Here is a 110,224-nt window from a genome sequence, read left to right as displayed (position 1 = left end):
TTAGACACAAAAAAAAATCTCATGGCCCTGGAGGCATTATCTAAAGTAATGGAGAAAAGCATCAATTCCCAACTCCTACTCTACCTTGAAGGTACCCAGCTATTAAACGACCATCAGTACGGATTCCATCGATGCCGATCAACAGGAGATCTACTCTCATATATCACCCATCTCTGGACAAATGCCATGGAGAAATTTGGCAAATCCCAAGTGGTTGCACTTGATATCTCTAAAGCCTTCGACTCTGTCACAAAGGCTTACTAAGCAAACTCCTACCATTTGGACTGTCTCAGGACTTCTGCAGATGGATTGCCAGCTTCCTGTCTGGACAAACACTGTGTGATGGTAGATGGCTCCCTATCCTCTCACCATCCAACTAATGCTGGGGTCCCACAAGGTTCGGTTCTCTCACCAATCCTCTGTATATCAATGACCTACTTCAGTTGACCTCCAACCCAATACACAATTTTTGCAGATGACAGCACATTGCATTCCTTTCATTTGATAAACCCTACTCTACACAACCTCAATTCAAAATACTGCCCTTAATTCTGACCTCCAAGCCATCCTCCAATGGGGCTCAGATTACATTGTCAACTTCAACATTAGTACAACCCAGTTCTGTCTTATTTCTCACAAAAAAAAAACAATTTTCTCCCACAGTATTATTTTTAACACTCAAATTCCCAGACAAGATGAGATTTCTCTTCTTGGAATTACCCTGACCTCTCCTGGCATAAACACGTCACAACCATTGCATCTTCAGCTTCCAAAAAAAACTAGGATTTCTCTTTCACTCACGATGTTACTTCACCTCTAAACGGCTGTTAACAACCTTATACAAATCACAAATCTGCCCAGCTATCGAATACTCTTCTCACATTTGGAGTGGGCTCCTAAAAGCTCCCTCAAAATGCTTGACTCAATACAGAGGAGAACAATTAGATTGATAAATGACCCATCTCTTATCAACTTGCTCCCTTCACTTTCACATAGATGTTTGGTCTCTGCAATTTGTATATTCTATAAATATTTCCATGGCAAATGTTCATCTGAAACAGCATCAATAATTCCCCCACTCTGTACTAAGCCCATTGGAACATGTACAACTGCTGCCCAACATCCTTTCACAGTACACCTTGAAACCCACAGAACAAGTTTCTTTTCCTCATCCTGCTATGTGGAACAGTCTTCCACCTGATGTATTTCCCAAGGAATACAATATATATAGGCTTTTTAATTAAATGTGAACAAGTTTCTCCTTCCCCAACCTACTACCTGCATATGATACTAACGCACTATAGGTTGATCAGTCAACCTCTCGTATATGGGCCCAACATAAAAAAAAAAAAAGGGGGGGGGTTCACAAATAAAACTCTACTAAAAAAATGCAGCTAACATGCTGTGTATATGAAAAGCTGTAAAATGGGGCTCTCCATCACTGAAAGGACATTATATATATGGCGCAGCAAGTTCCTGCATGAACTACTGCCTGGCATGAACATGTTACATATCACAACTACTCACTGATAGAGCCAAAGTCTTTATGGTATACCAGCCACACAAGTTATTTTTGTGGGTGCCATGTCATAATTTCATTTTTTGAAATCCAGTTAGTTCAATATATTTTAATTCACTAACTTAAAGACTAGAATTAAGAGGCTCAGTTAACAGAGTAAGAAATAATTTAACAAAAAAAAAACAAACCCATAATATACAAACATGTGCTCCAATGAACAACATTCATTTTTAGTTGGGAAAGTAATTTTATTGTTGTATATGGCATGTGTATCCAATAAGCAAAAAGTGCTTTCTCTCTCTCTCTTTTTTAATTTTTTTTTTTTTAAACTCAAATGTTAATGGACTCATGGTCTTGTATAACTACTATTTACGTTGATACCTTGCACTTTAATTAATGGCATGGTAGTTGATTGTTGGCATTTTGCATATGTAAACTTTGGATATGAAAGGACTAAAATCCTTTGAATATAAACTCAGCAAAAATACTGAAGATTATCTGAAAAACTTCTGTGCTCAGTGAATGATTCTTTGCATTCATTACTTCTAATTATATACCATCTCAGTTCTGATGAAGTCCTGATATCTTTACCTTCAAAAAATGCACAAGTATGTCAAATTAATAAATTTCATTTAGTTATATTAGAAGAGCTGCTCCATTATCAAAAACAGCTTTGCTGTCAGAATAAAGTTTTTAAAATTTCTTTGTTTACCAGCATAATTAGGGACTTTATCTTCATGTTTGGTACAACCTGAAGGTATTCAAATACAAAATTGGATGCACTGCTTTTTACCATGTGATGAAAACTCATCTAACAAACATATGCTGGTGTCCAAAAGCTAAGGATGAACTACATTTTTACCTGTATATGAAAAAATTTTCATAACTACAGCCAAATGTGGATAAATTTATTGCCAGCATACTACCAACTTATATTACACAAAAAAGATGTTATAAATTTTATACAAATTAAATCACAATACATTTTTGGCAAAAGTTAAAATTTTCCTAAGGATATAGTTAAGGAATTAATGTTGTGCAGAGAGATATTTCAGTATGGAACATGTCCACCCCGAACTGCGATACAGCTCTCACAGTGTTATACCATCCTTAGCACCAAGTGATTCAGGAGTTCATGAGGCAAACTGGCCCACTCCTCCTCCAGAGCAATAATAAGGCTTTGTTTTCTGGAGGGGAATTTCGCAGCAATACATCTCCCTATTGCTTCCCAAAAGTGTTTGGAGTGTTTCTGGGGAGCGTACAGGCCTCTCAATTTAATTAATATCCTGGGTCTCCAGAAGTATCTCCACTGCTTGTGTAAGATATATGTCATTGTCATCCATAAAACTTAATTCCAGCATCTGTTAAGCATAATGCCTCTCGACACCATGACCCCAGCATCTATCCCTTTCAAGAACATTCTCATGATGGTAAGCAACCACTTTCACACCAGATCAAGTGTCATCTAGAATCAAAAGAAAGACTAAAATGACTCATATGTGAATAGTACATTAGCCCATTGCTTTCTTCAATTTTTATGGATACAACATTATTGAAAACGTGCTGTATGATGAGCTGTGGATAAAAGCGATGTAGACTACAGGAAGGAAGACTGAAGACCTTTGGACGTATAGGCCTACTTGTAGCAGACATCTTGCCACAGTTTGTCGAGATATCCGCGTACGTGTGCCTGAATGAAGCCAACTTGCAAGCTGACTGCCATGGTGTGTCAATTATGTTTTGTGTTATAACCAAAAATCTGCCTTCATGTTTTGTGATAGAGCAAGGACGACCTTTCAGCAAATGTTTGGAACACATTCCATTGGTTTAAAATGCTGCCCAGAGCCTGGATACAATATTATTTGCGATTCTAAACTCTCTAGCAATATCAGTAATTCTGGGGGCCTTCAAGCTTTTCAATAATTCTTCCCAGTGTGAAATCATCTAGATGATGTCTTTGAGACATTACAAGATATCCAAGTTTACAACTTTATTCCTTCATGAAAAAAGCTTCCTTAAAACACAATTTGCTCAGCGTAGCCTTTTTATCCTGTTGAGTGCTACCATGTGATCCCCTTTGCACACATAATTCTAAAATTTGAATGCATACCCACTTTCTACTTGAAATCATCAGTTATACAAATTGCCACGAGCTGATTCGTCTGAATTTGTGGTTGTAATCTTCAGAAATAGTGTTTGTCCTTAAGTTTTGAGCACCATTAGAAAATCAAACCTGTCAGTTCAAGTGCAGAAAAATTATTAAAAGATAAACCAGACAGCATATCATATAAAAACACACATCTGAAATTTAAAATCATCCACATCGTATATTTTATTGTATATATTTGCTTATCTTGCATGTAAAAAACAGCAGTAAGAATAATAAACTAAATAATTTAAAAAATGTTCAAAGGGAAGGCTCCACTGGATAAGATCAAGAGTTTTTGCAGCAGTCATGTCTGAATAGGTGACTAATTGGTTAGCAGAATCTCTGCTTTCCAATCAAGCAGGCTATACATTTGAATTCCACACGGATGTTTGTGATTTTCTTTATGTAGATTATTTTCACATCAACTGGTGTAAAACCACCACCCTGATTAGCAGAAATGAATTGCATTGAAAAAAGCTACTTCCTGTAACCCCTAGAGAGCGCGTCCCCTGGGTGGCAGATAGGGGAGCCCACCATGTGTGTGTGTACGTGTGCGTGTGTGTATATATATATATATATATATATATATATATATATATATGGTGGGGTGGTCCGAATATACTGAATAAGGACTCGTGGACCAACAGGGCCAATCATCTTGATTGTAAGGGAAGCGGCACTCCCATGGACCCCTAGCTGGATCTATCCTCTCCTTCTTCTACTTTGAGGAAGACCCACTTACTTTAATCTTTCCTATAAGGCCTTATCAGCCAACTCTTCTTACTTTATGACCCTTGTGCTATTAGAGTATTCGAGGGCCATGGGGTCTTTTCATTTCTGGCCTTACAACTATGTCCTCTCTATAAACCTTACTATATTTCTTCTATAATCTACCCTTTCCCCTTCAATATACCCTATTCCTCCTATGGGTTCAAATTCGGAAGAAGGCAAGTTCAGAAGCCTTAAGGTAGCAGCCCTACCACTGAACTATTCCATCATCAGGCTAGTCCCCTGACATGGAGAACATAACCATACTTGTAAGCTGACAGAAAAAGACAATCGGATTGAATCTATGGGAAACGACCCTGGAATGGAAAAGGGAAAACAAAAATGGAAATGACAAAATGTAATACACATAGCAAACTGGAATGTAAGAGGAATAGCATATAAAGAAATAGAATTAGACCAGTTATTAAATGAAAGAAATTTTAAAATAGCAGTAATCACTGAAACAAAAAAGAAATTAAAAGGAACTATGAGAACTGAAAATTTTAATGTGATATACAGTGGAGTCGACAGAGACCAAAGAGCACAAGCAGGAGTCATGATTTGGATTCATAACTCCCTTTCAAAACAGTTAAAACATTATAAATTATGGAATGAAAGAATAATAGAAGCTAGAATAAAAATAGATAGAGGCTATTTAACAATAATTGGTTTATATGCCCCAAAGAAGGAAGAGAACAGGATAATATTGATTTTTATAATCAACTACAAAACATATATAATAAAATAAATAAAAATGATTACATAATTTTAGCAGGTGACTTAAATGCAAGAATTGGAAACACGAAAATTAATAATAATATAGGAACACATGGAGAACAACAGAAATGGTAAAAAATTGATCGACTTTGTAGTTTATAATAACCTAAAAATAATGAATTCCTTCTATAAACATAAAGACATACATAAATATACTAGGGCAGCAAGAGAATGGAAATCAATATTAGATTACTTCATATTAAATGAAAAGACATCAAAATTTTCGCTAGATGTTAGAGTTCACAGAGGATATGAAATAAGCAGTGACCACTTCCTTGTTAAAATAAAATTAAGATTACCACCTAAATGGCTACAAGTAACAAGAACAAAGAAAAATTGAAACATTTGTTTATAAAACTAGACTATTGAATGACACAAATGTACAATGGCTATATGAACAAAGAATCAACCAGTATCTAGATAAAATAAAACACAATGAAGAAATAGAAATAGAATGGCTTAATATAAAAACAATACTAAATGCAGCAGCAAATGAAAGACCAAAAAATTCAATAAAAGAAAAAAACTGAAGATCTGGGATGATACAATCAAAGAAATAATCAAAAAGAAAAAAGAAGCCTATCACAAATGGTTAAGCAGTAAAAGATTGGAAGATGAAATAGAATATAAAAGAATAAGAGCCATAGCTAAAAGAGAAGTCAGAAAAAGACAGAGAATCATGGAATAAATTTGTTTTCTAATTTAGAACATGATTTATATAAAATAAGACCCAATGTATATAAGATTTTGAAACACCTAAATGCAGATACCAAAGAAAACATAAAATTAAACACTGAATTGAAATTAGAAGAATTTCTAAATTACTACACAGAACTGTGGACAGACAAATATTTTAAAAAAGACAACTGGCAAACAATTAACGAAAATGAAAAGGAAATAACTGAAGAAGAATTAGAAATCAGCCTGAAAGAAACAAGAAACGGAAAATCACCTGGAGAAGATAAGCTAGGTTCAGAACTATATAAATACGCAGGAACAAGATTCAAAGGAAGACTCTTATTATTTTTAAATAAAATTTACTCAACTGGTATCCCCCCAATAGAATGGAAAAAAGCAATTGTGATTCCTATCTTTAAGAAAGGTAATAGAGATGACCCTAAAAACTATAGAGGTATCAATATACTAAATTCATGTTACAAAATATACAGCAGAATCTTAAATAACAAACTAATGAAATATTCCGAAAACTTTATTCTAGAGGTACAAAACGGATTTAGAAAAGGACGATCATGTATAGACCCAGCCTTCTGCCTAAAATTAATAATAGAGAAAAGAAGAGAATATAATTTAGAAACACATATTGCATTTATTGACTTTGAAAAAGCATTTGACAAAGTTAAAAGAAACATATTATTTAACATATTAAAAGAAAGACAAATACTAAATAATATCCTAAAAGCTGTCACAAGTATATATGAAAATCATCAAATACAAATAAGATTAAATCATGAGCTATCATATACAAGAGAGATAAACCAAGGGGTCCGACAGGGATGTCCCCTCTCAGCAACTCTTTTTAATATCTACTTAAATGAAATAATAATAAAATGGAGTAAAAATTTACATCAAGGAATTAAACTTTCACCTACAGTTAACTTAAACACTGTCCTTTTTGCAGACGACCAAATAATAATTACAAATTCTGATGATAACTTACAGAAAGCTATTTTAAATCTAAATGAGATATCCAAAGATTATGGTATGATAATATCAACAGAAAAATCAAAAACTATGGCCTTTAAAGGACAAGATCCAGCAAGAACTAAAATAGTATTAGATAACAAGATCTTAGAACAGGTGAATTCATGTAACTACCTAGGATGTATGATCACTTATGAAAATGAAAAAGATATAAACATAAAAATTGCAAAATATTTAAAAATAACAGGAGTAATTAACTCTATATTTAAACCAAACCTAGTTCAAAAACAAACCAGGCTAAAAGTATACAATACATTAGCCCTACCGGTCTTAATGTATGGAAGCGAAATCTGGACAATAAAACAAAAAGATTAACAGCAGCAGAAATGAAGTTTATGCGAAAAACTGCAAAGTATACCCTATTTGATCACAAAAGAAACGAAGATATTATGAAAGAATTAAACCAAGAACCAGTAATTGAAAAAATTAAAAAATATAAACATAGATGGATGGAACACGTTCAAAGAATGAAAACAGAAAGATCACCAAAACAAGCCTTAAAGTATAAGCCATTAGGAAAAAGAAAACCAGGACGTCCTCTTAAACGATTCAACGATGACTTCTAAGGCTGGAACAGGCCATACTAGGCCTAAATCCTTGATACGTATGATGATGATGATGATGATGAAAGCTACTTCCTTCGTCTATAATTGAAATTATAAACGAGTGGATGGCAGGATACGAAAACATTTCCACTCAATTGCTTGTTTTTCCACATGTAGAAATGAGCACCATGAATTAACAAATGTGTAGAGAGAAGGTTCCACTTGTTAAGATCAAGAGTTTTTACATATCATCTGTTGAATTTGTTTCTGGGATCCAGTATGGTTTTATATAGCACAGTTTGACTGCAGTTTCAGTTTCTCTATAAAAAAGAAGTAACTGTTAGTGGGATTATCTGTAATCTTTTCAATGATTAATTCCCCCCCCCCCCCCACACACACACACTTGGATTACTTTTAGGAGGTCCAGTTTGGAGAAGAATATTGTCCACAGGGGCGAACTTAGGCATGGGCTTCAGCCCAGGGCCCCGCTCAATCAAAGGGCCCCCTTCATGGTCAAAAAAATAAAAATAAAAAACAATTTAAATTACAAATTTAAGAAAAAATAAATTATCCAAAATTTTTTCATACCTAGGTAACGTTAACATCGTTAATTTGTAACATTAGTGGATTTGAATTAAATATCAAATATCGATGTTTTAAATGACAGTAAATAGTAAATATGGCTCTGTCTTCTATCGCCTCTGTTGGTAAAATCAAAATATACTTGGTCGTTTGTCAATTATGCAAATAATATAGCAACATCGGAATGGGAGTACAAGTCTAGCTCATCCAGCTCATCTAAAACTTGTTAGCTTAGCGTAGCTCTCACATATATACTTTCTGCTCTCACCGTTTTGAGGTTATGTATAGTACAGTATAGTTGAATATTAAATAGTCATTTGTTCGGTGAAGTGTGCTGTTCAGGTGTTTCGTTTCTTCACTGGTAAGTATCGGCAAAGTTTACTAAATACTAAATAATTATACGTTAAACAACTTAATATGGTGGTGGATTTTTTTTTTTATTTCTTTTCAGATTAAATAAATACCTAAAAAATGTCTAGTAGAAAATATAAAAGCAGAGCTGAAAAACGAAAAATACAATTAAATAGAGAAAAAGAAAGAAGAATGTGCCAAAATTTCAAATTTTTTGTATTGGAAAATAAAAATAAAAATCTAAACGATATAGGTGCAGTAATAAGCGAAAGAGAGAGCTTAACTGAAGAGAAACAGAAAAAACAACAAAATGTATATAACAATAATGAAGAATTACTAGGACTAAAATCACAAGCGAGAACCTGTTGACGGACATTCAGTATCAGATAAAAATATACAAGAGACCTAGACAAAAATATACAAGAGACCTAGACGATGACCAGCTCTCTGAAGTCTCTGTTGCTGTTTTGCAAGACGATAAAGAGGCAGAAGAGGCTTTAAAAAATGCAGAGTTGCTTGCTAAATATGTTGATGTAGGTGTGTGGCCTACACAGCTAAATGATAATTTTATTAATCACTGTCTCTCACATGAAATGACTTATTTACAAAATAAAGATACAAAAAATATATATCCAGTTTCAACAAGGTATTACAAAGAACAAAACAGATCATTTTCAAATAAGTTCTTTGCGAAAAAAATTAAAAATGGTCAATTACTGGAAAGGTCTTGGTTGTGCTATTCTACCAGTATGGGAAGTGTTTTTTTGTCTAGTGTGCAAACTTTTCTCTGAAATCCCTTCTCAATACACAACCGGATTCTCTGACTGGAAACATATAGGACCATGTTTAGAAAGTCACGAAAATTCTAACGAACATAGGAAATCATTGTTAGTATGGTTAACACGTAAAGAAAATAAGTCTGTTATTGACACACAGTTGCAGGAGCAACTAAGAAAAGATACAGAATATTACCACAATGTCCTAAAACGTTATTGCAGTTGTGAAATATTTAAGTGTAAGAGGCTTAGCATTCAGAGGTCACGAGGAAATATTTGGCTCTCCGCACAATGGTAATTTTATGGAGGCTCTGGAATTACTAGCAGAGTTCGATCCATTCATGCACAAACATATCCAACAACAAGAACTGTGACCAAAGCCTTTCACTTCGTACTTATCAAAAACAGTTTATGAACAAATAATAGATTATGGGAAAAAAAGTAATAAAAAGAATTATAGCTGAAATAAATAGTGACAATGCAAAGTACTACTCAATTGTGATGGACTCGACACAAGATTTGTCCCACAATAACCAACTAGCTATTATAGTATGATATTGTTTTGAGGGAAAAGTGTATGAAAGATGTGCATCTTTCATCAAAATTTGTAGTTACATTGGCCTATCTTTATTCAATTCCTTACAAGAATTTCTAGAAAAAAATGGACTGCAATTGGATAATTGTAGAGGACAGTCTTTTGCCAACGTGGCAAATATGTCCGGCCGATACAATGGTGTGCAAGCATATCTCAAACAAAAAAATAAATATGCTGATTATGTGCTGCGTGCTGTGCATTCCCTAAATCTAGTTGGAGGAGAAGCGATTAAAGTTGCAACTCAAACTGTGAACTTTTTTGGAATAGTGTAACAAATATATGTTTTCTTTTCTGCATCTACTCATAGGTGGGAGCTTCTAAATCATGAAACAAAACTAAAATTTTCGATAAAAGGTTTAAGCCAGACTAGATGGTCTTGTCACTATGATGCTGTTAGAGCTTTAAAAAATAGTTACGGTGATATGAACATATTAAAAACATTTAGTGACAATATAGATGAGAAACTTGATTTTCGAAGAGAGTCACAGAAATTATATAATGATTTGGCGAAACTTGAAACTGCGATTTTAACTGTTTTTTGGGAAGAAATTTTAGAGAGATTCAATTTAGTTAACAAAAAATTTCAGACCCCAGGCTTAGACATGTGAAGGTGAGAAATTCATTACGTCATTAGAAGTGCTCGTGAGCAACTTACGAGAACAATCAGATCAGAAACTAAACGAATACGAGGAGACAGCCAAAAAATTAAGTACTAGTGTGGAAAAAGAATACAGTGATTTAAAAAAGAGACGTATTACTTCAAAATTTTCGGAAAAATCTACAGAGAGAGTTTCGCTACATGAAGCAGAAAAATTTAAATGGGATACGCTGCTATACGTTGCATTAGATAAGTTGATTATGGATTTAAACAGAAGAGGCCTTATCTACAGGGAATTAGCAAAAGATCCAAATTTTTAATTGATTTGCAAGACATTAATATCGAAAATATTGACTTGGAAAGTGCACATAATGTTATTGATTATTATTCTGATGATATAGATGAACATTTAGTCAATGAATGCATTCAGTTAAAATCCTACTTACAGACTAAGCCAGACTCATATGACTCATGCGGTGATATATTCAAGCTAATTTATGAAAAGAAACTTGATGTTTTTCCGAATTGCTATACAATCTTAAAAATTTTTTTGACCTTGCCAATCACCAGCTGTGAGGCAGAGCGATCCTTCTCCAGGATGTCCTATATAGAAAACAAATGTAGGACAACAATGACGAATGAAAGATTAAATTATTTATCAATTCTTTCCATAAACTGTGATTTAACCAAAGAATTACAATGTGATGATCAAATAAAAGAATCTGCAAATGCAGAAGAGTTACTCTTTAAATGTCTTTGTCCCATGTCATCGAGTGGGACAAAAGCTGTTCCCCTTACTTAGAGGAAGATTACCATTCAAGAATGTTCAAAGAAGCAGCCACAGTCGCCCGTTCTACTGTGAACCTTAACAGAAATCAAGGCCTAATACTCCCAGAGATATGGAAAACCCTAATCAGAACCTTGAAAACGGAAGAAATGAACTTTAATACAAACTACAGAAAGTTCCTCAGCAACAGCTAGCTGATCTTGTACACGCGATACGTGTTTCACTCACGTTCGATACTATTTTATTTGTAATTATTCTAGTCAGTTTTGCAGTTACGCATAATTATGAGAGTGTTTAAACCTATATGTAAGTGCCCTGAAGAAGCCAACAGATAAGTGTGGCGAAACTAGTTGGTTCAGTTAATTAATAAAATTGATCAACACTTGATCGGTCAACCAAATATTATTATTTACTTATTTATTTATTCTTTAAATGTCTTTTTAATGTATTAAAAACACTTAAATAAAACATTCCAGGAGTTATATAATGTATTTTATTTTTAAGAATAAGCATTCTTTTTTTTTTCTTAGTCTTTATTCTTGACATGAAAATTTTTTTTTTGTTTGTTATTAAAAGTAATACCTAATATATTTTATTTATGTTTGATGTTTGTTATGTATACAAAATCTTTTTTTCATTATAACCGTATATAAAAGTTTGTATATCCAAGTGCATCAAATAAAATAAAAAAAGTTCTTCAATGTCTGTTGGCTATAATTTTTTCTATTAAAAAAGGATTAAAAAAAAAAAGTTTTTCAACAAAATGGCAAATGAGTTGCCACAACTAACCCAAACTTGGGTTAATTTTGGTTAATTGGATAGGCCCCCAAAGTTAACGGTCCGTCACTGATTGTCCATAATGTAACTGAATTTTCACTGTGACTTTGTAGATCTCAAAGAATTTGAGGTCATATTAATAAATTCATTACTATGCAAAGAGAAGCTACTCAAATATTAGTGCATTAATCAGTGCCTTCAGCTAGTCAGTTTCCATTATTTTTTATTATTTTTGAAGGAAATTTTTATATTTTTATCACGAGAAGAAATCAGAAATGTGATATAAAAACCCCGAATGGCTTTATTTTAATCTAAATTTAATACAATTTTACATATAAGCACACTTCTTTTCTAATGAAACTTACATACAATCATACTTCATAGTTTATTAATGAACTGTACAATGAATTTTTTAAATATATAACACTTGATTTACATAGATTACTTATAATACAGATATTACATTTAAATATGCACCTTGTTTATTCACCTTAAAAAAAAGCAATCCTTGGAGTTGATCAGGAATGACAACTGTAAATAAATGAAAGAAGTCAATTAGGATATTCCATTTGTAATTAACATGTATTTTACAAAAAAACTGCTTGTTTCAATACAGATATTCAAAATGCCTTTAACGTCTTATAAATTGCTATTTCCCCACCGGTACTCCAATATTTTTAATGTGTAGATTAGGGTGACCAGATTTTCATAACAAAAAAGGGACAAAAACAGGACACTTCTGGTACACTTTACATAAAAATGGAATAGCATGTAATTATAATTATAGTACACAGGACTGAAGTGTGCATTATAATTATGGAGTATCAACATTATTATTATATTTATATGAAGACATTATTTCTTCCAACAGTACTGGTTCTTTCAAGATGCACTCATAAAAGTGTGTCTTGATCACAATTATTGCTTTCACAGTCTTGGTGTTGAAGCAGCTCTTTTCATCAGACCACAAAGAACTCATAAGAGGAAAAAAATTCTCTCTACAGCTGCATTTATTCCTGTGATTGTCATTATAAACGCAACAACTGGCAGTATGTTTCAGTAAGGAAATACCGTGAGTAGACATATCACTAACTATTATAACGGAATTAACTCACTTAAATTATTCTTTATTCGTAGAATTTTCACCTGAGTATCACAGGCATCATCAGTACAGGTACAAGCTAATTAAACAATAACTGTTATATTCACAAAGCGCCACCTAAGGTTAAATTTCCTAAATTTATTTAATTATTTTTAATTATGTAAATTTAATTTTCAATTATAATAATTTACATTTTTTATAATTAAATATATATATATATGTGTATACAATTATATGTTAGGAAAGATTTGCTGCTTTATAAAGTACTATCTCCCACAACAACACTAAATTAATCAGTTTGACTAGGGAAATGGCAGCTCTTACCTGTGGTAATCTTCATACAGAAGAGGAATATTTCAATCTCGTCCATGTGGAGTCAACCATTCATTCTGCAATTACCTTTTCATCACCGCAAAAGCGGTAATATACAACTTCTACCTCAGACATACAAGACCAGACAGCACAGCAACTTCACAGAGAGAGAGGCAACTGACCAACTCACTGCAGCCTTCCAACAAAAGGTGAGATGTCGGATCCTACACGAGCATCACCACCATAGGGAAAACAACACCTTAGATCTTTTCCACCAAGAATGGAATCCACGGAATCAACTCCTGGCTGAGCAGGGCGACTGCATTATAATCCACTTTCCAGCATAGAAGTGACACCTTTACCCCCCCCCCCAAAATAAAAGAAAGGGGGAAGAAAGAAGGATTGTTGTGCTTAACAGTGCGAAAGTTAATCAGCTGGCACTCTCATGTTAATAGATAATATTGTGCAATAGTAACTTCTATGTTCTTCCACATTTATGTTCTTATGTTAAAATAAGATCTTATGTTATCATGTTAAAATAACTCTTAATGGCTTTAATTTATTTAAAAAAAAAAAAAAAAAAATGTAATTAGCCTTATAAGTGACTTCGATGTAACATACCTCAACAAGAGTATGAGCATGTAACCTCTCTGTCTGACTGCAGAGAACCAAAAACCGGTTAATCCTGTATATAAGATTGTTATGTTTACAATAAATCAAAAAAAAAAAAAAATCTCCCACAAGGGGGGAAGGCATAGACCATCAGATCTGTTTGGGTTAGGGGAGTGAAGTAATGTTTCACATGTTTCTTTGTATAGCCATTCCATTAGGAACCAACTTTTGTCTTGTTCCACTTAACTCTATGTCTGGTACTGATGGCATGTTCTGCAATTCCAGACTGTTCGGGTTCAAGGTACTGGATATATAACTGGTGTTCTTCTAACCGGACCTGAGCAGATCCGGTTTGTCCGAAATATGATAACCCACACGAGCAGGGTGCTTACTCATCTTCATCAACAATATTGAATATTTTGCTGTCAACCTCACTGATTGATTTTAGGCCGCTTTCAACTTCAGCTCAAGTTAGTGGAGTTTGTGACTTAATCCAGTGTAATGCTTTCAATGGCTGGAAATGATAAGTCTATTTGCTTAAATATTCAAGGAAAGTATCAGCATAAAATAAATTTGTAGCATCTAAAAATTCTTTTTCATCAAAGACGCCCCAATCTTTGAACTCTGAAATAATTGATGACATTTTAAATATTTGAAAGTTCTCAGCTTTCCTATTTGTAATTTTCTGTCTGAGCAATTCCAATTCTTCTATCACTTCAGTTGCCGAAATATTTTCCCTTTCTATTTTCATCATTGTTGCTGAGAATATTTTCAGCTGGCTTTACGTGAAATGGAGCCAAAGTATTGTTGGTTACTGAAAAATGATTTCAACATGTAGGGTATTTATCTTGTGATAAAAAGTAAGATCCGAGTCCATCATACATGTCAATAATCCTATTCACAGATGGTAGTAATAATAAACATCTTGTTTGTAAACTACCTAGAACACACTTGTATTCAATTTTTGTAAATAGCAGAAATTCTTCAATTCCTCTACTCTCATGGTGTAAATACTGAAATAGTTTATTTACATTGTTTTGATATCACAGGCAAAATATCAGTACTTGTCTGTACACCATTATGAACAACATGAGCAGCACAGCCAATAGCATTAATGTTTGCTAAAAAAACTGTTTGTTTGCAGTGAAACCATAAATGCACTGAAAACAATTGCATTTTTATAAAAGAAGAAGAATGCGTACATCACACGTATAAGATCTACTAGTTGTTATGTAGGAACGTTCTGTAGTTGGCAGCAAAATTTAATTCTGGCAGAATTAATCCTTGGTTTCTATTTAGGTTTTCTTCTGAATGGAGAACTGTTGTGGCTTCTTTTATCATTCTGGAGTGGAAATCCTCCTGTAAGTAGGGCATGGAGCTTTTATCCCATTCTATAACATAGTTAGTCCTAGCAAAATGAAAGGCTAACCCCGATTTGTCTCTATTATTAGTGACATCTCCTATGTGTTCCTTTTTTCTGATTTCAAAACTTCTCGAAGTCGGGCCAATATAGTTTAAGCCGCACGAGCAGGGTATGTTAGGTTTGGCATATTTGTTTAGGCATATTTGAAAAAAGGATGACTATCTTTTGGAGATCTTAAGAATTGGCAAATGGTCTGTGAAGGTTTAAAAGCTACTCATATTCCATGTGGCTTGAGGAGTTTAGCAATCTTATTAGAAACAGTCCCTGTAAACGGAATCACAATAGTAGAATTGTAATGTATATCTTCCGGTCATCTTTGTTGGGGGGGGGGGGGGTCACAGAAAAGAATCTTGTGGATCAATTTTCTAGGATAACCATTCTTTATAATATTATTTGATATCAGGGATAGTTCATCTTGGAGGTCTTTATCATCAGTTGTAATGAGAGAAGCTTTACTTTTTAGCATGTGTACAATGCTAAGTTTCTGAGAAATAAGGTGTGAAGAAATGAAGTGCAAGTACCTGTATTGGTAGGTTTGCGGTAAGCTGATGCATCCATTTATTTGTTTCTTAATTAAAATGACATTAATAATATAATTAATATAACAGTGTTGTCTGGAAAACTAGTTTTTGGCTGAAAATGTTTTTCGTAAAGAACATTGAATTTCTTGATTTGGCTTTGTTTACTAATAGAAAAGGTCTTATTATAGCTATTATTATGGATAGCTGGTAAACAGATTTAAAATGGAGATTGAAGTCTATGCATCCACTAACGCCGAGACTATATGGCTCTCCAAAAGTCCATAAAAATGGAATACCGTTACACCCCATCATTGATTGTATTAATTCGCCTACATATTTATTATTTTAACACCTTGCAGGTCTTCTCAAAGCACACATCCACAATTCAGATACTTACGTATGAAATTCACAACATTTCATGGAGAAATTAAACATCTTGATCTTCAATACAGATCTTCTGGCAAGCCTGGATGTGCCATCATTATTTACCAGTATTCCAGTAGAAAAAGTGATCGACATTTTAGGAAACTTCTTCAATCAAGACATTACTTCTTTGTTTCATCATTGTTTAAATTCTAACCTTTTCCTATGGAAAAAAACTTTTTACCAGCAATTAACAGGCCTTGCAATGGGAAGCCCTCTTTCACCACCTTGTGCTGATCGTTTCATGGAGAAATTTGAAAATAAAATTTTATCTCAACTGAACCCTAAACCCACAGTTTGGTGGAGATAAGTTGACGATATTTTTATTGTTTGGAAAAATATGGAAAAGGATTTGTTCGATTTCCTAAGCAAGATCAACACTTCGTCATCAAATTCCTGACATGTATCCTCAAAGGGTGTACAGGATATGATAATACTACATGAAAAATTTACATCATTACTAACTTCCTATCTACAATTTTCCTCCAAATCAGTTTGTTACTTGTCAAGACTCCAAAATTATCAGATCTTATATTTCTATCATCTAAGGCACTTTGTACCGTATCAATCCACCTATATTTTGGTCTTCCTCTGGGTCGTTTTCCTGCCAACCTGGCAGAGAACACGAATCTTTCCTTGCCCATTCTGTTTAAGTGACCATACCACCTGAGATTAGCTCTACCAACGCATTCCTGGATGCTGACAATGTCAAGTTCTTTCCTAATATCCTTGTTTTTAATATGATATTGCCATTGACCATCTGTTCACGCCTCTAATATTTCTCAGGACTCTCATATCTGCAGTCTCTAGTCTTTGGTCAAGTGTTTTACCTCTGACCCAGCTCTCAGATCCATAAGTTAAAACTGGTTTGAACACTGTCTTGTATACAGCTAACTTAGTGTTCCGACTAATTTCTCTCTTATTCCATATGAATTTATTCAATTGACTTCCTACTATACCAGCTTTGTTGATTCTGTTATCTATTTCCATATTTCATTTACTAAAACCCATATTTATTCCATATTTAATTTACCATCTTCACTAAAAATCGTGCCTAAATAACTGAAATGTTTTACTTGTTCCACAGGTTCTCTGTTCACAACACAGTTGACATTTTCAACGATTCTACCTATTTTCATTGTCTTTGTCTTTTTATTGCTGACCTTCATGCCATATCTATTACAACAGTTATTCAATTTAGTCAGGGAATCTTGCAAACTTGTAGCAGATTTATTTAGAAGTATAATCGTCCACATAAAGCAAAGAGCTGACATTAATACCACTTTCCTTCATAATGAGATCCATATAGATAATGAATAACAGAGGGGATAATGTACATCCTTGTCTCATAACAGATTTAACATTAAACCATCTTCCTGTACTTCTTTCAATTCTAACTGCTAACTTGCAACTCAAATAAAGACTAAGTATTGCTTGATATAATGCCCCATTGACACCATATAACTATAGTGTATTGAATAGCTTCTCTTGTTATATGCCTTTTCCAAATCGACAAAACTTAAATACAGATCTTTGTTATATTCCCATGCTTTCTCAACTATTTGTTGTAAAGTGAATATCTGATCCTGACAGCCTCTATTTGGCCTGAATCCAGCTTGTTCTTCACCAAGCTTTTCTTCCACAATTCTTCTCAACCGTTTCTCAAGTATACTGGAATAAATCTTGCCAGGAACACTCGGTAATTCTCACATTCAGTTTTATTTTCCTTTTTATATATGGGTACTATTAGAGCTCTACTCCAATCATCGGGAATTCGTCCCTCTGTCCAGGCTTTCTGAACTATGCAGTGCAGCCACCTGTAAGACTTTTATACCAGCATACTTCAGCATTTCTGGTCGAATATCATCTACTCCTGCTACCTTTCCATATTTCAAGCCTTTGATGGCTTTTTTTACTTCAAGTATGGATATGTATTCCTGACTGCATGCCTGGTCAGTGTTTTTTATCATTGTGCTGTCATCACTGCTTGTTTCATTCAGCAGTTTTTCAAAGTAATTACTCCATACCTCAAGGATATCTTTTTCTCCCATTTTCATTTCACCTTTATCATCTCTAATTCCTTTTACAGCACTCTTTCCTCCATTCCTAAGCTTCTTCAACAACCTCCAGAATATTTTCCCACCTTCTTGATATTTATTTTCTATATTCTTGCCAAAGTCCTCCCATGACTTTTGTTTAGCTAGTTTTACACACTGTTTAGCTTTCTTACATTTGTCTCTGTATTCTGTAAGAGCACAAGCTGACTTATTTGCCAGGAACGTTTGATATGCTTTCTTCTTTTCCTTCATTGCCTCTTTAACCTCCTGTGTCCACCATGGAGTTCTGATTTTTCTATCCTTGCAGATAACCTCACAACATGCCTCTCTGGCTGAATCAATCAGGGTTTTCTTCAAGGCTTGCCACTGAATCTCCAAGGTTTGATTGCTGTTCTCAAACTCTCAATTTTTCTTCAATAATCTTTGTGTATTTTAGCCTACAGTTCACACCTGAGAGCTGCTAAACTTTTATTCGTTTTAAAACTTTCTTACGTGTTAATCTTTTCAATATGAAATTCAATTTTATCCTGCTCAAAAAATAGTGATCACTTCCAATTTCAAATCCTCTGAATACTCTGGTGTCCTGCACCAGGGAGAAAACATCACTATCAATAATAACATAGTCAATGAGACTTTTCTCATTCCTTGCCTCTTCTCTCCATGTGAATTTTTTCGCATTTTTATGTTGGAACATTCCTGAGCAGAAATCCAACAGGTATTTTCCATTATTATTAGCTTTGCTCATTTCTCCAAATTTTCCCAAAATATTTTTGTATGTCTGACAATCATTTCCTACTCTGCTATTCAGATCCCCAACAAGGACCAAATTTTCCTTTTTCATTGTGCCAGTTGCTTTTTCTAAAGCATCAAAAAATTCCCCCACTTCTACCTTAGTAGAGCCTTCTGTGGGACCATAGGCACAAATAAGCCTCATTGTCCAGTTCCCCATTCTCGTATTTGCCCACATCACTCTACTTGAGACTGCCTGCCATTCAAGAAGATTAGTCTCGTATTTTGTGTTGAATACTATGGCTACTCCTTCTTTTCCTTGATTGTCATTGCCTGAATATAACATTTTGTATTTATTGCTCAGAAAGATCTCACCAGTTTTTGTCTTTTTTGTTTCAGTCACCCCTATTATATCGATCTGGTACTTTTCTAATTCCTCAGCTAGCTCCATTTCTTTGCCATTCAGGCTTCTTATGTTGATAGTACCGATCTTTAACTCTGGTGATATTGAGTTGGGGGTGTGTTTTCAGATTTGTTCCATTAGTTGACTTTTTGCTGTTCACCCTGGTTCCCTGGCGAAAACAACGGGGGCCTTGTTTAACCTGGCGACGCCCCAGCCGGCATGAAATTTTGTCATGATGTATCATCATTTTGTATATTGGTTTAATCCAATAAGAATACAATTTGGTCGGTGAAATCCCAAATTGCCAGCCCATCCTCGTTCGTTCAGTATCCAGGTAGATACCCAACAGGGTGCACCACGAAAAGGTCTGAAGCCCTGGTTGGTTCTCCGCATTCCTTTAAAGGCTATGTGGAGGTCTCCTCTGTTATACAGCTTTGACCCTTAAGCACCCCTTGTAAAGAGATCAACTCTTTACATCACAAAATTAAATTCACTCTAGAACTGGAGAAAGATAACCAATTACCATTTCTGGACATTTTAATTAAGAAACAAATAAATGGACGCATCAGCCTTATAGTTTACCGCAAACCTACCAATACAAGTAGATACTTACACTTCACTTCCTCACACCATATTTCTCAGAAACTTAGCATTGTACACATGCTAAATAATAAAGCCTCTCTCATTACAACTGATGAAAAGACTTCAAGATGAACTATCCCTGATATCAAATAATCTTACAAAGAATGGTTATCCTAGAAAATTGATCCACAAGATTCTTTTCTGTGACCCCCCACAAAGATGACCGGAAGATATACATTACAATTCTACTATTGTGATTCCTAACTGTTAATTTTGAGGAAAGAACAACGTATATTATTATATTAACTAAAAAACTTTAATTAATACTTCCAATATTTCGGTAATGTTACATTACCATCTTCAGGGAACATAAAAATTAATATAATGTGCATGCAGGCACTAACTCTGAGCAAAAATGGCTGAAGAAAACAACTGAAGTCAGTCCTAGAGGTAGTTGTTCCCTGAAGATGGTAATATAACATTACCGAAATATTGGAAGTATTAATTAAAGTTTTTTAGTTAATATAATAATATATGTTGTTCTCTCCTTAAATTTAACAGTTTTGTATAACCAACGTATAAGCATATCTACAAGAATATTGTGATTCCGTTTACAGGGACTGTTTCTAATAGGTTTGCTAAACTCCTCAAGCCACATGGAATATGAGTAGCTTTTAAACCTTCACAGACCATTCGCCAATTCTTAAGATCTCCAAAAAAGATAGTCATCCTTTTTTCAAATATGCCGGAGTTTACAACATACCCTGCTCGTGCGGCTTAGACTATATTGGCCAGACTTCAAGAAGTTTTGAAATCAGAAAAAAGAACACAGAAGCAGATGTATAATAATAGAAAAGACAAATCGGGGTTAGCCTTTCATTTTGCTAGGACTAACCATGTTATAGAATGGGATAAAAGCTCCATACCCTACTTACAGGAGGATTTCCGCTCCCGAATGATAAAAGAAGCCACAACAGTTCTCCGTTCAGAAGAAAACCCAAATAGAAACCAAGGATTAATTCTGCCCGAGATTTGGAAGAACCTCATTAGATCTTTCAACATGCCAGAATTAAATTTTGCTGCCAACTACAGAACGTTCCCACATAACTAGTAGATCTTACACGTGCTATATGTGTGATGTAACCGTTTTTCTGCTTTTATAAAAATGCAATTGTATTCTAGCATTAATGTTCATTTTTAATCCTTTGTTGAGTCTTCAGAACACATTGTTGGAACCGTTGAAGTTGGAGTTGCAGTTATCAGTAGAAAATGCAATAATTTTCTCAGTTAGCTGCTGTTTCTGCAAAATATCCAATATATGATTTGCAAGCAGTTCTGCTGTTTCTCCTATTATGTTCTGAAAATCTATCACTTTAACTTGAATACCTTTATTTGGGATGGAGTACCCAACAAGGACAGGCACCAACTTCAAATCTCTGTGGTTTGATGTGTCTACCATAACTAACACATATTTGGCTTGTTTCAATTCACTTATTATTTCTCGCATTGTGTAAGGTGCCAGGACATTCATTAAAATCGTCCTATCGCAGAGAGAGAGAGAGAGAGTGCATTCATAATGGTTGATAATCATCATAGCATACATATTTTCGATCTCATTGGCACTTTGTTTGCTCACATGTAAATTTCTTTGGAAATTAATTTCTCATTATTGCAGAGTGCAGTCCATTGACCTCAAAGAAAGGCTATGTGTTGCTGCATGAAACACAAACAAACCTTCTTGAGCTGCAAGACATTTGCTTTCGTCCGTTAATTTCCCTTTTGATTTTTTTGTGAAAAATGATGTAACATCTTGACTTGAACTATGAGCAACGGCTGCCAATTTATGTTTTTGCTTCGTCAAATGCTGTTTTACATCAGAACGGCCTCCAGGTTCAATTGAAAAAACCAAATGACACACAGTACATTGCAACTTGTTTGTTGTTTCGTCGTCTTTCCAGAAGGAATATTCTTTTAAATCCAGAGTGAAACTACACTTCCTTTTTGGCATGATAAAATCTGGATGAAATATCACCACTCACAATATGTTTGTTGTTTTGTCATCTTTTCAGAAGGGATATTCTTCTTTTAAATCCCGAGTGAAACTACACTTCCTGTGTAGTGAAACCACGGCATGATGAAATATCACCACTCACAATATATACTCACTTTAACTTTCACAATTACTAACAGACTGGCATAAGAAGCACAAAATAATGGTATGGTAGACAAAGTAACCTTGTTACCGCCCGGATACAGCAATGCTGCCAGTGGTTGCAGCATTTTTGTCCTATCGCAGAGAGAGAGAGAGAGTGCATTCATAATGGTTGATAATCGTCATAAGCATACATATTTTCGATCTCAAGCTATCACATGTCACCAGCAGAGACATTATCCTTTCCATATTCGAACATACAAGAATGAAGTCATGCCACGAATTCAAAAAAGGGACAAAATGGGACTGAAGTTGTCGGGACAACAGGACCAGAGTCTAAAAAAAGAGACAATCCCATTAAAAAAAGGGATGTCTGGTCACCCTAGTGTAGATGCAATGTTCATACTTCCCCCTTTCCCAAAAATAAATCCTCAGCAATTTCACTTACATTCATCAAGAGACCATTTACAAATAGAATAAGACATGTCTTGAAAGCAAATAATGTCATATAAAAGTGTGCACAGAATATATTGTGCATGTGGTGAGACTTTCAATGGTCAACAGTGTTTGGTATAGTTGACTGTATACAGGCCAGGCAGGAGAGATTAGACATGAGGAATGCACAAGATGTCAAGGTCCATCTTATGCAATCAAGATACATATTCATGTGGGCAGGACAAACATGCATGCGCACTTGCTCATGGGGAGTAGATTTTGCTAGCCGGTGAGTAGCCGCAGACTAGACAAAAGAGTATTTTTTATTTAATGAAAATCAACTTTCTAAACAATTTTTTTTTATCTTTAACATAAAAGAATGATCCTTTATATTATGCAGATTCTGGTAAAATCATTATTTAGCAAATTATATTTTCCAAGAAAGCTGTTAATATTGTTCTTCCTATTCCTCTTATTATTTACTGAAAAAACGAAGGGATGTCTTGGACAAGTTTTTTTTTTTTCTTTTTTGTGGCGAGTAGAATTTTGCATAATTTATCGAGGACCGTAGATGCATGTTTTAATGAAATAAGACATTATAACAAACTGAAAAAAAGTCCTGGCCTTCGAACTCTGTATCCCAAAATTTTCATTTCCTGAACACAATTTTAAGCATTTTAAAATTATCAAATTAAACAAGCTTTGAACATTAAAGAATGTAAACTGAATGGAATTTAGATACACTACAAACAGAATGCACATATTTTAACTTAATCTACTCAGCTCAAAAGGGGTTTTAATGAAATGTGTACATTAATTGGCTACTAAAAATCATTAGTTCAAAATACAGCAGTTAGGAGTAATGATGTGGAAAAGTACTCATTATTCTTATTTGTATTAAAACTAGAAAAATAAAAGAATGAAGTTTACTTCAATTCTTTTATTTTTGAAGTAAACTTCAAAATTTTGAATTATTTTATTTCATTGAAGTAAACTAAATGTATTTAGTTTACTTCAATGAAAAATAATTAAAAAATAAATATTAAAAAATAAAGGTGAGTAATCTGGAAAACCAGCAGACAAAACCTGCTACAATTCAGAAACTTTTCTCTGGAAACCTAATATCAAAATTTTCAAGCCACTTCCAAGTCCCCAGATTGCTTAGTGTAATGACCAAGCATTGAAATTCATCTCTCACCTAAAAACATTCATATACTTGTAACCTCTTGGTTGGAAAGTGTGTACCTTCCCAGTAATGTGTAATAAAGATCCAGTAACACAGCCAAGACAACATAATCTATTGAAGAGTGATAATTTTGAGGAAATCAATTTGTGGGCGAGTTAAGTAAAAAAAAAATAAAATGGCAGGATTACAACACACTGACAACTGGATGTGAAGGAGAGGGTACACTGTACATAGGACACAGAGAAAGATAACATGGATAAAATAAAAAGATGAATAATAAAAATGAAATGTGGAAAGGCAGCAGGAGTAGATGATATTCGACCAGAAATGCTGAAGTATGGTGGTATAAGAGTCTTACAGTGGCTTCACTGCATAGTTCAGAAAGCCTGGACAGAGGGACGAATTCCCGATGATTGGAGTAGAGCTCTCATAGTACCCATATATAAAAAGGGAAATAAAACTGCATGTCAGAATTACAGAGGTATTTCCCTACTGAGTGTTCCTGGCAAGATCTATGCAAGTATACTTGAGAAACGGTTGAGAAGAATTGTGGAAGAAAAGCTTGGTGAAGAACAAGCTGGATTCAGGCCAAATAGAGGCTGTCAGGATCAGATCTTCACTTTACGACAAATAGTCGAGAAAGCATGGGAATATAACAAAGATCTGTATTTAAGTTTTGTCGATCTGGAAAAGGCATATGACAAGGTGCCAAGAGAGAAGCTATTCAATACGCTGCAGTTATGTGGTGTCAATGGGACATTATATCAAGCAATACTTAGTCTTTATTTGAGTTGTAAGTCAGCAGTTAGAATTGAAGGAAGTACAGGAAGATGGTTTAATGTTAAATCTGGTGTGAGACAAGGATGTACATTATCCCCTCTGTTATTCATTATCTATATGGATCACATTATGAAGGAAAGTGGTATTAAACATGATATCAAAATTGGAGATGTTAATGTCAGCTCTTTGCTTTATGCGGATGATGTTATACTTCTAAATAAATCTGCTACAAGTCTGCAAGATTCTCTGACTAAACTGAATAGCTCTTGTAATAAATATGGTATGAAGGTCAGCAATAAAAAGACAAAGACAATGAAAATAGGCAGAATCATTGAAAATGTCAACTGTGTTGTGAATGGAGAACCTGTGGAACAAGTAAAACATTGCAGCTATTTAGGCACGATTTTTACTGAAGATGGTAAATTAAATACAGAAATAGACAACAGAATCAGCAAAGCTGGTATGGTGGGAAGTCAATTGAATAAATTCATATGGAATAAGAGAGAAATTAGTCGGAACACTAAATTAGCTGTATACAAGACAGTGTTCAAACCAGTTTTAACTTATGGATCTGAGAGCTGGGTCAGAAGTAAAACACTTGACCAAAGACTAGAGACTTCAGATATGAGAGTCCTGAGAAAGATTATAGGCATGAACAGATGGCATCAATGGCAGTATCATATTAAAAACGAGGATATTAGGAAAGAACTTGACATTGTCAGCATCCAGGAATGTGTTAGCAGAGCTAATCTCAGGTGGTATGGTCACTTAAACAGAATGGGCGAGGAAAGATTAGCAAAACAAGTGTTCTCTGCCAGGTTGGCAGGAAAACGACCCAGAGGAAGACCAAGATATAGGTGGATTGATACAGTACAAAGTGCTTTAGACGATAGAAATATAAGATCTGATAATATTGGAGTGTTGACAAGTAACAGACTGATTTGGAGGAAAATTATAGATAGGAAATTAATAATGATGTAATTTTTTTCATGTAGTACTATCATATCCTGTACACCCCTTGAGGGTACATGGCAGGAATTTGATGATGATGATGATGATAAAAATGAAAATCCAGAATTGATGCTTAAATTTTATAACTTAACGTCACCTACCTAAAAATCTTCATAATGAACTTAATGTGTGGCTGGTACATTAAATCCAAAATGATAAAAATTTTGGCATTAAGTTTTCTTTTGCAATTGGTTCCCTCCACTCACATTGTTATCAAGTGAGAGGTAGCAATGTGAGTGGAGTATAAAAGCCAGCATTGTAATTGTTAGAATCATGCAGGGAAGAGAGAGACCCAGTGACAGACAGTTGGAATAACCAAAGTATTTCTCTTAGGATCACATAGGGTCATAGCCTACTGGGAGGAGATCTCCACATCACCTTTCAGGAATGCAGAAAACCGAGTGGGGTTTCTGACCTAAAGTCCAATCCTCACCTTCATGTGGTGTGCCCTGTTAGTAGGTATTTGCTGGGTACTGAACGAATGAGTATGGACTCACAATTTGGGATTTGGTTTTAGCTGACCAAATTGCACAACATGATGGGATTTCATGCCAGATGGGGCATCGCACGGTTAAACAAGGCCCCCACTGTTTAGGAACCAGTTGTAAATGGTTGAGGGGAAGATGTTTCATAAGAGACAAAACTTGGATGAAATTGTGATCTGAATTGCCAAGTGCAGCAGTTACCTTAACAGTGTAACTTGGAAGGAAAACAGGTTAAGAAAAATATCCAGAATGTTGGATGTGTGGAGAAAATTAGTATTGATTCTGGTTGGGAAATTTACAACTTTATGCAGTCTGACACTTCAAGAATGCCAATTAGTAAGATCTCCATGCCTTTTAATCCTCATTTCCAGTCAGAACAACTGTGGATCTTGATCTGAAGAACAGAAAATAATGTTTCTGTTCTTCAGATCAAGATCTTTGTTGTAATCTTTATCCATGCTACAATGAAGATTTTCACATTCTTTTCAAAATCCTCATCCTATAATCAATCCATAGTTTTTCAAAAAAAAAAGTGTGCCAGTAGTTCAAGAAAGCTTCAGCTTACATTCAAGCTTGGAATATTTGGAGTATAAAACTAACATTCTTTGACCTTCAGTTCCTTCTTTCTGCTTGAGAAAGTTGTCTCACAAGAATGCAATAAATTCCTCTTCATTCTTATGAGATTTTTCTTCTAACCAAATCACCCATAATGATCACTCATTTAGTACCCCTAAGTCTAAACTGGCAATGCATTTCTTCATCTCCTGCAAATGAGCCACCAGTTCTGTACCAACACCCCATCATATATTTCATTCTGTTAGCCTCCACTTCACACCAGATAGCTTCAAACTCACCATACATGGGACATTGTTACTATCATTTTTTTCTCGTGTATCTACCTAACTGGACTAAAGTAGTCTGATATCATTAGTAGTAGTACACCCCCCCCCCCCAATCCCATCTCTTCTGTCATTCCTAAAAACAGTTTACCCATTACACTCAATCCCAGTTACCATATCTGATTCTGATAGCCAGGTTTCACTAATGAAAACAATCTTAGGCAACATTGTATTCAATAAAGCAACAAACTCAACCCCCTTTATGATACAATAGTATTATTTAAGGAAATCAGCAAAGTCAAATTCCATTCTTCAGGGAACACACAACAGACTCATATGTGTAAAGGGAAGTCTTAAAATAGTGGTCCCTAGTGGGCTGGGTTGGATGGTTTAGGCTGTTGGACTGAAGTTCTAAAGATCAGCACTTCCCAGATTGGAGACAGTATTTTATAAAACCATATTTATTGAGGTTAGGACAATTCATTAAAGTTGAAGGTGATTCCAAGAAATCATCATCATCAAATTCCTGACATGTACCCTCAAGGAGTGTACAGGATATGATAGCACTACATGAAAAATTTACATAATTACTAACTTCCTATCTACAATTTTCCTCCAAATCAGTCTATTACTTGTCAAGACCCCAATATTAACATTATCAGATCTTATATTTCTATCACCTAAGGCATATTGTAACGTATCAATCCACCTATACCTTGGTCTTCCTCTGGGTTGTTTCCCTGCCAACCTGGCAGAGAACACTTGTTTTGCTAATCTTTCTTCGCCCTTTCTGTTTAAGTGACCATACCATCTGAGATTAGCTCTGCTAACGCATTCCTGGATGCTGACAATGTCAAGTTCTTTCCTAATATCCTTGTTTTTAACATGATATTGCCATTGATGCCATCTGTTCATGCCTCTAATCTTTCTCAGGATTCTCATATCTGTGGTCTCTAGTCTTTGGTCAAGTGTTTTACTTCTGACCCAGCTCTCAGATCCATAAGTTAAAACTGGTTTGAACACTGTCTTGTATATATACAGATAATTTAGTGTTCCAACTAATTTTTCTCTTATTCCATATGAATTTATTCAATTGGCTTCCTACGACACCAGCTTTGTTGATTATGTTGTCTATTTCCATATTTAATTTACCATCTTCACTAAAAATCGTGCCTAAATAACTGAAATGTTTTACTTGTTCCACAGGTTCCCCGTTCACAACATAGTTGACATTTTCAACAATTCTACCTATTTTCATTGTCTTTGTCTTTTTAATGCTGACCTTCATACCATATCTATTACAACAGTTATTTAATTTAGTCATGGAATCTTGCAAACTAGTAGCAGATTTATTCATAAGTATAACATCGTTCGCATAAAGCAAAGAGCTGATATTAACATCTCCAATTCTGATGTCATGTTTAATACCACTTTCCTTCATAATGTGATCCATACAGATAACGAATAACAGAGGGCATAATGTACATCCTTGTCTCATACCAGATTTAACATTAAACCATCCTCGTGTACATCCTTCAATTCTAACTGCTGACTTACAACTCAAATAAAGACTAAGTATTGCTTGATATAATGCCCCATCGACACCATATAACTGTAATGTATAGAATAACTTCTCTCTTGGCACCTTGTCATATGTCTTTTCCAGATCGACAAAACTTAAATACAGATCTTTGTCATATTCTCATGCTTTCTCGACTACTTGTCGTAAAGTGAAAGATCTGATCCTGACAGCCTCTATTTGGCCTGAATCCAGCTTGTTCTTCACCAAGCTTTTCTTCCACAATTCTTCTCAACCATTTCTCAAGTATACTGGAATAAATCTTGCCAGGTACACTCAGTAGGGAAATACATCTGTAATTCTCACATTCAGTTTTATTTTCCTTTTTATATATGGGTACTATTAGAGCTTTACTCCAATCATCAGGAATTCGTCCCTCTGTCCTGGACTTCTGAATTATGCAGTGCAGCCACTGTAAGACTTTTATACCACCATACTTCAGCATTTCTGGTCGAATATCATCTACTCCTGCTACCACTCCACATTTCAAGCCTTTGATGGTTTTTTCTACTTCAAGTATGGATATGTATTCCTGACTGTTGAGTTTTTTTACCACTGTACTATCACTGCTTGTTTCATTTAGCAATTTTTCAAAGTAGTTACTCCATACTTCAAGAATATCTTTTTCTCCCATTTTCATGTCACCTTTATCATCTCTAACTCCTTTTACAGCACTCTTTCCTCCATTTCTAACCTTCTTCAACAACGTCCAGAATATCTTACCATCTTCTTGATATTTATTTTCTATGTTCTTGCCCAAGTCCTCCCATGACTTTTGTTTAGCTAGTTTTACACAGTGTTTAGATTTCTTACATTTGCCTCTGTATTCTCTAAGAGCACAAGCTGACTTATTTGACAGGAACTTTTGATATACTTTCTTCTTTTCCTTCACTACCTCTTTAATTTCCTGTGTCCACCATGGAGTCCTGATTTTTCTATCATTGCAGACAACTTCACCACATGCCTCTCTAGCTGAATCAATCAATGTTTTCTTCAGAGTTTGCCACTGAATCTCCAAGGTTTGATTCCTGTTCTCAAACTCTTTCAATTTTTCTTCAATAATCTTTGTGTATTTTAGTCTACAATTCACATCTGAGAGCTGCTCAACTTTTATTTGCTTTAAAACTTTCTTACATGTTATGCTTTTCAATATGAAATTCAATTTTATCCTACTCAAGACTAAATAGTGATCACTTCCAATTTCAAATCCTCTAAACACTCTGGTGTCCTGCACCAGTGAGAAAACATCACTATCAATAATAACATAGTCAATGAGACTTTTCTCATTCCTTGCCTCTTCTCTCCATGTGAATTTGTGCACATTTTTATGTTGGAACATTCCTGAGCAGAAATCCAACAGATATTTGCCATTATTCTTAGCTTTGCTCATTTCTCCAAATTTTCCCAAAATATTTTTGTATGTCTGACTATCATTTCCTATTCTGCTATTCAGATCCCCAACAAGGACCAACTTTTCCTTTTTCATTGTGCCAGTTGCTTTTTCTAAAGCATCAAAAAATTCCCCCACTTCTACCTCAGTAGAGCCTTCTGTGGGACCATAGGCACAAATAAGCCTCATTGTCCAGTTCCCCATTCTCGTATTTGCCCACATCACTCTACTTGAGACTGCCTGCCATTCAAGAAGATTAGTCTCGTATTTTGTGTTGAATACTATGGCTACTCCTTCTTTTCCTTGATTGTCATTGCCTGAATATAACATTTTGTATTTATTGCTCAGAAAGATCTCACCAGTTTTTGTCTTGTTTGTTTCAGTCACCCCTATTATGTCGATCTGGTACTTATCTAATTCCTCAGCTAGCTCCATTTCTTTGCCATTCAGGCTTCTTATGTTGATAGTACCGATCTGTAACTCTGGTGATGTTGAGTTGGGGTGTTTTTTCAGATTTGTTCCAGTATCTGACTTTTCGCTGTTCGCCCTGGTTTCCTGACGAAAACAACGGGGGCCTTGTTTAACCGGGCGACTTCCAGCCAGCATGAAATTTTGTCATGTTGTACCATCATTTTTTATTTTGGTTTAACCAATAAGAATACAAGTTGGTCGGCTATATCCCAAATTGCCAGCCCATCCTCGTTCGTTCAGTATCCAGGTAGATACCCAACAGGGTGCACCACGAGAAGGTGAGAATTGGACATTAGGTCAGAAGCCCTGGTCAGTTCTCCGCATTCCTTTAAAGGCTATGTGGAGGTCTCCTCTCAGTTATACAGCTTTGACACTTAAGCACCCCTTCCAAGAAGTCTTGTATTTGAATTTACTTCTGTAGGTGGCCTCACCCAGGGAGTAGGCATTAGGCTATTCTTCAGCCGGTCCCAAGTCTGGATAAAAAAATGGGGGGTGGGATGATATCAGGAAGGGCATCCGATTATAAAAACACTGCCAAAACCCATATGATGAGTCAAGTATTGAACTATTCAAGGACTGCTAGGGTGTACCCTGTATGCAATGCACAGATACATTGCCCTACATCTGTGATGCAAGGGTTACTGCACCAAGAGCAGGTACAGCTAAAGAAGCTAGCTCCTAAAAGACAGAAGGTTGCCACACTGAATGTGGGGAGTATGACTGGTAGAGGAAGAGATAGCAGATTTGATGAAAAAAAGAAGAGTGGACATGGTGTGTGCGTGCAAGAAACTAGGTGGAGTGGTAACAAAGCAAAAGAACTGGGAGATGGTTACAAGCTATTCTATAGTGGAGCATCAGAGATAGGAAGAAATGGAGTGGGAATATTGTATAAAGAAATGAGACTGTGTGGTGGAAGTAATTCGTAGAAATGATAGAATTATGTGCGTGAACTATGAAGATTACATAGTTAATCTAATTAGATGCATGACCCCCAGGTTGGATATACAGATGAAGAAAAGAATGTATTCCGGACACAAATGGATGGAGTGATGCAAAGATTGAAGGAAGAGGAACGTGATTATTGAGGGTGATCTAAAAGAACATGTAGAATAGATGGAGGTCATGGGTGAAGTCAATCAGGAAGGTTTAAGAATAATAGATTTTGCAGTTGCATTTGAAATGGCTCTAGTGAACATTTTCTTCAGCAAGAGGACAGAACATCTGATCACGTACAAGAGTGGATGCATATCTCAAATTGACTATCCGATATGCAGAAGAAGACATTTCAAGGAAGTGAAGAACTGTGGGGTAATTCCTGGAGACCAAGTTACTTCACAACATCGACTACTTTGCATGGACTTTCATCTCAAAAAAATTAAAACAACAAGAACACAAGGAGTGCACAGGATAAGGCGGTTTAAACTAAAGGGGGAAGCAGTGAAGAACAGATTTAAAGAGATGGTACTTAAGGAGATAAAAAGATACTTCAGCGATGTCCAGCAATGGTGGCAACACAGTGCCGAAAATCAGGAAATTTGGCAAGGAGATACTGGGAGAAACATCAGGCATGATAAGAGAAAACAAGGAAAGCTGATGGTGGGAAGAAAATGTACAAGCAGTGATACAAAGGAATAAAGCAGCAAAGAAAGTTTGGGATGCCTCTCAGAGGGATGAAGATCGTGATAAGAAAAGCAGTGGAGCAAGCAAAACCAAATAAAAATTTGTATGATGAATTAGAAATTACTGAAGGACAGAAGAAGATTTACAGGTTGGCTAAATATCGGGGTAAAGCAATGAAAGATATCTCCAAAGTGAAGTAGATTAAGGGAGCAGAGGGAATTATAATAAAAAAATCAGAATGTATTCAGGTCAAGAATATTTTGAGAAGCTGATGAATGAGGAAAATAGGAGGCTCTCTGAAGAAGAGGGATTACCAAATGAAGGAATGGCTAGAAAAATTGACAGAGGGGAAGTGGTGAAAGCAATGGCCAAATGAAGAGTGGAAAGGCTGCTGGATCAGATGAAATACCAGTGGAGGTCTGGAAAGCATTAGGAGATGAAGTCATTAGACTCTTCTAATGAAAGCATTAGAAGATCTGTTGAAGGAGATCCATAGTCAAGAGGTAATTTCTAAGGACTGGTGGTATAAGGGAAAGAGAGATATACAGGACTGTAGTAATTATGGAGGAACTTATGTCTCATACAATGAAGTTATTTGAAAGAATCATAGATGGAATGCTGAGAGAAGAAGTTAATATTGCAAAAAAACAGTTTGGTTTTATGCCTTAAAGAGGAACTATGGATGCGGTTATTCTGAGGCAGATGCTCGAAAAATACATGGAAGGATAAAGGCCACTACATGTCATTTTTATAGATCTAGAGAAGGCATATGACACAGTACCTAGAAAAGAGATATGGAGGAGTTTAAGAGAAAAGGAAGTACCAAAAAATATGTTACACTGATAGAAGAAATGTACAGAAATGTGCAAGCAACAGTTAGGAGCTGTTTGGAAATAACAGAGTTTTGAGGTAACAATTGGTTTACATCAGGGATCAGTACTCAGTCCTTTTCTCTTTAATGTAGTAATAGATACTTTGACAGAGCAAGTCAGGAAGAGAGCACCTTGGAGTATGTTATATGCAGACAATATTGTGCTGTGCACAGAAACAAGAGAGGAAGGAACAAAACTGATAAGATGAAACAGAGTATTAGAAGAAAAAGAACTGAGAGTTAGCAGAAGAAAAACTGAATATCTGGTGTGTGTGTGTGTTATCAAAATGTCAACACTGAGGAAGATGTGGTGCTGAATAGAGGTCATCAAGAAAGTAGGGCCAAGTCAAAAACCTTCCCCCAATGCCTTCCATGCCTCCCAGTGGAGGCATGGAAGGCATTGGGGGAAGAGGGAATTGACTTGCTGTGGGACCTGTTCATAAAAGTTTGCCAACAGGAAAATATGCCCAAGGAGTGGAGGGAGAGTACTCTTGTCCTTATCTACAAGGGTAAAGGGGATGCATAAGAGTGTAAGAATTACAGAGGAATAAAGTTGATGTCTCACACAATGAAAATCCTAGAAAGGAAAAAGATTGCAAAGGAGCAATTTGGCTTTATGCCTGGTTGATTGATGACAGATGCTATCTTTGGATTATGGCAGATGATGGAAAAGTTTTGAGAGAAACAATGGGAGCTACATCAGGTGTTTACTGATCTGGAGAAAACATATGATAAAGTACAAGGCAAGAAGTCTGGAGTGTCTGAAGGAGAAGAAGGTACCAGAGAAATATGTCAGGTTGATGCACCAGATGTATAGAAATATGAAGACAAGAGTTCAGGAGATGTATAGAAATAACAAGACAAGAGACCAGCCTGGGAAAGACAGAAAGTTTAAGTGACAGTTGGTTTGCATCAAGGGTCAGCATTAAGTCTGTTCCTGTTTAATACTGTGATGGAGGTGAAAGAAGACGTGCCTTGGACAACATTGTACGTAGATGACATCGTGCTGTGTGCAGAATCAGAGAAGTGGTAGCTAAACTGGAAAGATCAAGGAAAGTACTGGAAGAGTGAAGTATGAGGCTGAGCAGAAGGAAAACAGAGTATATATGTTGCAAAGTGGACAGCAGCAAGAGACAGATTTGGAGCTGGAAGGAAATGTCATCAGGAAGGTTAGAGACTTCATGTGCAGTGTGACCAGTGGGATAAGCTGCAGTGGAAAGGGAAGTCAATAACAGAATTCAGGCAGGATGGAAGAACTGGAAAGAAATGTCAGGAATTTTGTGTGATAGAAAATTTCCAGTGAAATTGAGAGGGAAAATATACAGAACGGTAGTGAGACCGACCTACAATGTTATATGGATTGGAGACACTACCTATGAAGAAGTCCAATGAAAGCAAAATTAGTGTTACAGAAATGAGGATGCTTCGATGGTTGTGTGGGGTAACAAGGAAAGACAAGATGAGGAATGAACACGTTAGAGATAACCGTAAAGATGACTGCAATTACAAACAAAATACAAGAAGCACGATTAAGATGGTATAGACGAAATGAAAAATATGATGGGCGAAGTATCATGATGATAGAAATAACAGAAGGAAGAAGAGGAAGACTAAAGAAGAGGCAGAAAGATAATATAGAGGACGATCTGAAGGAGAAAAACCTGGACAAAGATGCAGTCTACAGTAAAACCCAGTGGAGAAGACTCATCAAAAACAGTGACCCCATATAGAAATGGGAGTAGCTGAAGAAAAAGAGTAAGGTGGCCTTCTGACAGTATCATGTGACAGGTGTTCAAAGCATGCTCAGTAAGCTCTGGATGACTATAGTGGTGGAAATGGATGTATTCTTTGTGTTAGCATTCCTGCCTGTTTGGCCCTAACAGGATAGCCTGCAACTTCATGGAACTTGGTAGACACTGGAAGGTCTAGAGATGGTGGCTGGCCTTTGGGGTAGTGAATATGGGAACTTATAGGTTATGTATATTTTTTGAACTTTGGTCAATTTTTCATATATGGTATGATAATAGATTTGGTGTAGTTTCTGTTCTGGAGGAAGGTGTAGTTCTGGGGTTTTAATATTCTTCAGATTTGGTGAGGATCATAGCCATTGGCTAAGAGGCATAGCTCATATACATGTTTTATACTAGTTTCACATATTTAACTTTTATATTGTTGTATTGTATGTATATATATATATGTGTGTGTGTGTGTGTGTGTGTGTGTGTGTGTGTGTGTGTGTGTGTGTGTGTGTGTGTATATATACACACACACACACACACACACACACACACACACACACACACTGATATATATATATATATATATATATATATATATCAGGGGCGAATATTACTAGGTGTGTGGTGCTCATCCACGAAATATCAGTATCACTGATATTATATTTTTGCATTTATTCCCATTAAAGACTTCCCCAATTGTTTGCAGACTTCGCGTGATTCCTAAAATTGAACACAATATACTAATGCTTCATTGTCCTCTTCATGAAGCTAATAAAGCATTAGTGCTTAATGAAGAGGGCACTTTTCGATGTGTAAACGTTGCGTCAGATTCGCATTAACAGCCCGGGTGTGCTTTTAAAATGCCTACACCTTTGAGCCCTTTGAAAAGATGTAAAGAGCAAGCAGCGGGTCAAATTCTTAGAGTTTTAGTATTTTTATACCGCTGAGAAGGCGAGGCAGGGTGAGCTAACATTTTGAGCTCACCCAGCGGCTGTGATTGGTTAGTGTCAACCAATCCAATTGAATGTTGTCACTTGTCATGAGTTGAGTGCTTTCTGTATCCGATGGCTGTATTACAAATAGCTGTTACACACGTTTTCTGGAACTGAAAATTTGAAAGTGGATGTTAGGAGAAAAATGCCAATAATTTTTTTCTTTTGCTTGAGCAGTATAGCATCTGCTGAGGTTGCAAAGGTTTTTTAACAGTATAAAGGCATTTTTATTCTAGTCTTCGGAAATAACAGACAGTAAAAAAATATCTATTCCTGAATAAAAATGAATATTCTGTGTGTTATAAGACACTGATCTACAACAAAATACCAGCATATGTGAGATTGCTAAGACAGAAGAACCACTAATACTAAAAAATAAAAACTAATGAACGTAGGATTCCCAAAAGTGTGGATAATTCCGATAATGATCGGATTTTATGTATACCGAGTCTCGGTAAATAAAATATAATTCTTGGAAAATGGCGCAAAATATATACAAACCAGAGAAATACACATAACATATGCAACAAATTTTATGAGATGATTTGCTGCTTCATCAAACCATATTTATTCCTACAATACTCTCTCTCTCTCGCTTCATAAATTTTTTTTTTTAAATTATGCCATCATAAATTCACTTATTCATGTTTAAACTTTATAGGATCGTGCTATTCGCTCTACCCAGCAACTTATAGGACACACATATCACAAATGATAATTATTAATAATTCGTTTACCATAATGAAAGTGTTTCTACTCACTTATTCTTATGTCTTATAAATGATGGTTCACATATTTTCAAATCTTTGAGTATTTCAAATATACCAACCAAATATAGCATTCACCTCCATTGTTGTTTTCTAATAAACACCTAAAACAAACAGATTATTCCCCTCTATGCAGAAGTATTCAAAGTTATCCTGCAATTAATTGCATTGGACCAATTAAGATGAGCGCTGATGCACTCTCAAAACTTTCATACATCAATAAAAATAAAAATGCAATCACACAGTCATGGGCTTCCACAGAGGGGGGGAAGCCCATGACCCAAGGGATTGAGTAAAAATTTCCACAAATTATAATCGTAAAAGTGATTGAGATATGTAATCTTACACCCTCCACCCTGGGATGCTTTTATGGGTTGGCCTGTTTCGGCTCATGGCGGGGTAGCCATAGAACACACGTTTCATTGCAGCATAAAACAAGTGTTCCTGCTTTTGATTCATCTTTTTCTGATTTGTGAAAAAAATGTTCATCACTTTTGTGAACAGAGACCAGTTCGTTTTCCCTCTGTCTAGTGAGTCGCTGAGTGAAGTGTGAATTGTAAATTTATAGTGAAACAAATTTAACAGAAAAATACATTTTTAAAAGGTAAGTGTATGTAATTTAATATTATTTTACTTGTTAGTTTTATAATTTTTTTGCTTTTAAACTGAAATAATTTAATTTACGATTTTGAGATTAATTAATTAATTGATTTTTAATAAAATATGCCGGTCAATTTTTTTATATATATGAAATTGTGCTAAAAACTGTATTAATTCTGAATACTTTTTGTTCCAAGAATTAAAGATCATTAAAAAATATAAACACATATTTTCATTATAAAATGAAAATATGTGTTTATAGTTTACATTGAGAAATAATTACATCAAAAAATGCTAAAAGATGTTTATTGATGTAATTATTTAATTAAATCAATAATTATAAAAATTTATTGATGTAATTATGTCTCCAAGCTTGTCTCCTTGCCCCCCCCCCCCTCCTAGAAAATTTTCTGCGAATGCCCACCCATGCATATGGTCAAATTGACATGAAATTTGTAGCGCGGGTTGCATAACCCACACGACAGCACACCCAACAGAAATGGGCACGTGACACCACTGATATCTACTCTATACTATAAAATGATAAGCTGAAATTGGAAATGGATGTAGGCTGTAACATTTTTGTCAAGTTATTTGAAACGTTTTGAAACTTAGTGTCGAGTCTTCAAAATTCGAGTCATCGGAATTCAAGGAGAACCGGCCTACCAGTCCAGAAGACGGGGGGAGGGGGGCCGTAGGCATCAGGGAGCAGAGCCCCCTAGTATATACAGGGTGTTCGGGATAAATTTGACAGTTTCGTAAGGAAAAAGAAAATCTTCTTTGTATCTATTAAATTTAATGAATTGACAAAAAACATTACAGGCAGAGTTAATTACAATACTATCAACAAGATTTACTCAAAATAACCACCATTAGCATCGATCACAGCTTCAATTCTGCTTCGGAACCTCGAACAAGCTGATGCTACAGTCTCCCTGGGAAGGGCCGCAAAAACTGTTTTAATTTTATCCATTAACTGGGCTTTTGTATTACTGGAAGTGCAATTGGTGTCTTTTTCAACTGCGCCCCATACAAAATAATCCATGGGGTTAAGGTCTGGGGAGTTTGGAGGCCAAACATTTGGACTGGTGAAGTCGTAGAAATTTTCAGACAACCATTTTTGACTTTTCCCAGAGGTGTGGCAAGGGGCCGAATCCTGCTGCCATACATACGGCCTACCATTGGCTACCCTTGTTATCCAGGGCTTGACTACAGTTAGCAACTCCACGAACAAAGCCCGAATTCCAATGCCAGGGTTCTTCAACACCTGTTCCTGCAGATTTGCGAGGAATTCTGCTGTACGAACGCAATCAGATCGTCTGCTAGGGATCTTTCTTCTTGCTACATCCTCGTAGTCACCATTGCAAGTCTCTAGTTCATGCCTGATTGTTTTTACTGTATTCAGGGAGCATTGGGCAGCAGTCGTAATATCCTTATTTTGATGGCGGGCACGAATCATCATGATACAAGTTATTCTCTTCCATGATTCAGGTGGGTTCCAGCTATCCATCCTTTCTGACATCTTGTATATGAATGAAGAAGGGTCCAAACTTTTAAATGAAGAGAAGTGTGTGTTAATACATGTAACTTATGGAAAAATATAATTAATTATAAATATGTCAAATTTATCCCGAACACCCTGTATATATTATGAATGCCAGTGTTGGCCCATTTCTTATGAATGCGTGTTCAAAGTTTAAGAACATCATTATCAAAACTAATCAGTTTTGCTCTGTTATACAGTGTCGTAATAATCCCATGCTGTTGGGTAAGGGGAATGCAACTGTTGGTTAATGTATCTGCCAAGGATCCATCAGGTTGGTGTATAATTAAGGTGTGTAGGAAGGGAAGACTGTTGTGATTTTCTTTTTTTTTTTTTCAGGGAGAATTGGATCCTGGGGTGCTAGTTATTAAGATGTGTTAAGAGCATGAGAGTCTGAGAGCTGTGTTGCCAAATGGAGAACTGTAGGTTTGTGTGGGACAGAGGGGAAAGTATGGCTTTCCATGGGGAGGGAGAAGAAAGTGATGAACCCATAGCTCATATACATGTTTTATACGAGTTTCACATATTTAACTTTTGTATTGTTGTACTGTATTTCTTTTTTTATTATTATTATGAATACCAGTGCTGGCCTGTTCCTATGAATTATTTAATTTTTTTTTTCAGAATATTCCATTCTGATTTTATATGATTATTCAGTTTTAGTCACTTATAAAATTTTCAGTTCCAGTATGGAACATAGCTGATTGAAAATTCTGTCATGGAAAAAAGAGGCCATGTCTTAGGTATTATCCATTATCAGATTAGTTTTTAATTAACTTTTAAATGATTAATTAGTAATTGGATATCTGCATTCTTTTCACTTTATGATTTCTAATAACTTGAAAGATGATGATGCCATCTGAGATTATAGCCAAGGCCATAATCTCAGATAACAGAGGCAAGTTGCATCTGTTATCTGTATTTTATCTTTAGTTTTACACTATTATTTTCCTGTGCATTATATACACGTGAATATAGAGGGGGCGAGGTATGACTGAGATGTATAAGTTGACAAGAGGTTGTTATTGTTACCTGATTAAAATAAAGATTTTTCATCAAGTAAAGGGAAACTAGGATAGAAGAGGTCATCTCTGGAAACTGTATAAGGCTGTGAGTAAGGGATTGAGGAGCAGGTTCTTTGCATGGAGAGTGGAATGCATCACCAGAAAGTGTGATGAATGCAGAAACTGTGAATGGGATTAAGGCATGGTTCTATGATCTTTTTGCACGAAAGTGCAGATCTACTGCAACGAGTTTTTTAAATTTTCTGAAATGCGAATCTCTATTTTGAATGCCTTATACTGCTTACAAGGCTCTTTTACGATCATTTCAAGTATTTTACATGCAATGCAATACTGCAGTGACATTTTTTCTTGCAGCATGATACAGTTACAGTATGAACAAGAAGCTAAATAAGTAAAAAAATAATTTCTTTAAGGTTATAGATGTAAGTTCTTAATTTGCTTTCACAGCATATCAGGAGTCTAACTTGATTATGGTTATTTGAAATATTCTTCTTTCACAGCTAACTGCAATTAATCTCCTCCTAAGGCAAGGAACTGAAGTCTGTGCTTTTCATCAAATAACAATTTCGAGTTTTTACCTTATGAATAAAGAAATAGGAACTTTATTTTTAAGAACTTATGGATAAAATTTATCCATACACAGAAGCAGAAGAACTGTTATCCATTACAGTTCATAAGAGAAAAGTATTAATTTATGCAAGCTATCCATCATTTGTGGTGAGGGGGTGGTCTTACTACCTCTCACCTCCCTCTCCTACATGTTAAGGCACCAATCAGGAAGCAACTTATGTACACCAGCAGTCTCTTTACAGTAATGTGCCAGTGGATGATACACTAGAGCTCCTTTCCAAAATATTCCTTTGACATTTGCAATCTCTTTTAGCTTTTTAAATAAATTGAAAGTGTAGTAACAGAATCCCCACTTCTGCACTGCTAGCTTACACACGGAATCTTTCAAAATAACTAAATTCGGTTCCCCTAAAAACCAAAGTATGGCTGAGGTATATAGACAATCTCTTTGCCATTTGGCCGTGACTCAGTTGTGCTCCTGTTCTTTCTAAATCCAGCGTGGAAGTCTGAAAAATTGAATTCCATTTTTGCTTCAATATGTGAGAGTAAGATGTCCAAAAACATTTTGCTTGTGAATGGCTGATGAGGCTAAATGTCTTACAATTATTGCACTTTTTATTATTTCATTTTTTCATAATGGGAATAAGGATAACTGTGTGCAAGACCAGATCTCATTGTTCCACACCTGCTGGAAAATTTTTCAGCAGGTGTGGAACAATTCATGCTGTTTTTCCTGATTTTGATCATAAGATGGCTCTTATCAGTGGGACAATTCCCTCTAAATTTTGCTGGTCACCATCTTTTCAATATTTTTTTTTTTTATGATCAGTAATATTTGTTCCATCCTTATCCTCAATTATTCAATTTTTACAAACAAAAGCTTTGTTAATTTCTTAATTATTTGGTATGCTGTTGTATGGTTATTCTTTAAAGATTATCCTGCATTTCATTTGCATTCATTGAATAACCAGTTATTTTTTTTTGCAAATTTCACCCCCTTTTTAATCTGTCTGTTCAAATAAATATACTGTTATTCATTGTTGTTCCCAATGTGTCAAATTGATCATGATCTTCTCCACTGATCACAAAGCTGTAATATTTCTTGGGTAATCCAAGAATTATTAATACTGCATTTTTTTCCTAGGATATTTTCAGCTGCTTCAGTAACTGACCTTGAAAGCTGCTGATAAAAGGTATCAGGATCAAGAGTTAGCAGGGATTTTAGAAAGAGCAGAAGCAAGATTTGTTTTAAATAAATTTTTAGTGGTATTTGATTTGAGTTGTGTAAGGTTAAACTTTTGTCATCTTATTTTTCTTGCAGGTATAAATCCAAATTTGAACACAAGTGTTGCTATGACTAAATTATCGTCACTCCCAATGTAGGAAAGTTTTATATTTAGTTTTTATAAGTATATAATCATTTAAATTCCATGTACTTCCATCTGGGGAAATCAAGGTCCATTTTTGTGACCTTTTATGTGGGAAAAGTGCATTAGTTACTGCAAGATAACATGATGAGACAGTACTCTACTGCTATCAAAATATTTCAACAGCACAATAGGGAAGTACATATTTGAATGGAGTTCAGTAGGGTAAACTGTTTGAGAAAATGACAAAAATTAAGCTTTCTGGAAAATATTTACATTTGAATCTGAGTAAAAGATGCCATTCAATTCCCACATATTTCTCAAACATGAAAGTATAAAGGTTGTGAGAAAATGAATTGGACTAGAACAGTCTTCATTTTCAAAAATTTAAACAACTACCATGTTACAATAAAACTTCCATTTAATAATAGGTCATCATCTGCAGTATACAGTACATACAAAGAAACAAGCTACATTACAATCTACATAGTATGCTTTGTATATAAATTTATGTTTACACTCCAGATGATGACCTTGATATGAAGGTCAAAACTTCAGTTTTACTATAACATGGTAGTTGGTTCCATAATTTTTAAAAATGAATTCTATTCACCTTGTAATTATAAAAGAAAGGACTAGAACAGGTTAACATGTTTTTCAATCTATATTACTCCATATTTTTGTTGATGGTGCTAAATGACAAAGTAAAAATGCAGTTTACACAAAAATTAATCAGATTACCTTTTCTTATAGAAATATTTTGATCACCATTCCTTTTTCATCATATAAAGTGTTCTAGCACTTAACTGTGGACCAAATAATGGATTCATCTGCATCAAATATGCACAAAGCCAACTGAAACAAATTGATTATTTTACTGGCTTAACTAAATATTACCAAATCATATAGATACATTTAAGATTTTTAATTATTCATTTAAAAAATATCAGATTTCCATAATACATTTTGATATTTTTAATGCAAGTTTTTTTTCCAAAAAAAAAGGAGAACTATTAATTACCAAAAATCAATGTTTTACCTGATTGAATGTCCTTGAATATTGACTATACCTTTTAAAATGTTGCCTAAAGCGAATGTGGAGTGGTGATTACTTACAAATACAGAAGTTCTATATTCTCTGCAGACAAAACAGTACTCTTTTTTTTTTTTTTTTAATATCAGAAAATTACTACAATAAGTTAAACTGAATGGTCTTCTCTCTTAAGGATTTCTTAAGGAATACAAAACACAGCCTTCAACTCAACTTCCACACTGCACTAACATACTATAGGTTGACCAACCAACCTCTTGTTTGCAAGATCAACAGGAAAAACTGGTATCTATATGAACTGTCAAGATACTAGAATTATCAGAAATAAGAAGCCTAAATACGATCTAAATGATCACTGATGAAGGAATATGATTCCATATGATGGAACTCCTAGAGCAGGAAAATCTAGTATTGGCTTCTTGTTGTTGAAAGTTTTTCCACTTGGTTATACTATACATTAGAGATACCAAGAAATTATATACTTGGTATATTCCTTTGGTTTTATACTTGGTTTAACTAAATATTACCAAATCATATAGATGTCAACAATTAAATGAATTATCACTCCCTCACTGTCTACTAGATCCACTGAATGCATGCAAGCAACCCAACAATCTTTCACAGTTCAACTCCATACTCATTGGAACAAATGAGTATGGAGTTGAACTAGAACAGTCTTCATGTTCAAAAATTTATACAACTACCATGTTACAATAAAACAAATGAGTATGAAGTTGAACTATAACAGTCTTCATTTTCAAAAATTTATACAACTACCATGTTACAATAAAACTTCCATTTAATAAAAACCAAAATAGCCTGCCTTCAAACCTTGCTTACACTTGGATAAAGGATTAAACCAAGTATATAATTCCTTGGTATCTTTAATGAATTGGCTTCTTGATATACAATAAACGCTTTATGGAATTTAAGCCAAATCAGTAAGAATAGCAAAAGTAAGACTACAAAAACTAAACAATACCTAAAATACACTGATGAGACCTTTATTGGGGTCTCATCAGTGGGAGCCACACCCAGAGGTGATGCCATGAGACCTCTCAGGAGCAGACAAAGGAAGCTATGTGTTGAGGCTTAAGTGCTGGGAGGACATCATGTTGGAGGTTTCAGGGTAGTGACCCTTCCGACTCGTGGTAAACTTCTGCATTACTTCAACTTTGGTATCACCTCTGGGTCTGGCTACCACTGATGAGACCTCAATAAAGGTCAAACCAGTCTGGGTAGTGACCCTTCCCATAATGCATAGCATTATACATGTCCACAAGGAGATGGACTTTGTATTATGGGATACCAAAGGCAAGTGATGTAAAGTCATACCTTTACCACAAGTTGTCCAAGTCCTGAAAAGACTTGAGGTGCAAACTTTGTTTGCTTACACTTGGATAAAGGATTAAACCAAGTATATAATTCCTTTAAAGTATCAGGAGCAGACAAAGGGAACTATGTTTGAGGCTTAAGTGCTGGGAGGACATCATGTTTGAGGTTTAATGGAATATTTACAGCACTATTCATGGATTAAAAACTAATTTTAATGCTTCCAATATTTTGTCTCAGTCACCGAGACATCTTCAGGGATTACAAATAACTCTTATAACACACTCAAATACAATACTAAATGAAACACGCAAGTCCTATGTATGTGGTGCACCCTCTATGGGCGTTTGTGGGTGGCCTAGGATGTAAAGTGGGACCTCTGATAATTAATGTTACTCGAGTTTTATGCAACCATATTTATTTAATTTCAGTTGATTTCTGAGTACCACTGCAGATTCTAAAAACAGTCTTTCTTTTTTGACTTTACTATGGTGAAGCATGGTGGTTTTTCTACAGGAGATCCTGTAGGTTATATCCAAAACATGGTCTGCAAGGCCAGATTGACCACAGTCATGACTGCAGATGTATTATTTGTGTTCTTCTAAATGGATGGCTGCTGATCTACCTGTCTGTCCGAAGTAAGCCAGCTTGCAGGAACCAAGTACTTTATATATACCAGGCACAGAGAGGAGGGAGCTGATCTCTGGTAGAACAGATAAGGGTAGCAAGTTTACAGTGGGGCTTAAAAGCTGTGTAGGGGTTGTACTTTTTTAAAGGACATGGCTATTTTTTTCTGATATGCCAGATGTAGGGAATGGTGATGGCATTACTGAAATCCTTCTGAAGAGATGGCTGGGGAATGGGGGAGGAATTGATTATTTTTTAAATTATGTAATCACTGTAGCCATTGGAAAGGATGATGTTGTGTATGTGGTTCAGTTTAGTTGAAAGGGAGGTTTCACTGGAACAAAGATTGTGGGCTCAATTGGTTAGAGTTTTAATAATGCCATGTTGTTGAGAGGAGTGGTGGTGGTAGAGTTTGTGAATGTATCTGCCTGTGTGAGTGAGTTTCTATATACAATGAAGGAAAGGTTACCATTAGGAAGGCATCTAGGAAGGGTAAACTATTGTTATTTTCCCTTTCCAATGTAAACTGGATTCTTTGAAATAAGCTATTGAGGTGACTGAGGAAGGAGTGTAATGTGTCAGTGCCACGAGACCAAATAGAGAACACATCAACTACACATCTTAGCCAAATAGAAGGTATCAGGGGATGAATATGGCTCGTTTTACAAAATTTTCCATGTAAAAATTGGCAGGGGGGAATGGAGGGGGGGGACCCATGCCGGTTCCCTCTATCTGCTTATAAATTTTGTTCTTCCAAGAAAAATAACCAGAATTGATGGCAAAGAAAAAAGACATCTAAGATATCAGAAGAAAAACATTTTTAAGAGTGTCATTTAAGGGAATATTGGTAAACAGTGAGGTGATGTTAAAGCTTACCAATATATCTGTATTATCATCATCATCAATTCCTGACATGTACCCTCAAGGAGTGTACAAGATATGATATTACTACATAAAATATTTACATCATTACTAACTTCCTATCTACAATTTTCCTCCAAATCAATCTATTTCCTGTCAAGACTCCAACATTATCAGATCTTATATTTCTATCTTCTAAGGCACTTTTTACCGTATCAAGCCACCTATATCTTGGCCTTCCTCTGGGTCTTTTTCCTGCCAACCTGCCAAAGAACACTTGTTTTGGTAATCTTTCCTCTCCCATTCTGTTTAAGTGACCATACCACCTGAGATTAGCTATGCTAACACAATCCTTTTGGTTCTCTTCGAGACTAAGCAAACTGAGTGAACCGCGGCAACGCTGCATTGCATTCATTGATCGATCGAGTAAATAGGAGTGCTTACGGATCAAAACTGTATAACTGAGAGGAGACTTCCATATAGCCTTTAAAGGATGCAGGGAACCAACCAGGTCAGAAGCCCTGGTCGGTTCAGGTCCAATCCTCACCGTCTTGTGGTGTACCCTGTTAGGTATCTACCTGGATACCAAATGAATGAGGATGGGCTGGTAATTTGGGATTTAGCTGACCAAATTGTATTGTTACTGGCTTAAACCACAATATTTAAGGATGGTATCTGTATTATTTAATGTTGAAATTAGTTTAGAAATGAAAAATTCGTTTTTAATCCTTTTTCCATTAAACTTCCAACATGAGGTCAGACAAAGTAAGCAATCATAATTTAATTTTAATCACTGCAACTTTTGATCTGATGTTTAAAATATATACATTCGATAAAAGAAAAATCCTAGAAATATGTCAAGGATTAGAATGAAAAAAGGACCAAGAGGACCAGAATAAAGATGTACTTAATTTACAAAAACAATACTAATGCAAGAAATGATCTAATACTAATCAAGGAATCCAAGAAATGTTTGGAAAGATCCAGCAATATTGAATAATCCAGAATTTGTAGAAAAGAATTCACTTAAAATCAGGGGACCTTCTGTAGAGAAGGTTGAACTGTACAAAGAAATATTAACAAAAAAAAAAAGGGATGAATAGTAAGGCTAAAGAAATATTATCAAAAAACCTTAATAAAATCTTTCATGCCTAAGGATAATTTTATAATGAGGGTGAAACATTTACAAATCAAAAAGAAATAATTGCCAGATGAAAATTTTTTAAACAACTAAACAATAATTAATGGTCCCAAAACAGATTCCTAGGATACTCCACTAGTGACCTTCTCTCTTTTGGGATTACCACTCCTCCAGTTAGCTATCCAACTTACTAATCTTATCTAATCCCATTTGTTTGAAATTTAGCTACCAGCTTGTCATGTAGAAATCTATTAAAGACCTTTGAAGAATTCAAGTATATGCATCTCCATTTAGTGAATATGTCACCTTTAATATGCAAGCAGACTGCTAAAGCATGACCTGCTGTTAACATGCTCATGCTGCAGTTGATAATAGCAGTATTATAAAGAATACTGCTATTATCAACCCATTTCCGAATCCAAGTTCTCACCAAACTTGTACATCTAACAACTCCAGACACACAGTCCCCATTCCTTTAGGACTTTCCCTGTTACAAGACTTATGTAAGCTTAAGATTTTTGTAGGTGTGCCAAAGGTGAAGGAATGCTCTAGCATTTCTTCAAGACATGCAATAATATATTATCTAGTTCTACTGCCTTGTAATATCAAGTTTACTTAATTCCTCATATTCCTTATCCCTGTTCATTCACCATCAATCCCTTCTCCACCATAGATTATACACTCAGGCTTTTTGTGATATTGCCTTCACAAGGATGAAATACACTGATAAACTGCTCATCGAATACTTCAACTATATTCTCTGCATCAATTACAAATCCACTAGCATCATTCTTTCATAATTATTTTTCCTTCTACTTGCCACAGAATTCACTAGCATTTTCTTTTAGCTTGATTGACCAATTTTCTTCTTATACTATACTTTAGAAGTCTTTACCAACTGAGTCACCTTGTTGGCCTACTCCTTGTACTTTTCATGCAACTGATTATTATTATTTTTAAAGGCAACACCAAGGAGTCCTTAGACTAATCAAGGGAGGCCCTAACATCATTTCCATCTATCCATTCCTCTATTTTACTCTTGACCAACTTCTCAAAATACTTTGACAACTACTCCTGATATGCTGATCGGTCAGTAATTTGCTACATCACTCTTGGAGCCTCCTTTATGCAATGGAACTGTTTTCTCCCTCTTTCTACCCCTCATGACTAACCCAGCACTAAGACTTAGATAAAACAGCTCACTGGTTGTTTTTCCTCTATTTCTAAAGTAAACTGTGTTTTACGATGAACTTATTATGAATCAATTAGCTTTTTTGGAACTGCTGATTGTTAATCTGTCTTAGTTTACTGAATGTATACTAGAACAGTTTGAGAAACTCTTCATCTCTGTCCCAAGATTATAGATTAACTATTATTATTATTAATTCTTATTATCAGAAATCCACTGACTCGACCAGTTGATAACAAATATATAACCATCCAACATCCACTCTCCAACATGAAAAACACAGAAAACCACTACAATCACTCAAATTGATACAATACGATACCTTGGAATTTACTTCGATGCAGACAGAACTGGAATAGCCACATAAATCATCCACACAATAAACTCCGAACAATAACTGGCAAACTCTACAGGTTAAAAGACATAGTTCCCACACGCCTAAAAACACTAATATACAAAGCACTATGCCAAAATATACTAAGATATGCTATAACAACATATGCTTTCTGTGCACCCTACAAACTAAATAGATTAATCTCGTTACAGTACAAAATGATAAAACAGATGTTTTGGGAACAAAGAGACAATAACGACTTTATATACACTGCAATGTCAGAACACAAAATACTGACAGCAAAACATTTATGTCACTATGCAGCTTTGTTAAAACATTATTTCGATGCCAACTACAAGTCAGTCAGAAATACATACCGTATACAAGACCTCAGACAACTAATTATATCACATATAAATATAATAATCACTACAGAAAGACCACACGAAACTTCTACATCCCAGACATGATAAACAAATTACCTTTTGAATACAGAAACCTTACAAACAACAATAGCCAGAAAAGAGCTCTAAGGACATACTATGAACAAGAAACACGCACCTAAAATACCATACAAACTGAATGAAACACAATATATTCGTTCAGGCTTCCAGTTCAGCGACGCATCAATACATTCCAAGTCACTGTGTGTGTGTGTGTGTGTGTGTGTGTGTGTGTGTGTGCGTGCGCGCAAGCGTGTGTGCCGGAATTTCTCAATCATAGATTTTGTAGCTTCCTAACACATCAAACAAACCAATAAATAATAACCAACTGGTATCATCCTCAGATAAGCTTACAAATAAGCTTCGAGGATGAAAGTTGAGAAATTATATCCCATCCAAGACAAAAAAAAAAAAAAAAGAAAAAGCATGTATCATATATAACCAAATGCATGTCAAGTATGTATCACATGAAAACTAATTTATGTATTATATGTAAACAAATGTATGTAATAACTGTAACAAATGTATGTAATGTAATTTTAAAAAAAATTATTATTATTTGTTGTTAATTTTGAAATAGAAATGTAATACATAAAAAAAAAAAAAAAAAAAAAAAAAAAAAAAAAAAAAAAAAAAAAACTAGTATATATATTTATACAAATTTAATCCATAACCAATATTGTCAAAATGAAAGAGATCACTCTTAGCATATTATATTAATCATTGTAAATATGTATGTGAAAAAAAAAAACGCAAAATACAGTGTTATTATTATTCTCGTGCAAAGGCTTAGATGTTAGTTATGCTTTTTTTACTAAGTAATTTAAGGAAATTACAATGTCACTAGGATATACATTCAAATAAATTTTAATATACTTCAATATTTCGGCAACGTCACGTTGCCATTTTCAAGAAACTTAAGAACAAGACACGTGCATGCAGGCACAACAAACAGTAAATGAGGAAGAAGCAGGAAGCTATTATTTCTCCTAAAGTCCTGATGGTGCCTCCTAGCGGGCAATGTTGGTATTCTTGGGCGATTGGGCTGAAGGTCTTCTGATGTAGGTTGTTCCCAAATTTGACGCAGTCTCATGCAGCCCAAATTTGTTGAGGTTCGGATTGTTTCTTAGGGCTGATTCCATGAAAAGCCTTTCATACTTGTATTTACTACGGTGTATTATCGTGGCTTTCTCCCACTGTATTCTATGGCATGCATCCAGTGCAAGGTCAGCAAGACCAGAGTGGCTGTACTGGTGAAACCGGATGTAGTCCTTGTGTTCTGAAATTCTGATATTGGCTGTCCTGCCTGTTTGGCCAAAGTAGGACAGCTTACAGCTGCAAGGGACCTGGAAACTAAAGGACCTGGAAACTCTACTAAAGACCCCCCCCCCAGACCTACCTGGGGGGGGTCTTTAGTAGAGCGGATAAGGGATGCCAATTTTTTATATGGTCTGTAACAAGAAATTAAGTCATGTTTTTTTAGGATTTTTGCAATTTTTTCTGAGGTGCCTCGGATATAGGGTATGGTGATGGATTTAGAGTAATCCTTGTTGTGAGGGGGGGTGGGGGGGTTTACTGGTTTCATTATTTTTTGGGGTGGGGTAGCCATTGACTGAGAAAGTGTTGAGAATGTGGTTTAGTTCTGTGGTTAGAGCATTGTCATTTGAACAGATAAGTTTAGCACTGTTGTGTAGTGTCTTAATGACTCCATATTGTTGTGAGGAGGGGTGGTGGGATTGTTGGTGAATATATCTGTCTGTATGGGTGGGGTTTTCTATAGACTGAGAAAACCAAGGTTCCATCAGGCTGGCAGGTGACTAGTGTGTCTAAGAAAGGAAGGCAGTTGTTTTTTTCCTCTTCCAGGGTGAATTTGATTCTGGGGTGTTGGTTGTTTATATGTGTTAGGAGAGAGGAGTGTATCGGAGCCATGTGGCCAAACAGCGAACACATCACCAACATAGCGAAGCCAAATGGTTGGTTTTTGTGGGGCAGAGTTTAAGGCTTTCTCTTCAAAAGTCTCCATATAAAAGTTTGCCAAGGGTGGGGAGAGTGGAGGAACCATGGCTGCCCCTCTATTTGTTTGTAGAATTTTCCTTGCCAAACAAAATAGCCCTAGTTCATTGTGAACTGAAAAAGGGCTGTGATATCGGGAGGAAATTTAGCTTGGATTAGCTCTAAGGATTCTTTGAGTGGGACATTTGTGAATAAGGAGGAGACATCAAAACTGACCATTATGTCAGTGTGTTTGAGTGTAAGGTTTTCTATGCTGGCTTTGAAGTGGGCCGAGTTTTTTTATGTGTGAAGGTATGTTGCCAGTATAGTGTGATTGAGCTTTGGCCAAATGTTTAGCTAGTTTGTATGTGGGGGAATCGATGCCATCCACTATGGGACGTAAGGGCACATTTTCCTTATATATTTTTGGGAGTCCATAAATATGGGGGGGGGGTATGGAGTTAAATGGTTTTAATTTGTTAGTGATATCCACAGGCCAAGCAGTGACCTTCTTAAGGAGCCTGTGGAGTTTTCTAATTTGTACTCGATAGAAGGTAAGTAGCCCGATCTAACAATAAAGCTTTCAGCTTACCTGTGTAATCCTTTTGGTTAAGCAATACTGTGGCGTTCCATTTATCTGCCGAAGATATTATGATAAGAATTGAACACGGAATATGACACCTTCCAAACCACTTCGCCAACAATATTAGACTGGACGTAGCTTGTGTTCTGACCAAAGCTAAACCATCAAAAGCCAACATGCCCAGCAAGGAAATTAAATCTCTACTGGAATTAAAGAAAAACAAGAAAAAATAATCACCAAAGCTGATAAAGGGAACACCACAGTATTGCTTAACCAAAAGGATTACACAGGTAAGCTGAAAGCTTTATTGTTAGATCGGGCTACTTACCTTCCTATCGAGTACAATCCCACCAACTCACAAATTAGAAAGCTCCTTAAGAAGGTCACTTCTTGGCCTGTGGAAATCACTAACAAATTAAAACCATTTAACTCCATACCCCCCCCCCACGTATTTATGGACTCCCAAAAATACACAAAGAAAATGTGCCGTTACGTCCCATAGTGGATGGCGTTGATTCCCCCACATACAAACTAGCTAAACATTTGGCCAAAGCTCTCTCACACTATACTGGCAACACACCTTCACACATAAAAAAACTCGGCCCACTTCAAAGCCAGCATAGAAAACCTTACTCAAACACACTAACATAATGGTCAGTTTTGATGTCTCCTCCTTATTCACAAATGTCCCACTCAAAGAATCCTTAGAGCTAATCCAAGCTAAATTTCCTCCCGATATCACAGCCCTTTTTCAGTTCACAATGAACTCGGGCTATTTTGTTTGGCAGGGAAAATTCTACAAACAAATAGAGGGGACAGCCATGGGTTCTCCACTCTCCCCACCCTTGGCCAACTTTTATATGGAGACTTTTGAGGAGAAAGTCATTAACTCTGCCCCACAAAAACCAACCATTTGGCTTCGCTAGGTTGATGATGTGTTCGCTATTTGGCCATATGGCTCCGATGCACTCCTCTCCTTCCTAACACATATAAACAACCAATACCCCAGAATCAAATTCACCCTGGAAGAGGAAAAAAACAACTGCCTTCCTTTCTTAGACACACTAGTCACCTGCCAGCCTGATAAAAAAAAACTTGGTTTTCTCAGTCTATAGAAAACCCACCCATACAGACAGATATATTCACCAACAATCCCACCACCCCTCCTCACAACAATATAGAGTCATTAAGACACTACACAACAGGGCTAAACTTATCTGTTCAAATGACAATGCCCTAACCACAGAACTAAACCACATTCTCAACACTTTCTCAGTCAATGGCTACCCCACCCCCAAAAAATATTGAAACCAGTAAACCCCCCCCTCACAACAAGGATTACTCTAAATCCATCACCATACCCTATATCCGAGGCACCTCAGAAAAAATTACAAAAATCCTAAAAAAAACATGACTTAATTTCTTGTTACAGACCATATAAAAAATTGGCATCCCTTATCCGCTCTACTAAAGACCCCCCCCCCCAGACCTACCTGGTGTATACCAGGTCCCTTGCAGCTGTAAGCTGTCCTACTTTGGCCAAACAGGCAGGACAGCCAATATCAGAATTTCAGAACACAAGGATTACATCCGGTTTCACCAGTATAGCCACTCTGGTCTTGCTGACCATGCACTGAATACCTGCCATAGAATATGGTGGAAGAAAGTCACGATAATACACCATAGTAAATACAAGTATGAAAGGCTTTTCATGGAATCATACCTAAGAAACAATCCGAGCCTCAACAAATTTGGCTGCATGCGACTGCCTCAAATTTGGGAAACCTAAATCAGAAGACCTTCAGCCCAATCGTCCAAGAATACCAACATTGCCTGCTAGGGGGGCACCATCAGGACTTTAGGAGAAATAATAGCTTCCTGCTTCTTCCTCATTTACTGTTTGTTGTGCCTGCGTGCACGTGTCTTGTTCTTAAGTATCTAGAAAATGGCAACATGACGTTGCCGGAAATATTGAAGTATATTAAAATTTATTTTAATGTATATCCTAGTGATGTTGTAATTTCCTTAAATTACTTAGTAAAAAAAAAGTGTTATTATTATAAAAAATATATATTATTAATATTATTTTCAATTTAAAAATAGCATTGTGAAAAAGTGAAATTAATCCATTCAGCATTCCCTGCGGATACCAAAAAAGAAACTATGAATATAATTTGAGAATTACTTGAACAGCAGATGAAAATAAAAATGTAAATGACAAAATGCTGAAAAAAAAAAAAAAAAAAAATCATTCCACAACCAATATTAATATGAAAAATCTCTCTCTCTTAACACATGAAATAAATAATTGTAAATATGTTAGGAAAAATGGAAAATACATTGTTAGTTATTAATATTTATGTATTTAAATAAGATATTGACTTAACATTAAATACTGAATATTTGTAGTGAACAAAAATGTAATAGTAATACTTCAATTGTATATTTGTAAATATTTTGTATAAATGAAAAGGATAATAAACTTTGTCAAAAAAACAAAAAAAGTATAATATTAATTAATAATAATCATTAAATAATAATAGTTAATTATTATAACTCTAATGTATATTTATACGTGGGCTGTTCAATAAGTAATAAGACTAATTTTACTGTGTCAAAACCACTCATCACAATCTTAATTTCTGTGGAATAAAGAAATGTTGCTGTCTGTATTAACAAAAGAGGTTGATAGATGGCATATATGGGCTGATGTGCCAGAGTGTCACGTGACTAAATGCAAGCTTGTTTCGGCACGCCTACGAGGTGAGACCAGTCGGTGAAATGGAAGCATCCTTGGAACAGCGTTATGCAATTAAATTTTGTGTGCGGTTGAAAAATCGGCATCGGAGACTTTTAACATGATACGCGAAGCTTTTCACGATGAAGCAATGTCGAGGGCAAGTGTTTTTTGCTGGCATAAAACTTTTAAGGAAGGAAGGCAAAATGTGGAATATCTTGAACGTGAGGGAAGACCTTCAACGTCACAGAGACAATGATCAACACAGCAGCGATTACACAGTCCAACACAATTTTTGCTGACTTTTATATGAGACTTGTTTTTTACTAATTTGGGTGCGCTGATTTCAAATATCAAACCCATTTTTCTCTATTCTATCACGTCAGGTTTTTCCACTGTGGCATTTTCTTTTTGCTAATTTGTAAGTTTTTGATAATTTTAAGGAGGCAGTACTATTTAGAGGATCAAAAAAAAATCGATTTTTTAATATTATTTTCTGAAAGTATGTACTTTTAAAAATCTGTTCCTAACTTTTTATCAAGAAATTCGAAAAATTCCCAAAGATATAGCCTATTATTCAAAGCAGTGCACAGATCAGAATCAGAGCACTCACCGCTCTCGCTTGTTAGTAAATGAATAAATGCATAAGAACCTGCAATGGCAAGTACTGGCGCTTTGAATGCGAGAGAGGCCGATAATTAGATACATAACTACTTAACAATATTCATTAAAAATTACAAGAATATTTATAAAAAAATAACAATTTTACTTACACATGAGTTTCAGGGAATAAATTTTTGTTTGTAGCAATTTCTGCTGTGTGTTCTGTTTGGCAATCCCTTTGAATACTCCAACAGTAGTCGGCGATCATGTGAGAATCCCATCTTCCTTGGTACCGATCTTCCATAGTTTTTAAGTCTTGATGAAATCTTTCGCCTTGTTCATCGCTTACAGCACCTAAATTCTCGGGAAATCTATCAAGATATAGGAAATGAAGCTTTATGCTCATGTTGCAACCTAGGCGCTGGAATTTTTCAAGCATTGTTTCCACTAGAGCTTTGTAATTGCACGCTTTTTTGTTTCCAAGAAAATTATTCGCAACCATCGTAAATGAAGTCCAGGCCTCTTTCTCAATTTCGTTCATAGAGTTGATGAAATTTGGGTCTCTCATTAAAGTTCTAATTTGCGGTCCATCAAATACACCGGCTTTAATTTTTTCATAACTAAGTCGTGGAAATTTGTCACATATGTATTGGAAACAGTCACCTTGTAAATCTAAAGCTTTAACATACTGCTTCATAAGACCTAGTTTGATGTGTAGAGGTGGAAAAATGATTTTTTCTCTGTCGATTAAAGGTTGATTTATAACATTCTGTTCTCCAACATTTAAGGATATTCTAAGAGGCCAATGTTTCCGACTCCAGTGTTGGTTTCTAGCTCGACTATCCCAGAAGCATAGAAAACACGGAAACTTTCTATATCCTCTTTGAAAGCCAAGTAAAAAGTTTACCATTTTAAGATCCACACAGATGATCCAGTTATGGTCTGTATATTTTAATAACTTCAGAACCTTCTCAATGTCCTCATATGTTTCCTTTAAGTGGACTGAATAGCCAATAGGAATTGAGCCATATACATTCCCATGGTGTAGTAAGACACACTTGAGACTTCTGCTTGAACTGTCGATAAATAAACGCCACTCATTTGGATGATATTGTACAACACTCATTTTACTAACTGAAATGAGTGTTGTACAACACTCATTTACTAACTGAAATGAGTGTTGTACAACACTCATTTCAGTTAGTAAACCTGACACATTGTTACAGTCAACAAACCCACACTCGTGTTTAAAATATTGTACAAGATTACTTTCCCTGCTACGATAAAAAGTTATCTTCGTATCTTGCTCCAGTAAGTTTTTTCATTTAATCTTGAAGCTAACAATTCCGATGATTCCTTTGATAGGCCCAAATCTCTTACTAAGTCATTCAATTCTGCTTGAGTAAAACGTTGCAGTCCAGAACTAGAAATTAAATTTTCATTGTCTAAATCAACATCCGGGTCTTGCTCCTCAAGAACATCTGGCATATCCCGATCATGCTCGTTCTCAAGTAAAGGAAGTCCTTTATAAATTGACACGGCTATTTCATTGGAATGAGCAACTGGCCGAATTGCTGAGTCGAGATTTGGATACACAATTTTTTTCTTATTCTTCTTATTATAACCAGAAGTCTGAACTAAACAAAAATAGCAATCATCTACGTGATTTTTCGGTTCACGCCAAATCATTGGAATGCCAAAAGCTAATTTTTGGCGTTTTCCCTTGCTCCACTGCCATAAATTTTCTACACATGACTTACACACTTTATTTGGAGCCCATGACTTGTCCTGATATGCAATTTTTACATCAAAGTATGCAAAGTACACTTTCTTAATGAAATCAGTGATATTTGTCCTTTGACTGGGAACAGTAAAGCTGCCACAAATGTAGCAGAAGGAATCTACACTATTGACACAATTTCAAGTAGTAGACATGATGTATTTTCTTCACTGCCAACTAACATGCAATTAACAAGACAAAAAAAACCAGAGACCTTATTGAAACATTATAAGCGCTCATCATACTTTCACGATCGATTAACGATTGACTGATTACGATCGTTCTTTGTCCGCTATGACGCATATAGTATTCATTTGTTTTAGGCAGTTGTCATCGTCTACTTTTCATCACCTAAATGTATTAGGTCGGTTATCGGCCTCTCTCACATTCAAAGTGCCAGTAAGTGCCGTTGCAGGTTCTTATGCATTTATTCGTTTACTAACAAGCGAGAGCAGTGAGCACTCCGATTCTGATCTGCACACCGCTTTGAATAATAGGCTATATCTTCGGGAATTTTTCGAATTTCTTGATAAAAAGTTAGGAACAGATTTTTAAAAATACTTTCAGAAAATAATATTAAAAAATCGATTTTTTTGATCCTCTAAATAGTACTGCCTCCTTAAAACTATCAAAACTTACAAATTAGCAAAAAGAAAATGCCACAGTGGAAAAACCTGACGTGATAGAATAGAGAAAAATGGGTTTGATATTTGAAATCAGCGCACCCAAATTAGTAAAAAACAAGTGTCAGATCATAATCAGCAGAAAAAAAATTTTTTTTGTTGGCCAGTGTTATCAAATACGTCAAAAAGAAGCATCCATTGCTGAAGAATGGCTTCTTATTGCACCACGATAATGCAAGGCCACATATTGCTGGTGGTGTAGTGGACGTTTTGCAGAAGAACAACACAGATATCCTACCACACCCTCCATACAGTCCTGATCTTGCACCGTGCAATTTCTGGCTGTTTCCTCAGCTTAAGAAACCACTAAGAGGCCGCCATTTCGAAAGCAACAAAGCATGTGTAAAAGCTGCAGAGGCGGTTTTGAAAGAACTCTCAAAAAACGGATTTTCACACGTTTTTAAGATGTGGATGCAAAGCTGGGACAAATGCATCGCGTCTCACGATAGTTACTTCGAAAAAGACCATGTAAATGATAACGATTGAAGGTAATCTGTTTTCTGTATAAATATAGTCTTATTACTTATTGAACAGCCTACGTACATAGATAAACTTTTATTAGAAAAATTAATGATTTTGTAAATTCATTTAGAAACTAGTCATCATGAAGATTACACTTACAAGAGATAACAGCATACTGCAGTTGTTATTAGCATTACTTGTCCAACTCTGAAAATAAAAAAATATATTACTAATTATAATGAAGAGCCAAAGGCTTCAATTTGGCGACATGAACTTATTTAAGTTAAGGGATATTATATCCCATATCGTTTCTTAGCCGAATAAGAAACTCAAAGAGTTTCATGCCGTATCTAGAAACTATATAAAGTTCGGCGATTCCAAGCGTAAGCAAATACCTGGATAGTGCAGCAGCTGACCCTTGAAGGTAGTGCAAGCTGAGGCAACTCATAGAAAGGGTGGAGCAAGCTCCGATCACTATTCTTGATATTTACCCATAATGTGAACTTAACTCCTAGGAGCTGTATTATTGTTCAACATTATGAGAGAAGGTCACTACCCAGACCGGTTTCTACCTTTTTTGAGGTCTCATCATGAGTAGGTAGACCAAGTTAATACCAAGTTTTGTAGCAAACAGAACTTGCATCCCTTCTATGAGAATTTCCAAGCGGTGTCCTATTAAATTACTAATTATAATGAAGAGCCAAAGCCAATTCTCATAGAAGGGATGTAAGTTCTGTTCGTTACAAAACTTGGTATTAACTTGGTCTACCTACTCACTGATGAGACCTCAAAAAAGGTCGAAACCGGTCTGGGTAGTGACCTCTCATAATGTTGAACAATAATACAGCTCCTAGGAATTAAGTTCACATCATGGGTAAATATCAAGAATAGTGAGCGGAGCTTGCTCCACCTTTTCTATGAGTTGCCTCAGCTTGCACTACCTTCAAGGGTCAGTTGCTGCACTATCCAGGTATTTGCTTATGCTTGGAATCGCCGAACTTTATATAATTTCTATATTCAGCATGAAACTCTGAGTTTCTTATTCGGCTAAGAAACGATATGGGATATGGGATATAATATCCCTTAACTTAAAAATATATATATTTCTAAATTAACTAAAAGACACGTACACACACGAAGGGGGAAGGGTCTGGAGAATTCTGATATACACCTAGAATAAAAATAATATCAAAGCAACTGATATAACCACAAGAAAGAACATACAAAGATATAATAATATAAGAACATTTCCTTCATAACACAACTAGTACAGTGTTTCTCAACCTATGGTCTGCGAACCACAAGTGGTCTGCGACGATGAGACAGGTGGTCCACAGGGATATTAAAATTAATTAAATAAATATATATATTTTTAATTATCCAAACAAAACAAATTAAAATTGAATAAGAAAAAATTATTGAAATCAAATGGAGACAAAAAACACCAACAAATAGCGTCAGCATGTTCAAAGGCAGAAGCAATAAAACTATATTGTTGTTCACTTCACTCCTCTTTTATTATTCGCCTTCCCTTGCTGTTTTGTCAGATTTCAAGTGAACATGTGTTATCCACATTTCAACCAATTGCTTGTTGTTTATTGATTTTTATTATTGAAGGTTTCCCTAATTCAACAAAGGCTCAGTATATCTTCAGAAGTGCTAAGTGATACTTGGACAAAGTGTGTCGGGAGTTAACCCCAGTATTTATATATTTTTCGGAAACGTTTTTTAATAATGGAAAAGTGGCTTAGAACTAGGACATTGAAAAGAAGAGCAAATGAAACAGGTGATACTAACTAACCCTAATTGGGATAACAATTAGGGTTATAATGTGTTGTAACAGCAAGTAAATCTGATACTAATAAAGTAAAAGAAATAAGCAGTTCAAAGAAAAAATACACCAGGAAATATAACAGTTCATATTTGGCATTCGGGTTTACTTGGTGTGGAGATGAAAGTGAACAGAAACCTCAATGTTTTTTGTGTTATGAAGCATCGTCGAACGAGTGCATGAAACCTGCGAAACTCCGATAACATTTAGAAACTAAATATTGTGATGTGAAAAATAAGCCAATTGAATTTTTTCAGCGATGCTTAGGGACAGTAAATCATGGGAAAGATATAGTTTCAGCCAGCCATGGGTTCCATTAATAGCAAGGCACTAGAAGCATCCTATCTCTTAAGTTTGCTCATAGCAAAAACAGGGAAACCTCATTTTATCGGGGGAAAATTTGCTACTTCCAGCTATAAAAGATGTGGTAAAAACTATGTTTGGCAACAAGTTACTATAAGATGTTGATCTGATTCCTCTTTCAAATGACACTGTCGGTCATAGAATTAATGATATGGCAGGTGGCGTAGAATCTCAGTTAATCAAAAGAGTTAAGAAGAGCTCTTATTATGCGTTACAAATAGACAAGACTAGTGATGTTACAAATGATGTGCAGTTAATATGCTATGTAAGATAGGCGCATGATAACAACATTCATGATATTCTGTTTTGTAGTGTTTTGCTATCCCGAACAACTGGAGAAGAAATATTTCACACTCTCACTAATTACATAATGCACCAAGGTATCCAGTGGGAAAAATGTATAGGCTTCTGTTCGGATGGAGCTCACACCCTTATAGGCAGGCATAGTGGGGTTGTTTCTATGGTCTAGGAAGTAGCTCTGGATATGAATTGGGTACTGTCACAAAAGCTCTTATTAATGACTAATGTGTTATTGTAATCTTTATTCTAATTGGGTGCGCTTTTGCTTTCTTAACCTCTCTTACTTATTCTATTGCGTATTATGTTTATCCACCTTTCGCATTCACCTAGTCGTATGCCTATGAACACTGGAAAATTTATTTAAGACTGCGTCACCAGTGTTTCTATATTGGCACAAGACTTAGTAATAAGTCCAGTAGATCTCTCTCTCTTACTAGTATAAAATCCTTCAATAAAGTTTAAGTAAACAGTTGTGATTCTGAAGTACTTAAACTACACTCCTAATGCCTTAGTTGTTTCCCGCTCACAAGTCCGAGTTTATTTAGGAAGAGTGCATTGTAAATTAAATAATCAGGCGGTACTCTACTGACATATAAATACAACACATTTATTTACATAATATTAAAGTACATTAATTAAACGACAGGGAGGCTACTCTCCCTACCTATCTTTAAACTTTCAGCATAAAGAAACAAAACTTTCCGTTTTCAGTACTAAAAAAAAAACTGTACAATATAATTACTCAATTACTTCTCTGCTCATTAAATCAAATTATTAAAACTCTAATTTACTCACAAAGAGGTTAGCTAACTATGCCAAGTTATTTCACAATTCTTATGCTAATTATTAACATGCCAAATGTTAATAATGTTAAATTGTGAATGAAACCATGTTGTGTAATTTAATTTTTTTCATTCACATTTAACATTGCTTATTATATATTAATCATGATTTGTATAAAAATTATTTATTATTCCTTAATTTAGGATTACTATTTAAATATTTATTCTAAACTTAACCTACTATTAATTTATTAAACAATAATATCTGTAGAATTTATGATAACTAAAATATATATATGATGTAACGAAAAGTATTATTATAATTAATTCTATAAGTAATGAAAAAGCTGATTAAGTAGCTCAAATATTCTGTTTATTCTTATTTGTGAAAATTTAACGTTATGTAATCACTCATGTAGTAGTAGAGCATTGTATTACATTAGCGAAATGTTTGCGTTCATTTGTTGTCATGGAGACGCATGAAATAAACAAGCACGAGTTGAAGAGAGCGTGACCTTCGGACTGAAAGGAGAGAAAAAGAATAGAAGGTTTTTAATTAGAGAGAAGAGAGGAAGTTTTTGCGGAGCGGGAAGGAAGGTAGGATACAAGCAAAGGAAGTGGAAGAAAATTATAAGTTCTCTAGGGCAGAAATTCATGAGAATAGTGTTTAGAAGTGAGCCAAAACATAGTGAATCATATACTTAGCTGCAAGTGAAGTCAGCTGTGTTGTAAAGGAAAATTAATGCCGTAACTGGATAAATAAAGAACTGGACATTCAATGGAAAATTCTGATTAGTTCCAGTTAGTCTAGGATTACGTCTTAATTCTATGTTGCCCTGAGAAGAATTATATTGAGATTAACTAGTTTGAGAAAAGTAAACAAGGAAAGATATCAATGCCTTATTGATGTGTTTTTTTTTTTAGAGTAGTGAAGCGCGATTAACAGTAGTTCAGTTAAATCGTTGGAGAATTTTTATTAATGTGTTCTGCTAACGTAAATAAGTTAATTCATAAGTGTGCTCACAATTAATTGATGTATTGAAGATTGTATCTGGTAAGAGTAGTCATACTTGTTTGTTTATTCTAACATTAACATATCTTCGAAGTTCAAAGTCCGAAATAAGATTGCTTGGAATATTGTCTACCTTGATCAGTGCTTCCTGTGAATTTAAACATTAAGTACAGCTGATAGATATGTGGAGACTGATTAAATAAGAAGTTTCGTTTTATTAACTTGAGCTAAGAAAGCTTGTGATTTTGAAACTGTGAATTGTATGTGAAAGCTTAGAACATTGAATTGGCATGAGTGACTTAGCAAGATGTATTAAGTTGATTGTATTGTTTCATTTTAAAGCAGAATTCTTGTATTTGTTATATATATCATATATTAAATGTTTTATTTTGTTAATCTAAATAGTGTTTGCCTGAATTCCCTTTTATTGCACCATTCATAAATATTCGAATCTTGCAGGAACCCCAAGTGGAATAGTAAATAATTCGGCCTAAATAAATGAGGAGACTGCTAACTTAATTAAGAATTGATCCTACTATTTTATATAGACTAATCTAAAAATAGGGTGGCGCAGTATAATTATAAATTTCCCTACTTTTGGATCGGTGATCAATTTGTAATTAGTTGTTATATTAATAAGAGTGACTTGAACCAAGATGGCGGATTTAGAACATAACATGAAAATAGAACGTCACGACAATAACGTCTTATGGACACTTCTTATTTCTATTAACTTAATTCTTATCAGTCCATTTATAACATATCTCCTAGATTATAAAGGAAATGTACAATAAAATATGAACAAACTCACAGAGGCTCTGTGTCGCAGTCAATCAAAGGTCTTGCACTAAAGTCACTATGCCTTCTCTTTCATCTTGCTTCTGGAGTATCTTGCTTTAGCGGCATCTCGTCGGGCTTTTGGACTGCAATCTGCAATGCTCGAATAGCTCAGGCAAAAGGTTTCAGCATACGGGCAAATTTCTCCAGCGCTTGAAATTCGCTCTGCAGCTATTGGCTTCAGTTGACCTCCCATGACAAAAGGACATCCGACCAACACTTGGCTCAGGTATTTACATCGGCTGTTCGCTCGTCTTCCCATTTTTCTCCTGTGGCGTGGGCTCGCTGTAATGTCTGGTCCTCTGGATCCTAGTCCCGGTACTTCAACTTCTAATTTCCGACGACGATAACTCTAACTGTCCACTCCAATAACTGCCACACGCCTCTGATTGCTAACTCTGGTAACTGCCGCACTCCGATGTTCGGCTCAGTCCCTTTTTATTTCCATTTTCTCCGGGACCTTGCACGAAATTTTGTAAACCCCGAAGAATTCGGCATGACTCCTTGATCTTCTTTTAAGACCAACCCATTCTTTCTTCTCCATGTATTCCTTTGATCGTATCTTGTCGGGCAGCGGAAACTTGTCCTAACCTTTCAGATCTCTCAGGCACTGACTTTGAAGGTGTTTATGTGCAGAGCTCGTAAGCAACTTTCTCATACACTCAAATCGTAAACAACTTTCTTATGCCCTCATATAGAGCTATCACACAAAATTCCAGTGGCAAAGCATTACCTTTGTTTTTGACATTCTAAAATATTCTTGTTAACGGAGTAAATACAGTTAATTCCATAGGATGATTTACAGTAATATTTAGCATAAAACATATAGAGACAAACAAGGTTATTTTTGTAACATTCTCATGAGAATTGACCTCTGTAAAAATCTATGTAAAGCGCTTTGGTATTTCCAAGCTAAACAGAGTTTTACAGTACATTGTTTCATACATAGGGAAGCGTTAGCCTCCAAAGGAATGCCACCAGAATTTAAAATGGTGCTATACAACTGTAAAGCTAGTTAATTTTATTAAAGCTCGACCGTTAAATAACAGGTTATTTTCAGTACTCTGTGATGAAATGGGCAGTGAATATATACAACTTTTGCTTCATTCTGAAATTCGCTGGCTTTCCAGGGGCAAAAGTACTAACAAGGTTATTTCAATTAAAGTACAAAGTTTTATTATTTGTAAATGAACGTAATTCTGATTTTGCATCACTCCTTGTTGATGAAGCATTGTTATCAACACTATCCTATCTTTCAGACATTTTTTCGAAATTAAATGAACTAAATCTCTCCCTTCAGGGAAATTCTTTAACTGTTCTTGATGCCTACGACAAAATAAAGGCATTCGAGAAAAAAATGGTTTTATGGATTAATTATGTAAAAGACAGACAATTTGCACCTTTTCCAACATTGGAATCCTTTTTAGTGGAAAATGATATTTTTGTTGATTCTGAGTTTCTGGAAAAAGTTTGTGACCACTTCAAAAATCTGAAACGGAATTTTGAAACATTTTCTGAATAACTTTTATAAGAAATTTCTGTGGGTTCGCAATCCATTTCAGGCTTGCAGTCACGAGAACGACCTTTTGTTATTGAAAAAAGAACAGTTAATTGAGCTTTCAAGTGACAGGACTTAAAATGCAATTCCATGATCTTGGTTTGGCTCAATTTTGGATCTTGCCTTCAGTGAGAAGTGAATTTCCCGAATTCTCTGAAGCAGCGTTGAAAATCGTCATACAGTTTTCTACAACCTATCTTTGTGAGAAAGGATTTTCATTGCTCCTTCAAATAAAAACAAAATACAGAAATCGTCTTAGTGTGTGTGCCGATCTATGACTGAAGTTGACCAATATTGAGCCAGATATTGTTACACCCTGATAACTAAGAATGTAAAAATTTCAGTTATCAAGGTGTAACATGAAAATAAAAATATAAAACCCTATGTAAGGAGCTAATACAAAATATTTAAAGACAGAAAATATGCTTGCATCCAAGTAAAATAAATATGGCAGAAATTGTTTAACTAAGTAATAAAAAAGGGAATCTTATTACAAAAAAAGGATATGGAAAAATTAGGTTAAGTAAGACAAAGAAGATTAGTGATAAGAATTTGTATGCGAGAGGCAAGTTTAACACTTGAAAAATGGAGATTAAAATATTCAAGTAAATTATAAAAAGGGGATTAATTTAGTATAGAGGCTAGCTTAAAACAAATGACGATTGCTCAAGGTCAATTCCCGAAGTGAGATGTCGTCACACGAGAGTCACGTGCAAGCGAACCGTAGCATGATTTGGGCAGACAAAGGCAACTTTAATTGGTGAGTGAGATCGACTCCAGTAGGGGGGGAAAGAAATGGAAGAAGGTGCCGATAGGGGCCATGCAAATAAAAGGGTTAGGAACCCCCCACACACACACGGCTTTTTTCCTCAGTTTCTTCACGAAATTTTCGTATAGGTAACATGTGGTTTTCCTGAGTGATGGTGTAGGAGTTATCTCCGTCCGACACAACAAGGAAACAAAGTGTGAGGGAATTCGATTCCGTATTCCTATTGCAAGAGACGAGGAACGCTGTATAGTTACAAGAAGGAAGAGATTGTCTATGTATTTCATCATCCAGTACTCATAACGAGGGAAAGAAAATCTATACAGAAGTCCATGCCCACGTGATGAGTTCCATAGTGATAGAATAGAAGACCCTATGTGTATCCTTAATTCATGCACGAAAGGTATAGATTGTGAAAACCAGGGTCCGTCCTAGAAAGGTACTGTAAAATCTTGTATCAATTGAAATCGCATATAGTTGCAATCATTGTTAATTACTGGACAGTTGAAGATATACTAGGACTTTAGTACAAGACAGAGTAGAATGAGAATAAACTAGTTTATATTATATGATAAGCATTCATGTGCAAGAGATTTATGTATGTGCATGGTATTTCATATGAGAGTGCCTTAAAGGTCAAATGTATGTATGGGCATAGCGAAAGGATAGTTTAACCAATATTGTTTTGTAAGTTAGATAAGGTAAACTGAATATTAATATAGACGTCCATGGTATTATAGCAATATAGAGCATTCTGACTAGCATAAGATTAAGTGAAGTGTTAATTTGTTCCAGGATTATATATGTATAAAATCTGTTATGATGGCATGATCGCAAATTCCCATATAGGATTTTGCCCTAATACTTGTATTTTGCTTGTGTAATTTTATTCTAAGATTGAATTGTGTTTTATATAATAGAAATTGAATTGTACCATGTTTAAGATTTTAAATAAACTTTTGTTCATTGATGATACAGTTGTCTGAAATTGCTGCCTAATGCACCACTTGAAAAAAACGTACGAACCTAATCACGCGGGAAATTAATGAGCTAAGTTACGAGATAAAGGGTCATGACTGCATAATAGTTTCACACTCAGACATAGTTTTGTAATTGATCCTTGTTTTTGAATTATATATCTTAAACTAAATGTCCTGAAAGGCGCAGTATAATATAAATATTAGGGACACTAAGGGGAGAAAAATCTTAAATATTTGAATTTTGTAATATCTCGTACATAGTTAAGTTTTTGAATAAAGATAAGTAGAGTTTCACTTGAAAGGATAAAGGAAAGTTTAATAATCATAGGTAGGGACACAACAATATCCAGTAACTCTGCAAGGGCAGAGAAGCTCAAGCATCTCATTAAAAGTAAGTAGTAACATAATTATATTATTATTTATTCATTTAATAAAAATTAAAACTTTGTTCAATGATGATATGCTTTTAATTGTTTACTTCCAATTTAATTAATTATATTTTCATATGTATTCAAAACATGCTTTTAGATTTATTATGTTATAAATGGCACAGTTTTTCCGAAATTGTTGGTAATTCCTACATAGGTTTTTATAAAAATTACAAAAAGTCAAAACAATGTACAGGGAAATAAATTAAAAATTGAAGTAAAACTTTAATTCCAACATTCTAAAATGTTATTTTTTTTGCTTTTCTGTTTGCAAAATCGTCAATGACATTGTCGAGGTCCATTTCATCACTCAGCTGGTTTTACAGACAGTAATGCAAGATTTCTTAAACACCAAAAAAGTTCTGCCTGAGGCGGATCCCCCCCCCCACACACACCTCTGTAACTTAGTGGTCCGTAGAATTGTTTTAGGCATTTTACTGGTCCTTGGGCTTAGAAAGGTTGAGAAACGGTGTACTAGTATGTTCTTTTTCTTTTTCATAGTTGTATCAGTTGCTTTAATATCATTTTTGCTCTAGGTGTTTATCAGAATTTTCTAGACCCCCCCCCCTCAAATATATTACATATCTGTAAATTAACTAATGGAGCAACCAATTTTCTAAATTAAACTTCTTTTTATTACTACTACTACTACACCCTGCATGAAGTCAGCAGACTCATTGTGAGAGGTGCACTCAACCGACAACATATTTATCATGTTGAATCTTAAAATCCTTAACACTCCTTGCATTATCAGCACATTCTGGTAATGCATTCCATTCACTGACAATTCTTCATGTAAAATATCTACTCCTCACACCCCTCTTCACCATATTATTGCATAACTTCCAGGAATGATCTCCAGTTATTCCTTTCTCACCTTTTATTCTTTTTATAATCTCATTTTTTTTTTAACCTCTCTCCATAGCCAGCAATTCAAAGCTCAAAGATATTGTCTTAGTCACTCACCTCTCCAATATCTCCACATCACACTGAAAACGAGGTGACCAGATCTGAGCACAACAGTCCAAGTGTGGTCTGACCAGTGCTTTATACAGTGGCACAACCATTTCCTTATTCCCTACATGTTACAGTATCATAGCAACACTACAATGTGTAGCCTCTTTGCTAAATGCCTTCTATACTTCAGTCTACTGTCAACCATCACTCCCAAATTTCTAATCTCATCCACTTCCTGCAGTGTGGCACTGTTGATATAGCCTTATATTTCTGAACTTCAAAATGTAGCAGCTTGCATTTATTGATATCAAAACTACAAATCCACTCCATTGTCCAAGTAAAAAGTCTATTTAAATCTTCCTCGAGGGAATTAACATCAGCAGTGCTACTTATAATTCTTTCCAACTTTGCATCATGAGCAAACAATTGAAGATCTCCAGTCAATCCACATGATATATCATTTACAAGCAAAAACAGCAGGAGCCCAAAAACAGAACCCTGGGGGCACGCTACTGGTTACCCTCCTTTTTTGAGACAATGCTCCATTATACAAAACCTGCTGGTATCAGAGAGCCAGTCTCTGATCCATCTAACCAATATACTATATATTCCCATCCTTTGCAGCTTGTACACCAACTTATGTGATATCTATCAAATGCTTTTGCAAAGTCCAAGAACATCACTATATATGATTCTCCCTTATCTGCAAAAGACATGATGTACAATTTGTGGATCTGTGGTCTGTTTGATGGAAAGAAGGATTTGTACAACGTGGATGGACTGTATCTGAATGGTGTTAGATGTCTGTAGGGAGCTTTATTCACCGAGCATGCTGACATGCAAATTGAGGGAAACTTAAGCAATTTGGGTGGAAGCAAGTGAGTTTGTGTGAAGGCAACCATAAAGCGAGTGAGTGTGAGAATGATCATGTGAGGAATCTAGTCTCTCAATCAAAAATATTGAATAGGTTAGTCAATTAAGAAAGTAAAGGTGGGTGGAGGGACTAAAGGGATGTTGCCGTATCTATATACTAATGCCAGGAACAAGAGGGACGAGTTTTTGGCATTGATTACTGCAGCCCAGCCAAAAGTTGTAGTCATTAGTGAGACTTGGCTAACAGATGATGATGTAGTTACAGGGATTGAATGTGAAGGGCTTAGTATTTTCAGGGAAGATAGAGAAGATAGGATTGGGGGAGGAGTACTGTTGATGATAGCAGATGAATTGCAATCAAAAAGAATAGGAGACGGGCGAGAGGGTGGCTGTTCATTTGAAGCAATCTGGTGTGAGATTAAGACCATTAATACAAAATATACAGTTGGTTGTTGCTATAGACCAGAGAATTCCACAGATGATCTGGAAGACATGCATCACCAAATTAGTACGAGTATTATTATGGGGGACTTCAACTATGGAGATAGACTGGAAGGAAGAAAGATCACATGGCAGAAATAGAATTTATACACTTGCTGAGAGATAATTACCTAAGGCAGTATGTGATAGAGGGGGGGGGAGGCAAGGAGAGTATTGGACCTGGTCATAGGATCAGAAGAGCTATCCATAACCAAGTTAACTTGGTTATTTAATAAAACTCAGTTATTTAATATGCTATTTACATATATACAGATGTTCCCACTCATAAGAAAAACACTGGAAGTATTTATTCATTATTTTTAGAAGATTTTGCTGAATTAACTCTTCAGAAATAGTAAAATCTGTAGGCTCATGTTTCAATTTTTCTTTTGTCAAAAGGAGTCCAATCATCAAGGGAGTTTGTAGTTTATTTCTTATTTTATTCTTATTTATTGTCACTGCTGAAAATAGTCTTTCATTTGCTGCTGAATGCCAGTTGGCGTAAGTATGGGATCGCACGGGGGGATGGCAAACAATGAGAGGGGGGGGGGAAGAGAAATGCTTGTCATTGAATGTGACATATGGGGAGGTGGGAGAAGAGAAAAATATTAAACTCATATGTCTAACTCTCATGTTGTTGTTATTATTCAGAAGGAAGAAAGTACTAGATCTATTGGTGAACACACTAGAACACTAAAATTTTATTGTAAGTATTATAAAATATAAGAACAGTGGTAGTCACACTGTTCACAGTAATGCAATATCAATACTCGTTCAAATATTATTATTATTATTATTATTCCTGATACCTCCAAGGAGTCCGAAGACTCATCTCGTGACAGTCTTTCTTGCCACCAACATAAAATCAAATACTTCTGGGCGGCGGTCCTGAAAGCTAAGTTGTCCTTTTAAAAACACTCCGCCACCACCAAAAAAAAAAAAAGCTTCCCACGTAACAGTACACTCTATTTCAGAAATTCTAATATCACGAATACTAAAAAAACTTCCGGAGCCGTCAATCACACAGCATTAACATCACGTGATTTTGTTTTCTCAATTATCCAAGGCAGTAGTTGTGGTATATTAATACCATTCTTATGGGGGCGGAAAGACACTGTTCGTAACTTTCTCTCGAATAGTTGGAAAGAATATTTTTCCTCCGAACATAAAAACTAACATACGTATATAGTAGGTTAGTTTTTATGGGAAAGAACGAAAACATACTAGGCATGTTTTCGTTCTATCCCATTTTCGTTGCATTCACCAATTGCGGAACTGTGCGTTGTCATTATAATCCATTGGGTATAATTCAAGCCCACTAGTATTCAAATTATCGCATATTTTAAAGTTTGTCCATTTGTATATCAATGGCAAATAGCGAAAAAGTGAATCACAATTCGAAATAACACTTAACGCTCACACAGGTTTGTGTAACGGTGAATTATAAATACTCACCCTCTATTTTCCCCCTTTGGAACAAACCAGGGTAAAACTGCCCCAACAACCAACCAAAACAAAGTAAAAATAACAACGGGTGTTGCTGCAGCAGGCATTATTCAAATAGCTTCTTTTCCGACTGAAACCAGATAAACTACAAGAAACAAATCAATATTACTTTGAGCTATGTGATAACGGTTCAATCTTTCATCGCTAGATGGAGCCAAAACTCACAAGTTTTAAAATAATAATAATAAATATTAGGACTATTTATAGTAAGAAGGTAAACAATACTCATCTATTAGCATGAGTTTACAAGATAGATCCCTTTAAGTCTTCCCAGCAGTGGTGTAGCTAGAGCTTTTGCCGCCCCTCTCAATGCACACCAAAAATCCTACAAAAAGTCAAAACGACGCATAGGGAAATAAATTAAAACACTATGTTTATTTATGAAGTAAAACTTTAATTTCAACATTCTAAAATGTTATTTTTCTTGTTTAAGTTAAGGGATATGTCGCCGAATTGAAGCCGTTGGCTCTTCATATATTTAGTTATTTTTCTTGCTTTTATGATAGCAAAACCGTCGATGACATTGGCGAAGACTATTTCATAGTAATGTAGGTAATTCTTAATCTATTTTATTTAAAAAAACTCCTCTCACAACTAGCAACACTTACAGCAATTGTGTGGAAAATTCGCAGTAGTATTACAATATTGGAAAGCGTTCTAGAGACTATTTTAAAATTAACTGCGAAAGTTCAAAAAGGTTCAAAGTGCCGCCCGGAGCGGACAGCCCCTCCCTAGCTACGCCTCTGCTTCCCAGGAATCTTTGTGTTTTATAAAATCCTTTTCAGTGTAAAAAAGTGAATCACAACTTGAAATAACTCTTACGCCCAAATAGGTTTATATAACGTGAATTATAAATACTCACCCTCTATTCTCCCTGATTTGTCCCCCCCCCCTTTTGGAACAAACCAGGAAAAAACTGCCCCACCAACCAACCAAAACAAAGTAAAAATAACAACCAAAAAATAAATATAACAACAGCTGTTTTGACCATGTAGTTCTAGTCAGAAACAGAAACTGAAATATTTTGGGGAAATCTTGTTCTAAAATTCCGTTCAGACAGAGCGACAAGAATGGAAATATTTGAATCAATTTATTTATTTATTTATTTTATTTATTTATTTTTTTTTGAATGTATTCAACAAAGTTCTATTTCATTAATGTGATAAAGGCAAATAAGTCCGCACTTACGGCCTTTATCTGTTTTTAATTATAATTTCATAATAAAATCCATACAATACATTGCAGATTAAAGTAAAATAATTAAATCCAACCAGACAACTTCGTTGGCACTTGGAAATAGTGTTGGTTTCCTTAGTTCATGAATCATAGCAAAGTCCTTTTCCTTAGCTATCAATAATACACTGGATTCAGTAAAAACTTTACAGGACCATGTTCGTCCTGATGAAATAATTTATAAATTAGCTTGATCTCATTTATTGTGTCTCCATTCATTAAGCAAAAACGTATAATCACTGATCAGCAGTGCTTTTTTCTGGAAAAGAATATGCCCGTACTCACTCACCATGAAGATGTTATTACAGCAACTTCCACACCTTTAACATATCCTCCAATATACCCTCGTCGTTTCTAGATCGCTTCTTGCTTTTGGTATCAACTGCAGAATTACAACCTCGGAGCTACCATGAGTTCATATATTTGCTAGGATTGAAATGAGTGAGAGGAGGTTCTACTGTCCTGATGAACATCACTGCAGAAGTTGTCTGTACAAGCAGAGATGACCTAGATGAATTTACTATAAGATTCATCTGAGAGAAAAGAGAAACCCCTTTCACATTCACTGGAAGACATTACAAATGTGCTTTAGAGGAAATAGTTTGTCTGGGACTTTATTTTCTTGAAGATATTCACAGAAACCACGAATTGCTTCTCTTTCATTTAAGCGAAATTTGTGCTAACTCTTTAATTTCAGCTTCACCAAATGTCAGAGGCTTCCTTCCCAGGATTTTCTGGCCAATACGTGGAATCTAAAATCTTAGCACATTCAGACAAATCAGCATCATCTCCTTCATGCAGTTCTTCTGACTTTGAAGAGATATACTGTAGTACGAACCAGGATTTTCAATTCATTCTTCAAAAAGTTGAACTGATTCTTTATCTTCCTGTCTGCTTTGTAAAAGTCAATATTTCTCTGTTGCAAATCTAGACTTAGTTCAATAAATTCTTGGAGAGCATCACACATAAGGCCCAAATCAAGAACGAACTTGCATGACGTTATTTTTCTTAAAAGGCTCTCATAAAGAAAGCGAGCTTCTTCTTCTGTCATCTTTTGCCTCCAGAAAATGATGGACGAGGGCTCTAAGAGTCTTGCAACATTGCAGAAACAGTGAGAAAACTAAATTCAACCCAGAAATGCTTAAAATTCTCCTAATTATAAGAAGTTGAAGTTCTAGAGTCGCTGCACATTCCAGCAGTTCCCTAGCATTCTTAGGTGATGCATGACAAGTTACATAAAGTTTGTCCATTAAACTATTAAAGCGATTCACTCCTGCCACATCGTTCACGGTTTCACTAACAGACAATTCAAGGCGATGGCTAGCACAATGTCAGAAAAGAACACCATCACCGAAAATACACTTCGTGAAGCGGATCACGAAACCATGACCGAAGATCCACGTGGTCAAAAGGAAGCAGATTCTGATAATGATTGGCCCAAATGTTGGAAACGTTTGAAGAAACATGATTTCTGCGAGAGAAACGAGTGGCTGTATGTTATTATTATTACATGACACCTCCAGGGAGTCCAAAGACTCATCGAGGGAGAACACCTACTCTACAACTCTCCACCAAATACAGTGAACAACATCATCTGTGCCAAAGCCATCTACCGCCTACCACCACCACTAGTATTTCCATAAACAATCAAACATCCATGCCTAGGCAGGATTCGAACCCGCGGCCTTTGGCTGGATAGCGGATATGCTAACCACTCGGCCAACAAGGCCATCAGGATCATCCCCACCTTGGCCGTGTGCGTGCTCTGTGTGCATTAACATTGTGAGCCACATCGCAAATGAAATGAGAAAAACATTAATAGACAATATAGTGAACTCCAAGAACAAAATATCGTTACTTATTGATGTTAAGTTCTGAATTTAACAGAAAATTAAGTAATTTACGTTTCCTTCAGACTTAACATGCGTTTGAAATTTTGAACATATATTGACATATCAGATGTGCTAAATTACTTGTAACTTACCAAGAACATTACTAAATTGAGGTCATTTATCCATAATTCATGTTGTAATATAAATATTGTGAATTGTTTGTGATTTTAAGGTATATTACGTTTGTGTAAATGCTTGTAAATTTGCTGGGAGACTAGCTAATGTAGATTGCGAGAAGCTGAACACGGGAAACAAGTACGCATGCACCGAGTATGGCAAGCACGAAGCCCCTCCACACACACACACACAAACCGAAAAGCACGCTAGGGGAGAGTGTGGCGCTACGTACTGGGAGACGTAGGGTGACTCACGTAAAAGGGGGAGGGGAAAAGCAATGACGTAGAAGGAAAGATTGGCGCGCGATTTACAACGGTAGCAGCGCCTAAGAGAAGGCTTTTTGGTCGCTTTTCGTTTGGTTTTGGAACCTCTTTGTGGCACCTTCTCGCCCCATGCTTCGATGAAGTCATCCAGACAAAGACTGAAGGAGCATGCCATGATGTTCATGAAAGCTTGCTGGTCAACGTTTAGCCAAGCGGAAGGCAGTTTCCGCTTCCCCAGGAAAAAGCTAAGACATATTGAACCAGTTGAAGAGAAAACAACGGTCAATTACTTTCGGCGGCGGAGATATGTCCTGTCCGGACCACCAGTGAAATACTACAGATAATATAGAATGAGGCAGGAATCAAAAAGAGAAAGTTCAGTCGTGAAGAATGAGAAAGCCAAGAATAGTCCCCCGGCAAATGGTAATGTAAAGCATTTGTTTTGTTAAATAACTGTGTTATGGGAGAAAGCTTGTAAATTTAGGAAGGACATTAAGTTTTTTTTGAGGTTATTAATTATGCTAAGAATTTTAGAGATAGTTAGATTTTGAAGCAGGTTATACATGAAATTTTGAAGGAATTTTGAAGTACAGAGGCATGTGGAGGTTACTTTGTGATTTGATAAGTGAATAATCCTTACCCTTGAAGTGTATAAAAGTGCATGGCTGTTCATAGATAGAATTGCTTACTTGAATTGATGTGTGTTGCATGCTATGAGAAATTTAGAAGGTTTTGATTATTATATTCATTCTTTGATGTCAGCTAACGCCTTTTTATTCCCGTATACGGGAGTTGGCGAGGCCATTTAGCCCTGTCTAACTTTTGGAGACTGAGTGGGCAGTTCAATCTCCACTGGTACCCAATCAGAGATAGCTGGCAGAAGGCTATCACTAATTAAGTGGCACGCAATGAAGAGAGATGGCTCAACAAGTGTTCCATCTCGTGGTCCCTAACCCTAACACAATATATTTAATGTGTGAATAGTGAAATTATATGTCAATGTTTATTTATAATGAGTAAATGTCTGAATTGAAATTAAATGTTGTTTTCTTTAAGTTTAACTAGTGATTTGCCTGATTTTTATTTCTATTGCACCTTCTCACAAAATTCGAACCGCAGCGGGAAATAAATTGTTAGGGTGGCTACAACTGAAAAATAAGCTTAAGTGATTTAAGATAGTGTACTAAACTGAGTTCTGGTTCCTTGATTTTGCGCTGTTCAATAATCTAGGATTCAGGATGGCGCGGCATAATAGAAATTTTCCCTGCATCCGAAGAAGGAATTAGAACCAATACTGAAACAAAGGGGATCGGCACTGTCCGGTAGTTAACCCTTTGTCTTCATAAACAACGTGCACTTAAGAGTGAATAACGGCCCTGAGTTGATCTTATGACGGATAGAAAGATAAAGCATATTACTTAGATGAAACTAAGCTAGAGAGAATTAAGTAAGAGTTATTCAAAGAAAATAAAGTGAAATAACTTAAACACAAATATATTTAACATTGATGAATCAACAACTGTGAATAACACAACAACATTAATTGTTATTGTTCGTGTAGTTCTTCCTGATCTTTCGGCTCTTGTGAGTCTTTTCCTATATTTGATCGAATCATCAGATGTAACTGCTAGAGGAATTCTAAACTCTTTACTTAGTCATCTTGAGTGTTTGGGATTATCTGAAGAATACTTAAAGGAGTGTTTATTGTCTGTAACTTGTGATGGTGCAGCCAAGTTGTTTGGTGTGCATAATGGTGCATAACAGACAATTCAAGGCGATGGCTAGCACAATGTCAGAAAAGAATACTAGGAAACCTCTCTTGCATTAGCTTCCTTACACCATTATGCACACCAAACAACATGGCTCCACCATCACAGGTTACAGACAATAAACACTCCTTTAAGTAATCTTCAGATAATCTGAAACACTCAAGATGGCTAAGTAAAGAGTTTAGAATTCCTCTAGCAGTTACATCTGATGATTCGATCAAATCTAGGAAAGACTCACAGGAGCGGAAATTCAGTACGAACTACACGAACAATAACAATTAATGCTGTTGTGTTACTCACAGTTATCGATTCATCAATAAGTAACGATATTTTGTTCTTGGAGTTCACCATATTGTCTATTAATGTTTTTCTCATTTCATTTGCGATTTGGCTCATCTTAATGCAAGAATTTGCAGAATGAAGAATATATACCATGTTTACGCCATTAAGTTCTAAATATATTTCATCTTCAAAGTTGTTAAATAATTGATTTCTCCTCGCAACTTTGTAAGCGGTTCAAAACACTATCTGTTAAGTCTTTATGATAAGACAAACTATTTAGGAAAACTTTCTCTTATGTTTCGTTTTTTGCTTAAGATTTTACTTTTTGGCACGCTTGTGCCTGCACTCTCCTTATGATCATAAATCTTTTTTCTTAATGACATTAACTATTGTTTGCAAGATTCTCCATAATGACTCATTTTACCATTTGCCTAATCCGCTGAAATTTTCCTTCCCATATATTTATCGACGGCAAGAATTCCGACACCACGAGAAACTTTAAAGACCAACATATTATTTTTGACACACGAGGAGAGGTCTTCTTGTAGGATGGAGAAGATCGAGACTTGTCTCGTCGATGGACCGACCTATGACAGGAGCATACACACGCCCAAGGTGGCAATGAGCCTGTTGGCTGAGTGGTTAGCGTATCCGCTATCCAACCAAAAGGCTGCGGTCAAACATCCCGCCTAGGCATGGATGTTTGATTGTTTGTGGAAATACTAGTGGTGGTGGTAGGCGGTAGAAGGCGTTGGTACAGATGATGTTGTTCACTGTAATTGGTGGAGAGTTGTGGAATAGGTATCCTCCCTCGATGAGACTTTGGACTCTCTGGAGGTGTCATGTAATAATAATAATAATAATAACATACAGCCACTCGTTTCTTTCACAGAAGTCATTTTTCTGCAAAACTGTCCAACATTTGGCCCAATCATTATCAGAATCTGCTTCCTTTTGACCATGTGGATCTTCGGTCTTGGTTTCGCGATCCGCTTCACTAAGTGTATTTTCGGTGCTAGTTTTCTGTTTTACAGGATCACAAGTAGATTCACAAATTTCTGCTTTTTCAGCCTTCCTTTTTTTTATTCATTGGCATAAAGTAACTACTTATTTTTGAACAATGATTTAATTTAGATTAATTCAATTCCAATTGAACTTAGATTAGTTCAGTTCCAATCGGAAGTGAACACAACTTCCTGTTTCCGGTTGCGTACCAACCTATGAATCAGGAGAGCAGAGTAATGAAAATTGAAAGTATGAGTAATCAAAACTGAAAATTCAATTCGTGAATACAGTACCATCTACCGGAATATTTATAATACATTTTGCTGTCAATAAATCGCAAATTTTTAAAAACTTTAAAAAATAGATGGCGAAAAAAAAAAAGCACTGCTGATTAGAATGCTTTTGGACGCACAGATTTTAGACCTATATAAAGCGAAGGCCGTGGAATTGAAGATTATGTATTTTTGATGGTGAATTGTGAATTTGACTGATATGTTTTTTTAGAGATTTATGCTTGTATTCATTAATAATATCAGTTAATTACTTGCTGCCATAAACAGGCACTTTATTTTCTATACTGGTTTATCAAGGTAAGTCTATTGAATTTACAAGGGCGATACGCTAGGCCTACTGCCGCTAGTATCGCCATTGTTGTATTTTATATCGCCACATCTTATTAGTGGTAGACACCTTAATGTGTCTACGGGATTTGCTAGTAGACTCTCAGTCTACAGGATTACCTGGGAAACTGTTAGTTTCTCTCAAGCCAAACTATGGAGTCTCCATATGACGAGCTTGATTTCAAACAGCTATTGGCTATCTTTAAACATGTTGGAGGCCTACTACAAAGGAAATGGCCAGGTAAGGTGGCAATCCACTAGGTTGAGGAGGTAGAAACAGAGGACTGCCAATTCCCTGACCCTCTCCCCTGCACTTCTCAAGATAACATTAGAGAGATTATGTCACCGATTAATGATCAGACCCTAGTGGACTCAGATAACTCATTAGATTATCAGGTTGTCAGCAGGAAAAAACGTAAGAAAGATTCGCCAGCAACAGAGCCTGAAATAGTCCTTCAACCCCTGGAGAAAACAACTCCAATGGAGTTAACAGCACAACCTGACATAAGAATAGAGACCGAATCCAGGGCACAACCGAAAGAGAGGATCCCACCTATAATCTTGAGAACCAAAGAAAAATGGTCATCAATAACAACCAAGATGAAGAACGTAAACATCAAATTTACATCAGCAAAGAGCACAGATGAAGGAATCCGAATTCAACCTGAAGGTATTTCGGACTACCGCCAACTCATCAGATTGCTGGATGATCTCAATGCTCCTTATCACACATTTCAGCTTAAAATGTGTGATAAGGAGCATTGAGATCATCCAGCAATCTGGTGGATTGCTGGATGATCTTAAAAGATGATCTTAAAAGAACTTAAAAGTAGTAATTAGAGGGCTGGCTGAGACCATTCCAGCCGAAGAAATAGCTACTGATTTGAAATCACAAGGCCTAGCGCCGATTAAAATTTCACGGATGTACCGATCGGACAAGCGCCCTATTCCTCTGGTCCTGGTTGAGATCAGTAAAGAGCATAAAGAAATTTACGATCTTAAAGTAGTTTGCAGTTTGGTCATCAAGATTGAGCCTCTCAGAAAAAAGGCTTCAGCTGGTCAATGCCATCGCTGCCAAAAGTATGGACATGCACAAAAGCTATGCAAAGCAGAATTCAAATGTGTCAAATGCGGCAACAACCACCCTTCACACACTTGCATCAAGCCACGAACCACACCTGCTAAGTGTGCAAACTGTGGCGGCCCACACCCAGCAAATTACAAGGGATGCTCACTTTATCCACTCAACCTGCAGAAAACTAGAGAGGTTCTACCCCTGCCCAATCAGAAGAGAATGAAAGCAAACCGCGGGTTGTTACTCCTGAAAAGTCATATGCTTCTGCCGTCTATACTAATAATAAACCGGCATCTTGCAACCAAGCCACTGCAACAATCCTAGCTGCCACACTAGGAGAGATGTTGACAACCTTTAGCAAAACAAATCCCAGTCAGGCTGACACCAATAAATTCCTCAAAAGCACACAAGTCATCTTCTCTATGATTAATGGATAACATGGTCATTTTAAATAATTCACTACAGATTGCTTATTGGAATGCTAACGAGCTAAAAAACAACCTCCTAGAACTAAAAGAATTTACTGAAAGATACAAGATAGACATCCTTCTGGTCAATGAGACGCACCTTAGACCTTGTGACAACCCCAAAATAAAGTACTACACACTACTAAGATCAGATAGACTTAATGCCAGAGGGGGCGGAACTGCTATATTTGTTAAAAATAGCATTAGATACAATGAGATCAAGAAATAAGCAACCATAAACCTGGAAGAAACAGGAATTAAAATACAAACAAAAAACACAGGCAGTTTAAAACTATATTCAGTCTACAACCCTCCAGGCAAATCACTTCTAGCCTCAGACCTCTCCCAACTCCTTGACACAAACGAAGCAACAATAGTGGCAGGAGATCTAAACGCAAAACACCCTGCATGGAATAGTAGAAACACCAACAACAACGGGAAGAGCCTACACAAATTTGCTATGTCAAGAAACATCACCATAGCAGGTCCTGTCGAACCAACTCACTATGGACCAATGGGCAGGCCTGATGTGCTAGATATCGCCATTTCAAGTTGCAAGTTATTAATGATCTTAGCTCCGACCACAATCCAGTTCTGCCTAGCCTTGGCAGAGAAGCAGTAACCATCCCCGAACAATCCTACATAAATCTCAAGAAGCTCAACTTAATTCTCAGTAACACCACAAGCCCTGTTCCAACTATCTCCTCACCCAAAGAAGTAGACATAGCGATCAATAAACTAGAAAGAACAATCCAATCTGGCCTTACAACAGCCTCCACCGTCACCGTTCCAACCCAAACTAATCTGCTCCCTGAAGAGATCCTAAAACTTATCCGAAGCAAAAACAAAATTAGGCGACGGTACCATTCAACACTATCACCCCAGGATAAAAAAGCTTAACAGAGCAATAAACCTAGTTCGATATGCAATCAAAGACCATATAAATCAGCAATGGGAGAGAAAACTAAGCTCCTTAAGCATTGAAGATAACTCGCTATGGAAGATGACTAAAGCCCTTCGCAGCGATCACCTCAACATAAAACCAATACATGGAGAAAAAGGTATAGTCTACCGAGATGATGAAAAAGCTGAAGCTTTTGCAGACTCATTGGAGCTGCAATTTCAACCAAACTACACTCATGCGGACTTGCGCTTCATTGAAAAAATCCACAAGAAAGTACGCTATGCACTTCGTCGTCCCGCCACCCGTGACAACTCAAACTACACTACACCAAATGAAATACACCAAATTATCAAGAACCTCAATAATAGAAAAGCACCAGGTCCTGATCAGATTTCAAACAAAATTATTAAAGTACTTCCTCATAAAACAGTAATGCATCTTGTGGCAATCATTAATGCTATGCTAAGACTCAATTATTTTCCCACTCGATGGAAGCAAGCAGATGTAATCCTTATACACAAACCAGGGAAATCACCCCAGTTCCCCCAGAATTACAGACCTATCAGCCTCCTGTCGAGCCTGGGGAAAATAGCAGAAAAAGTAATTCTTAAACGCCTCCAAACTGAAACAGAGAATCTAGGTGTAATCCAAAAAGAACAATTTGGATTTAAAACTGGACATAATACAACCCAACAAATCCACAGACTCATAGAAACATCACTATTGGATACAACTGGAGACAGCATACATGTGCAATCTTCCTAGATGTGGCAAAGGCCTTCGATGAAATGTGGCACAAAGGCCTCATCCACAAACTAATTACTGCAAAATACTCACTAAACCTCATTCAAATCATAGACTCTTACCTAAAAGACCGAAAATTTCAAGTGAAACTTCGTGGACTCAGATCAACTACAAGAAGAATCACAGCAGGTGTCCCACAAGGCTCCCTGTTATCACCACTACTCTTTAACATTTTTATCTCTGATATCCCAAGTACGACATCAACCATCATGGCATTTTATGCGGACGACATGGCAATACTCACCAGATCGCTCAAACCATACCTGGCCACCCAAAGATTACAGACTGCAGCTAAAAATCTTGAAAAATGGTTTCGATTATGGAGAATAGATGTTAATGCAGATAAAAGTACGGCCATACTATTTACAAGGAAGAAAGCAGACCATCATGGAGCAATCACGATGTTCAACACTGTTATCCCATGGCAAACAGAAGTAAAATACCTGGGAATCATACTAGATAACCGTCTCAGTTTCAACTCCCACATCTCTCATGCTTGCAATAAAGCAAATTCAAACAATAGCTCAGCTCTACCCTCTACTCAACCGCAGAAGCAAAGTCAGTCCAGAAAACAAATTAAGAATATACAAAACAATCATCAGACCTATACTGTCTTATGGTTCCCCGGCGTGGAGTCACACCTCTCCTAGCAACATCAAACGATTGCAATTAATCCAAACCAAATGCCTCCGAATGATCTTTGATGCCCCATGGTTTGTAAGAAACACCATTCTCCATCAAGATGGAAACCTGCAAGACATACCTACATTTCTCCTCCAGATAGCAACCAAGTACTTTACTCAAGCATCACTCTATCCCAACCTACTCATTCGTGAGTCATCCAACTATGATGAAAATGACAGATGGAAACATAAACGCCCAAAGGCGGCCCTGATCACAGATTGAAACCTTTCAACACAGCCCTAATAAGGGCGAGCCAAGTGCTCAAAAATTTCTCCATTAAACAGAGAATTTCAGAGCGATGTAGGGAGTAAAGTCCACGGGACTGACATCCATCAAGCCACAGAAGATAAAAGATAAAAGATCACTCCACGAAGCTACTTTCGACACCACTTAATTGTAGATATCACCTGTGACGTACTCGTATGTAATATGTCATATGTGATTATGTGATATCTACAAAACGAAGTAAAATACGTAAACCATGTTTAAATTTGCGAAATTTTCAAAAAAATAGATAGGAAGGATAATTCTTCGGCGTGCACGTTAAAATAAAGTCTAAATGGATCATCTCTCACGTTGCGCGATACACAGAAAATCACTATCCTTTAACCTTCAAGTTTGCTAATCTGCCACCCACAACTGCTTCATTATACTGAACAGTTCACATTAATTCTGGGCGCAATTCCTAAGGTTTTATTTCGTCTACGTCTTAAACGGCCTTTAAACCTTCTTCATTGTATATAATATGAACGAGTATAAACCATTTTCGAGCCTAAAGTTGTTGAATAATCTTAAATTTAGTGTTAGCAACATGCGAAATGCAGCGAAGACAAAAACAACAAACATGCCGTATATATGCGAAACATTACAGTTAAACGATGACTGCATTGCAAACTAAAATACCTTCGCAAGCATTTTAATAAACGACATGAGAAATGAAACGAAATTTAAAAAAATAAGCAATATATTCTACAAAACATTAAGAAGACTGCAACGAAAACAAGAATCCCGTGGGTTTTTGACTCAATGACCGTAACGCAAGGCAAAAATATCGAAGCAAGCAATTTAATATTTGAGTTTCGCTCTTATTATTTTATTTTGATTATTCCTACCGCCATCTGTTTCGTTGCATATTTTCGTATCGTTTCGGCGAAAAAAATCCTATAACCATCGACAAAGAATAATTTCTTTGAAATAAGAAATTAAATCGGATCCTGAATAGAGTTAATGCCTCGTAAATAGGCTGACGGTTCAAGAGACGAGCAATATTTTCCAACTGATAAAAAAAAATTAGGACTTTTTTAAACTCAGTTCTTGAAAACGATTAATTTGCAGGAGTTTTCTCCAATACATTACTGTGCAGTATATAAAGTAGTTAATTCTGTATAATCAGAGTATTTTTTAAACTTTCAATTACACATAATAAACAGTGCAAAACGTATTCCAGAATATTACAATTCAACTGTCGCTGGTGTCTTTTAGAGATGAAAACATGATTTTGAAATAAATCTCACGAAAAAGTTACCAAAAGATCATAAAAAGGAATAAAAGAGAGAAAATCTCTTGCATTCATCTTGTGGTGTACCACTGGATCCCCTCAATCAGGAATTCAGAATAGTAGAAATTGTTAGTAGATTATTCCAAACAGAAATCTACCTCGCAGCTTTCCATGAAAAGGGAGTTCAATAACATTACTACACACAATTCTTGTCTTGTGCACTGCACTGTGGATGGAAAGTATACCGATGGTATTTATAAAGTATTTTCTATTGGCAATCCCGACTCTTGTGAATTGGGATTATGGTCCTTGAGAGACGTTTATTATTACCGAAAACACCAAAAAGTGTGTTTATAATAGTGATAAACTGTTCTTATCGGTTAGCTGATCACAGTTAACGACAAAGTAACGTTATGCATCGTATATAATTATATAAAATACAATATAATGTCATTTTCAGTCAGTAGATCAAAATGGACTTAGGTTTTATAAATGTGCAATTTTATCTATTAACCTAGGAAAAATTGAGGACGCCAGCAATTTTAATTTTGATCAGGAGAAATACATAAAAGCAACTTCAGCTAACGAACACTATAAATACTAAAATATTAGAAGTCAGTGATATTCTCCACTCGAAAATCAAACAACAGCAGCAGCGGAATACCCCAAAAGAGTAAGATGTATTTTAAAAGCAAAACTTCATGGATTAAACACAATTAGAGCAATGAACTCTTGGACTATACCAATGATCCGATACACAACTGGCATAATAGATTGGACAAAAGAAGACCTGGACAATTTGGGCCACAAAAGTAGGAAATGAACGATTATTATATCCCCGAAGTGATGTTGACTGGCTGTATCTACCAAGAAGAATAGGTGGTCTGGGTCTGCTGCAAGTTAGACAGACTGTGAAAGAAGAAATAGTTTAAAAAATTACATAGACAATAGCAAAAATTACATAGGCAAAGCATTGAAAATGCTTCAAGCAATTTCACGAGAAGGCCTCCAAAAAGAAATAGGAAAGAAATCCGATTACGAAAAGGAACAACAAATAACTGATATGTGTGGTGGAAATATAAACCCTTGCATGGCTATTTTCTTCGAGATACTGAGGAAAAAATTGACGTGGCAATGGCTAAAATATGGATATATTAAAAATAAACATAATGATTTTTTCTATCTGCTCAAGTACAAGAGTTACAAACTAATGCAATCAAAGCAAAAATTTCATAGATCAATAATAACAGCAAATGCAGATTATGCGACAAAAAGAGGAGACTGAAGAATACCTAATCAGTGCCTTCATCAAGATAGCCTAAACTGATTATCGATACAGATACGATCAAGTGACAAAAAATTAATCTTTGGCATAAATTACTAGTTGTAGTGGTGTTGGAAGTGGGCGGTAGATGGCGTTGATGGAGATGATTCGTAGTAGAGGTTAGGTGTAGAGACAGTTGTAGATGTCCTCCCACGATGAGTCTTCGGACTCCTTGGAGGTATCAGGAATAATAATAATAATAATAATAATAATAATAATAATAATAATAATAATATATGCAAAAATACGGTTTTCCTACTTCTGAAAACTGGTGACAGCGTACAATAGAGACAGTATTAAAAAACTGATTGGCATTTGGAACTCAATAGACCTCACATCATAATTATTGAAAATGGCAAATTTGGATTAGATGACTATGTAGCTCAGTGGAAGTTGCACTTGTATACCTTGCACTAAGCCACACCCAAATAGACATTGGGTCAAGTCTAGTCACCGACTGGAGGAAATATTTCTAAGCATTTCTTGCACCACGAGAATTCAAATTCTTCATGATGATAGTAAAAATAAATAATTAAATGTTCTATTACGTTTTATTTTCCAAAGACACGCTCGGTTGTTTAGACCTAGCATTCTGAAATAGAGGGGATGTCAGGTCTAATAGAAAATCATGATAGCTGGCAACAGACTGTCATTGATTTTGGACATTTGGGGAAGACAAGAGTAGACAACTGCCAATATCTCCTTGTGGGTCAAACAAAAAATCAGCTAACGCATTTATGTTCCTTTATCGGTAGTAGGCGATGCCGTTTTAGCCCTATCGGCCTTTTTGGAGACTGAGTGGGCAGTTTAATCTCCACTGGTAGCCAATCAGTGTTAGCTGGCCCAAGGATATCACTATTTAATCGGTACACAGTGAAGAAGGCGGCTAGCAAGTGCCGCCATCTCGTGGTCCCTAACCCTAGCACAATATTTTTAATGTCTGAAAGTAGTGTGGGTTTGACGGCCAGTTTTCTTCTACATAACTAGATTCGAACGCCTCTCGTCATGCGGTCAAAAACCATAGCGCAAACGGCACTTCTAATGAGCTATACTACAGAGTCTGTCTCCTTGTGGGTAAACTTTGTATTTATCTGAAATTCTGAAATATATATATATATATATATATATATATATATATATATATATATATATATATATATATATATATATATATATAAGAAATTTATTTGGGATCCTCCTAGGCAGCGTGCTACGGAAACTACTGATTTTAAAGGTAGCATCTAAACATTAGTTCAGTCTCCAATAAATTAGCTAAAGTCCTTAAAAAATACAACATCAGGACGTTTTTCACTACACACTCTAAAGTCCGTTCTCTTATAAGCCATCCGAAGCCTATTCATCATAACCTGAAATATCCAGGTGTTTACAAGTTATGGTGAGACTGTAATATTCCTTATTTTGGACAGACTAACAAATCTGTTGAACTGCGTATTGAGGAGCATAAGAGAGACATCTCCTATAAAAGATCACATGCATCTGCGCCACCCAGTCATGTTCTTTTCTCTAATAACCCTCATGACAATCTACAGAGTCACTCAGTTTTCTGGGATAAATCCGAAAACATTTTTCGCCGTAGTGATGAGTTTGAAAGGAAAATCGTGGAGTCCAGAGAAATCCTTCTTAATCTTGAACATTTGAGTTATAACATCCCCGATAGCCATACTGGAGTTGCTCAATACTGACGCTCACGAGAACCTGCAAGCACGCATGCAACAAACAATAGCATGTTAGATAGAACGACTTTAAAAATACAACGTTTTTGTGACAATTATGTATTGCATTTTTGCCTGATATTCTCAGTTTTTTGTAACTTCAATTTTTTATTACTGTGTTCTACCTTCAGTGGATAACCTGAAGAAGGCTGTAAAAGACCGAAACTAGTTGTATCATTACCATTAAAATATAATATCTCGGTTTTAAGCCATTTAAAATTTATTCTTTTAAAAATACACACACACACACACACACACACACACATATATATATATATATACGTATTCATGAGCATTGACTCGGTTACTGTGATACATTTAAAAAAGATATTTAATGACTAACAAACGGAGAATAAGTTAGAAAACTTTAATGATACAACTAGTTTCGGCTTATTATGGTCTTCATGTGGTATCTTCGTAGGTAGAAGAAACAATAATAAAAGACTGAAGATATTAAGAAAACTGAGAAGCACAGTTTAATTGCATTAGATAATTAAAAATAAAAAACGTAGTATTAAAATTCCAGTTGTTTTATTTATGTGCCATTGTTTATTGTATGCGTGGTAATAGACTCTCGAGAACACCAGTATTGCATAACAGCAGTATGGCTCTCAGTGATGTTATAGCTCAAATTACTGTTCCAATGTTCAGGATTAAGGACGATCTCCCTAGATTCCACTATCTTTCTTTCAAATTCATCCTTGCAACGGATAATGTTTTCAGATCTATCCCAGGAAACTGAGTAACCTTGAAAATTATCATGAGGATTGTTAGAGAAGAGAACATGGCTGGATAAGGCACTAGCATATAGCATTTGATCTTTTATAGGTGATGTCTGTTCCATGCTCCTTCATGCGAAGTTCAACAGATTTATTAGTTTGACCGTAATAAGGAACATTACAGTCACACCATAGTTTATATACGTGAAAAGTACAACATCAGGACGTTATTCACCACTTTTCCAAAAATCAGATCTCTTAAAAGCCATCCTAAACCTAAGCATCATAATCTAAAATATCCTGGCCTATATAAACAATGGTGTGACTGTATTGTTCCTTATTACGGTCAAACTAATAAATCTGTTGAATTTCACATGGAGGAGCATAAACGAGACATCTCCAATAAAAGATCAAATGCTAGTGCCTTATCATGATAGGGCATTTATATTGTTATTAGGATATATATTGTAATTAGGAGTGTCTTGGGATGTGCCTGTCCAGCTGAGTAGAAGTGGCGTTTGCACTTTATGGCGCTTATCCTCACGAAGAAAGAATTTGGTGGTTCAAATCTAGTCGCCGCTGAGAGGAAATTTTTAGCCTTTTTTCGACCGGTTCCCGAGTTAGGCGTTCTCTGGCACGGACTATATATATATATATATATATATATATATATATATATATATATATATATTGGTTGTGCGGTCCCAATCAACTTGGCGTTGACGTTCTTCGAGGTTAGAGTTGGCAGAGAAAAGAACATGATTGGAAAGGGCGCTCGCTCGTGTTCTACTGTAGGAGATGTCACGTCTATGTTCCTCAAGACGTAGTGAAATAGATTAATCTGCCTGCCCATACTAAGTTCGACCACAGTCGCACGTAACTTTATAAACACCAGGAAAATGCAGTTAGTTGTGTTTTGGTTTTGGTCGACTCAGAAAAGAACGAAGTTTTGGCAGAGTTGTATAGTCGGTTTTTATGTTGAATTTCTTCATAATCCTAGATAGGTTTGGGGTGAGAGAACTAATAAATGGTAACTGTATGTGGGTGATAGGGTTGGATTCATCTCCTTGGCGAGGTTGTTGCCGTGGTCTCAAACGTTTAGTGTTGCGAGATGAATATTCATTATTTAAGAAGGTGTTTTTCAGGAAGTGAAGTTCTGTTTGAAGGTCTTCTTCTGTGGAAGTTAGATATCTTGCACGATGGGCTAGGGTGGAGATGATTCCAAGTTTTTGAAGAGAGAAGTGATGAGAAGAGACATGTAAATATTTATCAGTGTGGGTGGTTTTTCAAAAAATTGAAAATTTAATAAATCACAACTAGTTTCATCGGTGTCCCGACGTCTTCAGGTGAGTAAGAAATAACACAAAACTTATAAAACTAATAAGGTAAAAAAAAAAAAAAACATGGACTTTTCAGCTTAAGAAAAAGAAGAAGAATAGTAATAGTCATATTTGAATAGGTGACTGCGTGCTATTGTTAACATGAGTTGAGCGTGTGTGACAGCTAATTTCAGAGCGCCAGAACTGGATTACTGCGCTACGGGAATCAGGCAAATTGCAGCTCAGATTGTTGTTCATGTGTGATGGATCCATAACTATTTCTTTGGATTCTGTAATTCGTCTTTCAAATTCATCCTTGCACGCACACACACACACACACACACATATATATACAGGGTGTTCGGGATAAATTTGACAGTTTCGTAAGGAAAAAGAAAATCTTCTTTGTATCTATTAAATTTAATGAATTGACAAAAAAACATTACAGGCAGAGTTAATTACAATACTATCAACAAGATTTACTCAAAATAACCACCATTAGCATCGATCACAGCTTCAATTCTGCTTCGGAACCTCGAACAAGCTGATGCTACAGTCTCCCTGGGAAGGGCCGCAAAAACTGTTTTAATTTTATCCATTAACTGGGCTTTTGTATTACTGGAAGTGCGATTGGACTGGAAGTGCTTTCTGACATCTTTCTGACAATCGTTTTCAACTGCGCCACATACAAAATAATCCATGGGGTTAAGGTCTGGGGAGTTTGGAGGCCAAACATTTGGACTGGTGAAGTCGTAGAAATTTTCAGACAACCATTTTTGACTTTTCCCAGAGGTGTGGCAAGGGGCCGAATCCTGCTGCCATACATACGGCCTACCATTGGCTACCCTTGTTATCCAGGGCTTGACTACAGTTAGCAACTCCACGAACAAAGCCCGAATTCCAATGCCAGGGTTCTTCAACACCTGTTCCTGCAGATTTGCGAGGAATTCTGCTGTACGAACGCAATCAGATCGTCTGCTAGGGATCTTTCTTCTTGCTACATCCTCGTAGTCACCATTGCAAGTCTCTAGTTCATGCCTGATTGTTTTTACTGTATTCAGGGAGCGATGGGCAGCAGTCGTAATATCCTTATTTTGATGGCGGGCACGAATCATCATGATACAAGTTATTCTCTTCCATGATTCAGGTGGGTTCCAGCTATCCATCCTTTCTGACATCTTGTATATGAATGAAGAAGGGTCCAAACTTTTAAATGAAGAGAAGTGTGTGTTAATACATGTAACTTACGGAAAAATATAATTAATTATAAATATGTCAAATTTATCCCGAACACCCTGTATATAAATTGGTTGTGCGGTCCCAATCAACTTGGTGTTGACGTTTTTCGAGGTTAGAGTTGGCGGAGAAAAGAACATGACTCGAAGGGGCGCTCGCTCGTGTTCTACTGTAGATGTCACGTCTATGTTCTTCAAGACGTAGTGAAATAGATTTATCTGCCTGCCCATAATAAGGTCGATCACAGTCGCACATAACTTTATAAACACCAGGAAAATGCAGTTGGTTGTGTTTTGGTTTTGGTCGACTCAGAAAAGAACGAAGTTTTGGCACAGTTGAATAGTCGGTTTTTATGTTGAATTTCTTCATAATCTTGGATAGTTTTGGGGTAAGAGAGATAAAAAATGTTAACTGTATGTGAGTGATAGAGTTGGATTCATCTCCTTGGCGAGGTTGTTGCCGTGGTCTCAAACGTTTAGTGATGTTACTAGATGAAAATCCATTATTGAAGAAGGTGTTTTTCAGGAAGTTAAGTTCTGTTTGAAGGTCTTCTTCTGTGGTAGTAAGACATCTTGCACGATGGGCAAGGGTGGAAATGATTCCAAGTTTTTGAGGAGAGAAGTGATGAGAATAGGCATGCAAATATCTATCACTGTGGGTGGTTTTTCAAAAAATTGAAAATTTACGACAGTCAGGTAATCTACTGATCTTTAGATCTAAGAAGGGGTAAACGCCGTTAATCTCTAGTTCTGATGTGAATTTAATGTTCTGATGTTGATTATTTAAAGGTTTTGGAAGTTTTGTAATTCCTCTAAACCATGTTATCAGATAAGGAAAACGTCATCTATGTAACGTAACCACAGTTTAGGTTTTAAAGTAGCTATAGAAATAGCTCTCTCTTCAAAATCTTGTAAAAAGATGTTAGCTAAGACATAGATGACGTCTTTCTTATCTGGGAACGTGGTATAGAGGAACTACAAAACTTCCTATATTAGATTGGCACTGATCTAATATAGGTTTGACGGCCACTCTCCCATTTAATGTATAAATTAAATGCTTCATTACCTTCAATATTCTCTCTCTCTCTCTCTCTCACACACACACACACACACACACGTGCGCGCATATGTGTGTGTGAGAGAGACAGCTATCCCTAAGGAAATTCACGAAGCCAGAGATTTGGAGTGTTGGTGGATAAGGAGTTAAAATTTATGGCAAAGGGGCTAAAACAGCTCATTTGGTTACTGAAGAATACTCTGACGAGGAGAGACAAGCAGGTTATTGTTTCTCTTTTTCGAATTTTGATAACACCCTGTCTTGACTACTGAGCTCAGACCCGTAAAAAAAATTAAGGGCAACTTCAAGGATTCCTTGGACTCATCGTGGCAGGCCCTAAAATCATATCAAAAACTATTCAGCAAATGCACAGTATCTTTCCTAATTTACTTTGAACTCATTCACAATCATCGCACCCATGACAGAATCTTGCAGCTTATTCCATTCATTCACCACTCTTCAAGTTAAAAACCTAGCTCTAATATCCTAACCACACTAACTACACTGTAATGTGCTAACTGCACTCAATTTCCATGGATTGCTCCTCTTTTCCGTCAAGAAACCCAGGGTTTCTTGATGATGAGGAGGAGGTAGCGAGGATCCAGGGGCGAGTGACCAAGATGGTAGCTGGTCTATGGAATGAACTTTACAAGAACAGGTTGAATATTTGTGGGTTACAGAAACTGCTGATAGGCAGGAAAGGGGTTATATAATTGAGACCTCGTACAAGATTAATTCGGAGGAAATTTTCAGAATAGGTGTGGTGGTGGTGGGAAAATAGGGGAAATCTATGGAAATTGAGTGTAGTTAGCATACTAGAGTGTAGTAAGGATAAGGATACTAGAACTAGGTTTTTTCTTGGAGATTGGTGAATGAGTGGAATAAGCTGCAAGAGTGTTGTGGGTGCCATGACTGTGAATGAGTTCAAAGAAAAATTATGATAGATACTGTGCAAATGCTGAGTATTTTTTGACACGATGTTTAGGGCATCCCACGATGAGTCCAAGGACTCTGGGGGTTGCCCGCAATTTTTTTAACATATTATTATTTTTATCTTTATTTATTATCTTTCAAAGAAATTACATTTTGTTATATGTTATTAAAATTAATATGATTAGGACAATGTAATAATAACAGATGGCACCAAGCAAGTTGAGGATTTACCACTGCGAAACACATCCGGATGTTTGTTCTCTGCATTCCTTACAGGCTAAGTGATTGAAAGTTTATTTTTCACTTGGTTAGAGTATAATAAATTTAGTTTAATGTGGTACAACACCAGTTGTACCACCTAACCCCAGTCCTGAAGATACTTTCAGGCACAAACTTTGTTCGCTCACACTTGGATAAAGGATTAAACTAAATTTATTATAGGCTAAGTGATCTCTTCCGAGTTCTTTGGTTTCAACCATTTAAGTGACTCAAACACATTTATAAATACTAATGTTTATCCACTTTTCCTAATATCTTTATTTTTAGCAGGTTTCTCACTTTGATGCCTTTTGTTCACTCCACTAACTTTAAGAATTCTTTTGTGTGATATCAATATTTACTTTACAATTTTGTTTCATGACCAACTCTCAAATTGCAGCGGATCCATAGAAGAGGCCCTTTGGTCGGAAAGACCTGGGTTAGATTCCCGTTCATGACATGCGGAACTTTTATTTGGACGTGGAGTGTTCTTTCTTTTGAAAACTCGGGTTTTTCCTCCCTCAGAACAGGAAAACCGGCCAGGAGAACACATGCAACTGACAGACATAAATACATTATAACCAATAGCTTCGTGTTGGGTTCATAAGATGGTGCCATACTATTCCTATCGGATCACGAGTGCTGTATCATCACACACTAATTAATTAATTCTCAAATCTGTATGTTAAATTGGTTTAAAAACCGATTAGAATACCAACAGTTTCATGTTGTGGATGACGTCTCTCTCTCTCTCTCTCTCTCTCTCTCTTCTTCCCTATAACTTTATTTGCTTTGCACTGTCTTCCTTAGTCAATTATTTGATTACAGATTTAATTTGCATTTCATTAAAAACAGAAGAATACAAACAGAATTTTGTAAATTTCTAAAATAATGTCCATTAATTTTGGTCACATAAAAATAATATTGCATACAATTTTATTTTTTATTTATTTTTATGCGGCTCCCAACCATGAAATGTTCTTGTAATTTACATCGTGGATGGGCTAATGATTTTTGTTCCCATTTTACATACATTTCTGTATTTGATATTCAAGTTTTTACACAGTTGGGAATTCCATGGAATATACGGATATCATTAATTTCCAAGATTCGAACCTACTGCCTCTTCGTTGGAGGAATACATTAACAACTCGGGCACCCATGTACGCGAGTAATCCTGTTTCTTGTATATCACTCGATATATGAAGTTTCTGGATACAAATATTTTAATTTAATGTTAGAAGTAAAGTCACACTCAGTTCTATATGATACTTTACGTCTTGTAAGTAGCTATGCCCTCCTTTGCTTACTGGGCATGTTTGCTTGCGATTGTGAATTACTAAGTTGTCTGTTGCAACGGCCCTAATTGCAACTGAATGGCAACAGAGCGGCAGAACAACAGAGTTTAATTTTTTTAGTTCTTTTTTACTTCATTGTATGTTTCACTCTGGTGATATGCTCATCACAAAATATTAGAGAGTTATATGTAATTCTTGATTTCATTACGTAATTTATCATGCACAGTCAGTTCATTATGTCTTACTGTTACGGTAGCGTTAAGTATTATGATTATTATTATTACATGATATATGAAGGAGTCTAAAGACTTATTATAGGATGACACACCACCCCACTACATGCACTCGCTATTTTCTCTACTTCGTCTCCAACTATAGTGACGCTGCTTTCCTTAATACACAACGCTGTTTACCCACCACCACTACAAATAATATAATAATGCAGGATGTCCCTAATTAAAGAGGAAGTGTCGAAAGCCCTATAGCGATAAACGTGTTGGACAACATTTAACCAAACGTGATGTCAGTCAACTCTGGAGAATGGATTTTTTAATTACGGAAGATAAAATATAGTATAAAATTTTTCCACCTGCGAATATTTGGCGCTATAAGCGCATGGCTTGAGATTAATGAAGCAGTATTGGCTAGAAGGGACGTCAAATCAATTTTCTTGTTCGTTTAATTTACAGATGTTGCTCAATATGTTCTCCTTTCAGATGTTCTAAGAACTGCATTTTGTCAATGACATTTTCTATAGTGGAACGCAACAGATCATTCATTTGCCTTACATGCTGCGTTTCAAGGTTGTTAAATCAGGACAAATTCTTCCATATACCATGCGTTTCAAGGTTGTTAAATCAGAACAAATTCTTCCATATACCATGCGTTTCAAATAGCCCCACAAACAAAAGTAAAAAAAGGGGTTGAGATAAGGCAGACAAGGTGGCCATGCTGTGGGAAATGTATGACCGTACAACCCACTGGTCCTGTCGGGCAACGTTCTTCGAAAAAGTACGGACCGATAATAACCACGCAGTGAAACCACACTGACTTTCGGCGAGTGTAACCATGTGTTCCATAATGGAACACATAGTTATTCGCAGCCCAAATGCGGCAATTGGAGTTAACACTACCGTTCAGATAAAAATGTGCCTCATTACTCCACCAAATCTTCCATGGCTATGCATTATCCACTTCCATTCGAGCTAAGAACGTCAGGGTAAACTGCAGTCGAGTTTCCGCATCACCGTGAAGCAAAGCTTGAGTATGGGGGATCTTCTAGGGGAAAACCTCAGCATTTGATGCAGGATTATCCACACAATTAAGGATGGCCTGTCCAGTCGCCTTGATATTGCCCGAGCACTGCTGGACCCTTGTACGTTATTCATTTCGTGTTCCACGATAGCAGTTGCAACTTTAAATTCATGAGGAATAATCCGTTTGCGCCCTCGTCTCCTGGCCTCAATGCTAAAGATTCGATATTTTCAAATTGCAAAATTATTTTTCTAAGATTTGTTATTGCCATTGGACCTTTTCTTCTATCCTTCACATACCAGAATTCTTGAAGCGCGGCATTAGCGCGCTATTGATATTAAAACTTGACCAGCACACGTTCCGGTAAGGTGAGATCCATAGCACTTCAGTCTTATCAGAATGACTCGAATCCATTTCGGTCTTCCTTTTATCCACCAACTCGTCACTAGAAACAGGGACATTATGCAAATATTATGCGATTCTAGCGCCAATTGTCCGCCGGCGGCAGAATTTCATACTTTTTTTCCCTGTAAATCAAAATCCGATATTCCAGAGTGTACTTACACCAATTTGGTTGAACTTCGTCGAATACATTTTTCGCTACAGGAATCTGAACACCTCTTTAATTATGGCCACCCTTTATGTATTCTCATAGCCGATTTGCCTGTATACATGGAATGCAAATCCCATTTGCGGGAGAAGAAAAAAATGCTGTTACATTTGTATGGGATCCGAATTGAAAACGCCATTAATTATGAAGATTCCTCTCGTCACAACGAGAATCAAGACAAGTTTTTTTTCAGTCGAAGGGGCGCAATATCCCCTAGTGTTCCAATTGCGCTACGCAATTTGAATAGTGTTGACAGTCAAATGAACAAACTTAGGAACAAACTTATTATAATTTTGATTTCTCCACTGTGGTGCAGGGCCAAAGTTTGTTGTACCTCACTGGGAAGCATGTAGTGTTGTAGTGCCTGGTAATAATTATTATTTAACGTCACAATTTTTCGATTTAGCGTTTTAGTTGAAGGTTCCCTCCTTCGCCTCTGGGTGGAGTTATGTCGTATATTTTATATTTTATATTACAATGATAGAGACCATGTAGCGCTGGTATCACTTGTGTTAGGATTTTATAATACTGTATAGGTACTCTTGCTGTATTATTTTGTTTATTTCGGAGATCATGGTATTTGCTTTCATTGCGGTAGTAATATCTGTGGATTCGAGTACTGTTCTGTGCTCTTTTATTTTTGATAGTAGTGTAATATCAGAAAATATATCGAAGGAAAATTGCAGAACTGGATGGTACAAACTTACTTTGGAATCTGTTGATTGTGATGATACGTCTTATAATGTTAGACTGCAGTATCACCAAATTATCAATGATATTGTGAACAATGTAAAATCTGAAAATGAATACAATTGCTCTGTATCAAACCCGTCAACTTTTGGACAAGTTAGTCTTGCATACGAAGCCTATGAAAATGAAATTGGAGGACTCTTTTCTATGAAGATTGGGCCTAATCAAGTCGAGAAAGTTATATTATGGCATACTGTCGATGGATGTACTTATATTCTTGCATGCGATAAGCACGAAAATCGTATCATGGCAGGAAGAATTTTATTGTATTTTATCAGGTATTTGCAAAACCGCGTTCCCATTATTAGTGCATCACCATACGAAATCAATAAAAAAATTGATGTTGTGTCAGCAATGTTGAGTACGTTTCTTCCAAATGGACAACTATTGTTTTTGCATCATAAGGCCGTACTTCAACTTGATAAGGAACTAGGTAAATTGATCATGTAATGAGAGCAACGTATATTATTTATAGTGGGTTGTGACTGTGAATACTCTCCTTTATCTCTTATGATTACGGTGACCATATTTTTTTGGAGAAAATAAAGACATCAGAAATTGTTTCATAATGAAAAAAAAAAGCAAGTTGCGTTTATCTGTTTCACTAAAACTAAAAAGCTTTATAACATTTATTATAAAATATAAGCATATACATAGCATTTTAAACAATCATATTATTACTTAAAAAATTTAATTTTGATACTTTTCACAAGAATCAACTTTTTTTTTAATAAATCAGGTTTGTGTTTTAAAAATTCATAAAACTGTATGCAGTTCATGTCAAAGCATGCATTTGGTATAAATGCATGCTTTCAATGTTTTGATTTTTAATTGGTTTTTTTCCACAGGTCCACATATTGTTCACTAATGAAAATACTCATTCAGTGGGGGCATTAGATCCAGGGAGACATAAGCAAAATTCAACGATTTTTAAAAAGTTTTTAAAAGATATGTGTTTATCTGTGCAATATTTAAAATTTTCAACCCATCTACGTTGTCAGGACTCATTATTTTGTCATCATTCTTCGATCTTTTCACTGGTGACATAACTTTTAATACACGAAACTTCATCAGATAGTTTGCCGTCATTTATATGCAAGTTCCAGTGGCTGGAAATGAACAAAACGCTTTCCTCGATCTTTGCCCACAGATCTGTGGGCCATGTGCTATGCACCAATATTCAATAATTGCTTTTCCTGAGCACATAACCCTATTTCAGTTCACAAAATAAAGGACAATGGCCATTTTAGAAAAAAAAAAAAATCTAAAGGACTGTCTTCTTAAATAAAGGACGTATGGTCTGGTGTTGTGTTAATATAATAAATAAAAAAAAAAAAATATATATATATATATATTATTTATTATATTAACACAACACCAGACTTCTATGTAGTCTAAAGACTCATTATGGGAGGTAAACTTTATTACACACAAATCCCATCAAACTGGGCTTTAAACTCATTCAATGTATCTGCATTCAGCACAATGTTAAGTAAAGCATTCCACTGATAACTCACTCTCCATGCAAAGAACCTACTCCTTATGCACCTGCTCACACCCTCAAACAACTTCCAGGCATGTCCCCTTGTTCTACTCCCTTTCTCCATTCTACAAAAAAAATTCTTCTACATTAACCTAGTAACAACCCTTTACCAACTTAAATGTCTCAATCATATCCTCTCTCTTCTTTGTATTCACAAAGCTTTGTAAACTGCATTCCCTCAATCTGTCCTCATATCTCACATCCCCAAAACAAGTTACAACCTTACTCAGTCCTCTCTGGACACTATGAAACATATTCTCATCACCATGAAAACCATGGGACCAAATCTGTGCACAATAATCCATACAAGACCTGATCAAGCCCTTATATAATGGAACCAGAACCTCTCTTTATTTCTACAAGTTAAGCTCCTCTGTATCATTGCCATAATCTGATGTGATGTCTTCATAACTTGTGCAATGTGACCACCGGAATTGCAGATCCTTGTCTACCACCACTCCAAGGTCTCTTATTTCATCAACTTCCTTCAAAATTTCCCCATTAAGTGTATACTTTGCATCCCGTTGTTGCATACCAAATTTCAGAACCTTGCACTTGGCAACATTTAACTGGAAGTTTCACTTACCTGCCCATTTATATAATCTATTCAAGTCCTCATGTAGGGCCACATCTACTTGATTCCTTGGCACTCTCCCCAGCTTTGCATCATCTGCAAACAATTGTATGTCACCAGTTAAACCTATCCCAATATCATTAATATATACAGATTAAATAACAGTGGTCCCAAAGGACCCTTGTGGCACACCACTAGTGACTTTCCTCTCTCGAGATAGTGTCCCGCATATACAACTTGTTGATACCTATCTGATAGACACTCAACTATCCATCTGACTAGTCTATCAACCAGTCCTATCTGCTTCAGTTCAGTTACCAACTTGTGGCAATCTATCAAAAGCCTTTTCAAAATCTAATTCCACTGTATATGCATCTCCTTTGTCCAATATATTCATCACCTTGTTTTAGTACATAAGCATGTTGTTTGTAAAACACAACCTCCCTTTTACAAACCCATGCTGACAAAGAGTACAACTGTTACCAACCTTTGTTTGTATCTTATATCTCACCACTTCTCCAGTACTTTAATTACAACTCCAGTTATACAGACTGGCCTATAATTTGTTGCCTTAGCCTTATCACTACTTTCTGTGAAGTGGAAAAATTTTGCCTTTCTTCCACTCTTTTGGGACTTTTGCTGTTCCAAGTCTCTTGTTAAACAGGTAGGCCACGGCTGATAGGTGATGCTAACTCCCTGAAACATTCCCTCAAGACATGATATGTCATCAAGTCCTATATACTGTTCTTGTCTTATATACTATTCTTGCTTGCTCACCATTAAGTCTTCTCACATTTCATTCTCTACACTTGAGCTTCTGATTTCATACTGAAGATGAAACTGCTCATTGAACCTCTACTATATCCTCTGCAGTAGTCACCAAATCCCACTTTTCATCCATTAACAGCATTAACTTGCCAAAAAAAAACTCATGTGGGTTTTTCCTAGCCTGATTTGCTAATTTCTGCTTGTACCTCACTTTTGTTGTTCTTACCAAATGAGTTACTTTCTTGGCCTGCTCTTTATACTCTTCATGCAACTGACTCCTAAGTGCCTTTTTTCAGATTTCATGTTTAATCCCCTTGTTCATCCATTTTATGCCTACTCAGCTTTTTTGACCTTCAGAATACATTCACACATTGATCCTGCTATGTATTTCTTTGTCAGTTCCCAAGCAGTATTTATTTCCTTACTGCTAAACTCATTTATATTTACATCATCTGATATTCCTGCTCTGAGGAATTTTTTTCGAGCCACCTTAGACCTCATAAGTAAGATGGGGGTCTTGCCCTTGGAGAAAATTAATTTCTTACTTAAAGTACATGAACCTCTCAGTACATGTCCTGCCAATCTCATCTTTCTCTGGATCTTTATTATTACATACAGGAAATGTAATAAAGAGATCTTTATTATATTTCCTGTAATAAAGATCTCTGTGTTCTCATTCTCTGTAGGACATCTGTATTTGTCACATGTTCTGTCCATGGGATTTTCAGAGCTCTCCTATAGCACCACATTTCAAAGGCCATCATCGAAATGTGGTGCTATAGGAGAGCCTTATTCTCCTATTGAATATCCAGGTCTCACTTCCATTGGCCACACTAATGTTCTTATCATTCTTTTCTTTGTCTCGATACTCACAGAACTTCTCAGCAGATCTTTATTTTTCCAGAATGCTTCTTTAGCTATGGCTGTTCTTATTTTTCTTTCTTTATCTTGCTTTCCATCTGCAGTAAAGTAGGTGCCTAAATATTTGTATTCTGTTGTATGTTCAATTTTCGTATTGTTTATGAATATTTCTGGCTCGGATCTGCTTTCTTTTGAGATTTTCATAAATTTGGTTTTTTTGCATTAATATCTGATCCAAATTCTTTACCTTCTTCAATTAGTAGGTGCAGTAATTTGATTAATTTGTTTCCATTTTCTGCTATTAGAATGGTATCATCAGCATATCTAAGATTGTTGTATTTTATACTATTGATACTAATTTCTGTTTTTTGTTTTTCAATCTTTTTCATCACTGTCTCACTATAGATATTAAACAGATTTGGTGAAAGGATACAGCCTTGTCTAACTCCTCTTTTTATTTTCACTTCAGAAGTCTCAGAGTTAAACAGCTGCATTTTTTGTTTGGTGTAAATCATTTTTATAATCTTAAGTACATGATCTTCTGTGTCTAATTTATCTAATATATTGAACATTTTATTATGTTTTACCTGGTCAAAAGCCTTCTGAAAATCTATGAAGCATATGTAAATGTTCCTATTTCTTTCAAGTGATCTTTCTATTAGTATTTTTAGTTCCAGGATAGCATTAATGGTTCCCATTCCTCTTCTGAAGCCTTTCTGTTGTTCACTCAATTCACTGCTTATGGCTCTTTCAATTTGTTTGTTAATGATGGTTAAAATAATTTTAGATGCATGGGATATTAGGCTCGCAGTTCTGTAATCCTCACAATTTTGTGCATTGTTTCTTTGGAATTGGTAGGCAGATAGATGTAAAAACTTCAGGTAATCGTATTGTTTTATAGATGTCCTGAATGGATTCCACTAAATAGTTATTATTGCCAGTCAAAACTTTCAGGCTCAGCCGGAATATTATCACACCCAGGGGATTTATTATTGGGAAGATTCTTAATTACGTGTTCTACCTCCTTTCTTGTGGGTAGAGTGGTATCTGTTGTTACGTTTAACTTAAGGTGTCGTGAATCATCTAACATGTTACCATTATCATCATCATCATAGAGATCTGATAAGTACTCCACCCATCTATTTATCTTTTCCTTATCAATAGTTTTAAATACTTAGGAATCAGATTAACTCAGAAAGAATGAAAGAAAATGAAGTGCTTAAGACAAATAAAATTTTTGGATGTTTCAATACAACAGTATGAAAAAATAAAATTCTAAATAGTGCAACTAAGAACAAGTGTGTGTGTGTGTGTGTGTGTGTACACTTAAGTGGGACAAGCTGCAGAAGAAGATATAATATAATCAGTTTTAACAGCCTGTGTAGCTCAGTGAATGTGGTTTGCACACCACGGTGCTTGACTGCGCGAAGGAAGACTTTGTTTCAAATCTAGTCATTGACTAGAGGAAATTTTTCTAAGCCTTTTTTTTAACCAGTTCCTGAGTTAGTCGATCTCTGGCACAGGCAAGCGGGTTTTTTCTCCTGGAAACTCAGGTTTTTCGTCCCTTAAACTCAAGAAAATCAACCGTAGAACCCCAACTATTTTCAGTCATTAAATATATTATGTTAGGGTTAGGGACCATGAGATGGCGCACTTGTTGAGCCCCATTCTCTTCACTGCGTGCCACTTAATTAGTGATAGCCTTGGACCAGCTATCTCTGATGGGATACCAGTGGAGATTGAACTGCCCACTCAGTCTCCAAAAGTTAGATAGGGCTAAACGGCCGCATTAGCTGATTTTTTTTTTTTTTATTTTTATTTAAAACAATAATTGAAATAGTTAACATCAAACAGTTGAACACCACTACAGAAATGAAAACCCTTAGGAAAATTTTGGGTAAATGAAAATTTGTTAAGATCTGATATGAAAAAATATACAGAAATATGTGCTTTACAACCAGTAAATGAATGGATAGCAAATAGGAAAAGAAATGGCAAAATCATGTTGACAGAATTGAAGAAGAATTAGATGAATGTAAACAGAATTGAGAACCATGTACTAGAAGATCAAAAACAGTGGAAAGATGAATTGCAATAAATACTCTCTGAACTAATCTGAGACTGAAGGTGGAAGTTTAAGACAAAAGCAATGAATTGAAATGGACAAATGCTACAATTGTAGACTGTTTTTCATTTTGCTAAGATGTGTGCATAAATTGGGCATAACCAAACAAAATAGCTGAAATAATAATTTGTAAAAAAAAAAAAAAAAAAAAAAAAAAAAAAGACTATGATGTCAAGAGAAAGGTATTGATTATTTGAAGGAGATATTTAAAGACATTTCTGGGGCAGGGGAATCAAAAAATGGATTTTACTAGAAAGGATATAATTGCTTGAAAGATAACAGACACACAGTATTAAGCTTCAAATCTAACTTTGTCAATCTAGAAGAATAAACAACCCAAGCTGAACAAGATGAGAAACACAAACTTCTTAAAAAAAAATAATAATAAAAAAGCTACAATCTAGCAGAATTCTTATACAAATCAACAAATCCAATTGAAATGATACATATTCTTGAGAAGGAATAAGTAACTTATACACATTTATACAAAGACCATGCTTTACTTCATGTAATATATATTTGTTATATTAATTGTAGACTAGTCCCTACTCTTTTTTTTTTTTTCTAGGTATTCTCATATTGCTTCTGCCTCAAATGCAGTTAATGTATTTGTGGGCTAATGGTGAATCTTTCCCATTTTGCTATTTTTTTCATCACATGTAATGAAGTCTGTCTTTTATCTCTCTCTCTCTCACTCTTACCTACTAGGAGGAAAAAAACCAGCAAGAGACAAAAGTAGGTACAAACTGTAGTGCAGAAAGCAAGGGAAAATTACTGCACTGTTTTTCCAAGCACATTACTATGGAGAGAAACTTGAAACCATGGCCCTGAGTTCCTGGGACCCCTTTAATGGGACAGGGATGCTAAGAATTCCTGGGTAAAATATAGAAAATATACATTATGAAGAAATAAATTACCTAGAAAGAGAGGAAAAATATATCAGGAATGCAAAAAAATATCAATGTGAATTGGAACTTGAAATGTGGGAACAATAAATTGAAAGCCAAATAACAAGGGATTTGTATCCCCTTAATTATTATGTGGGAACAATGTGGAAAGTAGGAAAATTACAAGAACTGAAATAAGAAGCAAGGAAAAAAAGATGTAGGAATTCTAGAAGTTAATGAAACCAGATGGAAGGGTAGTGATTAGTGGAGTGGAAACTACAGAATCATCTATAGTGGAGGTGAGAAAGGATAAAATGGTGTATGTGGATTTGTTACGAAGGAAAGATTGTTGAAAGAAAGTAAACACTATCTGAATGACAGAATACTGGTGACTATCTTAACAGCAGTCCCAGTGGATCATGCCATAATTCAAGTATATGTGGCAACAACTAAGTTGGAAAATCATGAGAGAGAAGAGGCATATGAACAACTACAGGAACTAATAACATCATTTAAAGCTAATTTAATTATATAATGGACGACTTTAATGTGGTGGTTGGTGAGGACAGTGAATGTGAAGAAATTAGATGATTTGAACCAGGCAGGAAGAATGTAAGAGGAGAGTAATTGCTAGATTTCTGTAAACAACATAGCATTATAGTTGGCTATATGTTTTTTGAAATACCAAAATGAAGACATGGAAATCAACAGGTGATGTTGCATAATACTAGTCAAAAGATAAAAGAACTAACTCGAGTTCATGCTATTACCCAGGAGTTGAAACAGAGAGTGACCACTCACTTGTTATTGCAAAATGTAAAATAACACATAAGGAAATATATAGAATAAGGAGAACATGCAATATTGAATTACTGAAGACCTTGGATATAAAAAATGAATTTAAAAAAGAAACAGATTGCATACTTGAGAAGAAAGGCGAAAAGACTAGACAGTCAAAGGAAATAACTAAAAGATCCGTAGACAATGTATTAGGATTTACAAAATTGCAATCATGGAAGCCTTGGATTACAAATGAGATATTTAATAGAGGAATGAAATAAAGTAGGGAAAAGGAAGACTGTAGAAGGCAAGGAATAGTATTGAAGACTAAGGAATAAGATTATAGAAGACTGCAAAAAAGCAGACAAGAACTGGATAGAAGAAATATGTAAAGAAGTTGAATATAAATTAAAAACAGCAGGAGCTGACAAGGCACATCAGATAATTGCTACACACACCTCCAATCCCAAAACAAAAAGTAAAGTTGTACGAGACAAGAAAGGAAAATTACTGGTAACAGATAGATGGAAGGAACATCTTGAAGACTTGTATAGTGGAGAAGATATGAATAGTGAAGTTATCGAACCAGAATTTGAAGTTGAAAAAGAAATTCTTGGACCAGATATGCTGGATGAAGACATTAAGAGCAATTAATGAATTACCTAACTGGAAAACTGTAGGAACAGACGAAATACCTAACTGGAAAACTGTAGGAACAGATGAAATACCTGCTGAAATTCTAAAAAATCTGAGAGATACTAAACAAAAAGCCTTATTTAAATTAAAGTGATTAGGCTAATCTATCAGGAGGGACAGGAAGTATTTGATTTCTATAAAAGTTTGGTGATAACAATACCCAAGAAAGGGAATGCAACAGATTGAAAATTATTGAATGTTAAATTTACTCAATCATGCTTCAAAGATCATATTAAACATAATGAAGCATAGAATAAAATTAAAAACAATGTTATTTAGATGAAGATCAGTTTGGATTACAGAATGGTAAAGGAACTAAAGAAGCAATACTAGCAATAAGAGCAATAATAGACAAAAGAAGTGAAGTAAATAAAGCAAAGTACACTGCTTTCATAGATTTAGAAAAGGCATTTGATAATGAACAGTGGAATAAACTTTTCAAATAATGAAGGAAATTGGAATAGACTGGATCAATAGAAGATTAATCAAGAAATTGTATACCAGCCAGAAAATAAAGATATGACTACAGGAAAATGAAACAAATGCAGAAATCAAAAGTGTAAGACATAGTTGTGTACCCTTATTTTTCAACCTGTATATATAAAGAATGCAATGAAATTAATAAAAGAAGGATTGAACATGATAACCGTAGGCAGAGTACAGATACATGTGATGTGCTTACCGATGATATTGTTTCAGCTGAGAATCAACAGGATTTAAAACGAATATTATCTAGTATGGATGATACTAGGTAGTTTTCATCACTGGTTGTTATGGTCTTGGAGAAATTAGTGAGAGACCACATAGAGCGTTGAGCAGATGAGGGTAATGTTATCTGTGAGAGTCAGCATGGATTTGTTAAGAGGCACTCTTGCTTTAGTAATATGATTGCCTTTTATAATAAAGTGACAAGAGCAGTTGATGAGGGAAAGGCATTGCTGCCATTTTTTTGGATTTTGCAAAGGTATTTGACAGGGTGCCACATGATAAGCTGATATTTAAGTTGCAGCACATGGGTTTAGATGTTGCATTAGTGAAATTGATTCCGGATTGGCTGTCTGATAGGCATCAGAGAGTTGCGTATGGTGGGAAAATATGTGGAACCCCACTTGTAACAGAAGGTTACAAGTGCAGGTCCACAGGGCTCAGTACTGGGACCTGTATTGTTTAACCTTTATATCAATGGCATTGTCAATGGATTGCAGGGGAATATTCAGATGTTTGCAGATGATGTGAAGCTGGGAAGGGTTATTGGTAATAGTGCAGATGTGGCAGCTGCAAGAGGATTTGAATAAACTAGACAGATCGGTGAATGAATGGGGATGTCGGTTTAATGCAGCAAAATATAAAGTCTTGAAGTTTGGGATACACTGATGGAAGGCTGCATACTCGATTGGAGGAGCTGTACTGGAGGAAGTAGGGTAGATGAGATCTGGGGGGGGGGTGATGATTGATAGAAAACTGAAATTCTGGGAACATATTGCAAAGGTGGTGAAGTCAGTCAATTGCAATTCAGTCAATTGCTGCAATACTGAGAAGCATGTTGACCTGCAGAGATAAAAGCGTTATCTTTCCACTGTATAAGACCCTAATCAGACCACACAAATTTGGTCCCCAGGATTTGAAGGGGATAAATGAACTTGGAAAGGGTGCAGAGGCAGATAACAAAGATGGTTTCAGGCCTGTACAATGTTAATTATGAGGATTATCTGAGGGAATGTGGACTGCAGAGCTTGATAGATAGAAGAAGGAGAGGTGATATGATTGAGACTTTTAAACTGTTGAAAGGTAGTTACAGGGTTGACACTGCGGAGTTCTTTTGTTTGGTGGAACAGCAGGAAGGAGCGATGACAAGGTGCCATCCCTGGAAGTTATGAAAGGAAGCTGTAAGCAAGAGGATGAGGAGTGGTTTCTTTGTATGGAGAGTGGTTGAATGGTGAAATGCATTGCCTGATAGTGGTGAGAGCAATGATAGACTTACCACTAGTATCTTACTTTCTGCAGCAGAAAATAAGATAATGGTGGCAGATTTTAAAGGAACAAAATATTGATTTGAGGTAAGAATATTGAACAAGTAAAATTGTTCATACATCTTGGAGAATTATTCAAGAAGACAGAAGATTGCAAGTTGGGAATTGCTATGGTAAAAGAAGTGCTAAAGAAAAAGAGATCATTTATTATAAGTACGATAAGTAAAGATATATGTTAAAGAGTTCTAAAAACATTTGTTTGGAGCAATTCTTATGTGGTTGTGAGACTTGGACCATAACAGCAGAAGACTGTAGAAGAATTCAACATTTGAAATGTACTGTTGGAGAGCATTTCTAGGAATAAGTTGAAGAGAAAGAAAAACTAATGAAGAAATCTTGTATGGAATAAAAGAGTGCTAAGTATTGAAGAAGACAGCCAAATATGAAATTCCTGGGACACATATGGAGACCTAATGAATGTATTATAAATGCATTAGATGGGATATCTGGGAAAAGAAGAGTATGGCCAAAAATATGCATTCTTAGAGGTGTTTAGATTCTGGAAGAGAACTCTCCATAGCAACAGGGACTGTTCCTTAGAATGATGATGATACAACAATCCATTTAATATAACACAAAAATATGGACAGAAAAAATAACAAACATTACTCCATTACTATTACTAATATTATTATTATTGGCCAGTCTGGTTGGCTGAGTGGTTAGTGTTAAATCTTTAATAGAAGGAATTTTCGTAATATAATACCTATTGTTCGGATTTAACAAGTATGAAACATCCTACTAAAATACTTGTCTGTTAATAAGAGCAATTGAGTGTAAATGAAATAACGTTAATGTCTTTTCCTTTAAGTTGAATATTGTATTATCAAGTGTTTTGTGTGAGAAAAGTAGAAATTGTATATGTGGTGAATTGTGCATAAGTATACCAAGGTCAAGCTAAAGTTCCAGACAAAATAAGAGGATTAATTCGTGACTTGAGGCTAACACGAATGCAGAGGTCAACATTGTGAAGGGGTTTCCTGTCGAAATGCAACGACAAGCAAGAGTATCAGGCAGAGTATCAAAGTGCTGAGTGGACAATGACGTAAAAGCAGAAAGGTCGCCGGAGCTAAATATATAGAAGTTTATGATGCCGAAAAGGGACTTTTTTCCTGTTGTTTCCAGAGAGTTGAAGTTCCAGTATGGTCGGGAGTGGAGTGCCTGAGTGCAGTTATGTGGTCAAGTAGAATTCCGACGTGAGATTTAGGACTGCGTACGGCAATGAAGTCAACGTAACCCAAGGAGATTATGCAGAAATACGAGGTCGGACAATGGCAGCTGAGCTTTGCAAGGATTGTAGGCAATGAATCGTGACCGTATTCCCAGACCTACAAACAAGAAGCAAGGGCCAGAGGAACGTAGCAGCAAAAGAAACTGGTGTGAAATTACGAGCCACAGGAATTCAAAAGATGTTCGCAAGTAAAAGCCAGAGAGATCCCAACTTCACTACCAAGTAAGAATTTTGCATTTTGTTAGTAGGAAGAAAATTAGTAAATTTTGTGATGGTGAATGAAAATTAACTGGAATTGTACTTTATGTAGTAATGCAGGACTTTAGGAACTATAGCATTAGATGAGATCAATTACTCTGTGCTAGAGAACATAGCTAAGTTATAGAGTGTAATTCTTGATCTGATGTTAATAGATAATTCCTGAACCTGAGTTTTATGTGATGATAATCTAACATAGGGTAAGTTTCTAGGGACTTGGTCCCTGAAAAGTTCAAGATTTGTTAAGGGACAGGAGTGTATATATATTATATTGAGTTGTTTAATAGACCCTATATGCTAGACTCAGTTGAATTTATTGAATGACAATTGTATATCTCTTTTTCTTAGTAATGAATAAATTCTTTTCTTGTCAAATGGATAACTTGCCTGATCACTAAATTCAATGCACTGCTCATAAACAGAACCTATGCGCATTTGGAGATAGTCACGACTGCAAAGTGAGAAACATATATGATTATAGTATAGGAATAAGATAGAGAATTAAGGATTGTGTGTCATACTGAGTGTTTTAATCTTGGATAAAGAAAGTTCTCTTGTCCTGTAAAATTTTGGTGGTGCAGATTAAACAAATAAATTTCCAAAATTTTTAATCAGATTGATCACTAGTAATCTAACAAAGAATTTGCCTCTAGCCCGAGGCACTGTCTTTGTTATCAGAGTTTCACACACTCGAGCAATATATTCGTAGCGGCCATAAGTTTGTCACGGCCATAGATCGTCGCTTGGTGTCGCACTGATTAGATCGTCGGCTTGTCGAGAGCTCCTGAAAAGATTAGTAGTATTTTGTGTTAACATTAGAAATTTTACTAGAATTTTAAGTAGTATTGTTTGCTTTTTGTTTCTTGGTGTGTCTGTGCAATTTTTGCATGTTTTCTGTTATTTTAATTATTAATTTTAAGATAAGATGGCATACAAATGGCACGATAAAGAAAAAAATGGCGGCCAGGTCACCACGTTTGTTTAAGAGTTTTGATGTAAACGAATTTATGCAATGTGCTGTCTGTGAGATGTATGCCTTGCGAAGAGCGGTGGGAGTCTGGTTAGAAAGTGATAGTGGAGTTAATATGTGCAGAAAGTGTAAAGAAAATGAGGATTTCAAGCGTGTTTCGTGTGGTGAGAGTGATATCGTTAACGATAGTCAGAATGTAGAAAATGGCGGTGTGCTAGAGAATTGCGTGGTAGTGCCAGATAGGTGTGAGAACGTCGTTGAAAATGTAAATGAAGGTAGAAATACAGAATGAATGGATGATTTGATTGATAATGAAAATGGTGAGATAAATGCAAGTAGTGAAATTGCCCGTTTGAACAGTGCGATACACAGAGCTAAAAGGCAACTGGAGCGTATGGAAAAATGTGTGCTGAATGTACCGACAAAGAACCGGCGAAAGTCTGTGACGGCAAATAATAGAATGTTCGTAAACATCAATAAAATGAAGGAGTGAGTGCTGTATGGGGATTCGCTATTAAGAGGTGTAATAGTTGAGAGTTTAACGAAGTCGTACCAGCCGGGTGCGAACATAAAGGACGTCAGCGAATCTATTCGACTGCAAAAACAGAGGGTGAAAGAGATGATAATCGTGGCAGGAACAAATGATTTGAAAGAGGACAAAATGGAAATGATAGGGGATGTGAGGGAATTATTTGAGGTAGCAAAAGAGAAGAGTGAGAGAGTTAGGATGGTGAGTATCTTACCGCGGTATGACAGCGAAGTGTTTAGAAGGAGGGCCATAATTGCCAATGACTTTATGCGTGGGTTATGCATGGAGAGTGGTGTGGAATTTGTGGATGTGTGGAATGAGTTTGATGGGCGAAAGGACTTATATAAGATGGATGGGTTACATTTGAATGGAGTTGGTGTACGGAGACTTGAAAAAGTGTTAATGAATGATGTGGAAATGGATGTACAGACTCATGGAAACTAGATTTATTAAGGGGGGGGGGAGTAATATGCAGACTTTAGGGAGGCAGTTGAGTGTATGAATGAGTATATTATGCCCGAGCGAGTACGAAGGACAACAAATCAGAATGGGATAGTTAGTATAAGGCATCAAAGTAGGGATAGGACAAATGGGCTTCTGCAATTCATGTACACTAATGCCAGGAGTATTAGGAACAAGAAGGAAGAGTTTTTGGCCATGGTTGGCACTTCCAGGCCACAGGTTGTTGGTATTAGTGAAACATGGCTGACAGAAGATGATAACGCTAGTGGGATTGAATGCGACAGGTATAGCATGTTCAGGAGTGACAGGGTGAATAAAAAGGGGGTGGGAGTGTTATTGATGATAGCTGATGAGCTGCAGCCAAGGAGTATAGAAGTTGAACTGCAGGATAGAGAAAAGAGCACATTTGAGACTGTTTGGTGTGAGATAGAATCTAGCAGAACAAAATATACAATTGGGTGCTGCTATAGACCAGGTGATGGAATAGATGGTGGGGATAGTATGCATAGGCAAATAGAAGAAATGAGTGGAAGGAGGGTAATTATTATGGGTGATTTCAATTATGGTAACATTGACTGGAAAGAGGAGAGGGCACATGGGAGGAAGGAATTGGATTTTATGCGGTTATTAAGGGACAACTATCTACGGCAACATGTAGTGGAAATTACCAGGGGGCAGAGAGTGCTGGACCTTGTAATTGCAACTGAGAATGTGGCTGTAACAAACGTGACCATGTTGCCACCAATTGGTGAGAGTGACTATAAGGTCATGACTTGGGAGGTGGTTAAAGGAGTGGAATTTACAATTAAGACAGGGTACATGTGGAATTACCGGGCTGGTAAGTATGACAAGCTTAGGTGTGTGCTTGGCTCAGTGCCATGGCATGTAAAACTGCAAGGGCTGGATGTTGATAGTGCATGGGAGGTGGTTAAGAACTGTTTGCAGGAGGCAGTGGTTGACTGTATACCAAGAGTCCAAATAATAAATCAAGTAGGGGTTAAATGGATGAATAACACTATTAAGCTTGAGCTGCAAAAAAAGAAACAATTGTGGAGGGAATTTAAGGAGAAAGGTAACCATCAGGCGCAGGAACAGTATAAAGCTTATAAAACTCAGGCCAGGATGGTAACAAGGGTGGTAAGAAAAGCAAAAGCAGATTATGAAAGAAAATTGGCCATGCAGGCTAAAGAGAATCCCAAACAGTTTTTTCAATATGTTGCAAGTAAAAGGAAAAATGCTCATGGTAGAATGATCTTAAAAAATGCTGAGGGTAGGGAGGTAACCGAATCAGTCGATATTGTGGAATTACTGAGCGAGCACTTTTCAAGAGTATATCATCCAGGTGGTGACTTTGCAGGAATGGAAGAACCAACAGCTTATACTG

At 35.9% G+C, this 110,224-nt stretch overlaps 2 protein-coding genes across 2 annotated transcripts; one reads left to right on the top strand and one right to left on the bottom strand.

Annotated features, from left to right (window-relative positions):
- Positions 1–12,224: 12,224 nt before the first annotated feature.
- LOC150099868 (V-type proton ATPase subunit e 2-like) lies at positions 12,225–70,149 on the bottom strand. Its single transcript, XM_090404122.1, has 4 exons — positions 69,973–70,149; positions 57,510–57,557; positions 42,274–42,387; positions 12,225–12,477 (listed from the first exon to the last, which is right to left on the bottom strand). Exons 1-3 carry the CDS (start codon positions 70,068–70,070, stop codon positions 42,297–42,299), a joined length of 237 nt encoding a protein of 78 aa, XP_090260248.1. The 5' UTR covers positions 70,071–70,149; the 3' UTR covers positions 12,225–12,477; positions 42,274–42,296.
- A 24,728-nt stretch (positions 70,150–94,877) lies between these two features.
- Positions 94,878–95,683, top strand: LOC150099867 (uncharacterized). The gene has a single exon (XM_090404203.1). The coding sequence runs from the start codon at positions 94,950–94,952 to the stop codon at positions 95,574–95,576; it is 627 nt and encodes a 208-aa protein (XP_090260329.1). The 5' UTR covers positions 94,878–94,949; the 3' UTR covers positions 95,577–95,683.
- Positions 95,684–110,224: the final 14,541 nt, after the last annotated feature.

Source organism: Typopeltis vanoorti, chromosome 14 (assembly GCF_054136105.1).
Source record: "Typopeltis vanoorti isolate ZY-2024b chromosome 14, IOZ_Tvanoo_1.0, whole genome shotgun sequence".
Taxonomy (NCBI): domain Eukaryota; kingdom Metazoa; phylum Arthropoda; class Arachnida; order Uropygi; family Thelyphonidae; genus Typopeltis; species Typopeltis vanoorti.
This window is presented reverse-complemented; position numbering and strand designations above follow the sequence as displayed.

Excerpts from the sequence above, each read along its gene's own strand:
- LOC150099868 (XM_090404122.1), bottom strand. The coding sequence starts at position 70,070 with ATGCCTGCTGCAGCAACACCCGTTGTTATTTTTACTTTGTTTTGGTTG. Across the intron at positions 57,558-69,972 it reads CCAAAGGGGGAAAATAGAGG|AGTTGGACAAGTAATGCTAA; the intron begins GTGAGTATTTAT and ends TTTTATTTTCAG. Across the intron at positions 42,388-57,509 it reads GCAGTATGCTGTTATCTCTT|TTGGCTTTGTGCATATTTGA; the intron begins GTAAGTGTAATC and ends AATTTGTTTCAG.
- LOC150099867 (XM_090404203.1), top strand. The coding sequence starts at position 94,950 with ATGGTATTTGCTTTCATTGCGGTAGTAATATCTGTGGATTCGAGTACT.